The 144179-nt window shown below is 45.1% G+C and overlaps 3 protein-coding genes across 4 annotated transcripts in view; 1 reads left to right on the forward strand and 2 right to left on the reverse strand.

Annotated features, from left to right (window-relative positions):
• Nucleotides 1-9930: 9930 nt before the first annotated feature.
• On the reverse strand, nt 9931-38582 carry FAM83F (family with sequence similarity 83 member F). Its single transcript, XM_039863404.1, has 5 exons — nt 38103-38582; nt 18808-18975; nt 18153-18274; nt 16493-17187; nt 9931-10321 (listed from the first exon to the last, which is right to left on the reverse strand). Exons 1-5 carry the CDS (start codon nt 38580-38582, stop codon nt 10272-10274), a joined length of 1515 nt encoding a protein of 504 aa, XP_039719338.1. The 3' UTR covers nt 9931-10271.
• A 16098-nt stretch (nt 38583-54680) lies between these two features.
• On the reverse strand, nt 54681-113757 carry GRAP2 (GRB2 related adaptor protein 2). Of its 2 annotated transcripts, XM_039863405.1 has the most exons (8): nt 113471-113757; nt 73966-74057; nt 67149-67240; nt 63137-63256; nt 59908-60076; nt 57964-58152; nt 56604-56726; nt 54693-55908 (listed from the first exon to the last, which is right to left on the reverse strand). In XM_039863405.1, the coding sequence occupies exons 2-8, from the start codon at nt 74041-74043 to the stop codon at nt 55729-55731; spliced, it is 951 nt and encodes a 316-aa protein (XP_039719339.1). In that variant the 5' UTR covers nt 74044-74057; nt 113471-113757; the 3' UTR covers nt 54693-55728. The 2 variants fall into 2 exon arrangements, with proteins under 2 accessions (XP_039719340.1, XP_039719339.1); XM_039863406.1 differs by lacking the exons at nt 59908-60076; nt 67149-67240; nt 73966-74057; nt 113471-113757 and having other exon boundaries at nt 54681-55908.
• A 21437-nt stretch (nt 113758-135194) lies between these two features.
• ENTHD1 (ENTH domain containing 1) overlaps nt 135195-144179 on the forward strand; it is a 78749-nt gene continuing 69764 nt past the window's right edge. The window contains exons 1-2 of the mRNA XM_039863407.1: nt 135195-135335; nt 138772-139014. Of these exons, the coding sequence (XP_039719341.1) occupies nt 138816-139014 (199 nt within the window). The 5' untranslated portion in view covers nt 135195-135335; nt 138772-138815. The remainder of the gene's footprint in view (nt 135336-138771; nt 139015-144179) is intronic.

Below are 144179 nucleotides of genomic sequence, written 5' to 3' on the forward strand. Positions count from 1 at the left end.
TGTAGTTCCCTGCCCAGGAGAAAGCAGGAAGCTGGAAACCCTATCGTGTTTGCTCACTTGAGAACAGGAAATTTTCCCAATAAGATTGCTGTTTTTTGTTTGTTTGTTTGTTTGTTTTCCCCTGATCATAAAAGTAACATTGAGTAGGGAGCATTTGAGATCTTGTTTCTCGTTCCCTGGCATATGTCATCGGTTTCTGCTCAAACTCTTAAAAAACTCGGGGGAAAAAAAAAAAGTAACACTGAGTAAAGATGTCCAGACAATACAGAAAGTTTTAAAGCTCCCCACAATCCCACTACTAGAGCCAACTGCGGTTAAGGAGAATATCTTCCCAGACTCTTTATGAATAGACCCACACATGGATTTCTTCCAACAAACAGTGGGGTGTGGTTTAGGGTCTTGTCTGCACTCTGAGAGCTCTCATTGATCAGAACTGCAGCTTTGGGTGGAACCTGTCCTCACTTTCTCAATGAATAAGAGGGTGGTCAGCTGTGCTTTCTCTTCTAGGGCTTACTGGCATGATTTGGTGGCTGTGGAGTCAATGCATGCCCAGAAAAGTCAGTCTGGGTCAGAGACTGACTAGGGTACTCTCCTATATTCCTTTTCTAGTCTCTTCTCTGCATGCTATGTGGGGAAAATATTTTTTGTTTGTTTGTTCCAACCCGCCCAGCTTTGAGAGTAAAAAGACTCATCAAGCCCCACATAACTTTATGCAAACCAAGTGCAATAAGTTCTTGAGCTCTATACTATTCTTAGAGCTCTATATGTGGTATTCTATGAAGCTGGATTTTTGCTGAGGGGAAGGCAGGTTTAATGACTGATAGCTGCCTTGGATGGCTACCAAAAGTACTCTAAGCCATTCCAAGCAACAGGCCTTCCTTTTTTCCCTTGAGAGAGTGTTCTGTGATCCCTGAATACATTGCGTTGGTCTGGATAAAATCCAGTGAAACAGGAATTTCTGTGAACAATTCTGCAATGACCCACAGCTCGAGGTGACATTGCCAGCTGGGGCTGCTCCAGCTCTGATTTCTGTGGCACAGGAGAACTCCCTCCACCCTTTGCACTGACCTCTCATTGCTATGAGACATTCAGAAGTACTCGTAAAGCATTCTTCAATTCTCCAAACTTATAACCATAGGAAGATCCCCGCAAAGGAACTTAATCCAAAAGACAAGGGACAGCTGACAACTGATCCTGCTCACTTGGATAGTGGGTGTGGCCACAGTCAAGGCCAAGAGCAGTGGGGGAGGGGAACTTTCTAGAGGGTGCCGATTACAGAGGACATGATCGTGAGCATTTATTACATGTCTGGTAGTATTTATTGTGCAACAAAGCCCTTGTGACAGATGCCATGCCACTTCTAAATCACCTCTCATTTCTTATGACCGCACTTCCTGAAAAGCTCCTCCTGAAGCAGCAAACGCTGATCCCTCCTGTGTGCTGGCCAATGCTAGAACCACAGGAGTTCATGAGAGAACCAGGAGAGGGGGCTATAAATAATAGCAACCCTTTCGTGAACACTTGCTTTGTGTCAGATGCCGTGCTGAGGGCTTTACGTGGATCCTGGCAGTTAATCTTCAGGATAAATGTGGTTATCCCCATTTTCCAAATAGGGAAACTGCGGCACTGAAGGGCTGACTAATTTGTCCCAGGTCACTGCAGGTAATAACCTTGCAGTTGAACCCAGGCAGCCAGCCTCCAGAGTAAATGCTTCTCCATGCTGCTGTGTTGCCCTCTGAGATGTGTGTCCTAAAGACTCCACAATGCCTCTGGGGAGACAGGCAGCCTCCCCATGAATGTAGCCTCTTTGAGCTCAACCCATGCTGTTTTCCCTACGGACTCCATGACCAGAGTGCACCTCCTCCTGGCTAAATTACTGCCTTTGATGGTCCTTCCTCCACTTCTTAATTGGGATTTAGCTCTCCCACTCCCATCTAAATAAATCCCTTCTTTCTTTCCTTCCCCCTTTCCTTCTATTTCCTTTTTTGTTTTAGCTTTTTAAATAATGACCCATGATGCTCCCTCATTCTCTAAACCTGGCTTCTAGCCCTAACTCTCTACTGAAATTCATTTCTTTGAGTGCGTCTCTGACCCTGTGCTGGCCAAGATCTCAGTCCTGTTTCCATGGCTTCACCTCTACGTTTTACTCTGAGAATCTACTCTTAGCTTCCCAAAATAGCCAGCTTCCCTCTTACCTCTACAACTGTTCATGTACTTTTTAATACCACCTCTTTCTCTAAGCTCCTTCAAGGGAGCATGTTAATTCTTCTCTTCTTATGTTGCCTTCTGGGGTCACGGGGGTGAGGATGGGGAGCTGGGTCATCATCCTGCCATCACCTCTAAATTGCATATTTTCATCTCTCTATCTCCAGCCATCCTTTGCAGTCTGCTTGCTGGATGACCTCATTCAGGTCACGTAAACAGTCTGAGCTTCAGTTTCCTCATTTCTAAAATGAATATATTGAATCAGATTTTTTTATTCTAGACTCTAAGATAATGATAAAACCTAAAGTTTTGAAACACATACTATGCCAAGCAGAACCAGCTACATAATTTGTGTCCACGTGAAAGGAAAGCATGAGGTTCCTTCTTCCAAAATTTTTAAGAATTTCAAGACAGCAACAGCAGAGCATTAAACCGAATGTGGGCCCCTTTGCCTTCTGAGAACAGGGTCCCATGGCACCATGCAGGTTGCATGCCCCTGAAGCTGGCCCTAGTGCCAGGCACAGTTCTAAGAATTGTATATGTATTCACTTATTTAATCGTCATAACCTTATGAGATAGATACAGATGAGGAAACTAAGGGAGAGAGAGGTTAAGTAACTGTCCAAGGTCACGGTTTTCAATCGGTGGAGCTGAGAAAAATACCACCTGTCCGGTGGCGTTGTTGTGAGATCCACACAGTGAAGGACAGTTGCCCTCCCAGGGGACCCTCAGGAGGACTTCCTGGTGGCCCCTCGCCTGGGCCACATCCACTGTTTCCTCAGTGAGTTCACACATGCAGTTTCTGTCACCCAGGATGCCCCTTCTTCCTTCCCTCGTGCCTGTGTCTACACTTTCTTCAAAGCTCAGTTCGAGCCCCTCCTTCTCTAAGGGGCTTCTGGAGCAGAGAAGGCAGGCTGGCATCTCTTGTCCCCGCTAGATCTCTTCAGTACCGTGTAGAGTCAGACACCCCCTCCCATCCCTCCGCAGCCTGGCCATGGGGATGATGTATAGCCTTCAGAACTTACCCTCTTGAGACTCACTGATGACCAATCCTACAGACTAGTGAGAAAACTTTAAATCTCTCTCCACGACCTTGCAACAGCTTGTGATAGCCTGTCTCGCCCAACAGACTGGGTGGGAGGCCTCGTGGGCAGATACTACGTCTGAATCTTCATTATGTCTTTGATGCTTATAATTCTCCCGAAAGAGTTCTTTCAAGATTCTGGACCTTTCCCTGGAAAGCCTTGCCTCATTCTCCCCTCCCCCATTCATTCTTCAGGTGTCAGCTCAGGAAGCCTTCCCTCACCTCTACCTCCTGCTTGAATTTAATGCCTCCTCTGGGTGTCCACACCCTCTCTGCTTCTTCTTCATAGCACTGACTCCCTGGGTCCATCTTCCTGATCAGGTTATGTATGTCTTGAGGGCAGAGACCAGGGCTGTCTTATTACAGAGCCTGGGGCATGGTAAGTGCTCAATGTTTGTTTGAACAAATGAGTAAATATATAAAAGTAAATATTACATATGTGTTGGTTAAAACCCGAGGTTCTTTTGTGGCCCTCAGCACAGGGCTGGACACGTGATGGATACTTATGTAAACTTATGAAATGGGTGAAAACCAAGGCAAACTCCAGAATTTCTGTTAAGAAGAGGGTTTAGTGACAGCCATCTGGTTGCGGGGAGGAGGGCTAAGGGATTCTTCTTGACAGCACAAGGACAAAGCAAGGATCCCAGGTGTGACAGTTGGAGGTTAGTGTTGAGAACCTGGAGGAAAGGTGTCCCGGGCCAAGGTTTGGCAAATGAGCCCTCACAGGCCAAATGCAGCCACTGTCTGTTTTTGTACAGCCCGTGAGCCAACGATAATGTTTACATTTTTAAGTGGTTGAAAAATTAAACTCGTGTTTTGTGACATATGCAAATTGTATTGAAATTCATATTTCAGGGTCCACGGTTTCACTGGAACACGGTCACAACCACTCACATGCCGTAGTGGTTTAGTGCTACAGCAGCAATAGTTGTGACAGACACTTCATGTGTGCAAAGCCTAGAATATTTACTATCGAGCCCTTTACAGAAAAAGTTTGCCAAAACCTGGCTTCTGCCATCTTCTTAACTGCTCTGACCAGGAAGAGAAGGGAAATGTGCCACCATCTGGCCACAAGATGTCAGCATTTCACCATGGTGGCTTCAGCCTCCGGCGCCTCCCTAAGAAAACAGCCGGGATCTCTTCCCAGTCCAGCTGGAACCTGCCTGAAGGGTCAGGGACTGGTTTGGGAAGTCCAGAGGCTTGGCGAAGGTTGGCAGGATTTCTGGATGTACCGTTTTTTTTGTTTTAAGTTTAACCTTTTTTTTTTTTTTTGTATACAAAGGATTCTGCAAACAAGCTAAAATTGTTCATTTTTCCCAAAACTATATGTCAAGAACAGTTGTGGGACTCTTGCACAACCAGATAAAACTGTGGTCCTCTTTCGCTCCCGGAACCAACAAGCCTACGGAGTCGAGGTGGGGATGGGCGTGCAGGAGGACAACGCGGGCTGCATCGTGCCAGGTGGAGCAGCGCACACATGGCACCTCAGCTGGTTTTCTCCACCTTCTTTCAAGACCTGGGCCTTGAAGCTTCCTCTGGGTGGACGGACATTTAGCCCTGTATGCCGACTATGCGACAGGAAAGTGGCAAGTACCCAGAGAGGGAGCAAAGGAGAGAAGCCGGGAGAGAATGCTCCAAGAGCGGACTGGTCAAGCACCCGACGTAACTCACCCCCAGAAGCACTGCGAGCTGCTGAGCCCCCCGATGTGTCAGCCTCTGTGCTACGTGCCTTACTCCCCACAGCCTGCCCGTTCTGAGACTGTCCTCTCACCGCCCCTCGCCTCCGCTGAGATCGTAGCAGGCGGCATGACCCCACACCATCCTAACTCCACCTGCCAAGCCCTCCCTCGCTCACCACGCCTCCCCCGGCCTGGTGCACAGTAAACGTCAAGCGAATGAACAAACGAAGAGCACTGCGATAAAGTGCCTTTCCTTGTCCAATCGCCCCATTTCCAAGACCTTCCAGGAGGAGCCGAGGCAGACAGTCCAAGCTGCAGGCGGGGGATGAGAATCACGAGGCGCAGTGCTTGGCTCTTAGCGCAGGATGGCTTTTCCCCTTGCTCGTGCCCTGAGGACTGTGGCCGCTGCGGGCATTCAGCCTGTTCTTGCCCTTTCCTCTTTTCCTCTTCCAGGCTTCCCACGCACTTGCTGCCTTCCATGGCGCGTCCTAGCTCGTCTCCTACAATGTGGGCATCTGTTCCTGGGGCTGCTTTATAGAGGCTGCAGACAATGCCTAACTTCTAGCCACTTTCCTGATGAAAAGTTGTCTCCGGCTGGCTGTCCCATGACAATGCTCTAGGAGGGTCTGGATAACCAGATTCTATCTAGCCTTTCCCACAACTTGTTGGGTGACTCTGGACAAATTTCCTCACTTCCCCTGCTTTTGTGACAGCCTTTTGAAAGGAAGTGTGCAGACAGGGTCGTCCCTGTGCAGCCAGAGAGGGCTGGAGACCTGAGCCCACCCGGTCTGCAAACGATGGGGAGATGAAGACTGTCCGCTGAGGACATAATGCTGAAAGGAGCTTTCCCAGAGGAAGAGATTCGATCGGGGAGGACTTTGGATAAACTCAGTCTTTAAGAAATGAAATAGCAAAGACCAGAATTCTGTGTGGCTTCTAGGTACATGTCTCAGACGTCAGGAACAAGACTGAAAGTGTCCTTGTCAATTCTGGAGACTCCGACACTGCCCGCATTGATTAGCCTGGCTTATTCTATCAAGTGACTGTCAGGTTTTTAATCATTTAACAGATACGTGTTAACCAGACACAGGTCTTCAGGCTCAGGAACCCCAGGGATAGAATGGGCTACTTATTATGCCAGGCGGCAGCATGTGCTGCCAGAGAGGGCATCCAGAAGCGTGGCTTTCCCCCGTTCCTAGCCGGGAGCGCGGAGGTTTGCCGGGAGGGGCGGGAGGTCCAGGCCTACCTAACTTCTTCGGGCCTTTGGGGCGCCTCAGCGATCACTCAGCCTGAGGCTGCTCTCGCGTCTGCACCTGCTGCCTCGCACACTCTCTCAACCTTGGGCTGGCTCAGCTCGCAGAGCCTGGGGTGCCTGTTCTGCATCGAAGCTCCTGCCACTGAAACAGCAGCACAGCCGATCACGGTGACAGCCGCTGAGTCTTCTAGGCAGGGAGGTTGGCTGTGGTGCACAGCCAGATGATAAACTGTATCTATGGTGCACGGCAGGGCTAATTAGCTGCTGAGGGGGCTTGGTCGATGTTCAGAGTGTGGTTGTGATACTCTGGCTAGCAACTCCCACCTGGCCTGACTCGAGGAGCATGGAAGGCTCTGCTGTCAGCCCTGGCTGCCTTCCGAGGTGGGAACACTGCTGGGCACACACGGGTATGTCCAGTAGTGCTTTCTGTGCAGGACTTAACTGAGACTGAAGGAAGGAGAACAGATTGGGAGGAGGTGTGGCAGGAAGCTGAGTGGAGTAAGGCAGGTGTGTGCACATAAACACACCTGTTCCAGGGAGTATAAAGCCGTGCAGAGCTAACAAGGGAACTAGAATAAAGATGGAAGATGCTATCATGTCAGTCACAGAAAGCACAATCTTTGGCCAGTCCGTCAACCCCTCTGGGACAAGGCGCTGTTTTGCGGGGGTGGGGTATGCACATCAAAGTACCCTTTGCAGTGCCAGGGCTGCAAAAGAGAGAGCTGTCCTCCTCCACTGGGGCGATTTGACCACCCCCCTCCCCCCAGGGACATTTGACACTGTCTGGAGACATTTTTGGTTGTCTCATCCGGAGAGGAGATACTGATATTTGATAGGTAGAGGCCAGAGGTGCTGCTAACATCCTGCAATGTGGATGGCCCCTCCCCTGACAGAGAATTTTGTGGCTCCAAAGTGTCACTAGAAACCCCATAGCGAGACTTGCATCTTATATGATGTGGAATTCTGGCAGAGACCTGTACCTCCTCGTCTGAACGGTGGGGACGATACGACCTGCGCTGTTCTTTATACAACTTTGTGAGGCTTGGTCCCCACATATATGACAACTTTTTGTTAATTTTGGTAAGGGCTCTTTCCTAAGTTTTTCTTAGTTTGAAACCTGCAGGTGACTAAAGCATCTAGAACGGTGACTGGCATATAGTAGGCGCTCAGTAAGTTAAGATAAAAGCAACATAGTAAAAAGAAAAAAAAAGTCTCACTCCCCTCCCTGGCCCATTTCCTCCACAGCTCAAGGCCACCTTTTCCTGTAGACTTTCTATAGGGTTCTATACAGGCAGAGGGCCGTGGTGTTAGCAGAGGCTCTCTAAAAGCACCCTTGAGGGATCAAGGATAGGACTAACCATCCTGAGGACAGAAGGCTGACAAAAGAAAGTGGAGAGTTTTGCCAAATCTCGAGGGAAAGCCTCCCGGCCCCTCGCAGGAGTCCTGTGCTTCCTGCGCCAGCAGCCCTGGGGGTTAAGCCACCAGGTGAGGTCGGCTTCCCCAAGCATCTGTGCCAATTGCTGATGCTCAGCCTGCAGAAGCTGGACTCAGAAAGTGGGCAGCTTGCTGGTGGTGGTGGGGTGGGGGCAGGGCCCTCCCGAGGCTACCAGCTTGTGCAAGCTTCTGCAGAGGAACCAAGGGCATGATCCACCCTTGAACTTGCCGTCCAACTGGGAAGGCCAGATGTACCCTCGAGATTTGATGAGACTGTGTCGTGAAGTGTGTGCAGGTGCTGGAACAGAGGGCAGACGTACTGAAAACTGAGAAGCAAAGAGGCGGGACGGAGAGGGCTGGAGCTCAGGCAGACGAGCAAACATCAGGCCCACATTTTAGGACTTGCAGATCCACAGCAATCTCTGGACTGCCATCTCTTTGCGAGCTTCTCAGGGCTGGTGGCGGGTGGCGGTCGGAGGCCATCTTGTCCCAACCTCTGGAAGGGGAGGAAACAGACTGCAGGGGTAGCAGCCTCGCAGGCCAGCACTTTCCCCATTCCACTGCTTTGCTTCCCCTTCAGCATATGGTCTCCCATCCGCTTTATTTCTATGAAGGAAGTGAGACTAATCCCATCTTGCACATGGAGGAACTGGGGCAGGAAGGAAGGCCTGGTCCAAGGCTGCAGTGACTTGCGACTTCCATCCAGAATCCTCCTACACGCCAGGGCAGGGAGAAAACTGGGCCCGCTTCGGGATGCGAGAGGAGGAGGGGGACCGAGGCCCATTTCTCTCCCAGGGGAGGCACAAAGTGAGAATCCCTCACAGAAATGCTTAGGAGCTGGTCCCTCCCCCACCTCTTCCCTCATCCTCAGAGGTGCCCACTCCCTCCATTGATGGTGACCTTTCCCCCACTGTAATTTACCCACCTTGTGTCCCACACTGTCAAGGTGACCGCTTCCAACTGAGGTGTAACAACCCCATAGCCACTTCCCCTCCCTACCCCTCCGGAACAAGCACATGCCACATTGCCAGGCCTTGGTGCAGAGGAGGCACCTCCCAGGAAATGTTTAATCTGCACAGAAGCTGGGGGCAGAGGGGGCGTGTTAGGGCCCTTGCCATGCCATGCCCCCCCCGACACCTTAGAAGTGAACCTCAAGATGATCAGAGGGGCCCTGGGGACCAGGTTCCCCCTCCCCCACCCTTGAGGTTCTTCTCTAATGACTGCGCTGTGTTGTCCCACTTCCTGCTCCTCAAAGGACACCTGGCTCTCCTCAGCACAGCCAGGCCCCCTGCTGGCCTCTCGCGCCAGCCACCTCACAGACATCTGGGCCCCTTCCCCAGGCGCAGCTGGTGCCGTGGGGTTTTGCAAAAGGAAAAACACAAGGAAGAGAGTTTGGTTCGGCAGTGAGGCTGCCTGAGGGGTCCTGCCCGAGGAGCCTGCGGTCTGGCAGTTTCTGCCATGCGCATTCACTATCTGTCTCCTTAGACACCTCAGTCACACAAGTGGGGTAGGGGCAGTGTGTGATTTTAGGCTGGTCTCTGGGCCCGGCCTCATGGCAATTGGGCTCTTTGGGGCGTGGGGGGAGATGAGGGCCCCAAACACAGCCTGACTTTTGGCAGGGGGCTAAGGCTGGTCCTTGGCTGAAGCATAACTACAGAAGGGGCACAAGTCTTGGCTGGTGACGGGGACTGAGGGTCACCTCAGGGGTGGGAGGAAGGGCAAACACTCCTGTCCACAGGGCCAGCCCCCCACACCACCTGAACTACCTCTTGGCCAAGCTCTCTCACCCTGTCTTGAGGTGCAAATCAAGGCACATTAAGTGGGGGGAGCGGCCCCAGGTAAAGGCACTAGAAGAACCCCCATACTGGCTTGCAGCAGGCAACAGCCAAGGGGGCTGGGACCCGTCAGGGCGAAGACAGCGCAGAGCGAGGGAAAGCAGACCTCAGCACGAGGGCTCTGGAAATGGCAGCATCCAATTCTGCCCCTGGCTCTGGCTCCCAGTGGGACATCTTCCCCTCATTCCAGTCAGTGTCTAGCGCAAGAGCCGGCAGGGAGGGCCAGGAAGGCCACCGTAGCCAGCGTTCCAGCTCTCCTAGCATCTTCCACCTTGAGTTTTGAGGCTAGAGCAAGACTGCATCCTTGGCTCAGAGCCTTGTCCTCTTCCCTTTTATTCCATCAAACCTGTTGGGGGGACCAGAAGCACCAGGAAGCCCGAGGAAGGAGAAGGCGGGGGGGTGGGGCTGCCCTGGAGACCCTATCACATTAAGGTATAAAGATACGGGCTCACCCCCTCAGGGGCCCTGCAGGGCAAGGCTGGCCAGTGGAGGGAGGGAGTCAGGCATGAAGGAGAGCGGACGCTAGTCAAGCTTCCACTTCACGTAAACAAGGAGTGACCCCTGCCCGGCCACCGACGGTCTTGTGGAGGCGTGTGATTGTCTTGAGATGCTGTAGACCCTCACATCCCAGATTCAGGGGCCCTGAGGCCAGGATGGAGGCTGCTGGGCAGGAGGCCAGTAGGGATCCGATGTGCAAACTAGTATAGAGTTTGACCTGTGTTCTCCACAAGACATGACAGTGGGTCATCCACAGGTCCTGCCCACCGCTGGCCCGCAGCTCAGGAAATCACACAATTGCTGTTCTTGGCAGGACTGGGACTTGTTTTACCTGCAGAGACAAAGGACACAGGCAGGGAATGACGTAAGTGAAGTGCTCAGTGGACTTGCCTCCGGCCCCTCATGTGCACTGCCCACGCCTGCTGATCTGGAAACAGGTCAGTAGGCCACCCAGGCAAGCAAAAGGCAAGGTCCTCCTGTCCTGGCAGCCTCAGCAAGACGGGCACTAGTTGGGACATCGAGGGATCTGCCCTCCCCTGACCTCAGCGGGGTGTGGGGAGGGATCTAGACTCTAAAGCAACAACTGCAGTTAACGACTTAAAAGTCTTGCCAAGAGGCAGTTCACCTGTAGCTAACACCATATGCAGCCTCACAGTCTACAAAAGCACAACCACAGTCATCCTCACGGGTGGCCTCACTCTGAGTAGGTATCATCAGCCCTGTGTTACAGCTGAGGACAGCGGGGCCACCAGCTCCTGGAGCCAGTCCGCATCAGAACCTGGTCTTCCAAATCCACTCACGGCTTCCTCTGCCATGCAGGCTGCCTAGGTTGGAAGAGGAGAAACTTGTGCCTCGGTAAGGTCCGTAGGCTGACCGAGAGCCAGGCAGCACGGCAGGGACCACAGGCTTAGAGAGGTGGTGTTACCGTCGAGGACGGAGGGAACACATTTCATTTAGAAGAAAGACGGGGGAGAGAACACTGTGTTCCCTCAGGCCAGAGACGCACAGTTCTCTTCCCGGGCCCTTTCCATCCATTTCCTCTCCCTTTACAATCAATCCCTAGCAGAGGCCGGTGGCTCCTTTGGCTGGATTCCTGCTCTGGGGCTTATCGTGTGAAGGGGCGAGCCGCGAGGCAGACGCTGACACTCCTGGCCTGCCTGCGAGGTGTCAGCCATTGGATCCACAACCTCCTGGCGCCCTGGCTGCCTTTCTCCCAGGTGGAAGCTGCCGAGTTATTTCCTGCCCGTTCTTGATGCTCACACCACCTTCTCATATCACTTCAGCTGTGAATTTAATTAAGGTGGTGGCTGCCTCTTCTCCTGAGCCATTAGCTAGAGACATGAGGACAGGCCCCAGTGGGGCCCCTTCCCCCCTAACTGTCCTGCTCCATTCATTAACCGCGCCTTGGGACTTTCTGGGTCCAGCTGAGCTCCTTGGAGGCTGAGGTTAGAGGTTAGACCATGCATGCCCCTTACAGAGGGCTCCGACAGTCAGGGAGCTCGGTCATCTTCCATGACAGTGCTGTGGCTGCCCCTGGAGCAGTGCTGAAGTGATCACATTGTGCTGTCCCACAGTCCCCTCACTGCTGCAATGGACATGACCATCCCTACTTCCTCCCCTTAGTGACTCGTCTTATTTGCTTGGCCAGCTGAGCAGACACCAAGTTTCTCCCCGGAGGCAACAGCGTTTTGGAGGCAGGAGGCAGGTAAGTGAAAGAAACCCTGGGTGCTGCGGCCGGGTCGCCAGGGGAGCCTGGTCCCCACGCCGCGCACGGCCCCGCTCCTTCCCGGGGAAGGCTGCAATGCCGACTCGCACTACTTGTTTGGTAGGGCTGGATGAAAGCCGAGAAATGGTTTGAAGGAACATTCTTTGTGTTTCCTCGTTCGTTCGGTGCACACGGATGGGGCGCCCACCACGTGCGGATGTTTGGCAAAGCTGAGGCGAGGCAGATCCGCTTGGATTAATAGGGAAGCATCCATGAACAGCCAAAAATTTTTTTTTTATGAAGTATGTGTGGCATGGGTGTCCAGAGGAGGCTTATGAGGGAAAAGCAAACTGCGACGGGGAGACACACGGGAGTGAGACTAAAGTAGGGTGGGAAGCGGGAGGAGACAGCACAGAGTAACGGCCCGAGAAGGGACAAGGCCTGGTGAGGAGAGAGGTAGGTGGGGACACTTACATTCCCGGCCAAAGACCTACAGGGCTTCACATTCCCCTTTCTTGGAAGAATCCTCCCTGGATGTCCACTCTCTCCGGTCATTCGAGGCTCTGCTCAGATGCCCCTGGGTCCAAGAGGCCTCCTGATCACCTTTAGAAAAGGGTCATTGCCCTCGCCACTCTCACTCTGCAGGATGGTATTTACTCCGCAGGGGCAAGGGCTCTGCTTGTTTTGTTCACTGCTGTACCAGGGACTGAGAACAGTGCCTGGCACAGGGCCGACTTTGCAGACACACACACACACACACACACACACGTTTGTTGGATAAAATGAGCCGGCAGGCAGTGGCAAGCTACGCAAGGGTGTGCACCAACCCTAGCAACAATAGCAGCATCGCAGCATCAATAGATGTTGATTGGGTGACATATGTGCCCTCGCTCACCTCACTCACCCAGCTGTAACATAAGCCCCAAGAGAAACCAGGATGGTAGGGGGATGTGACATCTGTCAACAAGAACAAGCACGCCTGCCTCTTCTCTAGAGCCGAGTGGGATCAGTCCCTTGAAGGAGGCTCGCTCGGCTCCCCTCACCTATGCTATGTGACTGGGACCCCAGCTGGAAACGGTGTTCAGGCTTATCACACCAGACCGCAGCCTCCAGACACCAGCTGTGGGGCCTGACCCACACTCCTCAGGAGCGACAATGACTGCCTTGACTAAGACAGATCTTGAGTAGACTTACCCTGCAACTGGGGGCTCACAGGTCCCTTATGGAGCTCTGAACCCCAGGAGCACATCCCCAACTTTCCGTCCTGGATAGGGACCCAGATTTGCAGGAGAGAGAGATCTGGGACCTCCAGCCCCAACGGATGTCACAGGCAAGCCTAAAGTCCAGGAGCACAGCAGCCACATCACTGGAAGCCAGACCACATTAGTGGCCACGGTGTCTTGTCCAAGCACAAATCGGGGGAACCCAGGAGAGTTCTAGAAAGGTGACTGCCACTGGAGTCACCTCAAAGAATCCAGGGAAAAACAGCATGGGCCCAGAGGACCTTGGAAGGCAGTGACCACTCTCCTCACCCTCTCTGCTGGTAGGACACCAAGGGGAGAGTCGGTCCATAAAAATGTAGGGAAACGGGGCCAACCCTGCCTTTCAGGGACAGCCACAGTGCTTTGCGCAAGGCCCCGGGGGCGGGCGGGGGGGCGGCCGGCAGGAGACTGTGCTGCCCTTTTCTCACTGTGTGACCAGGGACACAGGGGCTCACCTCTTGTCTGTGAAATGATGCCATCAGGCAGGGTGGCTGAGAGTTCCGTGTGGAAGCACTTAGCACCGTGCGTACCCAGCACAGGCCAGGGGCTCGAAAGCCTGTGCCTTTCTTCCTTCTCCTCACCGCATTCAGAGTGTTGGCCATTTCTCAGTGATTTCCCTGGGGGAGCTGGGTGGGGCTTCAAGACATTACCTGGACCCTCCTACCAGCCCTGAGGGCAGGGCCTTGTCTGAGTGTCACAGTAATCTGTGGCTTCAGGGACCCCTACATGGAAAACACTGGGGCACTTGTTTAAAATGCACATCCTTGAGCACAGCCCAGTGGCACAGACTCCCCGCTGCATTTTAACAAGACTCTCCAGTGACCTCTGTTCCGGAGGTTGAGATCTCTGCCCCAGACGGCCTGTCTCAAGCTACTGGACGGATGCTCTGCCCAGGTGCTGAGGTCTCAGCCCAGAGAGAAACCAGCAGGAAAAGGCGCTTGGCTTCTGCCAGTAGAGGGGGCCGTGAGCCTTCAAACCGCCAGGCAGCCCAGCAGCTCGCTGGATCCCAGACCTAAAGGAAGGGATTTCTGAAAGCTCTCAGGAAGACCGCGCTCGGGTTTGCAAAAATTTGCATGCTGTTTGACAGCTATATACTTCTTATCAAGCAATTTTACAGGCTGTCAGCGCTTAGCTTTTCTATTTCTCTCTCTTTCGCCCACCCTGTCATCAGCCTAGGCTCTCCCTTGACAAGAAGGCAGCAGAGACAGAAAGGCCAGAGTCAGAATCGGAGCGTGAAGGGACCTCGGAATCTCTCATGGCTCAGCCCTCTTTTTCTCAACCAGGAAACAGCCTGGGGAGGCAGAAGGGTGTGTCCATGTAGTGAGGAGCAAGGTACCGGGAGCTGAGACCCCTGGATGCCTGTTCTGATGATGGTCTGAACCTTCGCTGCGGGATGGGGAGCCTTTCTCTGGATGACGGGGTCCTCAGGCAGCAGCAAAGTCATTTCCTCCCAGGTGACAGCACTAGGGTTAGTAGTGCCAGCCTTGGGGGCCTCTGTGCTGGCAGGAGCCTGACCCTCTGGCACACAGAGTCCTAGTGACCCGGAGGAAGCACTAAGGCCACTCAGCTGGAGGCCACTAGAAAAGGCCCTTGGGGAGAGGAGTTCCTGCTCCTTGCCCTGCCTTTGAGGGAGGAAAACAGCAGGGAGAGAAAGGTCTCCTTGAGGACTTGAATTTCAGGCCCTCGGGTACTGGGTGCCCACTCAGGTGGGCAGAGGCAGTGCTGGACGAGGCCGCTGCTTCTTCTGAAGCTTGGAGAGGAACAGGGTGATCTCATTGGGCACCCCTTGCACCTTCTGACTTTATGTGACTCTCGAGTTCGCTCTCCTCTCTCCCTCTCTCTCGGGGGGCCGGGTGCTTGGGAGAGGGGTTTCCGCAGGGCACAGTCGGGTTTGCTTGGTGGGCTCCTGGGCGCTATGTGCAAACACTCAGTGGCAGCAACTGTCCAAGTGGTCCAAGCAGGGGAACTGGATGCTGAGAGACTCACGGAAGGCAGCAGGAAGGGACAAGACAAAGGGCCTTTTGTTTCTATGGAAACAGCACCTCAGGGTGAGGGGCTGAAGAAAGAGAAAGCTCCCACTCCACCTCCATCAGAACCTGGGAAATGGCACCCTTCGTGGTTGGGCTCACCCCTCCCCCTCCCTCCACTGCCAGGTGTTCTCCATGGCAACCCTCCCTCCAAACGAGAGGTACAGAGCTGCATCTGGTGTTGGGGTGCCAGGGAGCCCAGGGGGAATAAGACAGGGCCAGCCGCTCTTCCCTGACAGGACACAGGTTTGAGTCCTGGCTCCAGTACCACTTACTGTGCCAGGAGACCACTAAATTCACCTTCCTGAGCTTCCACCTGCCACCACAGAGGTCGTTGTGAGGGCCCAGGGGAGAGAAAGCTCTGCGTGAAGGACCTGGCACGTGGAGGTGCTCAGTAAATGCTTCCTGGCCTGACAGAGGCACGGCACTCGGGCTTCTGCTATGCCCAGGTTCACGGGGACTCCGAGGCCCGTCCTCACTTTTAGGAGCACAGACCGAGTGTGTCAGGCTCTGCATTCGGGCTGTAGACTCAGTGGAGGTGAAGACGGTTATGATCCCCTCACTCAAGCCGCTCCCCATCAGGTCAAAGCTGGGGCTGTGGGGGATGTGGGGGTCCTGGAAGTGCTCAGGCTGCCTGGGGGCAGGCCCTCAGGTCCCGCCATCACTAACTGGCCAGGGAGGGAGCCCAGGCTCACTGCTGCCAAGCCCCACAGCCACTGAGGGAAAAATCCCAACATGGACATCCTTTGGACTCAGAAATGCTGACATGAGAAAAGGCACCGGCAGGAGCCCTGGCTGTCACCGCCAGCCTCCAGAAAGGCTGCGCTGGAGGCTGCTCCAGAGAAAGAGATGAAGGCCAGGACCTCTAGGGGATCCCAGAGAGACAGCTAGAAAGATAACACCATCAGGAACAAGCTCTCCCAGAGGTAAGCAGCACAGCAAACACCACTTATCAAATAAACACAGGGAGGAACCAAGGCAAACTGTTCACAACAGACACGAGGAAAGTGGGTCAGGGCGTTGGTGGGGCACAGGTGAGGGTGGGGTGTGTTCGACCACGTTGGATCCCGACAAGGAACAAGCTCTGCGAGAACGGGCCCTATTCTCAGGGGCAGGGGTCGAGCCTGAGCCCCGCCCCTCGGCTGCACCGTGCCTCTGATTCTTCATTTGCGAAGGGGACACTTTCTAAGACTGTAGTAGCAGTAATGTCAGCTCTGGACTGCTCCACACCTAGCTCTGCTCTGAGCAACTTAGCCCCTCAGAACAGCTGGGCGAGGCAGCCATTATTCTCCCCTTTCAGAGAAGAGAGAAGGGAAACTCAGAGCTGTGCTGCCTGGCCGAAGGCCACGAAGCAGACGCGCCAGAGCGGACTGGGAACTGAGAACCGCCTGACCCCAGGGCTCTGCTCTCGCCAGGCCAGCAAGCTGCCTTTCTGCAGATATGAGGCAACGCTTTTCCATCTGGCCCAGCGGCCTGGGGAGCCCTGGGCCCGAGGTGGGAGGACTCACCTGAGACGTTGGCACTGGAGCCGTCGTTGAGCCTCTTCCCCGCCGTAAAGTCCACTTCGGCAGAGGTCTCGGTGGCGAGGGAGCTGGCCACGCCGTTGGACGCTGCAGGCCTCTTGGCCCGTCGGCTGCTGCTGAAGAACCTCCTGCTGAAGCGCTTGCCTTCCTTGGCGGCGGCGGCCTCCCCGTTGGCAGCTTCTCCCTTGCCATTTCGGACAAGTGCCTCTCGGGGCTTCAGGTCCATGTGCAGGTGAGAGACCACCTTGCCACCTTTCCGACTCAGCTCTCCCAGGGGCACGGGCTCCACGGGGGGCAGCACCTGCTCCAGCGTGACCAGGTCATGCAGGAAGCTCTCCAGGCGCCGGGCTGACTCGCCACCTCCGCTACCTTCCTCCGGTCCGCCTGGGCTGCCGCCAGCCTCTCGTTGCTGCCGGGCGGCCCAGCGCATCAGCTCTCCCGGCGGGTGGCGGCTGCCGGACACCAGGGCATATTTGGGGTTGATGAGCTTCCGCGCCACGGTGGAGGAGTAGTTGAGGCCGAGCCTGCCTGCGCCTCCAGCCAGGCCGAGCTGCTGGTACAAGTTCACCTCCTCGGAGATGGCGTACAGCTCCCGGAACTCCACGTCGAAGGGCTCCACGTTCTGCCCTGTCAGGAGGAGCAGAAGGTTCCTGTCTATATAGGAGGAACTCCAGGTGAACCTGGGAACACAGGGACAGAAAAGCAAGACACATGTGCCCAAGCTGGTGGCCTTGTCCTGCCAGCAGCCCTTTGGCAAGCCCATCTCAACACCCCACCACCCCCGCCTCAGCCTGATCCACCACCGAGGCCGGACTCCTTGCTGCCCGGCCTTTGAGCTGGGGTGCTGTCCCTCCACTGAGCCAATCTCCCTTCTTCCCAGGTCTTGACCTTGAATGCAGAAAGCAGGCAGTGGGTGCAAGGCAAGCGTGTGAAAAGTCGGACCTGGATTCAAACCGAGTTTCTGCCCCGTGTGCCGTGTAAAAAGGGGCTCACAGGGCTGTCTTGAGGCTCAAGTGAAATAACGTGTACAAAACATTTAGCTGAGTAGCTGGCACGACACACACATATAATAAATAGTTACTGTAGCTGCTACTATTGTTAATATCAATCCATTCCTTACTGGCTCTTCTCTGAATTTTTAGAGCACTTAGTGTCTACAAAACCCCATACTTTAACCACGTAAGAGTATACCATTTATTGTTTTAGGTGCCCGGGTCTCTTTTCCGCACCTAGGGCAGATGCTGAACAGATACATATCACGTTCCTGGTAATTTACTTCTGAATCGGGATGCGGGAGGCATTCCTTCCAGGCCGCACCCTAGTATTTCTTTCCCAGATCTGATACATTCTGCTTCCTGCCTGTCCCGCCTAACAACTATCCTCAACGTGCAACCATTTGCTGTGGACCACGGAAGGCAGGCTGCGCTTAACGTCCGGTAAGAATTGACCCTGTTTCTGGAAGGATCCAGTAGCTACAAAGTTTGAGGAAAGGGACGGGCCAAGAGGCTCTTCTTTGTTATTGGATCAGACATGGCCTCTTAAACTCACAACCACAGAGGCTCCCGTCTGGCACATTCCTGACCATGAACGCTTGTGATCATGAATAAAGGCCTCCCAGGCCCCACGCAGACCCGGTCCAACTCACCTGTAAGATCCAGTAGCTACTTTTTCACCATCTACCATTAAGAACTTTGATGACAGAGTCCCCTTGATCTTCCCCATGGGCATGTAGAAGCCAACGCCCGTCACAGAGCGGACACGGATGTTCTGTTGAGAAGAGAAAGGCGCTATCACTCAGGTTGGGGCCCACAGGGCTCTGAGCTACGTCTTTGATTGGGCAGAGGAGGAGCCCTCTCGTCCGTGAGACCTAAGGGCCTGCTGGCTCCTGTTGGCACCAGACTCTGCCTCCTGCTGCCTGACAAGTGGAGCTCCATTTAGAGAGCTGGAAGAAGTCAGCAGATATTGCTTTGGGTGTGGATAAGCTCAGAGTGGTTCCTGCCTGCTCCCAAATCTCCCTAGAGGAGAAGCACAGCCCTAGCTCTGACCCTGACAGTGACTGCAGGGTCAGAGCGCACCCCAGGACTGGGCCAGAGCTGACACCTTAGCCTCAGCAGCCTTCGGATAAAATTTAAGCCGGGTGTGTAATTCAGAGTTATCAGGTCAGGAGGCAAGGTTTCAGACAAAAGGCAAGGGGTTGAGATCTTGTTCGCCTGAGCCCCTGAACTGGGGAGGAGGCAGAGAAAAGGGCAGAGGCAGTCCCTGTCTCATCTCCTGCTACCCCCACCGGTGGTATAATTTACCCGAATACGAAAGTCAGTAAGTTCCAGGCCCCAACACATCTCCAGGAAATACTTCACGCCCTCCTCGTCCAAGATGATGTACACGGGGACCCGGCGCTTAGAGGCGGCATCCACAATGTCTTGGAAGATATCTCCATCGGTGAAGAGGTCCATGACCACAGCAATGACCTGGACGGAGAAGGGCACTGGTGAGGCCCATGGTGACTACACACCTATAGAGACATATCTCAGCCCAGAGAGGACTAAGAGTCAAAAACCCCATCTGCACCTCCCCTGGATTCTCCATATCCACACCCGTCCCTGAGCACAGCTGAGCCCAGCAGAGACGGGCTTTCTGCTCTGGGAACCTAGGAGGGTGCAGGCCATCCCTGACAACCCCTCCCCCCGCCCCAGGATCTTGCAGCAGCTTTTCAGAAGCCTATCAGGGCAGATCTAGGAGGCCGAAGACAGCTGGTCCTGGTGCCCTAGGAAGACAAGCAGGCTCAAGAAGATATGATCACTGAGAGGTGAGGAATGGACTCACTTCCGCAAGTCTTAGATCTGTTCAGACACCCCTTTCTCGGCAGGTGCTTTGATCTCCCTGCAGCTTTCCTAAGGGCAAAGCTAAGGGCAAAGCCTTGTGCTTCCAGAAGTGAGGATGTGGACGGAGTGATTATCTGTGCTGGACGGAAGGCTTCTGCAGCCCGACACAGATCTGCCTTTCTGATCTTAGCTTCCTGCATTTTTCCACACAAACCTTCCTCCACTCCAGTGTAAGAGTTTTTTGTTGGCCCCAAGCAACGTGCCGCTGATGCAAAGGAGAAGGCATGCTTTGAGGTGAGAGAGATCTGGTTATAATCGCTTTCCATTTATGTGACCTTAGGCAAGTCACTTAATCTCAATGAGCCTCCAGTGTCCTTATCTGTAAAGTGGAGATAACCTACACTTTTCAGGATTAGAGATAATGCCTGAGAAGCATGAACACAATGTCTGGTATGGAACGAGTCTTCAGTAAATGGTGGCTGCTGTGTGGCTGAGGGCATCTGCTTGTCATCTTAACTGAAAGCCCAAACCCCGAAGTCAAGCAGACCAGGCCTGGGGCACCAAGCCACCGCTGACTCATCAGAGCCCCAGTTTCCTTGGCAGCAAAATAGAGCTAATAGTAGCACCTATCTCAAAGGGCTGCTGTGAGGACTTAGAGAGATAAACTGTGAAAGCACTTAGCACAGTGCCTGGCAAATGGTAAGCTCAGTTAAGTGGTACCCTCCATCATAACCACCATCATCATCGTCATCACCTTCAGGCATGAGCCCTACTACTCATTACTCCTGCCTCTAAAGAACCCTCCCTCCTAACGCCATTTACACAATATTATATAAAGCTCTGCTTAGCTCCTACATTTAATACTCAATCATTCATACAAGTAACATTTACTGAGAACCCAGGCAGAGGGAGAATCTGAAGACAAATAAACTATAATCCTTAACTTCAAGGGATTAATCCAGTTGGACAACACATTTGCACAAAATAACTAAGACACAAGGTAAAATGAGATAAATGCCTTAAGAGATGTACGAATGACATGTGATGTGAGTTCAGGGGTGGTGAGGCGAAGGAAGGAAGGATGGAGGGAGAGAGATTACTTCCAGCCAGGGGAGAATAAGGGAGGCTTCAGCGAGGAAGCCGAAACCTGAAGAATGGGCAGCCTGGGCACCGTGAGAAATGGGCGGAGAAGAAAATCGAGAGCAAGAAAGTGGGCAGAGCTGCTGTGCATGGGTGTGCAGGGTGTGCCCTGCACATGGGCGCTGAGGGGGTGAGTGGGAACTGGGCCGGCCTGAGGAAGGCACGCCTTTTTCTAAACTGCACACAGGCGCTACAGGGGCTAGCAGGGGCCTAGGAGGTGGGCGTTTCAGGCAAAGAGCACGGCATGAACAATGGCACTCAGGACAGGGACTGACATGCGCCACGTTTAATGGGCCTCGCTTTGTTCCGCGTGCTTTAGGTAAATTTTCTAATTTGATCCTTACAATGAAGAGGGTTGTTATTCTCATTTTACAGATGAGGAAGTAAGGGCAAAGGGGCAATGTCATGTGTCCGAGGGTCATGTGTCCGAGGTCACACGGCACGCAAGAGAGCGGGGATTTGAACTCGGGTCCGTCTGACTCCAGAGTTTTCATTTCACTGTATCATGCTGGCTACACACAATCTGACAGAGGCTGGGACAGCTGGTCATGTATTTTGGAAATATCAAATAAAAATCTTACTTTTTAAAAAGACTAGACAAGATAGACAAACTTCTAGCGAGAATGTCAAAAACAGAAGAGGTGGAAATAAAATACTGAGTGAAAGGAGAAATAACTAGGCATCTTTACTTTTAAAGAAATTCTTATGATTTAAGAAATAGTAAAAATGGTAAAAAGAATATTAGGACCATTGATACACTGATGAATTTGAAAATTCATCAGTGGGTAAGTCATTAAAAGTGAATTAAACATAATATAGCACAATCAAGTAAGGCTTATCCTAGAAATGTAAGAGTGATTCAACATCAAAAATGTATCATTTTAATTTATAACATTTATGGTGTCAAGTGGAAATCATATATTATCTTCACAGGTTTTTAAAAGTACTTGATAACACCAGATCCCTATTTGTGATTAAAATTCTCAAAAAACTAGGAATAGAAGGAACCTTCCTTAACTTGATAAAGGCTATTTACTAAAAACCCACTTCAAAAGAGAAACTTTTGAAGTCTCGAGCAAGTCAAAAATACTATCACAACTGCTATTCGACAGTGTTGGAGGTCCTGACTAATGCAATATGACAAGAAAAGAAACAAGACATAGAAAGGTTAGAAGAGACAAAACTATCAGTATTTAGAGATGATATTTTTATAGAAAATCCAATAGAATGCAGGGAAAAACTATTAGAATTAATAGAAGAATTCGACAAGATTGCCAGATACAAGAAAAACTTACAAAAACCAATAGCATTCTTCTATTACAGCTATAATTGGCTAAAAAACAGAAAATAAGATCCATTCAAAATTGCTACTTAAGCATGTAGTATTTAGGAACTGATACATTTATGGAGAAAATTATAAAAGTCTACTAAAAGACCTTTTAAAATAGGTGAATAAATGAAAAATCATGTTCATGGATAATGTGATTTAATATTTAAAAAATCCTATTCTCCCCATATTAATAAGATTCAATACAATTCCAATGAAAGTTCAGTAAATTTTTTGGAGGAACTCAAATACTTCTAAGATGTGAGGAAGAATAAAGATCCACAGAAGCTAAGTCATTTTTGAAAAAGCATAGCTAAAAGGGGACATTTGTCCTACCAGACAGTAGTAAGACACACCACAGAGCAATAGTAATAAGAACTGTGGCACTATGGTACTAAGGGACTGACAAATAGAGAAAACAGAAACGTATGTACCTACACACAATCTGACAGAGGCGGAAACGCAATTCAGTGGAGAAAGGCTGCTGTTTAGTAGATGCTATTGGGACAACTGGCTTAGAGAAAAATAATGTGGATCACTACGTCACACCATATATAAAGGTGAATTTCAGGTAGGCTAAATGCCTACATGTGAAAGATAAAACTAATAAAGGAATGGATGAAATGTAGGAAAATATCTTCATGACCTAAGACAGAATTTCTTAAGAATCCAAAAGCACAAATCATAAGGTAAATAAAAAACTTGTAAAAGATGCTTTTGACAGATTAGGGATTTTTTGTTCAAGGAAAGAAGCCATAGACAAAAGTAACTGATGCGTGATAGGGAGAAGATATCTTCAGTGTCTACAACCGAAAGGAATTAATAATAAACAAGGGATCCCTGCAAATTGGCAAGAAAAAAGACAGAAAGCCAATCAGAAAAATGGGCAAAGGATATGAGCAGGAAATTCTTAGAGGAGATACCTGAACGTCTAATGAGTATATAAAGAGAAGCAGACTTCATTAACAATCAGAAAAATTCAAATTAAAGCAAGGAAATGAAAAGGCTGCTGGTGGCAGGGAACACGTGGGTGGGGGTGGGGAAGCTCTTCCTCAGAGGGAGGGGCACGGCTCAGTGGATTTAAGGGTGTGTATAACCACAGCGGGTGACGCCACTCTTGGCTGTGCACCCAGAGGGAGCCTCTTGGGATGTTTGCACGGGTGTGTAAAGGGGGCAGGAACAAAGGCATTCACTGCAGGTTCTTTTAGCATAGCAAAGAGTTAGACACGACTTAATGTCCACCTCTAGAAAAATGGGCATGGACAATGTGAGGAATGTACACGACAGAGTGGTGGACAGCAGCGACGAACTAGTTCCACATGCGGAGCTTGGATGGTTCCTCTAAAAATGGATAGTTTGATTCAAAATATTAAAGGGTGAGATCTACAACCTAATACCATTATGGAAATAAAAACGAACTACACAGAATAACACTGCATTTTTTTTTTTTTAAGGATACAGACATGTCCAAGGACATATGTCGAATACATTTGGGTGGCTGCTTATAGAAGGAGAAAAGAGAAAGTAAAATAAGAGGGGCCTTCTGCGGATTGATGGTGGCCGTGGACCATGAACCTCAGGTTCATGTTCAGATCTGTACTTGAGGTTCAAAGCAAACAAAGAAACAAACGGTTTTCCTGGAACAGTTGGGGCTAGGTACAAGGAAGGTGTGACTGGGTTGGGGACAGATCTCAGAGGGTTTTAACGTGACACTTCAGGCCTCATCCCCTCAGAACTCGGCTTCCCAGGGTCTCGTGGGGCTCCTGATGCCTTATCTCCCAAGTGCTGTCTGAGGCCAGAGTCTGTGGTTTGCCCATTTCCAAGCTCTCCACAGCCACCAGCTTAGAGTCAACTCTCACTGGATGGACCCCTGAGGATTGACTGCCTGACCAGCTCACAGAGGTGATTCTGGATTCACACCCTTGCTTTTGCTTTGTGATTGAAAGAGCAAGCAGGGAGCCGACCGCCCTGCCCCCACCTGAGAAGGATGTGATCTTAGATCTCAAACTGGAGGGAGCCAGGAGTCCTGAGGGCCCCCAGGGCCAAGGCTCTCAGGAGGCTCGCTCTGTGGCACCCCTGGATGCGAGCCAGCCATCTCTGTCACTACCAATTAAACAATGAAATATCTGTAGTAGGAAAAAAATATCAATTGCTCGCTGACTCCTGCAATCTCGTGGCGGAGGAGAAGTGATAATTACTCTGCGCTCTGGTCTCCGCTCTGGTCTCCGAGGGCCCAGCCTGACAGCCGGCTCCCCACTCGCTCTGCTCGGGTGTTTAATGCGCCCCTGAACCTCCGCGACGAAACCAGCTTCAAGACTCCCGGGGCCAGTGGGTAATCGCTTTTTAAAAGAAGGACGGCACAGGCGTGGAACCCGGGGAGGCGGACTCGGTCAGGAGAGCACAGGCACCCCCTCCTCCCGGCAGGCTCCCCGCGTCCTTTACCCAGTTACCCACTGATACGCGGCACCGCGGAGAGAGGTTAATTCGAGGCGGCAGGAGTTTTCAGAAGCTGTCGCAGGCGCTGGCAAAGAGGCTCTGAAGCTGCAGTAGTCCTCGCGTGTTTGCTTAGCTTCACATCTCCTGCTTTGATATCCTGCCCCAGCGGGGGGCGGGGAGGGTGGGCGAGGGAGACTCCGAACTCCCCTCCCGCCGTCATTCACCTCTAATTAAACTGCCGGCTTTGCGGAGTCTTTCTCCACTCCTTGATCACCATTCGATTTCAGAAATGAGGAAAAGAACGGCTCCTTGCCCGCACACTCCACGGCAGCTCTGCCCAAGACAACCTAGACTGGCACCCCCGGCGTGTGTGGATGACCCCACCTAGCTGGATGCTCAGCCCCCTCCACAGTCAACATCCTCTCAATCCCACCGGCCAGAAGCCCCAGTCCACTGGCCTTCCCCTTCTCCCCACTCGCCAAACCCAGGGGGTCCCGGGACCCAGCAGGTCCCATCCCCTCCATGCACCTTCTCCAGGTCAGCTCCTGTCTGTTCCCCTTGCACCGCTGCCCTGGCTCAGGGCCCCTCATTTCTTCCAGAACTTCTGGAATAGCTTCCTCACTAGTTTCTCCTCCCTCATCTCTGTGCTCCAGTTTGTTCTCTGCAGCAGTGATCCCCCCAAAACAAGAGACCTGTGAACCAGTGGGTCCCATAGCCCTTACGACAGGTCCAGATCCTTACCCTGGTGTTTGAAGGCCCTCCTACCCTGCCTCGTCTTGGGCCACCTCATCTCTGCCCCTTGTTCTCTGCCCTGCAGAATGACCTACAGTTTCGCTTACACAGGGTTCCTCGGCACTGTTGACCTTTTAGGGCTGGCAACTCTTTGTTGCGGCGGAGTGGGAGGCTGCCCTGTGCATTGCAGGATGTTTAGCAGCATGCCGGTAGCATCACCCTGAGTGGTGACGACCAAAAAAATGTCTGTAGACACTGATAAATGTCTTCTGGGGCAAAACTGGATCACCCCCTCCACCCCCCACACACACCTTTTGAGAACCACCACGCATACCAGGCAGCTTTAAGTCCTTTGGTTCCGGCCCTTCCATTCCTCCGTGAAACATCTACGCATCTCTGAGATGGCCAAGAACTTCCTGAACTTCTCCCTACCCAATAATGCCCGCCGCTCCCCCTTTCCTGCCCACATTGCATTTCAGCAAACAACAGAGCTCCATGACACTTCACTGTGACAGCTGCTGTCCCTTCCTGGGCTGTGATAGGTTCCTGAATGGCAGGGATCACTTAATTTCTCTCAGAATCCCTACCCTCAGGGGACATCCCACAAAATCAGTTCTCAGTTTGTTGAATGAATGTCTAAATGGAAGTAGTTTCATGTCTATTGTTTTATTTGTTGGGTATGGAAGTAGCTGTGCAGTTACCTCTTTTATTTCATTAAAGACAAGGCACTGGGGTGGAGATAAAAAAAAAAAAAAAGGCTGAGTAAGATTCCTGGTTGGATCATCTTGCTGGAAGGCAGAGTGAGTTGAAGCTCTCCCTTAGGGGTGCAGGGAAGGGAAAATAAGTTGGCTCCTTTTGGGACTGCTGCCTGAGCCGCCGGACTCTCTGCCTCTGCATCACCCACCTAAGATCTTGAAGGAGCAGACAGCCCATGAGTGAGGGCAGTATTTAGCCAGCGGGTAGAAGTCCACACCAAGGACATTAGGCCAGGAGGCCGGGCTGCCACTCGCACATACAGTAAGTGCCTTCGTGCAAATTCCACAAGTGTGTCATTCTGTCTGTGATGGGACACAAGCCAGTAAGTGAAGCATGGGCTGCATATCAGCCTCCAAAAGCCCCTTGGCCAGGCCTGCCTAAAGGGCACAGGCTGCACCTCTGTACTTGGCTCCTGCACTGAAGGGCATTCCAGATGTGCAGAATCTCAGAGCTCGGAGAAAACCGGACCACTAATGCCCAGTCCGCAGGCTAAGTTACCCAGCTGGGTCTTGGCAGAGGTGGGACGAAAGGCCGGGCTTCTGACTAATCTGCACCTATCGCCCCCAGATGATGTGGTCACAGCGGGCTCTGGGGACAGATCTACTCTGGCTAGGATCCCAAGCTACCTCTGGTGACACAAAACCGGGATGCATCGGTATTGCTGGGGATAATACCACCCTCTTCCTCACTGCTTTCCCAGCTCTGCTGACGTGGAGCTCTAGGGCCTGGAACAGCTGTGGCTGCTGTGCTGGCTAAGATCCACCCCTTTCCCACCCAGCTCCACGGTGGGGAAAAAGCAAGGGGCCACAGCCAAGCCTGTTCATCACAGGGCTGGCTGTCACTTCTTCTTGGGGAGGAAGAGAAGGGAACCCAACGAGGCACAGGGGAGGTCCCAGGCCCTGCCTTCCCACTAATTACCTAGGTGGCCTGGGGCCTGACTTTGACCTCTCATGCCTGCCCTGCCTTCCTCCCACATCTGCGGGAGTGACAGATGAGATCATGCTCCCAAAATCTCAGGAAAAAGCTGTGTAGTTGCCAGGAGCCATTAAATTCACTTGCTACAGGAGGACGGGACTCCCCACGCCAGGGCAGCAGAGGGGCAGACTGGTCAAGCTGAAGCCTCCCAGAATGGCCATCTGTCTGGCAGCTCAGGGGAGTCAGTTTGTCTGGGACCAGAGAGCAGTCTTTTGGGTTCCCATGGAGCGCAGAAGCAGGCCAGTCCCTGGATCCAGTCCTCTCAGACTGGAATGTCCTCTGAACTCCCCAAAGAGGGATCAGGGCTGCAGGGCAGTGGTTCTCAGCTAGCACATATGGGCTCACGGGAGTGGGGTGGGGGGGTGGGTGCCGGCTGGGGGTGCAGGTCCCAGCCCATCCTCAGAGACCCTGGTTTTGCAGGCTCCTGAAAACGCACTTGGGCAGTGCCTTGCCCTCAGGCGCTCTGAATTCAAGTGGCGGATGGATCAGACTGGTGTTTGGGAGAGAATACATTCCTTGGAAGCGGAAAGTCTTCTTGCTGGTGTGGCCTGGAGTAAGTCATTTAATCTAAGCCTGAGTTTCCTTATTTTAAAATGGGGAGGTGACCTCTTCGAGGGGTTGTTCTGTTTTACATGAGATGACGTGGTGGCGCAAGGAGCACAGCGCTCGGCCTGTCAGAGCGGTGGGCAAATGCCGGTGCTTCCTTTACAAAGGGCCCTCGCTTTGGAGGAGGGCGTGTGAGGGGAGGAGACAGCCAGTGTTGGGCGCTGAGCACCCCGGGAGCCCACAGGGAGCCCACAGCCGGAGCGCCCACCCGCTCAGACATGAAGATGTTTTTTCTTCGCTCAACACCATGCCCAGCAAGCCCAGCCCAGGTGCTGATTAAAGCCGAGACAACACTACACTTCCGGAAAGGTCACAACTGAACTAATGGAGGGGAAGCGCAGCCCAGTTAAGAGCCTGTACAATGCGCTGCTTGAGCATCTACCTACACCTGCACCCAGAGGAGCCGGCACGCGCTGCCGGGGAAACCTGCTGCCAGAATAGGAAATGCCCGGATGTGGCCTCCAGGAACCTAGGTGGCAAGGACGGGTGCTGCTGGAGGACGGGAACGATTCCACTCTGGGGCTGGGGGAGGGGCCCTCAGTGCCCTGGGTACACCCCAAAGGCTTGCTTTCATGAATAAGGCTGCAACAGGCCCCAAGAAAAGCATCATCAATCTCTGCACTAGTAGGGGGTGAATCCCCCTACTAGTCCGAGAACCTATTGCAGTGGGGAAAGCTGAGACTTTGAGGTCGGGGGTCCCATGCTGGTGGTGAGACCGTGGGCGTTACTTAACCCCTGTGAAGTTCACGTGAAGAGTGAGGCTGCTTCCTGGTTCTGGTGAGGATGCAAAGGGATGCAGTAACGCCTAGAGGGAACCTGCTCTGGTGCCCGCCCCGTGGCCGAGCTCTGCCCTTCCTCCTTGGCAGTGTCTGGCCTTCAGCGGCAGCTTGATGGAGTTACACAGTCCTGATCATGCTTCCTCTCAGCGGGTGGATCCAATAACAACCCTAAACATGCCGTTCCCCTACTCGAACACTCTGGTCCCCGACTGAGATAGAATCAAGCCCTCTGCCTGGCCGAAGACCCTCCCTGTGTTTCCAACCCAGGCTTTCCCGACAATAAACACTCTTAGATCTCGTTCTCCAATGCACCTGCAGCCTCAGCCCTGGTAACTTAACTCAAGTTGTCAGGGCCCCATCCCTGTGGCCATGGGAATGCCCTTTCCCAGTTGAGGACCCCCTTTCACTCTTCTCTGAGGCTGTCTCAGGACCATTCTCTGTCCCCAGCCCCCAGGGCAGTGTGTGCCCCTCCCAGGATGCAGGTCCGTTTAGGCCTGTGTCTGAGCACTTGATGGAGGGTGTGTGTGTGTAGAGGACAGAGACCTGTCATTCCTGCCTGCACAGAGCCTGACTGGCAGTAACTGCACTAAACAGAATCCCTCTGTGGTGGGGGCTTCCCTCCGGGAGCTGAGGAAGCGGCTTGGACCAGGGCCCTGGCCCATCAACAGGGCAGAATCAAGACCAACGGGGTCCTGTCCTCTGCTTGGAGGCCAGGCTGCCCCCACTCCCTGAGAAGGGCATCTGTGCTTTGTCAGCTGAGGCACCCCAGCTGTCTGTAGCCATGTTAGATTGTTTCAGGCTCACTAATTAGACATCATTAAACACCAGGCTCCCTTGCTGCACTGGCAGCCACTGGAGCCCAATTCCGCCCAGCCAGGCTGCTTCCTCTCTCAGACCCCTGGCCTCTGTGCAGGGCTCTGCTGCCGACCCTGTGGGTCATGTCTCCCTGCTGTGTACCACTGGGGCTCATTCTCTGTTGATCTGACCCCATGAGGTCATCGCTCTTGACACCCATGCCCCAAACTAAGTCGATGAAGGAGGCATACAAAGGAGACCCAGGCTGGCTCTCCAGAGAAAGAGAACAGACGGTACCCACATGAGCAAGGTCAACTAATCCAGCTGTGAAGAACCGTATGTGATCCACCAGGGAGTGAGCCTGGCAATCCTTCTTAAGAACCTCGGCCGGCTTTTCCCTGCCCCACAGCGTGCTTCTGGGACAACTTCCCCTGCACTAAGTTAGTGTTAATTAGTGAAAATTATCTAATGCAAGCTCATTTTAACATTAGCTTAAAGCTAAACATAATTAAGAAGATAAATCAGCTGCTAAAAAAATCCGATGAAGATACATAAATGATTCTTGGGATCAGCTGCTGGCCTGGGGCTCTGAGCACCATATAATACATGGGCAGAGCAAGGAAGGACTCAGAAAGTACCTGTCGGGGTATTTCTTGATTGATCTATCAGGGCAAGACAGCTGCAGTTGGCAGTTTGCCCAGGAGGTTCTGAGGAGCAGCAGGGGCAATTTCGTGGCCACAGCCAGGTGATGCTACCTGTGAAGGCTTCCCAAGAGAGGCAAGTGGAGCCTGCAGGGAGGGGTGCGGTTGGGCAAAGTGGTCAGGAGGGCATTGGGGTGAAGGGAATAGTGTGAATCCATGAGCACCCAGGCCTGCCTTGCACACGCCGGCCCTCTGCCCGCCCTCCTCGTCCAAACTGGCTGCTTCAGCTGTCAATTCCTGGGCGCCTCGGCTCCCCGGGAGCTTGGTGGGAATCAGACTCGGCTCAGCTCCCATCCAGCTCCACTATTTACCAGCCTTCCCAGCCTGTCTGACCCTCAATTTCCTCATCTGTAAAATGGAAAGTTGCTGGAATGTTGTGAAAATTTAATAAAATAATATATTCTTAAGAGGGCTGGCACATGTCTGGCATGTAAGTGCTCAATAAATAACAGCTATCAATGTGCCTCCATTTATTTCCTTTTTACCTCCCTCATTAGATTAAAAGGCAGGGTCTATTTTTTATTCATCTGAATATTTCTGGAACCCAGCACATAGTAGGTCCTCAACAAATCACGTCGAGTGAACTAGCAAATGTGGGGAATCTCCAGGCGATCCAAGAACCCTCTTGGGAGTGGGGGTTAAGGGCACTCACAGTCTGTCCTCAGAGACCAAGACCCACCGAAACATAGAGTCCTGGTCCTCGCCCCAACCCCAACCATCTGCCGACTCCCTGCTAGAACACAGACCAAAAGGGACATTTATGCAGAGCCTCCCGGTGCTCAGCCAGTACTGCCAGGGGCCCAAAGAGTGATGACCACTGGGCACGCTGTACCAGGATGAGCTCACAGGCTACTGGAACCTCGGGCCAGAACCTAATGATTAGAAACATTCTTTTCCAGGGCTACGGTTCTAGGACCATTAGCAAGTTCGCAGACTCTACAGATTTCAGAGGAGAAAGAAAACTAGAGAAGGCAGCTGAGGTTGACTGTGCATGGTGCCTGGGGTGGTGAGGTGTTGAGGGGAAGGAGGAGGAGGGATCCCTGGAGTGACCCAGCCTGGGGGGGAGCAGGAGAGCACCAGGAGCAGAGGCAGGCAGGCAGGCCTCACTTCGGGCTTGTTTGCTTTCCGCCCTCCCCTCACCCCGTTGGATGCTTGCCCCAGAACAGGCTCTGCCTTGTAAACTCTAGGAAAGGCGGATCCACGAAGCAAGTGAGGTGGCATGCTGGGGGTGGCAGCATGGAGGGCTGGGGGCTGGGGTGGCGGCATGGAGGGCTGGGGAGTTGCTGGGGTGGCGGCATGGAGGCTGGGGGGTTGGGGGTGGCAGCATGGAGGGCTGGGGGGTTGCTGGCTGAGAATCTATCAAGGTTTCAGCTTGTCAGTGAAGGGGCTTGACCCATGGGCCAGAAAGTGGCCTTTAAGAGGACAATATAGGTCCCCGAAAGCCGCCTACACTCAGCTTCCCAGTGACACCACCCCCAGTGCCCCCAGGCAGAAAGAATCCTCTCCCCTACTCAGAGTAGCAGTCCTATACTAGTCTCTAGAACTAGTCTGTGAGCTTCTCAGGGCCTGGCTAGCAACAAATATATTTTGTTTCTGGAAGTTTTAGAGGAAAGAGTTGGCCCCAAGGGGAAATCCCCAAAGGTAACCTTCATTTGTAGTAGCAGGAAACAGCCTTGATCTCAGACCTGCATGGAACCTCAGCTGGCCTCTTACGAGTTCTATGACCTTATGCCTACCTCAGCCTCTGGGAAAATACCACTTGCCTTGTAATGTGCTGTGGATTGGATTAATTAAAAGAAATAATGTGTAGCACTTACCTTTCAATAATGTTAGTCCCTCTTAATAGAAATTCCTTTTATCTGCATCTTTTAAAAAAGTGCTATCTCACAGTCTTACACTAGAGTCTCAGAGCAGTCTTGTAAACAAGGCAAGAATAATCCCATGCAGATGCAGAGATGGAGGCCCACCAAAGTCAAATGATTTGCCCAAGTTCACCTAGTAGGCGAGAAAAGCAACAGCCAGAACAAAGACGAGGACACCCAGGCTCTAGTTCCCAGCTGTGTACCCCTCCCCCTGGCGGTCGCCTGTCCTCCTGAGACCGCTGCCCAGCAGACCTGGCTATACTGCTCATGACACCGAGAGAAGGTCATAAAGCAGGCACCAGCTTACTGAGGCCCCATTTTCTACTTTTGAACTTCCTGGGAAAACACCCATCCTCAGAGTTTCAGGGACCCAAAGTGTCAGATTTCAGAGGAACCAAGCCTAGCTTGTCCTCCCCTCCAGACAGAGAAATGGCCTGTCCCTCCGTGCCCCATTACCTTCCCTACCTTGTCACCCTCCCCTGAGAGCTTGAATTATGGGGAGTCTTTCCAGACTGCCCTCGGGCTCTGGACTGGGCCTGTGCTGCCAGTCAGGCCCTTCTGGATGACTGTACAAGCAGAACACCCTTGGGCATGCGCAATTTGGGAGCTGGGGCTCCTCTGTGCCTTCCTGTCTTGTCTCTGCCCATGGCAGATCCCAGAGGAGATCCTTGGTTAAGGAGTCAGATACCAGAGCCCCACAGGCAGCGGAGGCTGCAGACAGACAGCTGCCCTGACAAGCTGCCACTACCAAATCAAGGCCAACAGATAAATGTAGGGAGAGGGGAGAGCGGGGGAGGGCAGTGGGCAGTTGTTCCTCTCACTCAGAGGAAACAGGAAACACACCCGCCCCAACAATCTAATCTCCTGGCCCGGGCAGCCCCACTTTCTGGGAGAAGATTCAGCTGCATTTCCCTCCCCCACTCCCAGAAAAAATGGAGAAGGCGGTAGTTACTTTCCAAGACAACTGACATTTGTACGATACTTTCTCCTTGTTTTTCACACGTGGTTTCTCCTCTGTTTTTCAAAACCATCCAGGAATCTAGGCATCATCCTCCCATTTTGCAAGTCAAGAGCCTCAGAGATTGATGTACCCAAAAGAACACCGCTAGAGTTAAGCGCCTAGATCAGGACAGAAACCAAGACTTTTCAAGTTCAGAGTACATCCTCTGTCCTTGATGTGAAAGCTGGGTCCCTGTTGCTCAGAAATCCTGACTCCTGAAATGTGACTGAGCACAAAGAAGAGAGACTCGGAATCCAATCACCAAAGCACCCGGGCTTGGCAAGGATGCCGGGACAGGCCGGGGCAAGACCCTGCAAGGGCTCCGTGGTGCTCAGTCCCCAGAGCTGCAGCTGCCTCGTTCTCACCAGCCTCCGTGGGACAAACACCTTGCAGCTGCCCAGTGCCTCCGAAACAAAGCCTGGGTGGAATGGTCACTCATAGAGGGAAGAAGGGTCAGGCAGAGGGGACAGGGTGCAGGACCTGCAGGCCATTGGCTGCTCACTTACATCGGGCTTTTGAAAGGCAGCTCTGAAACTCTAGAAAAAGTCAGCTAACCCTGTGAGTTGGAAGAGGAGGGGACGGGAAGGGAGAGAGGGAAGGAAGAGTTAGGAGCAAGTCAAGAATTGGGACCAGCTCACAAACGAGGTAGTGAAGTGGTTAATGAATATATCATCAGACTCAGATTTCACGAAACGGTAACATTTAACAAATTTTATACGTAAACTTTTTGTTTTCTTGGTTCTTTTTGCATCTGATTCAAGTCTATGTCCCATTGCCTAGCATGGTACCTGTACAGAAAAGGCGCTTAGTAGTATCTGCTGAATGTACCTGAATGAAGGACACGCTGACTGAGGCAAATGGGGGAAGACAGTGGGCTCCACTCAGTGACGAAGGCTGCCGCCTGCACAGCTGAGTCTCCTGGTGCAGTGAGCTGGCAACTCCAAAACCTTGCCATACTCCCTGGGCATGTGTACTCAGCTGCTCACCCCTATCAGCTACCTAGACTCTAACCTAGCCAACCATGCTCCTGCCTGGAGCCTTTCCCCAAATCCCTCTGAACCCCCTTGACCCCTACCACCAACCCCCCGATTTAGAGTGTTCTTCTCTTTGCTGCCGGACAGGTAAGGAGTCCCCTGGCGATGTGCAATGCAGTACCACCCGGGACTTCAGACACTTGCTTCTCTAGAGAGACAGTGGCCAATAGGAGACAGTGTCTAATCCTTTAAACAAATCATTGACTGCCTTTGACCCTTGGGGCCCTGCAAAAGAGCCGGGAGAGGAATAAGGTGGAGTCTGCGCTCTCCCAAAGCTCTCAGTCCCGAGGATAAAACGGGCTCTTCTCAAGCAAGCTGCGTGCCAGGCACACAGGTGGCACAGATAAGGAACCATGTCTGAGAATAAAAAATCACTTTGGATTGAAAATTTGCTAAAGTACCAAGGAAGAGGTGGCATCTGAGCTGGTCCCTGAAGAAAGGGGACAAACCCATCAACAGGCAGGGGTGAGGTAGGGCCCAGCCAGGAGACCCGTGCCCCTGTCCTCCATAAACCAGGCCGGCCTGTTCCTCTCACTGCGGTAGCACAAAGCAGAGCGGCTCCTGGTTAACAAAGGCTGCCTCGTCCAGCACCCTCCCTCTCCTGGGCTGTGCTCATGATCTTTGTGGGGTCAGTGGGCATCCTGGCCAGGAACCTGGGGAAGCTGGGTAATCTCTTTGTTGGTAGTCTGAGGATAAGACATTTCACCCTTTTGAACCCTAGAGGCCTCCTCTATGAAATGAAAATGGTACACTGCCTTACATGGTAACTGAGGCTCAAAGGAAATGGGGCCCAGGAATGCAAGGTCAAGATCAACCGGGGGTGGGGGAGGGCAGTAAATTTCCCTCTGTTCCTGAAGCATAGGCAATAAGTATTCTCTAAACCCGCCCAGCAGCCTCACTGATGGATGCCACCAGTCACCAGGGAGTCTGGGCACAAGGATGGGTGGATGGCCTGGTGCCGTCTCAGCCTTCCTGCCACGTTCAGACATGCCTGTAGACGGGTCTCAGCATCAAAGGTCCTGAAACCTGGTTTAGGGGCTGGGTTAGTGGCCCTCCTGCCACACCCTCCAGCCAAGCACTCATTATACAGTATTATAATGATGGTTTAGGAGACTATTAGGCTATTTAAGAGTAGAGGCGTTTTATATGTCTGTTTTCTACTAAAGTGCTTAGTACTTAGTGCAGACCTCGAAATGTTTGTCCAGTGACCAAATAAGTGTACTACCCTTCCAAGCCACTAGCCCGTCCAAGTTACCGTTGTTTGAGCCTCTCGCTCTGCCTTGGTAAATAAGAACCAAGTTTCTCAGTCTGCGTGTGGTCCTGCTGTAAGGCCACCCACTGGCAGTTACAACGACCTTAGCAGCCCAAGCAGCAGCAACCTCCCAGGTCTGGTCTTCGATGTCAGCGTGGGACAGGCCCGGGACTCATTTCTGAGTCCCTGAAGGCACCTTTCCTGCCTGTAGTGTAAGCAAAGTATATCATTCAGTGACACTAAAATAAGCAGATCACACAAGGAGGAAAAAAAAACAGCATAAAAAAACCCCACCCTACAAGTAAACATGGCGGAATGTTTGAACCAGTGTGACCGTGACCGTGACATTAGCAGAGGCCCAGAGAGCAGAAAACTTAAGACTGACTCCTTCAAAGGTCTCCGCCCATTCTACGTGGTCCTACCTCCACACCTGCTGGGCTGTGTCCTCACTGGCCACCACTCTCTGCCCCTTCCCCCCAATCCACAATCATATTTTCAAAGTGTCTCCTAGATAGATGCATTTCTCCACACCCGAGGCCCCACTTCCAAAGCCTCACTGGTCTGTGGCTAGGGGTAAATCATAGCTACACCCCGCCACTCCCAGCAGATATTCCTGTTATCACTCAGGAATAAAATCAACAGCATCTCACAAAGCTAGTCTGAGGACTAAATGAGATAAAATGTGACACTCTGGCACACAGTTGGACATGTATGTGCTTCTGCCTCTCCTCCCCCAATCGCTATGTCTCTGCACGCAAACCACCTCACGGTCTGCCCCACCCGGCCTCACAGCAGCCAGACTCTCACTGGAAACTCCCTCCCTCGTGGTGAACAGGAAGGAGGAAAGACCTAGTAATGGCCATGGAGGGTTGCTTGCCACTTGGACAAGCTGGGGTAGGGCCGGGGGTAGGCAGTCCTCAGAGATGCACCTTCAGGACAGAAGTTAGGGATCTGAGTCTTTCTATAACCAGCCACGTGACCTCTGGACAAGCCCCTTTCCTTCTCTGTGCCTCAGTTTCCTCACTTGTGAAACAGGGTCGACCTCTCTGCCCTACCTGCTTCACAGGGTCTTTGAGAAGAAGGCGCTGTACAGATGTGAGCAGCAGTAATGAAGGGTAGGGGCCTGGAAGGCCTGGGAGTTGAGTGGGCACAGACGGGGTCAGAAGCTGCTTTTTCCAGGGGGGTGGGCATCTGCCTTGGACCCAGTGGTAGAACCCAACACCAGGCCCCACGCAGTTCAAAGCTCCCACCAGTGTAGCTCTTCCCTCTGGCCAATCAAAGCTGTTTGCTGCTTTGAAATGAAAATCCCTCACTCCTACTTTGGAGACTCTTATGGAGAAACTGCCAATTCCAGTTTCCTTCTCTCTCCTCTTTCAACTCTATAATTCACCTCCTTCAGGAAGCCCTCCCAGATTAGGCACATCCTGTCTCAAAAACTCTTTTTTTCACAGCATAACCCCAACATTTTAGTTAACTCTTGGAGGCAACGGCCACAGATTATATCTTCCTATGGCTAGTACTTGGTACACAGTAGGCACTCAGGAAATAACTATTGGTTAAATATGTACATATTAGACTCTGATAATTAGAATATTGGATCAGTTCACAATTGTTAAAATTTCTGTTGTTATATATTTAAAGACTTAAGAACACTTTACTATGCACTAGAGACTCTTGATGTCCCACATGAAACTAGAAGCCCCAGTAGGCAGGGGCCATGTCTCTCTTTTCTTGTAATGGGGTACACAACCCGTACCCCAGGTTGTGACCAGGCTAACTCTATTCAAGCTCCTTGGTTTAATCCTGCTGCACCATCATCAGACAGTGGGGCAGGGAAGCACAGTGGTTAAGAGCAAGGACTGTGGCTTTTGGATCCGGGCTCAGACACTTATCAGCTAAGCGATCTTCAGCAAGTAACTGTTTGAATCCAAAAATCAGAAAAATACTCATCTCACCCAGTTGTTGTGAAAAGCAAAAGAGAAAATGCAAGCAAATCATTAGCACATATTAAGTGCTAATAAATCAGGGTTTGTTAGTATTACAAGCCTTGGCTCCTGATCCCAGCTGCAGCCTGCTACATAATATTATCACCCACATCCTTTCTCCTCAGTTCAAACTTGTATATTGCATTCTGCAAAACAAAAAGGCAAAGAAAACTCAGGCAGACAATGAGGAATTACTCAGAGAAGGGGGGCATCTGTACAGTGCATGTTAACCCTTCTTCGGGTGGCCAACTTGGCCAGCTACCCGCATCACCACTCCTTCCTGTAAGAGGAGCCCCACCCTTGGTCTTTCTGGGTTAATCTTCCCTCTCTAGCCAGTCAGCCTCCAGGGGTAACAGAACTCCAACTACATTCATTGAGTTGAATTAGAACAGTGAACCCAAGCCACTCCTGTTGTGTATTTTGAACTAGATACTAAAGGCTGCTGGTGTTTCTTAACAAATCTCAGTGTAGGGGAGCCAGGTTTAGTAAATAAAAACAGGATGCCCCACAAACTTTGAATTTCAGGTAACCAATGATGAACTTTTTAGTATTGGCATGCCCCATGCAATAGTTGAGGCACGCTAATACTAAAAAAATTATTTGTTATTTATCTGAAATTCAAATTTAATGGAGCATCCTATTATTTTACCTGGAAGCCCTACCCAGGTAACCCTACCCAAGGGCACAGAGTAAAGATTAAAATCTTCCCTCTGCTCTACCCTTATTCGAACCAGCCAACCTAGAAGCATTTCCGCCTTTCAGGCCCCAAGCAGAGCAGATGAGATGAGATAAGTGGGAGCCTTTCCTGAGCTGCCGAGTCCACCCACCTGCCTTGCCCAAGTGCCCAGCACAGAATCAGGCACACAGTAGGTGCTCACAGTACATTCCTCATTTATTTCAGGCTGCTTGAGCTTTAGAGCTGGGCCCAGTAGGGAGTGTGAATGTGAGGGGCCAGGCCAGCCTTCACTGCAGCAGTCTAAGAACAGATGGCGAGGGTGGGGGCGGGGAGGTCGCACCACCCACTTCCTGGGGTTGTTTTGAATCTCAAAGAAGAAAATGGCCAGGGATATGTTTTGTAAATCCCTGGGCAGCACACAGGTTATTATCGTGACCTCTGAGTGGCCCATTTTACTCCACAGGGACCTAGAAGCACATGGCAGAGGAAGCCAGTGCCTCCGGACACTGCAGTAGTAACTGTCCAGCACTTTGTCATTTGCCAAACACGTTCACATCCATCCTCTCTAGAGGCCTCGCCACAGCCCCACGACGTGACGGAGGTTTCCTGGACCATTTTCCAGAGAGTGGTCAGGGCGGTCTTGCCCTGAAGTGGCGCCTGGTCCAACAGGCTGGGCGTGGGGGGTCCCACCCGTGAAGGGGCGGGGGCAGAGCCTACCTTCTGGGCCTGTTGGATCATCTGCCTGACCACTTGCTTGAGGTGGGGCGCCTTCTCCTCCTTGGGGGGGTGGGTGAAGAGGGTGACACGGCTCACGCCGCGGAAAAAGCCCGTGTCGGTCCAGCCCAGGTCCAGCGGGGGCACCTCGGTGTCGGAGCGGTCGGGCCAGTAGGCGAGGGACCCATTGGGCTCAGCCGGGGCCTTCGGCGGGGCCTTGGCCTTGGCCTTGCTCTTGCCCCGGGACGGGGCGGGGTCCTCGTAGGGGCTCCAGGCGGTGCGGAGGGCCTGGCGCTCCTGGCTGGACAGGAAATCCCGCAGCCGCTCCTTCTTGACCCCCTCGCTGTAGGCCTGCTCGCCGCCGCCCAGCAGCGCTTCCAGGGCGATCCGCCGCCGCTCGCAGTAGTAGAAGGCGGCCTGCGCCTCGCTCACCCGCTCGTTCACGTGCGCCTCGTCCAGGCAGCTCAGCTGGGACTCGGCCATGGCGCCCCGGCCGCCCGCCCCGGCCCCAGCCGCAGCCCGGGTTCCACTGCCGCACCTGGAGCCGCCGAGGGGCGGGGCGCCTCACCTGGCCGCGGGGTCGGCCAATCCGCGCGGCCCGAGCGCGGGACCTGCCGTCGGTGGGGAGGGGCGACCGCGCCCTCCGCCTCCGCGGTGGAGAGCGGCGCGGCGGACCTCGGGATTCCGGGGGGACCCGGCGGGGCTTAGGCCTGTGGCGCCCAGCCCGGGTCCGGGGCTCCGGAGCGCGCAGGAACGTGGAGCGCGGCCGTCGTTAGACCCACGTGCGGCCTCGGGCGCGCTTCCTCCTCTAGCCCCGACCCTAAGGTGGCGGGAGCGTGGGGAGCGGCCCCTTCCAGCCTCTGGCGGGGCCACACACGCCGCAGGTTCGCGTTCATTTTCCCCGCAGGTAGGACCCCAGGCACGTGCTCTGGCCAGGGCGTCTCTGGGGGGGCGGGTACGACCTCTTCCTTTTGAGGGGTTGGGGCCTTGCTGCTAGACCGGATCGTGAGGCCTGAGGAGGGCCTGCGGAGAGGCAGTTGGTGTGCAAAAGCGACATGTGAATAAAACCCCCAGGTCCTGCCCTCATGTCCCGATTCTGAGGTCAGAGGCCTCCAGAGGCTGTCAATCCAAACCTGCACCATGATAAAAAAATTTCTTAAAAAAAAAAAGCCATCCAAATACAGCAAAGATATAAGCAGCAGCATGGAGTCCCCCCTGCCACCAATTTTAATTCTAAATGGTGTGTGTGTATGTTTATGTGTGTGTGTGTCTCCACTTGTGTGGCTTTCCTTCCTTGAGCTCAAATATATATTTTGAATCACTAATATAGTAATCAGGCCTCTGGCAGCCTATCTCCTCCCGCCCCCCCACCCCACCCCATCAGCAGCAGCTCTGCTGTTTCCCATTGGATTAAATAGAATCTTCTTAGTCATTAACATATTATTTTGTTCAAGCACTGCTGTACAATTTGATTCTCCACATTCAAAATATTTTCAGATCATAGCAACGGAAGGTTCACATTTCTCTCATTTTACAGCAAAGCATCTTCAAGCTGGAAAGAGCTTTAGAAACTAGTCCAACCCCCTCATTTTACAATGGAGGAAATTGAGGCCTAGAAACATGTGGTTTGCCCAGGTCTCCGTGTAAAAAGACACGGCCCTCGGGGGTTCTCTATGTCTCAGAGATCTTCGCCCTACATCACAGCCACCTTTGCCCTTTCTATTTCTCTTGTGAAATGACAGAAGTGGGGACCTGATTTCAACCCTGGGGAATTTGAAGAGGTGGCCTATTATTTCTGGACCTTCCTTTGATGGTCTGAAAAATGAGGGTTACACTTGCGAATATCTGAAAATTTTGTGACAGTAGTTCTGGCATCCTGTGTCAGCCCAAAGATCAGGGTGAGCAGCAAGGCCCCCATCGTCTCCTCTGTGTCTTATGCTACTCTCAGGCATCAGACTGCCTCCCGGTAATACTCTACTCTTAAATATAGACAGATTTCATCTTTAGAACAGACAATATTTAATATGTTTCTTAGTGACTGGAGGCCCTACTAGAGGCCAGATTCTGTGCCCTGGGGAGCAAGCATTTACTCAAGGCCTACTATGTGCCTGGTACACAGTATGTGCTCGGTACAGATTTCTTTAAAAAAGAATGACATTGGGATATAAAGTACAGCATAGGGCATATAGTCAATAATATTGTAATAACTAGGAGTGGTGTCAGATGCGTACTTCACATATCGGGGTGATCGCTTTGTAAGGTATCTGAATATCTAATCACTATGTCGTACACCTGAAATTAATATAATATTGTATGTCAACTGTAATTTAAAAATAAATTTAAAAAAAGAGAATGACTTAGGGCCAACAGCAGAGAGTTGTGGGGATGTGGAAGATGTAATTAACCTGCCCAATGGGATGTGGGTAAGAAGAGCTTCACCCAGCAGGAAGGGATTTTGAGTAGAGCTTAAAAGGATGAGAAGAATTAGAGGAGAAGAGGGAGCGAAGATATTCCGGGCAAAGGGAGTTAAGATTAAGTATGTCAGAGCTTCATACTGGCATTGGGCACACGCTGGTTCAATTTAAGATACAGTCATATGCCACATAATGATGTTTTGGTCAACGATGGATGCCAGTAGTCCCGTAAGATTATAATGGAGCAGAAAATTCCTATAACCTAGTGTCGCAGCCATTGTCAGTTCGTAGTGCAGTGCCTTACGGTGTAACCAAACCCACTGTGCTGCCAGTTGTGTAAAAGTATAGCACATACAATTATGTAAAGTGCATAATATTGATAATGAAAATAAATGACTATTTACTGGTTTATAATACATATTTACTATACTATAATTTTTATCGTTATTTTAGAGTGTACTCTTTCTATTTATAAAAAAATGTTTGCTGTAAAACAGTACGCTGGATTATACCGACAGCAGCCTCATATATCTTGTGTTTACTGTGTCTCTTGATTGCATCATTTTTCTCTTGTGTTTGATTTAACTTCATGTTCTTTTGTACAGTCACAGGCTGTACAGGCTTGTAGCCTAGGAGTAACAGGCTGTCTCATACAGCCTAGGTGTGTAGTAGGCTGTCCCATCCGGGTGTATGTCAAGTGCACTCAATAATGTCCACGCAACAACGAAATCGCCTAAAGACGCATTTCTCAGAATGTATCCCCATCGTCAAGTGGCACATGACTGTATTTAACCCTCAGACCCTTAGTGTCCACATCTGTAAAAAGGGATAATTCTGACCTTCTGTGACCTCCCAGATTATTGTAGGGATTAAACGAGCTCATGTATTTGCTTTAATTAGCATTTATAGCTGACCGGTAGAAAGTGGTTTACAGCAGTGCTTCGTAATCGCCTGGAGGGAATCTTGTTAAAATGCAGATTCTTGATTCAGTATGTCTGAGGTGAGGCCCAAGATTCTGCATTTCTAGCAAGCTCCCAGGCAGTGCTGCTAGTGCTGGTTTATAGACTGCACTTTGCATAGCAAGGACTTCAGAGGCCAGTAAATAGGAGTGTGAATTGTCATGTCAGAGAGTCCTGGAATGGAGTCCCACTTTCCTGAGATAAGCTGTGTGTCCCTGGGACAGTTACTTCCTCTTTTCTGAAAGTTACTTCTCGTCACCAATGAAATATCAATTAGTCCCTCACATAGGGCTGTGTGAGAAAGGAAACAAGTTAATGGATATACATCACGTAACAGAGTGTCTGGCAGCCAGGAAAGGGAGGGAAGATGAGACTGGAAAGAGAGGGACATTGGGGCCAAATCGTGGGGACCTTGGCTTTAGATTTTATTCTGTAGCTAGAGGGGAGCCACTGAAGGTTATTAAAAGACTGATAAGGTCATAAAAAATAGCAATTACTATGTGTCAGGCACTGTGCTAAATATTTTATGTATCCTTCAAATGAATTCATGTAGTCTTATTAGAAAAATTATTATCTCCATTTTACGGGTGAGAAACCTGGAGCACAGAGAGGTTAAGTATCTCACTGTAGGTCACCCAGCTAGTTAGTAGAAGACCCAGAATTCAAACCCAGACCATCTGATTCCAGAGCCTGCCTACCCGCTCACCTTGCTCCATGGCCTCAGTTGAGAATGCTAGAAAGGGACATTAGTGAGAGACAGTAGTAATTTATTCATTCAACAAACATTTGCTGAATGCTTAGCGTTGTGCTATGGGTTAGAAACCATTCATTTACCGAATCCTTACGGAGCCTTACTAAGCACAAGGGCACGTTCTAGGTGCTGGAGGTTCAGCTCTGATCAAAACCAAGTCCTTGCCCACGTGGAGCTCACATTGACGTGGACCGATTAAGACATGGTTTTTGCCCTCAAGGAGCACAAATGTTATGTAGCACGATTTGGGATTGGACAGAAGGTGAGAATTGGAATAGAATACTTTAGTAACAATTCACATTGGACAAGACCTTTCCTAGATCTAACCAATATGAAACATACTATGGTCTTTTGGTAATATTCCCCTTTACATACCAATGACTTATTTATTCAACCAACATTTTTAGTGGTTAATGTGTACTAGATAACACACTTACAGCTGAGAATAAAAAAGAGGAATCAGACATGATAGCCAGCTGCCTTGGTGGCTCCCTTAGTTTAGCTGGGAATCAGATACCCTGTCTTTACAAGATAGGGTGATAAGTGACACAATGGCCTTCACAGAGAAGTTTGAGGCTATGGAGGTATTTTAATGTACCATTATCTAATTTGACCTGCCCCAATCTTGGTAAAGCAGACTGTGAAAGGGATTACTGTCCGGTGTTACAGATGAATAAACTGAGGCATAGGGAGGTGAGATGGTATGTTCAAGGTTATCAGCTGGCAAGTGGAAATGCTGAGACATGTCCACGCAGCCTGGTTCCCAGGCCTTCCACCCCACCCTGATCCTTAAAAAGCCTTATCAGCCGAGAATCGGATTCCTTTTAGGCATCTGCCCTATTGTGCCTAGGGACACTCCCTGCATTGATGACACCTTAGTAAAAGCCTCTGGCTCTTTATTGGTCTCTACTGTCTTGGGTCTGGAGTTTCCCTGAGCTAGTGGGGCCAGTCATAGTTGCATTTCCAGCTTCAGAGGCCACCTTGCCCATGGTGACTGTGCCTTCCTGAGAAATCGTGCCTCCTCCAGCTCCTTCCTCCGTCCTTGGCAATCACGTCCCCCTTCCGCCTGGGGATCTGGCTCTCATTCACCTTCCTCTGTGCAGTAAAGATGTGACAGCTTGTAGTTAACAGTAACCGTAGCTGCGTTCATCCCTGCGCACGTCTGTTTTCCTAGGCCCTGCCATGTAATCCGAGTCCCAGAATAGTCCGCCTCATGATACGTGCTTAGGTAAGTTTACCTGGGCCGACTTTTTTCCTCTGTAGCAATTTGCGTCATGAGTGCTGTTATAAAACTTTGGGGGCTCTTTCACGCCTCCGTAAAATTCGTGCCTGCTGCCCTCAAATCCTCCCGAACAAGATTTGAGAATGAGAGAGGGCGGTTATGGCGGGCACCGTGGGCAAGGAGGGGTGAAGTCCAAGGACTGGACTAATTGGAACACCTTTCACTTGTGACCTGCTCTTTGGGCCTGGAGGAAGGGAAATACTGAGGCCTCTCCCCAGTAGGGCATGACTCACCTAAGGCTTTCCTCTTGTCATTCATGAGGGATTTACTGAGCACCTATTATGTACTAGGCAAGTTCCCACCCTCCCAGACCTTCCAGACTCGGGAACTTTGTTATATCTGCAACTCTGGAAACATAGAGACTCTTTTCCCCACCCACTTTGTAACCACCCCCGCTGCCCATACACCCTGATTCCCCAGTTTTTCTGCACCCGCCTGTCACTCCTTCTCAGTCTCCTTTGTCTGTCCCTTAAACATCAGTGTTCTGTTCCTTGGGGAAGCAGCACAGAACCTGGGAGTTCCTGGAGCGATGAGCAACCTTCACCCCCGTATGGCAGAGGCTGCTGACGAAGCACCTTCCCCACCCAGTTGCTGGCAGTGCCGGGAAATGGGGTGTGTCTAAAACATTTTTAGACACATTTTAAAACATCTCTGACCCCAACCAAGGGACTTGAGCTGGAATTATTTATTTACTTGGTGCCTGCTCATCCCTGTCTTTGGGGACCAGAACCTAAATGTTACAGGGCACAGGCCATGAGCACACACCCCCCTCTAGGGCAAGGCCAGAAGAGTGCATGTCAGAAGACGGTTTAGCAGAGGAACAGTTCTAGGCTGAGAGTGGAACCAAGGAAGACTTTGTGAAGGAGGTGACATTTTTCCCTTGCCTTGCATACTGGCTAGGATGTGGACAGAGGTCAATAGAAAGGGAGGGGCATTCCAGGTGGAGGGCCCCGCATGAGCATAGTCATCTATGAGGGACAATGCAGGAAAAAGTTCAGAGCAGAGAGTAGCCCAGGGGTCCTGCCTCCACCTCATACCCCACCTGCAGGAGGAGGCTTGAGCTCCCAGCCAAGGATGGCAGGGAAAGGTTTTCTAGTAAAGGAAGTGCCCGTTGGGGTGCTGTGTAAAGTGCATAGAGCCTGGAGGCAGCAGACTGGCCAGAGGAAGGAATGGTGGCTCCAGATGCTGCTGACACCTCTGCCTGGCCTGCCATTTTCCCTTCAAGAACCACTCCTTTGTTCTCTGTATCTATGAGATTGTTTCTGTTTTGTTTGTTCAGTTTATTTTTAGATTCCACGTAGAAATGAAATCATACAGTATTTGTCTTTCTCTGACTTATTGCGCTTAGCATAATATCCTCTAGGTCCACCTATGTTGTTGTAAATGGCAAGGTTTCATTCATTTTCATGGCTGGGTAATATTCCATTGTATATATGTACTACAGCTTCTTTATTCATTCCTCTATCAAAGCACACCTAGGTTGCTTCCATATCTTGGCTACTGTAAATAATGCTGCAACTTACGGTTGCCAGATGGGAGCGGTTGGGGAAATGGGTGAAAAAGGCGAAAGGGATTAAGAAGTACAAATTGCCAGTTATAAAAATCATCACAGATATGTCAAGTACAGCATAGAGAATATAGTCAAAAATATTGCAATAACTATGTATGATGTCAGATGAGTATTAGACTTATCGGGGCGATTACTTCATAAGGTATATAAATGTCTAATCATTATGTTATACACCTGAAACTAATATAATATTATATGTCAATTGTAATTGAAAAATAAATTTTAAAAAGGGAAATCATTCCTTTATTTGGCCATCACCCTTAGCACTGTTCCTTGCTGGCCACCACTACAGGGCAGCCATCACCTGGAAGAGGGTGGCTGAGGCCCAGGGAGAGGACCTCTCCCAAAGTCGATTTACTATATCAGCAAGTTATCACTCTGATAGGTGCAGAGAGACTCACCCTGAGTGGGGCTGAATATAGGACAAGCAAGTTTCAAAGGAGAGGAGACATTTGCCGCAACATGTCCCTGGGGAGGGGTGGGGTCAAGTGAAGAAGGCTGTTTCATCTGGAAGATGTTGTGGGGCTGCCCACCATCTGCTGGGCCCTTTCCAAGCAGTTCCTGTCATTTTGTTTACTTCTCATGACAATTAGTGCCGTTGTCTCTGGTTCTCTAGGGTACTCAGAGAGGACAAGTGTAACGTGTCCAGGATCACAGAGCAGTGGCAGAATCTAGACTGGTCTGTCTGACTCAAAGCTTGTGCCTTCTCCACTGGGATGCACAGCTCAAAGACAGGGCTCCTCTAAGGGCTGGGAGGTTCTTGAGTGTCCCAGATCACAGCTAGCAAATGAGAGGCTGCTCGCCCTGACACCCCAGAGCTTCTCATTTCCTATGTACAAGGCATAAATTCCTCCTTTGGCCCCCCGATCAGGGGGAAACTTGACTGTTGAATTGGGGTGGAGAATGTTTTCTGATGATTCCATCATGAGTCACACTCGGACACAACCCTCTTCGCCATGTGTATATGGCGGTAGGAAGGACCTGGAGTGGCAAAGACTTGGAACTGGACCATGGTGGCAGGGTCCAAAGAGGCGAGGGAAAGACAGACCAGCTACTTGGGGTGGGATGGTATTCAGGCTCTCTTCTGGGGTCACAGGGGCCACGTGTGACACTGGGCAACAGGCAGTAGCGGTGGTGCTGCGTAGCCGGCAGCGTCAGGGGCTCCAGCATGAGGACACTGGAGTGTTGAGGAGTGTAGCACAGGTCGGAGAGGGAGCAGCAGCCTATAGTATTTGGAGATTTCATGGGCAGAGGGGTAGGATGACAGTCCGTGTTAGAAACTTTAGCAGGAGGAACCTGGACTCTGGGAAAGGGGTTGGCACGGACCAGACAGGGGAGGGGAGGAACTGGGTACTGCAGAAGTCCCAGCATCTGGGTTGAGCAGGGCTCAACTTGTCAGAACCAGGAAGAGAGTGGAGGCGGGTCTCAAAACAAAGGCAGGATTAAGTAGCAGACCCCAGAGGCTTGTGCATAGCCACGCACTGTAGGAGTCAGGGTTGGCCCCTGACTCCTAGGAAGGGCTGGGCCTGTGACATGGCTCCAGCAGTGGCAGAAGGACCATTAGAACCCAGGAACCAGCAGACCCTGTCTGACTGGACATCACATTTTAGCAATCTGGGGACCTTAAGGTGACATACCCTTAAGGGGACCTTCTTAGGAAGTCTAGATTCAGAAAGGGACCTAGGGAACCCCAGGGGCTCATGAATATGGATTTCAGAAGCTAAATTTCTGCCCAAAGAAGGGAGACTCTCCATAACTTTTATTTGTCTTAATGGAAACACAGGTTTGCTAGTTTCTCTATTTTATTTTAAAGACAAATAACACCGTCCATTCCTTTTCTGCACCCACCTTGAGTCATTCTTACCTAAGAGGAGTCTGACTATCAGTGTTTACTGAATTTATGCTGGCTGCATACATCAGTGGTTTAGAGCAAAAAGAGACCTATCTTCTCCTTCATTTTACTGATGAGGAAACTGAAGGCCAGGTGGGTAAAGAGGCTTCCTTCCTTAAGGCCCAGTAGCCCAGAGAGAGTGAGGACAGAGTCCAGGCTGCAGAACCCCTGGCCAGAGCTCCCTTTTCCCTGCACCCCCCACCTCATCTGGACTTGCCATGGTAACCAAGCCTCCTTCAGCGTGGGAAGCAGAGGCTGTCTAGCAGTTACCTAGCAACTCCCCATAACCAGGTCAGAGCAGGGAGAGGGAGGCACCACGCGATGCCCACCCTGGGGAATTCGGACCTGTCAAAATGGGATTGTCTACATCAGAATGTGTCCATGGATGACCCTGGGTAGAGCCATACCTAGAAGCACCTGCGTGGGAGAGTCTCACACCAGGATGAGTGAATTGCTGGGACTATGGCACAGATCCAGCTAGCTGGGGCCTCTGTCCCCACAGCAGACACAGGGCCTCATTATGTTTAGTTCTGGTTTCTGTGAATAGCATGAAACCTGCCCCATTGACGAGCTGGTTTAATCTGTATGTAGGAATCCACAGAGGAGCGCTGATGGAAGGGTGTGTGTGTGTGTGTGTGTGTGTGTGTCTATGTATGCATTTCACCTTAGAGGGGGAATGCGACCATCTCACACAATCATCTTGTTTCTTAATTATCTCAAGAAATGTTTATGCAATGATCTGGTCATTAAATTTATAAATCTTCTAATATTGGGTCTTGACAGCCATTGCCCACTGCCACCCTATCCCCACTGCGGCTTTCTTGTGGGCAGAGCTCTGCCTGGGTTCCCAGGTTCTGCCTCCTGTGGGGTCCACCCAATTGGTCTAAGCCAATCAGAGTGGTCTCATTCTCTTGGAAATGGTTGGTTCAGGAATGGCATGCGATCTACTCGTTGCCAATGGGATCGGAAGGAATGGCTGAGGAAGGACTCCTGAGAAAGGTTTTCCTCACTAATTAAAATTGGGAGGGAATGTGTCTCTTCTTCACTGGACATCATCAGTCTGCATGTGATGTCTGGAACTGCAATTAGCCACTGAGACACCACTGACGTTCAGACGGCATTGCTGAGCCATTGAATTCAGCAATGAGTTATTGCCCTCCTTCTGGATGTCTTCTACGGAATAGCATAAACCCTTTGTTGTTTAGGATACTTCCGGTCAGGGTTTCACTTCCCTGTAGGCAAAAGCCTCCTACTGATACTCTTTCCCGCACTCACTGTCTAGGCGTCTAATGAGGGCCCTACTCAGACTAATGCAAAGTGAGTTTGCATTAGTCTGAGTGGGGCCCTCATTAGACGCCTAGACAAGGCTGGGTATTAAAGGCAAAGGAGTGGGATATAAACCTAAAAGCAACGAATGAACAGGACAAACAAGCAGAGACTCACGGACATGGACAATGGACTAGTGGTTACCAGAAGGGAGAGGGGAGAGGGCAGGGGGAAATAAAAAAAAATAAAATGTTAAAAAAATTATGTATATATAGTATGAAAAAAAAATAAAAAAAATAAACTGGCATTTAAAATAACTAACTAACTAACTAACTAACTAACTAACTAACTAAATGACAAAGGCAAAGAACCCAAAGGAAAGAAACGTCCCTCTTCCTGAGTAAGTTCAAGATATGACTCCTTAGTCCTTCATCTCCTGGATTGGAACTGAAATCGGACCTGCAGCTGTATGCCCAGCTTCTTGTAGGTCTGAATAGATTTTTTTTCCAAAGAGCCTGAAAGCTCCTGTCACAGGGTCTAGCATACTTTGTTCAGTGCGGTGCTGGAGCTGGCCCCTACCTGCTCCTGAAAGGCAATTGTGCACATCCCTTCCCCACTCTGAGTTCAGTGATGTCATGTTGATAGCTCGAACCAGCCATGGTGGGAATTATTTTTTAAGGAGACTTAGTTTTTAGAGCAGTTTTAGGTTCACAGCAAAGTTGAGCAGACGACAGCGATTTTCTGTAGACCCTCTGTCAGCTTCCCCTACCAGAGCGGTACGTTTGTTCCAACTGATGAACCTACATTTCATATTCGCCCAAAGTCTGTAGTTTACATCAGGGCTCATTCTTGGTGTTGCACATTCTATGGGTTTGGACAAATGCGTAACAACACGTAGCCACCATTATGTTATCACAGGGAGTCATTTCGCTTTACTAAAAATCCTCTGTATGGGTGCCACCTATTCTTTTCCTCCCCCTCCACCCTTGGCGACCTTTAATTTTTTTTTTACTCTCTCCATAGTTTTGCCTTTTCCAGAATGTCATATAGTTGGAATCACACAATACGTAGCCTTTTCAGACTGGCTTCTTTCACTTAGTAATATCCATTTAAGGTTCCTCCACATCTTTTCCTGGCTTGATAGCTCATTTCTTTTTTTAGAACTGAATAATATTCCATTGTCTGGATGAACCACAGTTTGTTTATCCATTCACCTACTGAAGGACATCTTGGTTACGTCCAAGAGTTGACAATTATGAGTAAAGCTGCTATAAACATTCATGTGCAGGTGTCTGTGTGAACATAAGTTTTCAGCTCCTTTGGGTAAATGCTAAGGAGCATGATTGCTGGATCATATGTTAAGACTATATTTAGTTTTGTAAGAAACTACCAAACTGTCTTTCAAAATGACTGTACCAATTTGCAGTCCCACCAGCAGTGCATGAGAGTTCCTGTTGCTCCACGTCCTTGCCAACATTTGCTGCTGTCAGTTTTGGATCTTGAATTTTCTAAGAGGTGCGTGGTGGTATCTCATTTGCATTTTCTTAATGGCATATGAGTTTGAGCATCTTTTCATATGCTTACTTGCAATCATCTTCTTCATTGAGATGTCCGTTCAGGTCTTTTGCCCATTTTTTAATCGGTTGTTCAATTTCTCATCGTTGAGTTTTAAGAGTTTTTTGTATATTCTGAATAGCAGTCTTTTATCAGATGCGTCTTTCTCAGGTATTTTCTCCCATTCTGTGGCTTATCTTCTCATTCTCTTGACATGTGGGAATATTTACACCACAGAAGTGACGAATGTGACAACAAATCAGGGCTTTCCCTCAGCAAGCCGGTTGTTACACCTTTACTAGCACGCCAGTGCGTTTAGGCACCAACCATTTATTGGGTGAACTGTTTGCCGTTGCCCTCAAAAAAATTCAGCCCAATGGAGGACGCGGGTCAATGAACCTGAGTCTCGGGTTAGAAGCAGAGCAAGGATGCTGCAGGAACACAAAGGAGGGCATCTACATCAGCCATGAAGCTGGGAAGGCTTCCCAGGGAAGAACTTGAGCACTGTAAATATTTCAAAGCGATTAGCAGTGGTCTGGATCCATATGCCCAATAAGGCAGCCACCTGCCACATAAAGCTATTTAACTCGCTCTCAGTAGCCACATTGCATGCACTCAATAGGCACATGTGGCTACAAGCTATCACATGTATCACATCAGACTGAGCAAATATAAAACTTTTCCATCCCCTCAGAGAGTTATATTGGACAGCCCTGGTCTAGACAAAAAAGGTGGGAGAAAGGCATTCCAGGCAGAAAGAACAGAATGGGAAGACTCGGAGGTCTGAGACAACATGAATCATTCTGGGGAGAGATGGATGTTGCAGCTGAACAAACAGGCATCGTCAGATCATGAAATATCTTTAGTTCAAAGCTGAGGAGTTTAAACTCTAGTCTGAAAGCGAGGGGGAACCCCTGGAGGCTTTTGAACAGAAGCCTGATGTCATCAGCTTTGCATGTTAATAAGATCTCTCTGGCAGTTTGCGGATGCCAGCCAGGAGGCAGGGAGACCAGTTCCAAGACTGACCTGAGAGAGAAATGAGAGAAATTTGAAATGAGGCACTGACCGTGGCAAGGATGCAGAGAGAAGGCAGAGTGGAGAGATGGGAAGGACTTGCTGGCTGATTCTGTCTGTCCCCAGGAGGTTCTTTGTAAATATTTGTTGATTTAATGAATTAATTCTAGCTGAGCCCAAATTGTACGACTGAGTACACATCCCCTAGGACCCTAGGTGGTATCTATTGCACAAATGAACAGGTATAGGGACATCTTTTTTTTTTTTTTTTTTAGCAGAAGGGGAAAGGGACAATGGGGAGAGAGACAGTTGAGATGGAAAGGAAGTTGGCATCCTCTGTCTTGTCCGATGGGTCCAGTAAGAAGGGAACCAGCTGTGGTTGTGGAAGATAGGACCCTGGTCCCAAGCAGTGCCTTTCTGGGGCCCAGGGACAAGGGCTACTCAGAATTGGGTGCAGGCCATTCTCTCCCCCACCTCTTCCCCAACCCCGCTTGCCACAGGGACCGCAGGGCAGATTTGGTTTCCTGAAGGGTCTGGCCATTTCACCAGCAGACAGATGCAATGCACAGTGGGTCCACAGCATCAGGAAAGATGCTGTCAGCGGAGGGTGTTGGGGGCAACCAAATACGGTCAGAGTAGGAGACATAAGCAGACCGGTGCTTAAACACATGAGAAATACCAGCCTCCCTCTCTTGGACTCTCAGAGGTAACTGGAGGAGATTTTGAGGGCAGATGGCTCAAAGCTATTATAACGTGAACATTGATGTTAATATCACCTTATTTACACCTATAGGCCAGGGACATTTTGGTTACAGAATGAATGATCAGTGACACAAGGCAGGTTTCACTCGTTCATTCAGTAAACAAATATTTATTGAGCCTGTGTATGCCGTGCACTGTGCTAGATGCTGGGCATACGACAGTTTACAAAACAGAGATGATCCCTGCCCCCAAGGGAGCGTACAGTCTGATAGTCATACAAATCGGTCTAGTGCCACCACCTGTGTATATGCCATTCAGGAAAAACACCACAACCACAGGATGGTCTAATAGGCAGGATTATTTTAGATTAAGGGTCAGGGAAGGGCAATTTGAAAAAGCGACATATAAACTGAGACCTGGAGATGCGCAGGAGTTAGCCAGGTGAACAGCAGGGGGTACGCCTTCCAGGTGGAGGGAACAGCAGGTGCGAAGGATTTGGGGACACATCCTTGGCCATCTAGAGGCTGAGACAAGGCCAGTGGGGCAGGGGCATGAAAGCAAGGAGGGGAGAGGCACAAGAGTAGGCTGGAGAGGGAGGCAGGGGCCAGGCCTCAGATGGCCACATAGGACTTTGAATTTAAATCTAAATGCAACGGGCAGGTGAGTGACGCAATCAGAGTTATGTTTTATGAAGATCGCTCTGGTGTCTGTGTGGAGAATGGAGCGGGCGCAAGAGGGCATGCAGAAAGAAAAGTCTTCTAAGGGAGAGATGCTTCTGGCACGGCATCGGTGATGGAGGGGAGTGGAGGAACCTGAGAAGTATTTAAAAGATATGTCGAGATGATGTTTTTGTCATGCCCTTGCCTTGGTATAGATAGGTTGAAGTGTTGAGTTCAGGCAAGACAAATAGCAAATATTTTGAGCATGGCGATGTGACTCCCAGGTGGCCTGTTTTGGTTTGGGTTAGCTGAGAACTAATAATGTCACATAGGTCATTCCCCTGTCTCCCAGAAGGAACACCCCTGACGGGAATCAATTTTATGTTTAAAGGTTTCCTGAGAAAGCTTTCACAATCTCTTTGGTAACCTGTGCTCATGTTTAAAGTAATTAGTTAGGAAATCTGAACGCCTCTCGCCCTGAAGCTTCTTGATTCTTGACAGAGTTGAAGATGCTAAAATAATAAGTCACTTGGGCCATCAAACATGAATGCTGTCATAATGACAGTTCTGGATTATGTCTGTCTGTCCCACAGCTAAAGTGACTTATTTGTTAGCAACAAAGAAAGATGCCTGAAGAGCCCTAGAAAAGGGATCCAATTAGATTTTTGTAGCTATCTTGCTCACCGCCAATTTCGTTGCTTTTCCTTCTCAGAGTGTGGTCCGGGGACCTGGGAACATACTTCAGAGCTTGGTAGTAACACTGCTGAGGACCTGCATTGAATCAGGACCTGCATTTTAACACACTCTCCAGGCAATTCAGAGGCACATTTATTCTGAGAAGCACCCTAAGGCCATCTAAAAGTAGGTGGACTGTGGCAGGTGCCAGATATTTGAAATGCAGCGAGCCTCAGCAAGTGGTTAGGGAAACCAAACTGGTCCAACAGGAACTGGATTTTCTCTGGAAGTTCCCAGCTCCCAAGTCACACAGGGCATTTCAGCAGAATTCAGACAATATGCTGCTTCCTGGCTGTGTGGCTGGTGAGAGGCGCTGGGTGGATGGGCCCCTGGTGCTGACACGCTGTCAAGTGCAAAGGGCTCCCCAGGGGCTCCCCAGGCAGCACCAGAGGCCAACGCGGTTGGCCTCCCCTCCCCCGCCCTGCGTGACCGGTTTGGTCCTTGTCCTCTCAGTTTTGTCCCCAAGGGCCCCGTTCTCTAGGTGGTTATGGTGACTCTTACTTCCTTCTGAACCGAGCCGCGTGATGAGAAGGCTGTTTTTGCACCTCAACTAAACGTACTCCCACGATGGCCTCTGGTGGAATAAGAGGTTTAGTTCCAGGGGCTTGGAAAGTTCTGTCTCCACCGTGTGTGGTCAGCCTCTGCAGGCCAGTGACCCCTGCCCCCAACTGGTGGGCGTGTGACACAGACACCAGGCACAGCCTGGCGAAACAACGGCCCTTCTTTTATTATGCCTTTCTTGAGAAATGTTTTAAGGCCCGAAATCCAGGCCAGAGCCCAATCATTTCACTCTGTCCTCACTGGGGCCGGTCCTCTCACATAATCAGACAAACGGACGAGGTTCATGGGCTGTTTAAAGCATACGGTTTGTAAATACTGTAAAATCAAACGTTCCTCTGGGCTTTTATTTACCGTAACATGTTCATATTACCTAGCACCGAAATAGCTTATTCAGTCGCCCGTGCCTTTGTTCTCTTGCCTCTGGCCCTCCGGTGACTTTGCCCCCTGCCTTCTGCGGCGTTCATCTCTCGGCTCTAATTCCTCCTCCCCGCCTGCCTTCATCCCTCCTCCTGGCGCCTTGTCTGCCCGCTGACTCCAGCGTCTTCCTCGCTTGTCCCACTTAACCTCTTGCTCCCTCTCCCTCCCTCCGTGCCTCGCACGCTGTTCCTCCGTCTTTTGAAATGTCTCCGCTACCTTTTCCTTCCCGTGCTTTTCATTTTCGGAGGCCGTGAGACGCGTGCCTTGCGCTCTCCTGCCCCTGCTCCTCTCGGGCTATTTTCTCTTCCCTCCCAAGACCCACCACAGAGAATCGTAGAATTCAGAGTCAAAGGGACACAGCCTACGGTGGCTCTGACAGTTACTCCTGAGTCACAAACTCTTTCTTCTCACATTGCCTTCGATAATGGCTGCCCCGGCCCTCCTTAGAGCAGGAAGGGCTGGGGAAGACGGAAGGGACAGGTCCCCACCTAGCCCGCCAGGGCTCCCTCACTAATACTTGCACCTGAACGCTTTATGTCTTAGTGCATGCACGCGTGCACACACTCACACACACACACACACGCGCACACACACACATGCACTCCTTCTAAGCGTCCTCGGTGCACACATGTGTGCTCCCAGTCTCCCCTAAAACACTGATGTCCCTTCTCTCAGCCAGGCCAATCTGTGCTTCACACTCTGGGGTGAGCACTAGGAAACGATTCTATTTTGAGGTGCTGGAGAGAGACAGTGGGGTTCCTCTCCCCAGGGGCAGCTCTCGGTGCGGGGAAGGTGCAGGTGCCAGCAGGCATGCAAAGGGCAGGGGAAAAGGAAGCGCTCATCTGAAAGTCAGCTGCCACCCAGGGTCCTGGTCAATCAACCAACCAACCAACCAACCAATCAGCCAATCGCTAGTCAATGCTCTTGTGGCGGGGGGCTTCTCTCTGTGTCACTGGGAAAGGCATCTTCAAAATGCGGAGAACCAAGAGGGAAAGCAGAGCCCTGGAGAGACCCCTTGTAACACAGAACAATGGCTCTCACACCCACCGTTCCCAGCCAGAATCTGGGATGCTGCTATCTTGGCTACTGGGGACACAGAGGTTACACCCAAGTAAGCCCCTGGGAGATTTGTGAAAAATTCCTCCATTTCCCAGAGCGTGGCTCCTCAGGGCGTCTGTTTCTCCATGTCAGTTACGAGGAAGAGGGTTAGCTGAGGACCTGCATGTGAGGGAGAATAAGGCCTTGGCTGAGCACCAACCAAGAGGCCGGCCCTGCCCAGGCCTCCAGACGCCTGTGCTCCAGTCCTGCCCCTCACACCCTAACCGCTCCAGCTCAGGCTTGTGCGGCCGCACCCCGATTCTCCGTCCGGCAGTCCTCACCCTTGGAGAACAGGAGGGAAGCTGCTCTGCAAACCTCCCAGGTGAGTGGGCTTGCAGGTAAGCAGGACGTGCCCCACCAAGTCCAACCCCACCCTGCTGCTTGTTGGCGTCCGGCAGCCAGGTGTAGATCTCTGCTGAGCTACTCAGTGAAAATTCTCAAGATAAGGAGGAAGCGGTGCCATCGTAAGGACAGGAAGAATTTGAGTTTCACGTCCTTGTCCCTACCACCTGCACACCTGCTGAGGGGAGTAGAAAAACAAGTATGAATATAACCCTCTATCTGAGTTCCTTTCATATCAGCTAATTAACCAACTAAATTGCCAATAAATTACTATTATAAATGTGTGTATACATAGGCATATATATGTGTACATGTGTGTACACACACGTATGTAGATGTAGTTCCAGCTTTTCTTCCTTGCTCCCTCTCTGCAGGCAGCTTCAGACAAAAGCCTCTGACCCCTCCGGAAGGGCTTCATCGGATCATGGGTGCCACATAGTTGGCAGGGAAGAGGCCGAGTTTGTTGTGCAGGCGGCCAGTCCACCAGGACGGGTTGGAGCTGTCCAGGACCTCGAGCACCTCTCCACAGTGGAATCCCAGCTCGTCATCCTCGAGGGCCTCGAAGTCGTACAGCGCCCGGGCCCACCGCACGCGCTGTTGGGGAAAAGCACAGGGGTGTCCTGCTGAGCCGGTGGCCAGCCTCCGGAGCCACCGTCACACAGAAGAGGTTCTGCTGGCTTCGGCATCAAGACAAAGTCCTCCGTCAGCAGCTTGCCCCGAAGGCTGACATATGGCTGTCCAGAGACATTTCAAACCCCATTGTTAACTGAAAGTAGATACCGGAGGCACAGCCCTGAGCGCGAAGGTACCAGAACCCAGCAGCCACTCACGAGACTCGGGACCTTTGGCTGAGAGAGATGTTATTCTCCAAGGCCCCAAGAGAATCCCTGAGAACGAGTCTCCCTACTTTAACAGATAGTCTTTTTATTTTCTTCAGCTGACACACAGAATGGCAGCGTGCCCAAACTAGCAGCCCTTGGTGCAAGTGCAACCAAGTCCAGATGGATCTCGGCGATGAAGGCCATAGATCTCCCTCCGCTAAAAACAGAGCCGAGACGTATGAGAAGGACCGGGCGAGGCCGATGGCCCAACCAAGAACAACAGATCGGATGGTGCCAGGCTGGGGTCAGCTCCACCCCGGAACTCTTCCCGGCCACTGTCATGGGCTGGGTCCCCCCCACCTCTAATTGAGCCCCGTGCAGTTCGACGTCTCTCCCGGAGGACCAACTCTTTCTCTAACTGCCCATCTTGCCCCCTTCACTGAGCCCAGAGAGGGAACATTCACGTACCCCGGCCACCTGGAGTTGCACTGGGTCTGTGTGCCTCCGGTGCATGAGGGCGGCGTTCACTTCACCACCCATGCCCACGCCACAGTGCCCGTCGTTGATGTCCAGGCTGCCTCCACGGCGTTCCTGGAAACAGAGGCAACAGAAGACCCGTCACCGCGCTGCCAGAAGCATCCCTCACAGGCTCCCCTAGTGCCCGGCTCAGATGCCATGGACACAGCCAGCGTTCCGAGAATACTTTCCGTTGATGACAATAAATCCTAGATGAGGGGAGGGATGACAAAGAGACCTTAGATTCCGAAGGCGAAGATAATCGCAGGTTTCATCTATTCAATCGAGAAGTATCTATCAGGCAGCTACCATGTGTCCAGCACTTTGCAAAGCACTGGGGATATGCAGCTGGAAAGAGAAGGCCCCTGTCTTCATGGCGTGTCAGTTGAAAGGGTAAACCATGCACATTTAAGTGATAGGTGAACAAAGAGAAGAGTGTCCAAGTCTGAGTAATCGGGGAAGGCTTCATAGAGGAAGTGATGTTTGAACTTTAGCTTAAAGGGGGCGTAGGATCGGCCAGGAAAGGGCATTTCAGGTGGAGGCGACAGCAGATAAAAAGCCTCAAAGGCATGAAGAGAAAACACAGTGGACCATTCTGGTAACGAACAGCGTGCAGCGTTGCCAGGATGGGTGTTTTGTGCGGGGAGCAGGGGCAGGTAGCAGGAGGCGAGGCTGGGGAAACGGATATCGAGCAGCTCACAAAGGACTCTGTATGCCCCGCTAAGAAATTCAGGAATGATGTTATCGGGCTGTATTGTCCATCTCGGTAAGCCGCCTAAAATCCCATCTGGAACAAGGCAGGGGACAAATAAAAATAAATAAATAAATAAACAAACAAATAAACAGGCAAGGCTCCATTGCAGGTGTTAATCCTTTTTTTTTTTTTTTTTTGTAGATCTGGACAGCCAGGTGGGGTAAGGAGCATGACTAGATTTGAAATTGTGCCGATAGGAAAATGAAGCAATTGTTCACCAAGTCCTCAGGGTAAGAATGTGTGTGTGTGTGCGTGTGTGTGTGTTTTCATTGGTTTTAGGCTTCTTCGCCTAAACAGTTTCCATATCATATTTCCGCCATTTGGGGGCCCCGAACTTAGTGAGACGTGTCGACGCTGGGCTGGGCCTGGGATGTTGCTCTCCCTGCCAGCAGGGCTGCGTTCACAATAGACCCTCAGCGTTTATTTTCTATGGTTGTTTCCAGCCTTGTGGGGAGTTTTCGCACACTAAGTGGCGGTGGACGCAAGTGGCCTGAGCCTCAGGGGAGAGAAGGACCTCCTCCCCACCTCCCTGTGCCCTGCTTCATTCTTTCTAGATACCTGATGAAAATGGTGATGCTGCAGGTACCGCTGCTGGGCTGGCGGTGGGGCTGGGGCATACTGCGATGGAGCGGGCGGTGGGTGATCCGACAGCTTTCGGTTCATGGAAGGCCGGATTTCTTCTCCCACAGTCCCACTGAGGTGTGGGCCTCCGGGGGGCCTCCGGTCCAGGCTGTTGCCCCGGCGACCCTGGAAGAGAACAAAGATGAGGCGGATCCATCCTCCTCCTGCATCTCCTGGCCCTACCTCACCCTTCAGGCAGCTGTTCCCAGACTTTGCTCACGACAGCTCCAAGAGACAGCGGATGGAGAGTGGGGAGCAGCTTAAAGAGAACAAATGGTTCAGACTCTCAACGTTTTCAAAAGCGGCCTCTGCATTCTCAGATTCTTCCGGTTAGGGGATGTCAGGTCTCTGGTTCACAGTCTGACACTTTCCGCGTGGTGCCCACTTAGTCCATCTCTAGTGGGCTGGTTTTCCTCTGTGCAATCAAGCGTCACTATTCTATTCTACTGACACAATGCCATCCCTGCTTATCGCCTGTCGCCACACCGCTAGACATCCTACCTTCCAGATAAGCTCCGCTATTGACTTTGCATGATTTTTAACTGTCGTTTATAGCCTGGTTGATAGAGACCCAAACACAACACTTTGCAGCACCATGGAAACCAGGCCTGCGCTGGGCATGCTGGGAGGAGCAAGGTCTTCTTCTTAATGCTGCGACAACCTCATGGGTCAGGGATATTTCTCGTTACTTCTCTTTAACAATTACAGAGGGCTCTGGCTTAGCGTATGCCAGGCATTCTTCTAAGCACTTCACAGATAGGAACTCGTTTCATCCACTTTAGTGCAGTTTTACGCTGCCTCTCTCATCTCTGCACGCACATCCTAGTAAATTAAAACCTCTGTCCGTTTCCTGCTTAAAATCATTCTCAAGGTCTTGGTTAACCTTTGTTTTTCTTTCTGAACTTTCGTGTGCACTTGACGGGAACCCCCTATTCTCCCCCGATTGTAACTTCTCAGGCTTAAAATCAGGCGATGACTTGAAAGGGATGGTTTTTCTTTATTCCCCCAGAGCACGTGTTGCTTTGAAAGTCTAAATGACTTTTCAAGTCACCTGTCCCTGGGATTTCAACTATTCCAGTCAATGCTTCTTCCTGTAACACCTGTCTCTTATAACCACATTATTTCCTTTGAAAAATATTTTGTAAATTGTGTGTGCATGAATTTACTTACGGGAGCCAAGTTAGTATTTTTTTCGAGCCTCCTACAGGCCAGACCTTGCGGCAAGTCCTATAACTGTATTATCTCATTCGATCTTCATGATAGCCTAGTGAGAGAGGTATTGTATTCTCTCCATTCCACAGAAGCTCAGAAAGATTTCTTAACTTGGCTAGGTAATAAGGATAGTTAACCATGAAGTCAGGACTCAAAGCCAGGTCTGTCGGATGTGTTTTCTATGAAAACAATACTCTATATTCCAAATTATTCCAAGAGCAAGAATTCCAGGGCCAGTTTTCCCCTTCAGTGCCCCCTACCCCGACCTCGAATCCTGTCACAAAGTTCTAGCCAGGACCCCAACTGTGACGTAGTAATGTCTACGAGTAAAACGATGACATCCGCAATAAGAGCTATTGTGCACGGAGTGCCTGCAGTGTGATTAGGGGTGACGTAAGGAAGGGGACACGTTATCTTTCTAACCTTTGCGACCATTCTATGAGGTAGCTATCACTACCATCCCAACTTTATAGATGAAGAAACTAAGAATCAAAGAACTTTCCAAAGTCACCTAGCTAGGAAGTGTTAAGCCAAGATTTAAACTGAGATCCGGCTTCAGAGTTCTTCTGCCTTTTAGAGTTCTCAGAGGACCCGTCCTGGGGTGCACGTGGGACTCCAGCTGCCTCACGTCTCCGGATGGGACGGGGCTGGCTGGGACCTGAAGCGTACCTGATCCTCTTGGGTTCTGTCCCGCAGGAAGATCTGCTTCTGTTTGGAGATGGAAGTCGTCTTGTAGAAGTCCACCAGCTTATTCAGGGATGGAAACTTCTCTGTCCACAGGAAGTAATTACCCTTGTTGTCTCTCATGACCTTGAAGTGCTGAACGTCCTCCTCATGCCTAGAGATCAAGGCAAATCCAAACCATATGTTACATAGTGACAATGTCCCTGCCTCTGGATGCCAGGGTTCCATTAGGGCGGGACATGGAGATATGGGTGGCTCCCGTATCTCTAGGCAGGTAGGGGGCCCAGTCGAGCTCCCGGGGGAGAGTCGAAGAAGGACTGCTCAGGACACGGGCTGCGCTAGAGGGGGTTTTTACATCAGCAGAAGGCAATCTGTCTTCTGACACTGAAGCCAACCTTTTACAAAAAGAAATGTTCCAAGTGCTTTAAAGGCGATGAGGTCAAGGACCTTTTTACAATGTTTATTTGAAACATGGCAACCCCTGAGTCCTGTACTATGCTAAGGACTCTGCCAAGACTCAGAGGGGAGTGTTTTTTTCTTATTGTTCTGTTATCAGAAATGCTTTGAACCAGCTCCTTCAAGCTCATAAACTAGCTCTGGATCATAAGACATGACCTCGAGAGACTTGTCACACTTTGTTCTCTACATAATGAGGATCTCTGGGTCTTGGTTTATGTTTTGCATAAATAATGTTGCAAACATTTCGAGCTTTTGGGGGGAAAAACGTTATAGAGAATTGTAGAGTTTTAATTGGAAAGGACCTCAGAGATTATTTAGTCTTATGTTTTCATGTTACAGCTGAGGATGCCGAGGCTCAGAGAGATGGAGGGGCTCAGTCAAGGTCACCGTCAGTGAATGGCAGAGCTGAGGGAGGAACCCCAGGTCTCTGACTCCAGTCTAGTGAGCTGGGCCTGTCACACCATGTGTACGTTCTAACTTCTTTTAGGTCAGTACGTTTTGACATCAGCTGGAGTGATGGGACACATTTGTATCGGGTTTGGAGAGACTGGGTTTTGTTCATCAAAAAGGAGAACTGGACCTTAACTAGTGGCTCCAGTCCTTCTTCATCGCCAAGCCATTCTCTTTCAGATGTCAAGTTTATTTGTCCAACCGATATATATTTGTACCTAAAAATTGACTGGCGCTAACAGTACCAGTTGCCCGATCCAGCAGAAAAGTCAAGAATTTAAAGTGCTGGAAAGTAAAGATACCGCTGAGCATTAGTGGAGGTTTCTGAGGGGTGGACTTAGTGGGCCACGTTGAGAGGGGATAGGAATTGTGATCTTCAGTCTCATCTGATGTGGCGGGCTCTGCTCACGGCCCGGCGAACCCATGCAGCGACCTCTGCTTGGCTGCTCTGGGGTAGCAACTGACACTTTGCAAGTGCTGCATGGCCTTCCACTTGGTTTAGGCCATGAACAGATGTTTTCTTCACTCTAACACCACATGGCTCAACTCATAGTCATTACCCCTCACATCTGGGTGAGAAGGAGCAAATATTCTTGTAGTCTAATTATTCATCCACCGCCTCTTGATCAAAGAACTCGGAGGAACATTAGCCCTTTCACACTTGCGAGCTGAGAGGACGAATGCCAGGGCTGGCGCTGGTCATCTGGGCCTGTGGAGGGTGTTCTGAGAGGGGCAGAGAAAAAGATGTAGCTCGGGGCTCCAGATGCTGAAGTCTCGTGTTTCAGACCCTTAACAAATGCTAAGTTATAGAACTACAATTAGCTCTTAATTATCTGTGCCCATGACAAAAAGAAGATGTATAAATAAACAAAAATGATTTCGCTCTGGAATACATTATACTACATTTCAGCAGAAAATGTAAAAATGATTATGGTAATAATCACCCTAACAAGCTGCATTGCCTCAACGGCAGGGGAAGACTGGGGCAGAAGTCCAGGCTGACTGTTTTACAGAATTCACTTTCGTTGAGGAAATAGAAACCATAGTTCCAGCCGAAAAAGCCAGAGTCAACTTCATGCAAACCAAAGGCACCAGGAGCTGCCCTCCAACCCAACAATTTACTTGGTCTAGTCTGTAATCAGGACCCTTAAGAAACAGGCTGGACTTGTAAAATCCATTAATGGAGCCTGAGCTGAAATTTACCATCACTCAAGCTATGAAGAAGAAAGTTTTAGTTAAGAAAAATTAAGAGTTTAAACAAGACTGCAAGGGTAATGCTAAGAAGACCAAGTGATCTTTGAGCACGTTAGAGGCACACGTGCGTACAAATGGTCGACCCATTATTTCTAAGTCCCTCCTACCTATTCCTTAAACTATGCACTCCTTCTAAATAGGGAAGTGACCTCAGTTCATTGCCTGAGATTGGATTTATGCACTTAAAGCACCCAAGCTGCATGACTTTTAGAATATATTGAATAATCCGGACCAGCATATCCTGTCAACTAACTCGACAGTAGGATTCACTGAGCAGGTTGCCACCTTCCTCCTATACTGCTCTCAGCATTAATTCATGCACTTTCACGGGTGGTCGCCAAGTCCGACACGTGACTTGCAATCCCCGACGTGCTGACCACACACCGCACGTGTTCAGACATGGGGCTTCGGCGTGTGGCGCCGCGTCATGTTTATGTCTAGACTGAGTCACTTCCTCCTGGGCATTGCCTGTTAGCAAGATTTGGCTGTTGCACTTCCCCGCGCCTCCCCCAGCTCTGTTGCTCTCGGTTTGCTGCATTATATAATGGCGTTGAGGTAACTCTTCTTTTGTGCAGCCACCTCCAACTCACATGTATCTTACAGCAATGACTTGGGGTTTTTAATTCTTCAGACATCCATCAGTAGTAAAAAAAAAAAAAAAAAAGTTAGTTAGTATTTAGACCCCAAGACGGATGTGGACAATTTGGACTTCTCTTTTTTTCCTCCCTTCCCACTTCCTTCCACAAATGCTCCCTGAGCACCTGCTGGGTACAAGGCGCTGTTAAAGGCACGAAGATGAAGTAGATGAAAATCTTGTCCTTCCAGAAGCACTTGGGCTAGAGGGGAGACAGATGAATGTGCACCATAATTTTGGTCAAAACCAATGTGCTAGTTACATACATGTGCTACAGGAGGAAAATGAATGACATCACAGTTGATAAGATGCCTGGGCCCCTGGCCACCATGCTCCTGAGCAGTATAGGTCATGTTCAAGAGGTCACCTCATGGCTTCAGCAGTCTGGGTCCAGGTAGTGTGAGGAATTGCCAGTACCTGACAGAGATGGAGAAGTCTCCTGGGGAGCTCTGGCTGGCCCGGATGATGAAGGAACCAACCTCTTTGCCCATGAGTAAGTTCTCTGCCTGGTGTCGTGAGAGGCCTTCGTGAAACCATCTATTGGGTGAGATAAAACCAGAGGATCTTGGTGAGATGCCAGAGAGGTAGGACGGGGACGTGACCCAAAGGGAGAGGGGCTGGGGACTTTGTTCAGAAGAAAGCAGAAAAAGAAGAGAGAGGGGCCAGGAGCCTTTGAAACCAAACAAACGGTCCAGGCAGTTTTCAGGCACAGCAAGTGAGTGTTCCCTGTGACGCTCCCTCTCTGTTCCTTCCCTCTAGAAGCCTCTCTTCAGCTCAGAAAACCTGAATCACGGAAATGTGCCACTGAACCAAAATGGGACAGTGTGGGAGTGACTCACTGCCGGACGTGGCCTCCTGCTGGCAGCTATGTGAGGGATGTTGCTGGGAAAGAACTGTAGGGACGCCCCGATCGCTAGGAGGACAGGGACTCTTCCGCACTGGGGGCAACTGGGTGGAGCTGGCTCCCAGGAGGAGACCTCAGTGGCCCAGAAGGAGAGTGACGGCCCAGGGGCCGGTGCTTCCTGGGTGGGTGGGTGGGTGGAGTGCCAGGGGCTGTGCTCAGCCTGCTGGACGGAGGCTGCAAGGCACCCAGAGAGCCCTGTACACGCCCCTGGAAATGAGTGGGGCTGGGAGCCGCCAGGGAACCGAGTCTACACAGCCAGCTCCTGGGCTGCCCCCAAAATCCAGGCTGGAAAAACGATTTATCGTGGAAAAGAAGAAAATGAAGAGAAACTGCTTTTCCGGGGGTGGGGGCGGGATGGTGATGGCTGCAGCCTCCAGAAGTGTTGCTGCAGGGGGCGTGGTACATTCCGAACAAGGCCGGGTCCGTTTTTTCACGGTAAGCGTTGTCGCTCTACACATCTTTGCCGCAAACATCTTTGTCGTAAACATTTTTACTGTGTAACTAACCAGCCGAAAGGCAATTTTGCCGTAAAAAAAGATAAAATCACGACAGATAAACGAACATAAAATTTAAAAGAGTTTCTTTGCATATATCGGAACCGTCTGCAGCTGCGTGGCAATACCCCGCGGGGAACTGCGCTTACTTTGTGGATCCTGCCTAAGCACTTGTCTTCGTTCTGTGGGAAATAAGGTTTCAACTCTGGGCCCTCCAAGAGGGCCCTGGCGTCTCTTTCTCCTCCCAGTTCATGTGTTTTGAAATAAGAAACCAATTCTTGGGGCAAATCATCATCATCTAGAAGAAAGGCTAAAAATTTTAAGACCCCCACCACTGTACGCGGGCTAGCTAAGATTTATAGATACTACAAAAATGGGAGTAACTGCAAAAACTTGTCAATGGAGAAATGAGACCAAATCGACAACTAGCTTAAATGCATTAAGTCTGCCGAGGGCGATTGATTGATTCGTCAATGGAGAAACCAAAGCAAACAAACAAAAAAGAGTCAAAAATCGAACTGTCAATTTTAGTTAGCTTATCTTTTTTTTTTAAATAGTATTTGATTGATTTGTCAGTAAAGAAATGAAACCAAACCAGAAAGAAAAAAAAATTGTCAACCAGTTATTTATCTTTTTTTTAATGGCAAAATTGCCTTCAGTCAATTCGTTACGCGGGAAAATGTTTGCAGCAAAAATGCTTGCAGCAAAGGCGTTGCTGAGAAGGTACCTAGACTGAAAAGCACCAAGCACATCCACAGGGACAAGGCAAACAGCGGCCACAGCCTCAGGGCAGGAGGCCAGAAATGTTTCTCAACCGCAGAAGCGAAACAAATGTTTGCAATCACTCAGCAGCCGGAGGTGGGACTGTGTCCCGTTGCTCCAAAGTGGCTGCCCTAATTGCCGTCCCGGGAACGCTAGTGTGTGTGTGTCCCTTTAAGGCGAATGTCCAATGGGCCGCAGCTTGGGATTCCTTTGTGACCAATTCCCTGTGCTTTCTCGAATTTAGGAACCTGAACAGACACGGTGGCGGGAGAGATAGCCTTATTTCAGACCAGGGATTACAGGGGAAGTTTGGTTGGACTCTGAGAGGCTGGAAACAGAGGTTTTCTGGTGGTCACTTGCTTGGAGATCCTGCCGGAGTATGTGCCATGCAACCCTGAGGGGCTAACGAGTGACGGCCACAGCATTGCCTTGTGTGGGAAACGTAATGGGGGTGGCAAAAGGAATGGGACACGCTCCACAGCAGCCACACCTCAAAGGAAATATTTTGGAAGAGGTAGTGAGAAGATTGTTTAGAAAATACACAGCAGTCCTCTAACTCAAATTTGATAAGTGACTTCTTTCAAGACTTTCAAAAATGCGTACATACTACATATTACGCGAGTGGCCGGGATTTCCATGTTATACATCACTTTAAAGCCATTTGTTCATTTAACAGCTTTTATTAAACATCTACTATGTTCTGGGCCCTCTTCTGGGCACTGAGGATATAATGTGGGCAGAACAGACAAGAACTCCCGGCCTCGTGGGGGTGGGAGGGAGAACGGCACATAGTAAACACCAGAATAATGATAATGTATAGTATGTCAGGTGGTGAGAAGGGCCATCGAGACAGGGACAACAAAGAGGAGGGATGCGCAGTAGGGGATGGTACCAGGAAGGAGCTCACTTGGCGGGGAGTGGGGGCGTGGGGGTGTATATTCTAAACCTAAAGGAGATTGGGGAGATGAGGGGAAAGCAGCAAAGGGGGTGGAGGAGGAGCCCACAGGGAAAGATCGAGTCATCCTGAGATGATGGTCAAGCACCCACCACGAGGACCGGTCGTTCACTGTGATCCTGATAAAAAGCGTTCGAAGGAGTCGTGGGGATTCCAGAGAGGACTGGAGGAGAGGACTTCGAGATCATGAATAGAAACGATTCTTTTGAAGAAGTGGAGTGGAAGCTGGAAGGTGATTCAGGTACAAGGGTTTTTTGTTTCGTTTTGTTTTTGGTGTTTGGTAAGACGGGAGAAATGGCAGCGTCTTTGTTTGCTGATGGGAATGATGGAGCAGAGAGGGAAAGAAGGTTGGTGTAGGAGAGAGAAGGGAGAATTTCTGCTAGAAGCACAGACAGTCCTTTCCTAACAGCTGCAGGAAAGTCAGAGTGTCTGAGAGCAGTTGCAGGAGGTGGGTGGCTGCGAGTCAGGTGGGGGCTGGAATCTTTCCGGTGGCTTCCATGGTCCCAGGGAATCTGGAAGCAAGGCCATCGGCTGAGAGTGCAGTGTGGAAGGCGTTGGATGTTTGAGGGGCAGGGGAGATATGACATGATCATCTAGAAGATTACAGGGCAGCATCAAGGGCTCGGTTCAGTTCAGAGGCCGTTCTCTGGCTCAGTGGTCAGTACTGGTTCACAATGAGAGGTACGGCTGCACCTCCCCGGCCTCGTCAAATACCACTCTGGTTTTCTAGCAAACCTTTGCTCTTTGGGCTAGTCCCCGACTCAGGCAAGATTAGATTTCTATCTAACCCTTGTGGTCAATTCTTGAGACGAGACTCAATCTCAGTTTCTCATTTCCTCTTATGTGGGGAGTTTCCCCTTCTCTCCCACGGACTTCTCTGTTTGGGGTGAGCACAGCGTAAGGAAAGTGTGTCCACATGCCTGATTACGGCTCAGAGCTGTTCGGGATCCTGGATTAGGACGGAAGGTAGGCTGAGAGATAATGGAGAAGCACTTTGCAGTAGCAGCTCTTGACGTGGGGTGGCCGACAGAGCCCCCAGTGGAATTCTTGGAAACCCTATGATTATAATTATAGATGATTTTGGTTTACGAACTTAAAATAGACGAGATGTGCACATGGTAAAAAATTCAAAAGAGAATGCATTGAAATGCAAATCTCCTTCTCGCCCCTGGCCTTCAGCGGTATGGTTCCCTCTCCAGGGCAACCCTTTTTTTTGACGGCATCTTCGGTGTGTATGGATAGTTTTAGTGATTATTGAAGAAGTAAGGGGGATGTATGTGGGTAGGTCCATCGCAGCAGGCAGGAAATACTTACTCAGGAAACTGGATGTCTATAAAATTCTTGGGCACGTATCCTTCTTGGCTCCCAAGCTCTGCCTTGAACCACTCCTCTTGGTTACTTAAGATCTACGTGGAAGAGATGGAGGACAAAGACACTGTAAGGACTCTAAGAAGCAAAAGATGGGGCTTCCGGGCGAAGAATGCCCTTTTGGATCCAGAGGAAAACAGCAACCGCACAGCTGCTTTAGCGGGGGAGCTGCAGGGTCATCTTTGGAGTTTAGCTGCTCTTGACCCCACACTATTTCTGCACAAGAATCCCCCACGCATGTGACCCCCACCACGGTGTGGCCTCCCCGACTCGGCACTCAGGCGCTTGCCGGAACCCCTTTCTCTATTTTGGAAATTCGTCAGTCCCAGACCCCAGTACCTTAAGTTCATCATCTGAGCCAGGAAGGCCAGAGTGACTGCTCCATGGTCCAAGTAATCGTGAAACTTTAAAAATTTTAACTTGTTCTAATTTTTTTTTTTTTTTAAAACAAGCAGATTAAAACTTAAATGTCCAAGTGGGGCCAGCTTTGAAAATAGTAACTCTTTAGGTTCACACTCCATATGTTTCACGAACAATTTGGACATAACTCAAGACATCTGGAATGTTTTTTCTAAACTTGCTTTTAGAGCCAAGCCACAGGCACAACCAGAAGTTCTGTCTCATTACTGTTATCCACCTTGACCATGATCTCAAATGTTATCACCTACCCTGATTACTCATGTGACTTACCAGACTTGGCTCTACGTGGCTTCTCGTTATTTCAGAAAACATTTCACCATTAAAAGACAAATATTTGCCCACACCCCGCTCTGAGCATGTTTCTAAAGTAGGTGACATAGACCCAAACAATAATTCAAAATAGAGATGGCAGAGCAGAAAGATGGAAAGAACCTTGATGACGTCACTGAGCCACTGAATGAGACACCCCAGAGCCCACCTACTTTGGGGCTTTGGATGAGAAATAATAAAGTTTTGTTATTGTTTAAACCATTTTTTGTTACCATTTTTTTTTCTGTGTGTGTGTAGCTAAAAATGTCTTAACTGATAGAACTGCTATGATGAAGGGGAAAGCAGAGGATGGGTAGGAAGGACTACCTGGAGGAGAGGCCCTCTGGGTTGCCCAGGCAACGACAGGGGTTACCCAGGAGAAGTCTGATGGTGATGAGAAAGTGCAGTGCATTCTGGGAGCAAAATGCCTCAGTCTCGAGGGAGTTGAGATTGTTGCGTCAGGAGTAGAGAGAGAGGAAACCAGAGGCTCCAAGCTTCGCGGCCCGCGTTGAAAAGTTTGGATTTTCATCTTGAAATTTATGGGGAGCCATTAAAAGGCTACCCATTAAAGCAGGGAAATAACACTGTAAGAATTGGAGTCAGGAAAGAGGGCTGCATCAGAATGTGACGATGGATTAGAGGGGCAGAGTCGGGGGAGAAACGTCAGGAAGATGAGTACAGGCATCCAGGTTAGAGATGAGGGGCTCTGGGTTAAGAAGAGGTCAGGACATACTTTACAGGAATCGGGCAGCAAAATGGGCAGGATTTCACGACGGTGCGTGGAGCTAAGGGAGACGGGTAATTGTGGGATGGCTCCGGGTTTCTGGCTTGGGAGACTGAGTGGGTGGTGATGCCTTTGCTAAAATAGAAAATACAGGAGGAGAAGCGGGTCTGAGGAAAAACTCATGGACCTCAGATTGCGTGCGAGCGAGTCCAAGCAGCCCCTGGGGCCATCTGAGAAGAAAAGCTCCGTTGAGCAGTTGGAGATGTGTGTGTGGACTCAGCAGAGAGGCTGAGATTTCACAGTCGTCTGAAAGTGGATGGAATAAAAGCCATGGGTCTCCTGAGTTTCCCTCTTCCAGAGATGGAGACAGAATGAAACAGAGCTAAGTAATCAAGAAGCATCGATGACCTATTTTTAATATCCCTCCTAAGGTAGAAGGAAGAGGACAGCATGTTGAATTTGGAAGGCGAAGACCCGGTTTCTGGCTTGGCCCTGTCACTAGCTATATGACCTTTGACAAGTCCATGAACCATCTGAAAAATGGGGACCAAAACAATGGGCTAATGCCTCACAGAGCTGATGTGAGGATCAAATGAGTCCCTGGACCTGGAAGTCCTTCAGAAAGTGTCTGCTGTTTTTCAAAAATATAATTCTGTAAAATGTGATATTCTTATGAGGGAGGGCGCCAGCTCTGAAGGACACGGAGGGGTTTTATAAGTTCTTTAAGGTGTTCTATGTGTATGTTTTCAATTTCATCATCTGTTCTGAAGAAATAAAAGTGTGTCCCATATTTGAGCTCTAGGATTGCCGAGAAAAGAAGACTTTATAGTTTCTAACATCAAATGTGACTGTTGGTATCACTAAGGACGTGTGGGTACGTGTATGCTGAGGGGGGTGGAAGGGGAGAGCAGAAAATCTAGGTCAGAAGAACTAGAAACTCGGCACTAGTGCCTGGTAGTCACAGAAAGAACACGGACGTTTCGCTCCGTGCCATCTCCCCCAGATTCATGGCCTCGGAATTCCTTTCTCCGGTACATGGGAATTCGGAGTTTGGCCCGAGTGGCAAATGTCAAAAAGGAGGTGTAAGCAAGGATGGGGTAACAGAGGCCATTTGGAAATTGGCTCCTCGCAGTAAGAACCACACTCTGCCCTTAATTCTCTGACCTGAAACCAGCTGTAATTTTAGTAATCGTGATTCAAACCCATCTACCTCCTCCAGCAACTGAAAGATTATCTCAGAATGCCGGCCATTTCTCCTCACCACCCGGAGCTTGCTCGGTCTGCCTGAGACTGTGTTCCCAGAGAGGTGAATTTACAGGCTATTTTTGGTGGATAGAAGACATGGTTTTAAAAAATCCATTTTTCTGCAAAGGAGAGTATTTGGGGGGAGGAGGCTTCCTCCTGCCGTCGTTGGCGCAGGGCCCCAGACTTCCTGTGCTTTTCATCTCTCCATCTCCTCGGTTCTTCTATCTCTTGTACCCATCACGTTAACCTGAGCAAGGAGTTCAGCCCAAGCACACGAGGTCTGACACTTAACTTTACTGTACCTTAATTCTTATAATGCTGCCTACGAGAATACATTTCTGGGCTGAGACTTAAGTTAGATGTAGGAAGAGGACAAAACCTACAGTTGGAAGAACTTTAAAATTGGATGGAATTCTAGCTCTCAGAGGCACAGCAGAAATCTGAAGCATTGAAGAATGACGTAGGATGAACCCTTAGTGCTTTTAGGTGGTTGTTTTAGTAGAAAGAAATGAGGTCGAGTTAGATGCATTGCAGAGGCAAGTAGAAACTGGACTGGGTCAAGAGACATTTTCAAACGACTGACAGATTCGACTGGTGCTGTGTGCAGCTGCAGGTCCGGAGGTTGGTGACACGACCATGGAACACCTGACTCCTGACTATTCAAACGTTTCTCTCACAGAAGAAGCAATCAAGTCACTTGGCAGGACTTCCCCATCCGCCATCTTGTTCCCCATTCTGTGATTGGCATCTCACGAGCACCTGCTCTTTGTACTTAGGTGCTGGGAAAACAGAGGTGAATAAGCTGGGGTCTTCACGCTGGGGTCTTCACCCCTCACGGTCTGGGGGTGGGGCGGGTTGGTGGTGAGCTGGGCAGACATTTTTTTATACCTTTTAGTGAAGAAGTCTATTTAGTCTTTTAGCACTAAAGGCCAAACACAAAAGAGCATCCCGGTGTGAGTTGCTGGCTCACTCAAGAGCTGGCTTTGAAAACGATTATGAGGCTCCCGGGGTGTGTTACCCAGCTGTGGGCGGGGTGGGGGGGACAGATGTTGCAGTTGTAGTCACACGTAGAGATCCACGGGCAGAGCCACTAAGCACATGACGCAGACATTCTGTGAGGCTTGGCCAGGAAGCCCTTCCGCTTTTCTCTGTCCTGCTACAGCTGCAGCGGGCACAATTTGAAAAAAAGGAGGGGTTCGGCCTGCTGTTGGAATTCTAAGCGAGCATGCAGAAACTCAATTTGACAATTCAAGAAATACATACAGAGCACCTGTTTGGGGCTGTGGCTCGTGTTCGATGCAAAGAAGACTCCAGTGTAGCTCTGCTCTGGGGAGCTCACAGACCAGCGGAGGAATCGAATATGCATTCGCTCACCACATATTAGGGAGTGTCGCCTTTCTGCTGTTCTAGACACAGAGGCAGAGCCGGTCCCCACCCTTACAGAGCTTTGGCGAGTGGCCAACACGAAAATGACAATCAGGATCCCACAGGGCAAGGGCAGCAACGAGGGATATACAGGGCACATGAGAGCACAGAGCCTCGGCCGGCCGGTCAGTAGCTGTCGCATGAGGCGGATTCATAAGCACCTCAAATGAAGGGTGTGTGGAGCGCTGTGGTAGAGCTGAAGAGGGAGTGGTTCCTTCTCCTGAGCAGTACGGAGCGGGAGGATGAGTGAGGATTCCGAGAGAGGTAGTCAGATATGAGTGTGCAGGGAAGGGCATTCGGAATATGGGAGAAAGCCTGAGGGAGGATGGTGTATTGCAGTGTGTGTGACCTGGGGGCATGAGCACATAAAGATGTGTGTGTGTGTGTGTGTGCGCGCGCGCGCGTGTGCGTGTGCGTGTGTGTGTGAGCGCGCGCGCGTGTGTTCAGGCACGTGAGCATGATGAGGCTGGGTACCGGGTTGGAGACAGACGGCTTAGATTTCAATCAATTGGCAATGGGGACCCACTGAATGCTCTCGAGTCAGGAAGTGATATGATCTGATTTGTCTTCTGGAAAGATCCCTCTGGGACTGGTATGTAGAATGATTGAAGGAGGAAGAGACAGGAGGTGATGAGGTCAGTCAAGGGGCTCTGGCAATAGTCTGAACAGTCAGAGGCAGCAGGGATGAGTAATACTGGTAATAGGGTGGCCATTTATTGGGCTTCTGCTTTGGGATGGGGCCATTGCCTCTAATCTGTTCCAGAACCCTGCCTGATAGATATGGCCTCCTCGTACAGATAAAGACACTGAATGTCAGAGGGGGCAAGTGACTGGCCAAGCCCACACAACTGGTAAGCTGGGATTCAAACTCATTTTTATCTGGTTCCAAAATCCATACTCCTTTTTAGTGCGTCGGGCTCCTGTCTAGTGACAGAGGGGATGCTCGAGAGATACCATGAAAGGAAAATGTTCGGAGCAGAGGACGGTGTTCAGGAGTCAGACAGAAGTCCAGTCAGACCCAGGGGAGGGACAGTGTCACAGTTAGCAGCGCTCCCTGAACAGCGTCACATTCTACAGGCATTTTAGCAGGGTCCACAGAGTCCACGTTAAGGGGCTCACTGGTGGACTGTAGAGAAGCGTTGGGGGTAAAAGCTGGATGCCAGAGCGTTCCCGCAGAACACGTGAGAAGCAAGGCAGTGGAGGTGCCCAGCGTAGAGAATCTGTTCCAGTGTTGGCAGCAAAAGGGAGGAAAGAAATTGGGAGCTGGATCGCGAAGCAGAGTTGAGAAAGGGTTTTTTTGTTTTTGTTTCTGTTTTTGTTTTTGCTTTGACTTTTCTGGGGAATAGAGAAAACTTAAGCAAGATACTAGGTTCTGTTTGCAAAGAGAGATGAGGAATGAAAGTTGCCCCGCCCCCCCTGGGCCTCTTTGGTGCAAGGACACTCTAGAGTCACGTGGTCACAATACTCCCTAGAGATGAAAGGGACTGCTGGCTGTGTGGCAGATCCCTCTGTTACCTTGGTAAGATCCCAGAGAAATGAAGGTCACCTTTCCTGGGTCAGCAGCCCAAAAGGACATTTTGACCTTGAGAAACTCCAACATCGAAGACACGCTTTTTGCAATCACACTACTAGATCTTGCAAGGTGAGAGCGGTTAGAAGGATAAACGCTGGGAGCGCTCGAGCTCTAAGCCCAGTCATGCTACCTGCTTTGTGCTCCACGGACACCTTCTGAGTCACGCCCTCACTTCCTGACAGGGTTCTTTCTTAGTAGTGAGACAATGGTGGCCTCATGCTGCTGGGCAGTCTGAGAAGGCCCACGTGGGCTGTGAGGGTCAGGGACCAGGATATCCGAGGGTGCTCTGAGGCCAGGTGGGGGGGACATTAGCATCACAGACTCCCCAGTGGCCTCTGGAAGGGCTTATACTCTTTTGCACAAAATAAGGATTCAGAGGTGGAGTCTGAAAGTGCAGGGCATGAAATTTGGGAGAGGGCCAAGGCTTCTTCAGCTCAGTTAAGTAGCCACTACAACTCAAGTGCAGGTGGAAGACAAGTTTTAAGAAGCCTCCGAGTGGGGGGCGTGCACGGCCTGTTTGAGCCATGTCTCCTTCAGCTGCCTTTCCCAGGCTCTCTCCAACCTCCTGCAGGTTCCGCCAAGCTGGCTCTCACAGTGCTCCCAGAATCCCACACGGGCTTGCTCATTTCTGACCTTTAGCTAAAAGCCCGACTCACCTTCATTGCATCCCTGACAACCGATGCTGCCACGCAGTCCTACAAACCCGTCTTTCAAGGTAGGGAGGCTTGTTCCCTCACCTGTGCTCCCCTGAGCTCTAAGATAAAGAGGTCTGTAACCACCTTTTGGATGGATTTGTTTCCTCCTTCAGAGATGCTGAGCATCTCAGAACAAAGATGGTGGCTTACGCCGGCTGAATTCCCATCACCTGGCCTGGTAGCTGGCATACAGGTGCTCATAAGGAACCCTTTTGACAGAGGTGACCTTCTTTTTCTTATTTTTATTTTTTTTTAAAAAAAGAACTGTATTTAGTTCTTAAGAAACAAAGGCACGGATTGTTAGATTAGCTCAGCGGCCCCATCGGAGTGACCCAAGCTCCCCGTGGCGCTCCTAGGCCCCACGTCACCTACCTTCAGAACGTCTCCAGTGTGAAAACTCAGTTCGTCCTCACCCGAGGCGGTGAAATCAAACTTGGCGATGGCTTCCATGTTGGAGCGCGAAGCTGGAAGAGAAATAACGTGGTCATTGTGTCTTTCTGCCAGAAGAGCCGCAGAGCAGATGGTGCAGAGTAGCAGTCCTAGCGGTTGGTAGGCGAGGGGTCGGATGTCTCCAAGCTGCAGAGGGAGGCGCGCAGGCGCACAGTGAGCGCTTTTGTTTTCGAAAAGAGCTGCTGGAGCCTTTAGGATCCGCTTCCTGGCATCGTTCCTGGATCCCCAGATGCCACGAGTCGGAAATGAAAGCCGGCGATACCTTACTCTCTCCTTTCATCTCCCTTTGCCTGTCCTAGCCTGTCACCATTTCTGGGGCTTCTCCGTTTCAGGTTGGTGAGGATGGAAGACTTGCTATCATCTCTAACTTGAGGCCTGAGGGGCTGGAAAGACTGTTCTGTAAACACCATCCGAGGCTGTCCCTTGGCAGCTATATTTAACCAGGCAGCGTTAATTAGACAGATGCCATTGTGACTTTTACATCTGAATCATTTAAGAGAATTAGACATCGTTGGCCAGTGGGGAACTTCCGTCCTTCTGCATGGTTTGAGAGTAGAAAGCGTCCTGGTTTTTTGAGTCGGGATATTCAATTAGTCGGATTCCTTGTTTTAATATTATAGTGTAAGCCAAGTACATTCTGAAAACTTTTCATTTTAATATGTCTGCATCGAGTTAAAATATCGACCTTTCCTAGTAATAGATCAGACCTGTGTAAAAATGAATGTCAGCCTTCAAATAAAATATAGTTTTGTTTTGTTGTTTAAGGAGACAGTGCAGATGTAATAGAAATAGAGCCCTGGTTTTGTTGGTGAATAGCTGTATGATCTTGTGCAAGTAACTAAAACTCTCAGAGTCTCAGTTTCCTCATCTGTAAAATGGGGGGTCGTAATATTCAACTAATAAGGATGTGGGATTAAATTCAATAATAGATGCTAGATGTTATACCAAATAAAACTAAGTAGTATCACTATCTTAAAATAATTTGGTGAAATGAATTTATCCTCAGCGAAGGTAGCCTGGCCAAAAGCGTCCCGGATTTCTCTTCTGATTTCTCCCATTTGTAAACTTTTCTCATTGAAATTTGATGTTTATTCTTCATGATCCTCAAAACCTTTGATCCTCTGCTAAGACGGCCTACCGTCAGGACATAGTCTTGAAAGCTGTTTTGCATTTACTTTTTGTAAAATTTGCCTAAGTCTGAAACCCCCAAACCTAACCGACTTTAAAGTGGCACTATAACTGTCCTCTCAGTGGGAATTTCTGCCCAGGTGACAAGATTTGGGTAAGGAAGGAAGGTGGCTGCCAGTGGGAGAATGCATCAGGCAGAAATCAGGGGACTAAAGCTGATTGCAACAGTGGTGACAGCAAATGGCTTGTTTCTTTGACTTTCAACATTTGCTTCATCTTCCAAAGGCAATTTGTAGAAATGAATATTACCAACCCCAAGGATAGATATTAAGCAAAAAATATTTCAGGAGCCAAAGTAAAATGTCTTTGCTTACTGTCCGAGCTTTATCGCCAGCTAAAGCTTATTTCCAAACAAAACAAACAAACAAATATATATATATATATATATACTTTTTGTACACTTTTTTCAAGATCTGTCTATCTAAGGCAAATTAAAATTTATGTGACTTAGGATGACCCACTCAACAGGAAGGCGTATTCTGCCCTCCTTAGTGAATGTTAAATGTCTTTGCTGATTTGATTCACTCCATTACTTTAACATGCAAAGCTTTCCCTAATTAAGACCTTGCCTCTAGTTTGCAACACATTAAGATGTGGTTTCTGTGGGTCACCGTCCTGGTATCAAAAGTAGACACTGGTCGCCTCAGGAGATCAAGTGTCAGGTGAACGGTCTTAAAAACCAAGATCCCATTTCTATGCAAATTTACCTTAATAAGCATGATGGAGACAAGGGGAGGCAAATGCTAAACGTATTAGAAAGTCACATAAATTAGAGAAAGGGAAAAAAAAACCAAGGCATACTCTCAATATGACCTTGAGCTTGGGAAGGTCTTTCCTACATTACATGTAACTCAGATCGGGCCTGGGAGCTTGGTCCAGGTAGGCTCTAAGTCACTTCAGTGAGAAGGTCGAGGCAGAAGTAAAATTGTTTCTGAGTAGTGGCACTTTTCTCTGCCTCCCCGCAGGAGGCAGATGGTGCAGCAAAACCAATGACATAGGCACATCGCAGAGCTCCCCAGCTTATAATATTAATCCTGGCTCAAAAAAAAAAAAAATACCAATTAAATAAGCCGACTCCTCATGAAATCACTTTGAAAAAATTAGTTTGCATCCTATTTCCATTTGCGAAATGAAATCTGTTCAGATCTGTTCGGTCGGAGGGAGACATTTAGGGTAGAGTGGGATATGCTCTGGTTTTGTTCAAATCACAGGCTTTGCAAATTCTTCCCTTGAACTGACCATTTTCTGCATCCCTGATAGCAGAGAATGGTAAATGTGCCACTCCAAGGGGTCAGACTTCTGTTTGATCATAGAAATGCCCGGAAATATCCCATTCCTGTATATCCATGAGTTTTCATTTTAAAAAGTTTTGAATTACCACCGGGGAAAAAGAAAACTGAACTAACGTAGTTTATCCATTTGTTTTATAATCTGTACCGACTGCTACTGCATCTGGGAAACAAAAAAGTATATATGATGGAGATAAAACCACAGTAGCAACAATGTCGAGATAGAAGAGAAGGGAGAGAGAGAGAGGGAGAGGGAGAGCGAGCAGCCGCCTCAAGAATTCAAGAATGCAGTGGAGCTTTCTTGATGCTGTTTGCAGTAACAGTGCTTTGACCTCAGGGGAGGGGATGTAGGCAGAGCCGCCTCTTCAGAGAATCTCCCAGACGAATTATATGTGCTTTTCCTGCCAGTAATCAGCTTTAGAAATGGCTGAAATGCTACCTTCGGTAGAGTGTGGGTGAGAAGTGACAGTATCCACCTCCAGCACCTTCCCCGTACCCAATCCAGCCCCGCCAACAATGCCATTTGTCCAGGAATCCCACCTCGGAATGGTGCAGGGCTCCAGCCCCTACTGCCACCTCTGCTTCTCACCAGCTCTCTGCATCCGTCTCACCTCCCCCATTATGAATTGCACATAAGATCCATCAGCAGCCCTGCAACACAGATCTGCTTCTCCACCGGGCAACACCACCCAGGACTTCCCCAGGCACGGTTTTCTCTGCCTTTGCATTTCCATGTAAGCTTCTTTTACCACCGAAAAACCTGAAAAATATTCAGGCTACCTACCAGGAATGCTTATTTACTTCTAAAATATAGTCACCACAGAGGATGAAAACAAAAGGTACGAGACAAGCCTTTAAAACATCCTTTATTTGAAAGCCAGATTAAGTGGATGTGTTCTGAAACACGTAGTCACCATCAAAATGGTACCAGGCAAGAAACGTCTTGAAAGATTTCAGCTCCTCCTAAGTTGGCTATGAATAGCTAAGCTTTCTGTTTTATACATCTCGTAAAAAGAGCAATTGCATAACACCACAAAGCTGTTTGAAGATTCAGGCTCAGGACCCATCGAAAGAGGGAGCTGGGTCCTAAATTGAATCAGTGACACCACTTCCTCTTTTTTCTGGGGAGAGCTCTAGTTTGAAGATTATATGACCTGCCCAAGGTTATGTTGTAATTCAGTTAAGATAATGCCTTAGGGAATGAAAAGAAAGAAAAACACTGTTCTTGATAAGTACGGTTGACTCGAACAACATGGGGGTTTAGGGGTGCCGGTCCCACACACAGTGAAAATCCACGTATAACTTTTGACTCCCCTAAAACTTAACTGTCCCTCAGTATCCATGGGAGATTTGCTCCAGGACCCCTAGCAGACACCAAAATCTGAAGATGCTCAAGTCCTCTATATAAAATGGTGTAGATCAATGCATACAATAAGCCCTCTGCATCTGTGGGTCCCCGACCTCAGATCAAAAACAGTGCAGGTATTTATTGAGAAAAATCTGTGGACCCTCCTGGTTTAAACCCACATAGTTCAAGGGTCAACTGGATTGCTGGAAGTGTATTTATCAGGACATTAGCAACAAGCATAATTTTTATGAATTTATCTTGCATGTGAAATGAAGTGGTAGAATGGTGAGGAGTTTACATTTTAGGATTTTGGCTGCAGCTAGCAAGGAGAGCTTGGCTAAAAATGTAAAGCTATACCAGCCATCAAACTTTCCCTAACGCGGACACTTGGAACCCACTGCCTTTCTATTTGTCGGGCAAAGCCCCTCGTGGAGAGGATGGAGAGGTAGAGGGTTTACTCCTTCTGGAACTGACAGGGTCAGCTCCATCACTTTTCAGAAGTAGGAAGCCTTACACTGCTAGAAGAAAATGATTACAGCTAAGCCTCGCTGTGCACAATAGCCATGTTCTTGAAAAGTTATTATGAATAGAGTATTTGTAAATGGAATCAGATTAGCATGCACATGGAAGCTCCATTCCATAAAGGAGCCTCATGGTGAATCCTTTTACAAAATGAAAAGGAAAATTTGTTATGCAAATCATTATTTTTTAATTTGTCTCTTTTGAAGCCTGGATTTTCCTGCACTGAGTCTTAAAACAGAGCACACCTGTATAACCCCTGTAGCACCTGGGTTAAATAAGTACTACTTTTCCCTCTTCTTAATTCTCAAAACCCTTTTAAAAAACCTTTTCTATTGATATATAACATTCTACCTTGGTGTATAAACTAGGAGTTGTCAAACGTTTTCTGTAAGGGCCTGAAAGTAAATATTTTTGGCTTTGTGGTCATACAGTCTCTATCACTACTACTCACCTGTGCTGGAGAGGAGAAAGGAATGGGCGTAGCTGGGTTCCAATAAAACAGGATTTACGGATGCCGAAATTCGAATTTCATATATTTTTTACATGCCACAAAATATTCTTCTTCTGATTCCCCCCCACCCCCAAACCATTTTAAAATGTACAAACCATCTCAGCTCATGGTCAAGAACATGTGATGGGTCAAATGTGCCCTACTGGCTGTAGTTCACCAATCCCCGGCATAGACATTCATAGCTGTATTCTGTCTCCCCTAACAGTTCGTAAACTTCTTGAGGAGAAGGAGCGAAGGCTTAGGAGTAGATGGCCTTGGATTTAACTCTTAAGATGTGCAGTTTGCTTCCCAAGTGCCCGGTTTCTTCATCTATAGGACATGAGTGACCACACTTACTTCACGGGGCTGCTGTGTGTTAATGTGTGTCAAGATCCTGACACACAGTAGATATTCAATAGATGGTACTCATAGCTCTTGTTATTTATTCTTAGATTCCCTTCAATACCTCGCCAGTGCTTAGCAGGCATTTAGTAATTATTTGCTGAATGGATTAAAACATGATAAATGACCTGCCATCAGAGTTATAACTGTCATTGATTCACTCAGCAAAGGGGCAGCAGATAGAAGGACCCATCTACAAAGATCAATTAATTTCCCACTCACTCAAAGGTGCCCTGACTTCTCAGCAAACTCAGCCAGAGATAATGAAGCACACATTCACGCTAATAGTCTGATTTATTTAGTCCAACAGAGGGCAATGGTGCACCCCGAACAGTCAATTCCATCTTGAAACTTTTCTTTGCATCTTGAGTCCCTACAACCTAGACAGGTTTGGCAACTGCCCTCATTGTCTCTTGTCTGTGTTAAGGCATTTAAACTTTAATATTTGCAATCGTCTAAAACCCATTAGATGCAGAATTGCTTAGATCGAAAAGAATTGAAAGTCATCTGCTCTGACACATTTCCTGATGCTTAACTTCCCTCTGTGTTTTCTGAAAAGATGTTCCTTGTTAATCTCAAAGTGACTAGTCCCCCACTTCCGCTTTTGATTCTAGGTTAATGATTTGTGTTGAGACCCCTACTTTGCGTTTTTCTTTTGTCTGAACCTTATGGCTGTGGCTGGAGCCTTTCTGCCTTAGTTTATCTCAGTGTCCTCTTCCTACGTCCAGCGCCCAGTAACAGGTGATGAACTCAGGCATGACAGCTCTAACCACACCTGTAGGATTCCTGTAAAAGGAAAACATAGAGTAGGAGTTTCAACACAAATCAGTGACCTTGAAAATTTGTAAACGTAGAACAGACAGGCACAGCTGCTGCTTTAATAGTCATCTTCCAGAGACCCAAACCAATCTATTCTGGAAAAGAAAGTGAAAAAGGAGAAAAGAAAAAGGCTGAGCACGGCCAAGAGATCAAGGCTGGCCTTTCCTCATTTGGGGCTCTCAAATGACAACATTTTTGCTCTATTCTAAACCAGCAGAATCCTTGCTTACAGGAGACCTTTCGATCAGCTGGCCGTGTTGGAAATACTAACGTTCTTCCTGAATGTCTAACAAGCCTTATACCTTTCTTTATTGTGCCTGCTCTTGACTTACTTTTACCTCATCCTCTGGAGCCTTTAAAATAGAGACCCTCAAGTCCTATTCCAGTAAGATCTTCCTTCTGGTTTCTCTGGAGACTTGGTACTATGGCCAGGTACAGAAGGTGAAGCAGGAGTCAAATCACAGCAACTACGACCCAGCCTGCAGGTTGCCACGTACTTGGGAATGGCCATCAGGGACCTCTGCTTAGAAGATTTTCAACCAACAGTTCCTACGCATGTCTGGACCTCCCAAGTCAGATGCAGGATCCTTCTGCCCTTTGGCCTCGCCTTGAGATTTCTTCCTATTTTCCAAATGGGAACCATCTCCCCAGCTAGAAGGCACTTGGTTTCTAGGTTTCAAAGCCAAATAAATATATTTTGAAGACTTATAGACAAACTTTACAGAATTGGAGAGTCCCTCTAAATCCTTAATATCCTTATTTAATCAAATCGATGTTCTGCACGGTCCCTGTCTGTCACTGTGGATTAGGGCGATTTCATTGGTCTCAAGGACGCTTTTCTCTTTTTTAATTAGCTCCTCTTTTCTTGCTTAAAGTTTTTTGTTTTTGGGGTGAAAGGAATGGTGAGGGGAAGGAAGTAGAAGAGGAAGGAGACAAATCGGGAGTCTGTCCCTGTGCGTGTCCTCTGCCCTCTTTTGCCTTGTAAATTGCGTGATGCTCAGACAAAAGGTCATTTGCTCTTCCTTTTTTCTGATTTTTTTTAAAAAAATATTTTCTGTTAAAGCATAGTTGACATACAATATTATATTCATTCTTCTGATTAATTACGACCTTACTCTTCTTTAATCAACACCAGTCTGGCTTATAAAACATATCTTTTTTTAGTACATCACATAAAGTCTTATTTGTCCTCAAACTTTTTATTAGAAAAATATCTTTTTCTTTTAGTGTAATGCGTACGTCCTATCAAACTCAAGCAAATTCTATCCTTTTCTCCCTAACTTGTCACTCTATGCAAGGTGAGGTTGCCAGCAACTGTGAGGTTTGTGGGACCTGGGTGCCAGACAGACCTGGTTTCAAATCTCAGGTCTCTTGCTTACGTGGTGCTATCTTTAAACAGGAAGCCCGGGGCAGCCACACTGGGAGAGCATCTGGGCCAAGCCTCACCAAAGTCTAGAAATGCCGGCTAAGACTAAGACCATTTACTGATATGGTCTATCCCGTGCCAAGGGCTTCACAAACGCTCAACCTTCGCAACGTGTATTATCATTATCGTTCTCTCGTCACAGCTGGGAAACTGAGGCCAGAGATGAGTGTCCACGTCTGCTGGCTTCTAAGGCCGTGCTTCCTTAGCACACGTGGCCTCTGCGGGTCCCAGCGAAATAGTGAAAGGTCTGCTCTAGTTCAGGATCATTGCTAACTAGCGTAGGGCCCACTGAATCTTCCTGAGTGGCTGTCCTTCAGCCAAGAAAAATGATGGCAACAATTCTCACGTATTTACAAAATTCAAGCCCGTTACTCCTTGGTCAAAGAGGCAAAGACTACAATAAACCTGGCTGATTTGGGACTAAGCAATCATGTGCTTTAAGGCAATTGCAGAAATGGAAACAATCTCAGCTAATAAATGTACAAGCTACTGTTCTGTTCTCTTCCTTTCTGTTCTCTCTCTTTCTCTCTCTCTCTTCTCTCTCTCTCTCTCTTCCCCCTCCCTCTCCACCTCTCCCTCTCCCTCCTGTCCTCTCTCTCTCTCTTTGTTTCTGATTTTCTAACCTTTCTCACCATCAACCGATCTCACAATAATTTTGCTTTTGTCAAGTTCTTTTCCTTTCTCCTGGAAGCATTACTCCCTTACCATGAATCTAGTTAGAAAAAGTATATCCAAAATACTTTTGTTTTGAAATCTCCTACACTTTTCTTATTTAAATGACACCATAAGAAAACATCAATCCAAAACCACAACAAAAATGAAACAGAAAGGGCCCACCGGCCCCGCCGGAGATGTTTCTTCTCGCTCCGCTCTGCTGCGAGACTGGCAGATCGCTTGCCATTTCCTCGTTTAATCCTTATTGTTTCCTAGAGCAATAACCACTGTCTACAGAGACACCATGAGTCCTGCAGTCAAAACCCCAACATGAACAAAGCATTAAAAATACCCACCCAGAATCAGAAATTATTTAATGGCGGTGGATGTGAGTGGAGGGCAAGAAAGAAACAGACAGACAGACATTTTACGGATCTCTAGGGCTTCTTCTTCTTTCGTTTTTTTTTTTTTCTTTACTTCCTACTTTCTATTCACATCACGATTTCCCCTCAGATGTGTCACCAGGATTTTATGGTGCCTTCATGTCCTCTTTGCCTTCACTTCCCTTCTGTTCACTGCATGTTTGTTTTTATTGATTTGGGCTCAGAGAGTGGAGCTCATTCATCATACATGTGAAAGCCTCCATGGTCTTGCTTTGCTGTCACCGGGGCTGTCTACCACTCACAAACGTCACCGATATGCTCAGCGTCCTCTCTCCGTTCCTTTACCGCCTGTGCTAATTTAATTCTTATTTGGACAAAGCACAAGAAGTCGTGTAGACGACCTCATGAACACGATGACTTTAATGTTGTCACTTTTACTTATATTCCCAAGTCCCCATTTCTTATTGGAACACGGGTCATTATTCAGTGCGTCGGTCACGAAGCTTGCAAGAGTGGACACTAACCTGGCTAACATTGCTTCATTTGATATGTCTATCCTGAAAAGTTGGAGGTGATTACATGTCTATATGTCAAGTCATCTCATTAAGGTCCTAAAACGCGCCAGTAAAAGGAATGATATTGCAAATTACTTCCATCAAATGAATCATTGTAATATTCTTATTTTTGGAAAGTGTAGGTCTTAATCTGAGTTTGCTTAAATGGAGGAACCCCTGCATGTGCCATGTTTAAAGTAGTTCTCTTTATTTTGAATTGCCAGTTTTGATCAAGTGGGGCCCCACATCTTAGATTCTCAGAGTCGGAAGTGACCCCGAAAACTGGTCCAGTCTTTCCCTAATTTATTGAGACGATGGAGAATAGCGCAAGGAGGGCTGGAGTGGAAGGAGTGGACTAATAGCCCAATGAACTGTCATATCGAACCAAAATGTCTCATTATATTTTTCAGTCCGAATTCTGCCCTAAGAAATAAAAACATTGAATATATGAGGACGATGCTCACAAGTCCCACTTTTTTATTTCTAAGCTTAAATATCCCCAGCGTCCTCTACCACCTTCGACGCGACAGGGTTCGGACTCCTCGTTCTCCTGGTCATTTTCCGCAGGTCACGTCGCAATTTTTCAATGTTCTTCTCAAAACGCGTTACCTAGAATTGAACCCAGTATTCAAGATATGGTCTGAGCTGGGCTGAGTAGAATAGGACTATTTAATTACTTTATCTGTACAGGAGATTTTCAATAATGTGTTATACTGTTTGGAGTTCAACAACAACCACAGCAAAACCTCAACTATTTCCCAACAAGTAGAGGGGTCGAGCCGGGCCTCTCTGCTTCTGCGGGGGGTTTTGGAGAACCACAGTGTGAGGCTCGCATTTAATGCTTTTGACTTTTTTCTTGTTTTTGTCTCTCCCGGTTGGCAGTTTCTTCTGTCCGTCACAATTCTTTTGGGCATCGATTTGTATTCCTACTTTCTAGTTATCTCTTCCAACTCTTTTTTTCATAAGCAAACTTAATGCCTTTTTGGTTTTTATTCCTTAATAAATGGAACATGATGCTTTGGAGTCAGACAGAGCTGGATTTGAATCCTGACTCCTTCCTCCACCTGCTGTGTAATCCTGAGCATACTAATTATTTTATTATTATTTTTTTTAATACTGGTTGTTTTGAAACCCAGTCTCGTACCTGAAGACTTCCTCCAGGCTGTCATTAACCTATTATTCAGCGTTCTTTGAGTATCAACTCCAAATCCACCAGATTAAGTAGCTATCATTCAGCCTGTCTTTCTGCATTTTCTTCTCTAGGGCATCATAGAAGCACCGAAGTGAATCCCAGCGTTGTTGGGCCTGTGGCCCTTTCCTTGTCTGTCAGTTTAGTGATCCACTGGGAAGAGAAATAAAGCAGAATAGCATCAACTCTTCTTTCGGGGCCATACTTGGGGAAAAGCAAAGTGGAAAAAATTCATCTTCTCTCTTACTCTTTCTCTTTTGTGTTTTCTGTTCCCTGCTCATTGTCCTCTTTTCCAGGCAGTTGAGTTTCCTTTTGTTAGGTCTTTTAAATAGGCTGCTGCCGCCTTACCTGCCACGCCCCATTCTCCCTCCACCCGCTTGATGGAGGGAGACCCTGGAGTGAAGACCCTTGTGTGCTGAAGCTTCTGACGAATGCTTTCTGAGAGTCGTTTGCCCGTTCAGATCCGCTAGCTCCCAGATCCACTCGAGACTCTCCTGTCGTCATTTCTGACCTTTGGCAATCTCTCCCCAACCTGTCTGCCTAAAGCGACCTCAGAATATCACATACCCCATGCCATGTGCTTTAGTAAATAGCTTCCTGAGCACCCCATCTGCATCTTTGCCTCTGAACTGGTCCTCTTTTCACCATCTAACTCAAACTGTGGTGCACAGTTGTGCAGGTTGTTCACCGCACAAGGGCCCCTGGCCGAGATTGCAGTGGGGGTGAAAGTCCATCTGGTGTTCTTCTCATCAAGCTGTGATCCTATAATGGGGTTGCACTTTCCTAACTTAAACAAAGGCACCTGGTCTGATTTCAACTGCTCCTTCCAGGCCTGTGCTCTTGATCTCTTTTATTCTTCTGGCGGACTCTATGTACCTACCCCTTGCTTGGTGCTGCCGCCATGTCGAGTGAGGTGGGCCAGGACGTGGGCTTTTGGAGTCAGGCTTCCAGAGTTCAAATCCTGATTCTCTCACTAGCTATCTGGGGAACACCAAGCAAGTTATTTAATCCTCTAGGCCTCAAGTTCCCTATCTTTAAAACAGGAGTAATAATAGTGCCTGCTTCATAGTACCGATAGCTAACAACAATTGAGATGCGTCGTGGCTCTCAGGAAGCATGAATGAGAAAGTGTATATATACCTCACTGAGGAGGGTGGCGAGAGAAAACACAGATTGCCCAGTTCAAATGGAATTCAAACAGCAATTCATTTTCTAGTATATTTCAAATGTTTACGTTCTTCATAGAAATTTCAAAATGTTAAGAATAATGGCAAGGAATCATTTAATCTTTTCACCCTCTCGTCTCAGGTCTCCCTGCTGATCCTTCACTTCACAGAATGGCCATCGCACAATATCTCATGCATGGAAACTGGGAAGTGCGTTAACCTGAGGTCTTGGGATGAAGTCTGTACGTGTTCCCCTGAAGGTTGTGGTCTGCACGAGGAACATGTATTTTCTTATCTATATATAATTCTAGCCACAAAATGTCCTACTTCCTACTTTCTCTGTTTTGTGTGTGTGTGCGTGTTATTGGAATAGTTTGTGTTTTGATAAATAGACTTTATATATTGAAATTTCTGTTTTTAAAAATGATTTTTTTTTTTGTAATCCATACTTGTGATAAAGCAGGAATCCTTTAAGCCCTCTTACTTATTCAGATATCCCTCTTGTGATTATTCTGGCATTTCACATCATTATTCTCAATTTCACTACCTGCTTTCTCGTATCTACAATTTGTCAAATTTTTCCATACTTGGCATTTGCACCACAGTAAAAAAAAATTTCTAGGTACCAGCCCCAGTAAACTATTAGTCCCATCAGGTAGTTACCAGATTGACATTTACTTGTATCGCCGTGTATCTAGTCCTAATGACAAATAATCCTCGAATCGGTCGCTGATACCTCATCCTTTCTTTATATGATTTGTGCCTTCCTAGAGCCTCGTCTCTTCCTGGAACCATTGTAGAGGAAGTTACTAAACCACCGACAGTACCAAATGTGGTTCTGTTCTTTTCATGATTTTCTCTTTTTTTATAGTCTTGCAGTGTGAATCCTCCATCACTGACTCCTTGCCCAAATTCTTTTCTCTCTCTCTCTCCTAACTCTGTCTGTATGGCCAAGCGGTGGCGATCTCTCCTTGGGCTACTTACTCTTTGGATTTTCTGCTGCTTGGCCCCCCCGGGCTGTCACGCTCCTTATCTCTCTCAGTATCTCCTATGCTTCATGCGTTTGCTTGACCAACATTTCGTGGGCCCCGCTTTGTGCCGAGCACTGTGTTCAGCAGGGAGATCCCATCCTAGACCTCAACTGGTTCACAGTCTTGTAGGAAAGACAGACAAATCAACTGAACAAGTAAGATCAGTGCGATAATAGAGCCAAACCTCAAGTGGTTGAGAAGCCCAAAGGAGTGGTTCCTAATCCAGCCTGGGATAGGCATAGGTGTAGGAGGAACCAGGGGAAGCTTCTCAAATGAGGTGACAGATAAACGGAGTCTGGTGCACAAGGAGGGGGCATGTACATTACAGACAGAGAGAATGGCACATGCAGATAGGGACTGGGGACCCCAACTGGTTTGTTATGGCTATCGTGGACCGGCAGGAGATGGGGAGTGGTGATTTGGGTTGGGGGCAGGCCATGGAGGGCCTTGCATAACATGCCAAGGACTTTGGACTTTATCCCAAAGATGATGGAGAATCACCAAAAGTTTGATAACATTTGCATTAGAAAATATGGAATCTGCTGGCAGTATGAAAGATTAAAAGGCAGGTGAACTGGAGATGGAAAAGCTATTGTAGTAGTCTTGGCTAGAAATGATGAGGGGCTGCAATATGATGGTGAGAGACTGTGTCCTTTCTTTCGATACTGGACCTTGGCACATGCTTTTATCTCCATAGTAAGTGCTTTCCACATATCATCTCATTTAATGCTTGCAAGAACCTGAAGAGTAAGAACGATTTTTATATTCATCCGACAGATGAGGAAACTGAGGTTCAAAGTGCTGAAATACATGCTCAGTTTCACATACACCAACAAATGGTGGATCTAGGATCCACATTCGGCCTGTGCACCTAACTAATACTGTCCCTGGCCTTGAGAGAATCACTGTGACATTTTGGCCAACTGGGAGTGGCCACAAGTCAGAGAAGTCGAGAGTAGCACTATCCAGTAGAAATATAATGCAAGCCACACACGTAATTTTAAATATTCTAGTAGCACATTAAAAAGCAAAAGGAAATCATTGCTATTATTTTGAATTTTTATTAAGAGTTTACTTGAGCCAAACTGATGATATATGCTGGGGAGCAAGGTCTCAAATGCTCCCAAAAGGAAATTATTTTTAATAATTTGTTTTATTTAGCCCAATGTATCCAAAATATTATAATTTCAACATGAAATCAATGTAAAATCTTATTAAAATATACATTCTTTTTTCTGAACTAAGTCTGATATAAATATATTTTATACTTTTGGCACATGTCAGTTGGGACCAGCTTTATCTAAAGTACTTAATAGCACATGTGGCTAGCTGCTACCATATTGGGCAGCATGGGTCTAGAATGGCTCTTATATTTCTACTGTGGGCAATATGGTAGATGGCAATAACATTTTTGGAGGTAAGGGAATGGAAGAAGAGAAGATAAATTGGAAGGAATTTGAAATGCAAAACATCTAGGTAGAGATTTCCAGTCAGGGGTGGTATGTAGGTGTGGATCTCAGCAAAAAAAATCTGAGTAGGCATATAAATTTGGGAGCTAGTCTCATGCAGATGGTTGTTAAAACACTAAGTAAGAAGGAACCCATGTGGGGGGATTGTGTAGAAGGACTGAGCCTTTGGAAACGGCAGGAAGTGATGGATGCCTTATGAAGGTGAAGGAACTCATTCGTAGCAGGAGGCAAGGCATGAGGCATCTCCCCTTGCATGGGAAAGAAGGAAGACAAGGTGAGTGTCTTCAGAAGGAAAGTTTGTATCAGTAAAGCAGGTAGGGAGATGCAGAGATGGGTCTTCTAATTTGACGTTGGCAGGGATTCTCTTGGCTCATTTTATTACTTTCTTCTCTTCTATAGAAAAATGAGCCATAGCTTTCATATCTGACTGCACACAAAGTCGATACGTGAAAAGGGGATGGAGAGGTAAACAAAATATAAATGTGTCCATCCAGGGACGAAAACCAAGATGAGCACTCATTTGTCCTAATTCCCGCCCCAAATATGTTCTCTCCCCCACCCCCAACTCTCTCTCTCATTACATTTTTTATTTTGAAATAATTATAAACCCACAGGAAATTGCAAAAATAAAAATAGTACAGAGAATTCCCCTATACTCTTTATCCTGCTGCCGCTAATGGTCACATCTTATCACACCATAGTCCAGTATCAAAACCAGGAAACCGACATGGTACAATACTATTAACTGGACTTCTATCTTCTCTTTTACCATTTCTTAGCAAGAAGTACCCTGAGTAAAAAGAATGAAAATCATGTAAGATGTAATGTCGAATCAGGTCAAGAGCTTTGTGTGTGTTCAAGAGGTTTTATCCCCTCAGCTAAATGACATGAATCAAATACAACATTATATGCCATCTAAATGCTCAGGTCCAAAATTCCTTCTTACAGCCATATGTAATTTGTGCCATCATTATGCAGTTAGACCAGGCTCTTTACTGTCTGTTTGGCTTTATCTCATTACGGAGAATAGCAAAGAAGAACAGACAGTTCCTTTGTTCCCATCAGCTTTTATAACAAAGAACGTGTGACTCAGTAGAGAGAAGCCAGGGGCCCAGATTGCAGTGCCGTACAACCCAGGTCTCGCTGACTGCAGAACTTGAGCTGAGTTTATATGACATTGCTCTATCCCTTGGTCGGTGACTATTTCGTGTCCCCATTTCACAGCAGAAAATCGATGGATTAGGAGGGAGTTAACACTCACATTAGTGACTTCTTCCAATTTTCAGGCAGGGAGGATTTCAGAGGGGCCCACGGCACCCAACGCAGAAGGCTACTCAATAAATGGCAGGACTTTACTCCAACCAGCTCACAAGCAAACAGACCCAGAGGAGACAGGTCCCATTTCTCAAACAGTGAAAGAATAGATTTCTCTTTGCTATAAGGATACAAAAACCAGTGAGAGAAAATTAAGCCAGCTTGAAGGGAACAGTGGCCGTCCATCAGCCAAGGTTCTGCCAAGACAAATAACCCATTTATTAACAGAGTGAGAGAGCTCCCCTGTATTTTCACTGTAAGTGGTAATTTGTTAATGGGTAAACATGGAATGACTTCCTTTCTCCCTCAGAGATAAATGAGCTCTAGTTCTCAAAAAACAATATATTGGAAAGAGGTAGAAGACAGAAAAAAAGGTGTTTTGTCCATTACGATCCAAAAAGCAAAGGAAATACATATTTCTGGTAGCTGGGTGAAGAGTTTGGCCTTGACAATATCTATCCGAGCAGCTGAAGAAGAAAACATTTAGCAGGAACAAGCCGAATAAGAACGGTCAGATGTCTCTAGGCTGAGTGACCTCAACCAATAACATTTCTCCCTTATTTATTTTGTGCATCTACACCTTCCCTTACAGCACATTATATCTGTGCTACCAGTAATAAAATAGTTTTTGTCGAAGTCGAGAAGACAGCCTGAGAGCCATTTGCAGTGGTGAAGACAAATTGAAGGGAACGGGCCCCAGGGGAGGTGGTCATAGCGGATGGAAAGCGTCTTCCGCCCTCAAAAGCCAAACAAACAGAGCAGCATGCCCATGAGGAGGGCTGAGGAAAATAGCTCAAGTCAACTCAGCTCTGTAACCGCTGTTATCTAATAGTCAAGGGCAAGAGGGAAAAAGTCACATGTTTGGTAGACTGGCCCTATATTGACCGGAGTTGAAATTCAGCCGTGAGACCAGATTTGCCATTGACCTCTCCCGTAGCTTTGCGATTCGGCCATTTGTTTGAGGATAGAGAGAAGCGGCCTGCACTTTGAAATCTGTGCAGATGCTTTAACAGACCCCACTCTCCAGTCAGACAAGAACGCCACCAGATGGGACTTAGACGCCCTCCTTTTTTTAGCCGTTGAAATGTGAGAAATTCCTCCCATATCTAGTCCACTGAAGGGGACTATTTTTATCAGGGTCTTTCAACCCCAGCTCTGAGATACATCACAGATATTCCCACGAAAGTTCCATAAGTTCATAATGAGATAAACCCCATGCCAGGCACACTTGCACGCCCAGGCAGGCAGAGAGGGTGACAAGTCCGGTCATGGCACTATTCTGTGCGATAACTTTGAACTACAGGTAAAGCTAAGTAGCGGTGGCATGGTCGGCAGGGCAGGATTAAAACGTGATCAACATGGCATCTGGTTTCTCTTCTCTACTGAGCTTTTGCAGAAGCAGAACATGGGGAAAGAAAGGGGGAGGAAGAAGTAGGAGGAAAAATAAGGGGATACGGGGCCCCTTCTTGCAGAAACAATTCTAGTCCCGAATTCTCAGCCGTGCATTCTGCCTCACAAAGCCAGTGACCATTTTGTACTGAGCGCCCGGTGAGGCACACGCCGAGTTTGATCCAGGCTGGAGCTGGGCAAGGGGCGGCAGCTTCTGTCTCAATCTTTCTGCTACCTTCATTCCCCATTTTAATCACCATAAATATATTTATACTCACTTGATATGTCAGCCAGACAATGCTCCCCTAATTGGCAGTGATCAGGGTTCCCGAATTGCTTGGGTGAACCTGCTGTCTCTCTATCAGGCAAAGCAATAAGGGGCCAGTAATGCCGTCCTCGTTAACAATTTCCAGTGGAATAAAAAGCAGTCCCCTGACTCCTGCATGGCAATGAATTTTCCTAACGGCTCCTAAAGCCAACCCTTGAGGAACTCCGACTTTCACGAATTTGCCCAGCATAGAATGCTTTTATACGTCTTCCCCACCCCCGGCTGGAGAGCACAGAAAAAATACCATAGCCACTTCCTTCTGCTGGAGGTTCTTTTGTTCTTTTGCATTTTTTTTTTCTTTTTTCTTTTAGAGGGCTTATGGAGCTAACTGTCATTTTTGGTTCTTGGGTCTTTGTGAATTTCAGGGACATCTGGCGCAGTTTACAGCGTTTGCTAGCTCCGGTATGTGTAGTTATGTACGAAGTCTCCACTGCATGTGCATGTTAACACTCTACGTGCATAATTCATGCATGCATAATTTGGAGCTTGAGTGCATTGGTATATTTTGACATTTAGGTGTGACTACCGTGGTGCTGATTATAAGGAATTGTTCAGTAAATATTTCTGAAATGAATGAATGAATGCACCAAGAAGGCAAGTTCATCAGATATTTAAATGCCTAGTATGTGCCATGCACTGGGCTAGATTCGACGTGCTTAATCATGCACACCCACAGTCCCGCCCTCAGGGAGCTCACAGTGAAGGGCGGGTGGCAGGCCCATCAACAGGACATCATGGAGACGTGGTGTTAGAATTCTGCGCAGGGCAGCATGGGAGCTCCAAGGAGGGGGAGCTCAGTCCATCAAGGGGAAGGGTTGAGGCCAGGGGGCATTTTCTGAAGGTAGTGAGGCCTTAAAGGGTTCCAGCCAAAGAGGGCAGCACGATCAATGGCAGGACATGAGAAACAACAGGGTGTGAGCAGAGAACCAGAAGCCAGAGGGTGTTTTGAGAAAGCATGGAGGCCGCGAGTTGGCAGAAAATGAAGTGGGGGCTCAGGCAGGAACTGGATCTGGGGGCAGGGGCTCTAAGAGGAAGGAGTAAAGGAAAAGAGCTTCAACTCTCTCTGTTAGGGTCAAAAACTCTTCTGGATTCCACCAGAATTTGTACACACACACTTCAAAGCAGAATTTGGAGCAGCTTTGGATGCATTGCTGGGGTGCCTCAAGGAGGGCTGGTGGCGCTCTGGATCTGTCACTCATGAGCTGTGAGAACTGAGCAAGGACCGGCTTCTGCATGGGTGAGCTGTGGAGGTGGACTCCGCGGGCTCTAAGTCTCTTCCCAGCTTTTATACTGTAAGTTGCCTGGATTCTCTGAGGTCTGTGTATGGACCATTCCTGGGCCTGTTCCATGTGCAAACCATGGGGCTCTAAAAAGAATGAGGTGACGTCTAAGCAGCACACACCACAGTATCACTGTCTTACAGTGAGGGGACAGTAGGCACACAGAGCATGGTCTGATAGAAATCTCTCAGAAGTATTCACAGAAATGTACCATATGACAGAGATATCCTACTGTTCTCAGCCTAGGTCAGGGTCTCATCATCCCAATTCTGAAAAACTCTAAATTTATCGCACAGATACCAGATCGATTTAGTTTCTGTAAAGCATTTTTTTACCTCACATCCTTCTCATGAATTCCCGATGATTATACTTGACTTACAGAATCAAGCCCCAAGTCCTTAGGGAAGCACTCTTGGTCATCTCCCGTCTTTCCCCTACCTTACCTGCCACAGCCTCTGCCTCAGCCAGGTGGGGCTCCTCACAATGGTGTCCATGAATATTCCCATTGCTCTACCTGTTTTCACTCCAGACCCCCCAGTAAAGGTCCAACTAAATTTCAAGTCCATTTCCTCCAGGAATGTTGTCTGGTTGCCCCGTCCTCTTCCGAACCCTGTGTGGCACTTACTGTGTGACACGTTCATTGGTGACGATTAAGTTCACTTTGTGGTTTGTGTCTCATCTTCCCAGCTAATCTGTAAGTCCCACAGGATAGGAACCAAGCCTCACCCTCTTGGTAATACAGCACGGTGTTCTGCTCCTGCTAAAGATTCGCCGATGATGCGTTTCCTACATTGTAGCCTCTATGAGACTATTGAGTAAAATTCATGGAAAGTGTGATTATTATCATTGTTATCATAGGGCTGTGGCCTGACATTCTTTTTTCCTCTTCTTGGAGAAAAAGAAACTTTGGAGAAAATGGTTTGGTGCGACCATTTTGGAGTAATGAGATTATGAAACATTTCTCCCACGATTCATAAACAGTATTTTATAAGTGTTATTTTGGAGCTTAAAGTTCATCCAGGAATGAGCTATTTCACAGATCAAAACGGAGCATACGTGCAACCCACCAGGAGGAATAATCACTCTGCTAAGTTTAAATGAGAAAATGAGTGAGCACTCCAGCTTGAAAGTAGAAACGGTTTAATGTCACCTGACTAAAGAGGAACATGAGTGACTGACTTAATTTCTGTCCCCCAATGCTCAGCTTTTATTGTCTATGATCCGTAGAGCAACACATGGGATTTTTCATGAAGGCGGAACTGGCATTAAATCAATAAGGAAAATCACCATTTCTTTACTGATCCAACAGCATTTAAGGAAGCTGAGCTCTGCCAATATGTGCAACTGTGCAGAATTCGTAACTGGGCAGTCGAAACCACCATCGAAACTGGCAGCTGTGATTTTCCCAGAAGTAGAGCTTCAGGAAGAAAAATAGCTTTTCAACTTCAGTTTCATTTTTGCAAATTGGATTTGTTTATAAAAACCTGTTTTCAGTCCAAGTTTTGTTTTTCCCTTTCTTTTCTCATTAGTATAAAAAAAAATTATTAGTATAAAAAAAAAGTATTAGTATAAAAAAAAAAATTTTTTTTTTTAGCCACACGGAAATTCATTCTTTTTCTCAACAAATATTAATTGATCACCTATCATAGTCGAACACCATTTTAGGTGCTAGGGATGGAGATGTGAACAAAAGGGACAAATCCCCTGACCTCATGGAACTTGCCTTCAGGTGGGGGAGGCGACTAATAAAGAAGGGAACAAACAAGTAGGTCTCAGCTATGTCAGGTATAGATAACTGAAATAATGCTCACATCTTATTGTATTTGGAAAATTAATTTCCAGAAAAGTAAAAATTAAGACTTTTACATGAATATTCTCTTAGCTTATATATATTACACATATTAAGCAGTATTTTCAAAAGAATAACTAGTAAGGAATACATACTGCTCTTCTCATGTGACATTGACCTTCCCTACTGACTTTCAATAGGACATATGTTTTTGAGGAGCCTTTGTAGGAGAAGGATTTGTACCAACTTGTGTTCGCTCCATTATGGCACTACAGGGCACCATGGCGCTCACTGTGGCCCATGGAGGAAAGCTGGAATTCCTTCTGGACTTTTCCTGCTCTTTACCTCCTCTTTCCCAAATTTGGCACCTCTCTCTATGGCTCTATAAACCTTATCTTTTAAGTATACTTTAAATTGACTGCCTTCTTTCCATCACCCTCTCCTTGGCATGTAGGTTTTATAATCTCTCTCCATGAGCCCAGCATCCTACGTCTCCTCCCTGGTTCTGGGCTCGAATGCCTCCAGTCTCCCCTGTTCATTGCTCGCAGAGTGATTTGTAAAACACACCCTCCCCTCCCACACCTGCAGGATGGAGCCCAAACCTCTTGGTCTGGTTGCTACAGCTCTGGCCCCAGCTGACCTGGGCAATTTTGCGTATCTCTGCATCCTTCCTAGATCCTGCACCCTGGAAGGTCCCCAGGCCATGCAACATGCAAATTCCTTCTTCTTTCCTGAATACTCTCCTCCTCCTGTCCCCCGAATCCCTGGCATCCTTTCGTATGGTTCAAAAGTCACCTTCTTTGTATAGCCTTCCCGGACCCACCAAGTAGAGCTGAATTCACCCTCCCTTCTCCCCCAGGGTTATCCTGGTACCTTCTCACTTTGAGTACAGGATCTAATGGCTGTCATTTGCAATGATTTGTTTACTTCTGTGTCTTCCAGATGTAAGCTCCTCCAAGTAAGGAGTCTTATTTGTAATCTTAAGCATAGCACATTACTGGCACAGAGTAGGCCCTCAATAAATACTCGATGAACGAACGAATGAATGAATGAATGACCAACCTATGGTCTCTTCTGGTTTGGCTTGTGCTGAACTATGAATGTGAGAATTAAGTGAGTATGGAAATATAACAGAATAAAATCAATCAACCAATATGGCAAATAACTCTGCTCTTATGAACAACGGATTTTAAACATTTGAGCTAATGGACTGCAGATGATAAGGAATTTCAAAATCAAACTTTCCTAGACAATATTTCTGCATGTACTAAATCTGGAGATGGTTGAGAAGTTCAAATAAATGATTAAAGCATGTAAAACAGAATGATTAAGTAATCTGGATCATTTACTACAAAAAAAGAAACTTGAAGAGGCTTCATAATGGTTTTTAATGAAAGATCATTCTCCAAGGATAGCTAAACATCGTCCCTCTGCACGTCCACAGAAGAAGAAATGAGATTGAAGTGCCACAAAGATTAAAGTTAAAAACAAAAAAGAACTTAATGGCTTCCTAACTTAGATATGTGAGCCCACGTCTAGTTACTGTTGGAAATAACATATGTCGAGGGCTTGTTCTAAAGGCTTTCCCATTTAGGTCACTGAATCGTCACAACAGACTCATGTTTTAATTCTATTATTCCCATTTCACAGGGTGATTACGTAACGTACCTGAGTTGCACAGCTGGAAAACGGTAGAGCTAAAATGTCAGCCGGGGCTGTCTGGCTCCCGAGCCTTTGCTGTTTCCTACTCTGCTCACTGCCTTTGAGGCTGACATAGATGCCAGACCTCTGTCTGGAGAAGTGGGGCCTAAAGCCAGACTCGCAACAGCAAAAAGTTCATGTGACTACTTTACAGTTAAACAAGGAAATCCTCGAAAACATTAAATGTCCTACATTGCGAGGATGACTGTTTCATGGGCCACACTACATGTGTGTGCATGGGCGTATGTATGCAAAGGGGCAAAAAGCGGTGCGCAGGCGTGGTGTGTGTGGTGTGTGTGTGTGTGTGCAGGAGACGTTAAAGCCCCATTTTTCTTTATTCTGCTGAGTTGGCCGACCAGCTGTTGTCTTTCTTACCAGACAGTAGTTGGTCTGTTTTGTTTTTGGCAGTCCGTAGACATGGTTTAAGCCTCCACATGTGTGCGTATATTAATAAGACATGACAGAAATCGAGTCAGATTTAGCTATCACGATTTTACCTTCAGATGGAATTTACTCTTGGGGCTGGAAAGCCATCATCTTCTTCCCTGTTATTTTTTCCAAGGCGACCTTGTTTAGCCTGCCTCGGGGACATGAGCGGCGGGGTCACTGTCAGCACAGAACAGGGGCAGGCAGCTTGCTGAGCAACTCGAATGCGTATGCAAAAAGAAGTCAGAGCACATCTGATCCTCAGAATAGAGAATGATCAAGCTCCGAACTGTGCTCGGGTTACAGGAGGCCTGGAGGCTGGTCCGGGAGAACCAGGGTGGCCCAACAGGAGCCCTGTGAAAAGGCTATGAATGAGTCACTAAACTTTTCAGGTTGACTGAGATGACTTCTGTTGATTTTCTTCGAATTTAGATATGTTATCAGTGTTCACACATTGGACATGACAGGAAAAGACGAGCGAACATTTTCTTGATAGCGCCTGGCCTTCGGCTGGGTGGTGATAAGATTTGGGGTAAGAGATGACTCTGTAAGAATGCGGTGGTCAGCATGTGTGGTGTGTGTCCCAACGTGTTAGGGGCCTCACAGGGGCACAACTTAGTGTCCTGCGCTGGGGGCAACTCCGTGTGATAGCAAGAGTGTTTTCTGACATTATACACAAGTTGGCCTGGGTGGATATTTACTATTTTAAGGCGTTCAGAGGCCCTGCTACTTTGTCACACTCTGAGTTCATCGTCTGAGAAAAGCACTTGCTTTCTGACATCGGGTCTCCCACGATAACCAGACAAATGGCTGGTGCCTCGGTTAAGTGTTTGGGTTCTTGCAGCTCACTTAACCTCTCTGGCCTTAGTTTTCTTCATCTTTAAAATGAACATAACAATGGCACCTCACCTTGGGGAGGGGTAAATAGATTAATACACATCAAGTGCTTGGAGCAGTTCCTGGTCTAGAGTTAGCACTAAATTCGTATTTATATTACTGCATACATTTTTGATATACAACTTCACCTCTGGAAGAGGATTGGCTCCAGGATTTGCACAAAATAGGCGCTTGGGAAATATTGGTTAAATGTTGAAGGAACTAGAAGAATGAATTTAGAGGAATATATATATAAAATACATATATATATATATATATACACACACACACACATGTCATATATATGTGTATATATATGTACACACACACACACACACACACACATATATATAGTAACCTGTTCTGATTTCTCAGTAACCTGACTGGCAAAACTGGATGTTAGACCTAATTGAGAAATATTTCCAGATAAGTGGAGTATTCCGCAATCAAACACCTCTGCAGAAAAGAAAGGAACCGAGATGCCAGTTTTGCGTGAAGACCACGAAGGGAATGGCACGAAGAGCTGAGCTGGGGAATGTCATACTTGAGGAACAGTTAGCAGGTCTGTGACTCTAAGTCAAATAAAAAGAAGTATCTAATATAATCAAAAACTTTCAAACAACAAAATATGTTATTTTCGAGTCTACGAAAATAAATATGAAAAACAGGAGTGAAATTTCTAACTTGTATCTACCTTCTATTGATTGTCTAATAATGACAGGTTCGACTTGAAATGAATCATTTAATTTAAAAAATAGAAAACGAGCAATATAATGTTTTAGGAGCTGGTATAGCATGACAAGAGTATCTTAATATTAGGTTTGAATCATATGAAATTGCCACTTCTTTTGGTAAAAAAAATTTTCAGACATTGTCAATTTCGTATGGCTCCAGTTGATATATCTAAGCTAATTGACACTTAATCAAAACACTTACATTACCTTGCCCTTTATTGCCTTTTAACTATGACTATCAAACTAAATTAGCCAATTTTATTTGTCTTAGCCTCTTTTGCCTCTCAGAGTTTGTGCACAGTAGGTGCTAAACAAATGTTTTGTTAATTGAGTAGTGTTTTCTGTTATCTTGTCTAAAAAATTAGGCCTACATTTTGTTACACTATCTAATGCTGAGATTGCCCTTAAAATACAATTAGCAAAGTGTTAGTTTTGTTTCATGTTTCATGATTTAGATAAATCCTTTCTGTTCTTTGTTTGGGCAGCGTTGGGAAGCTAATTAATACATTCTTAACATACTGTAGAGGCAAACAAGACTCTGCTTGCACACACAGCCATGACGAGAATAAATTCAGGTCAGAAATGTTTTTGCAATTAAGGAGAAATGTTATTAAAATAATGAGAAATTATTGTTTATATGACATCTCTGCACGTTAAATCACATTATAGACTTATAAATGAGGTGAATGACAAAATCGGATAAGTCTCCCAAAGGTTCCAATCGTTTAGAGACTGGGGCATCCAGAGTGCTCTGGAATGAACTACAAATGGTAACCTTGGAATCCCAGAAATGAGGAGCTTCATTATTTTTCTTATGAGGTTTCATAACAGTTGGGATTTGTCCCAGACTTAGGTACATACTGAAATAACTGAGCAGGCAGCGTGAAATAGTTTTCAATTCAGATATAAAGAGTTCTTTCTACGGTAGGAGTGATGGAGAACGTTCAAGGAGGAGCGTGAATAACCCGTGAGTTATTGCACCTCCCGGGCCTCAGTTTTCCCATGCTTTTTTAAAACTACCTCCATAGAATATTCATTCTCTATAACATCTGTTGCAAGGATAAATGGGATTATGTCTTAAAGTGCTCTGCATTTCCTGTGGGAAAAAGCTAGAGCTCTAAACTGTATTATTTTGGTTTTGGTTGACCCGGAGCTGTGACAGCAGCCACATCGTATAAGCTGAGTTCTGAGAAAACAGTTGCTTTCATTTTTCAAACAGAAGAACCACAACCCTCTCTGTGTTTGGACCTCATACAAATCAAATGTATGAGCAAGAGAGGGCTCTCAAAATCATTAATTTTAACTTTTCCTACAGATGCCATGGATTTTTCTTAGAGAGTCTTTTTTCTTTTTCAGTGTGGAGCATGCTCAGTTCTGCTCGATTTGTGCTGTCTAATGAGATCCTGGCCCAAGGTGATGTGTGCTCCTACAATAATGTCTTCATGCTAATTACGTTTTAGAATAGTTAGGGCAAGAATAGTTCCAAACATACTTGAGATAATGACTAGTCGTATATCCAGAAGGTCAACAGTTCAATCAAAGAGAGAGAAAAAAAATTAACATATCTTAAGAAAGAGTTCAAGTGGTTTTGTACAAGAGCTCTCATTTAAGTCTACAAGAATACTTAAAATACTGATAGAGCTAGGTAATTCTATATTTCCCTTTTTAACTCACTAAAAGCCTCTGATTTCAGGGTGTAATGTCTGAGAACAAGAAGCATCTGGCAGGTGAAGGGGAGAAAGTGTGTCGTAAGGGAAGTTGGCTGGAGTTTGAGGTTAGGGTCTGTGCCAGGACTGCATGGCACAGAGTTCGAGAGAGGGGAGGCTGGGCCGCTGCTGGAAGAACAGAGGCGATGCTAGAGAGTTTGGCATCGGATGAGGGCTCTGGGCCAATCTTCTATTATAGTAACAACACAGCTTTAATCCATGACAACAATAAAACCCTCGCATAATTCGGTATCAAATTGCTATAAACAAAGTTACGATCTGCTCTCATCAATGCAGTTTCTATAACAGTGTCTGATTTTTCCCCCGGCCCCAACTTCTCATTTTTCTATGATTTCTCACAAGCACAAAAGAGTGGCAATTGGAAACTATACCCATTGCTTTCTGTTTTCAATGACTGAAGTTATCTTTTGTTTAGAAGTGCGTGGTATTTTAAAAATATTTATTGAGTGCTTATTATGTACTTAGCAATAGTCATATGGCTCATCAGTTCAGAGATGGTTCCTAAAAAATAGATAAAGTATTAAAATAATAAATTGGTACAAGGACTTTTTTAAAATGTGCTACAAGGTGGTACTTTTCATCCTCGAAGACACCCACATCATGCATGAGGAGTTCTTTTCAATAAAGGTGCAATGTAACTCGGCATTGTGTGAAACACAGTCTGAGAACTAATAATTTCAAGGTGTACCATATTCAGTAGATAAAATACAACTAAGCTGGGAAGCAGAGAATGACTTTTGTAATTTAAACTACAGAGAAACTTGTAGGCTGAAAATCAAGTTACAGTGGAAGTTAACTCATTAACTCTTAAATAAGATGGGGTCTTTTCATGTTCGTTTTTAAATAGAAAGCATTTAAATGTACTGAAAAGTACAGAGAAAAAGAAATAGAAGCCTCCATGTACCCACCACTCAGAGGGTTTTTATGAGTCTATTTAATAGACCCTGTTCCATTTCAGAGGGATGCAAAAGTTGTTCATGCAAGAACATGTTCATATCTGAGACCAGCCCCTGGGAATAAAACCTTTTGGTCGGGCATTTTTTGGTCCATGGAGTTCTTTTCTCTGTCCTCTGGCCACTCTGCTTTGAGCTGCTGCCCATGGAGGAAGGGGAGGGCCTGGCAGATGCCCTCAGCAGGTCACAGTCGATTCAGGGAGATCAATACCCACATAAATAATTCCACCATAAGGCTGACATGAGTGCTGGGGAGAAAGAGATTAATTCTGCCTGGGTTAAGAGCTGGGGAGAGGGGGTAGGTTTGGGGCTAGCCCTTGAAGGTTGGCTGGGACTTTGGAAGGTGACTATGTGGGAAATGGGGGAGCTCAAGCAAGAGTGAAGGCCTCGTTCCAGACTGGTGAGCAGACACGTCCTTGGACAGAGCGTATGTTCTCAATGAAATGGGCATGCTTTGACTGGAAGAAATGTTGATGACCGCTAGCTTATCGATGGAGGGGTCAGTGCCTCAAATTCTCTAACTTTCTTTTCGACTGTGCTACAGAATCTTACTGAATTTTTATATATCACCCGGCTGATTTTTAAACCCTAAAATCATATAATACAGTAATAACTGCCTTTTGGAGAGCATGTTATAGTTTACAAATGGCTTTTTTATGCACATTATTACAGTCGATCCATATAATAGCTCTGTGACACCACAGACTCATTTCCACAAGCTATTTCCTTTGAAAGTAACTACTAGTTATGGAAACTACTAGCTATAGAAATCAGAACAATTTCCACTAGCAGCCTCATTGTGTTTTAAGTGCTAGCCAGGATAAAGTTAGCAATTCAGGAGAAGGGAAAGGAGAGGTCCCGAGATAGACAGACACTGAGAGTCCTGGGAAGATGAGTTGTATCTTTGGAGATGGAGAGTGATGCCGAAGAGACAGTGTATATAGCAGGAAGCAGAGGATGGAAAGAGTGGAGGGTGGTGGTCCACGACTGGGCGGGCGGTGGTACTTAGCACAGCGCTGAGCACACAGCAAGCCCACAGCCAACACCTGTGTAACCACAAGTGGGGTTGGGTGTATCTCTTGAGCAGTGGCATGTGAAATACAATTCGAAAATCTAAAATGGTGGCTTTTCGAACAGAGTATGGAGTTAAAAAAAATTTTTTTTTATAACACTGAGAAGCGGAGGAGTGGTTCTAGCTCAAGGAAGGGGAGGAATGCTCATCTCGTTTTGCACATCTGCACTCTCTCTCGTTCTGAAACATCCCCATCTATTGTAACTTTGATAAGCTATTTTCAAAGCACATACTGAAGTGGGGCACTTTTGCAAGTACTTTATAGAAGCAAAAACAACTGGCACACCATGATGGTTGTAATCTAGACAGAATAAATCTTACTGACGTTGGATGCATCAACATGTCCATTTAGGCTGCTGCAAATCAGTCTACTTTTCTACTTAGAGACATGACGTGAAACGGAATTAATCCAGTTGCAGCAAAGTAAGTGAATTCTGTTGAATAAATCCCTTTCCACGAAAAAGAACTTGGTTTTGCAGTTCATTTGAAACAAAACCCACATGGCAGAATAATGCTTCCTCTGGAACTGAGCAAATGCATTTATCCCAGTTTTATTTATAGCCAAATTCGCATCAGAGCTATTCTATATGATAGTGTACTCCATTTTCCTTATATGAGGACCGTGGTGAAAATAATTGCAGGACAACCAAAATGTTACAATGGAACTTAGCCTAAGGACTCTTGCTCCGACTGGGCTATGAACTCGGCAAAGAATGACAAGTTCTTGGAGAGAGAAGAGAGAGATTAATAAAAATCACCCAAACCATACATACCATTGTATAGTTTCCCTTCTTTGCTTTCCAGTACGTATTTAATAAATATATTTGGGTGGTTATTATCATAAGACAAGACTTGGAGGGGGCACAGAGAATAACAAAGGGATTAAGAGGTTGGGCAGAGACTCAAGGTGACATATGTTAATGGAATTGAGATTCTTCAGCCTAGAGGAGAGAAGCCTGGGTCTGGCAGCTGTGGAGGTAGTTTGTGCTATTTCCCGTTACTGAATGTCAGAAAGCACACTGCGTGTGGGGTCGGTGAGAGAAGGGCTGCTCACATGCAGTGAGGGGGTTTAGGGTTAGGAATGTGGCAGAAATTTTGGCTTAGAGGGATTATAAGGCATCAACACAGGTCCTTAAGAAATCTTTCTCTGGAAATTTTAGATTTGAAGAGCAGATAATCTTTCCGAAATGATTTAGGTGACTTGCAGTAGAGAAATAACCTGGAGGGCCTCTCAAGTTCTATTCCAGTTCTTATCCTGTGATTTTTTGGTGGCCAGTGTCAGGACCCAGACTGCTTCTTGCCCTCCTGTCTCCGTAACGGGAAGCACTTGACCCCTTCCTGCAAATGAACCGTACTGCGGGCTCAACACCAAGACTTTTCTCGGTTGGGAGGGTTTTAAAGAGCTCACTCTAGCTGAGAACTCAGCTAGCTCTGTGCCAGGTCACCGCCTGCTGCTGGCCTGGCTCTGAGGTGTCCCAATTCTAGCAAGCGGGACTCTGCCTCGCTTCTAAATCCACGTCTAACTGGATTTACTGAAATCCACCGTGTACTCCTAGGCTAACACCTGAAATCCTTTCTCGTTTTCCAGGTCTAACATGATTTTTAGATCATACCTAGCATCCACTCTAGGACTGAAACTTTTCATTTCTCCAGCCCACACCTCCCCCTAGCTCATGTCCAGTCTCTGAACCGTGTTACCTAAAGCTGACTGTCTTCGTGCACAAAGCACCGGTTACTATCTGTCCTAGATGTCTCCTGTCACCTGTGGCTGGATTCTCCACTGCCTTCCCCCCAAACCCCTACCATCATCACTCAGGCCACTGCCTGTCTATTTGTTCTCTGTCTGCCCATATCATGATATGCCACGTGGCTTAATTTTCTTATGGCTTTTTGTAACGCATGTTTGCACACCTGAATCTTTCTCTACAAACCACGTACCTCTATAACAGGGCCTCTCAGCCTCAAAAAGGCATAAATGCATCTACTATTGACATTTTGGGCTGGTCGTTTTTGTCGTGGGGACCGACCTGTGCATTGTTGCGTCCTTAGCAGCTTCACTGGCCTCCGCCCACCAGATGACAGTAACACCCCCTCGCCTCAAATTGTGACAACCAAAAATGTCTTCAGGCACTGAAAAATATCCCTGGCAGGGGGAGGGTGTCAAAATCCTCTCCTGTCGAGAAGCCCTGCTCCACAAGAACCCAGAACGGGAAGAGTATTTTAAAGCCAGTTATATATACTTTGAGAAATAGCTGGATGTATATAGAATATTTAAATCTGGTAAAATTTTAACTAGCAACTCTAAATTCTTAATAAGCACCAAATGGAATTATGTAAGTTTTATATTATGACACGAGGTAGTTGGGTAAAGTGGGGTGAAATCCCTTCACCCAAGGTCAGCTCTCCGATTTTATTGTGCATAAGAATTACCAGGGGAATCTTTTTAAAGTTCAGATTCTGATTTAGTAGGTTTGAGGCAGAGTTTGAGGTTCTCATTGCTAACAGGCTCCCAGGTGCTGTCAACACTACTGGTCCTCGGGTCCCACGTGGAGTAGCAAGTCCCTAGTTCAAAATCACTGAGGATGGGTGGGGGTGGGGGTTGAATCTTAATGATTACAAGGTCATGGAAGCAATATTAAAATTTACATTAGAATGGCGGATTAGAAGAACGTGGATGTTCCCTGCACCTTTCTATAACGAAGGCAACTGCTCACAGGGATATGCTTTGCAATGTGTCATTTCTATTAGCTTGAGATTTTAAATTATATGAATTACCCATGAGTTCTCTGCTTTCACCAGGAATGAAAACCTATGAACTGCTAAGCTAGTCTGGCAAGACTTGTGAAGGTTTCTAAAAGTCTGATGGAAACCTAAAATTCAAAGTCCTCGTAGTCCTCGTTTTACTCATGGAAGAGGCTTGGGTGTGAGGGTGGGATTGGGGAAGGGAAATGGAGAATCTCTTTAAAAGGGGCCTTTCAGTGAAACAGATACACCTTTACAGTGTTTACTCAAATTAGAAATAATCGTGTGCCAGAATTATACTGACATCACATGACGTTTCTACAACCCCAAATCAGATAACTCAGTTATAACTTTAAAACAGGTGCAAAAAAATGAATATTATTTACCGTAACATATCGTGATAAGGATAATCAAATCTTCCAAAAGCCTCTGAGAGCTTAGAATAAAATGTTTTTCCTCTCATATATACCACCTCTGAGTAGCTTCTACTTAGAGTTTTACAGATATCTGACTCACTGTTGCATATCCTTGGGAAGAAAGTGGCCACATATATTTGCTCCTATTTTATTGCTAGGAAGAGTGAGGCTCACTAGTTTGTCTAAAGATGCAGATTTGTGCAGGGTTGCAAACAATTTATTGATAGAAAGGAGATAATCAAGTCCTGAGCCTTTGGAGGCCTCTTCCAGGGACCCAGCAGGAGACTAGCTCTGCTCTCTCATCAGCAAATACATACACATTTGCTCTACACACTCACTCGCTGGGAGGGAGAAACTAATAAGCTAGATCTGAAATATTTTGATAGGTCGTTACCAACAAGGTTAAATAGAAAAGGGATACATTTCTCTACATTGAAACCTCTGTGCCTCAGGACAGAATAAGGAAGATCTGGCTTAATAGTAGCGCATGAGAACTCAGGGATTTTAGTTGACCACAATTTCAGGATGTGTCGGCAGTGTGATGTGAATGCCAAAAAGGCTTATGCACTCCTGGGCCATCTTAATAGAAGTATAAGGTATACATCAAGGGAGGCAACTACTCCACGGTGTTCTGCCTTTGTCAGATGACTCCTGGAGAGCTCTGTCCCATTCAAGGCAGCATCATTTAGGAGGGGCCTTAAACCGAAGTCTGTCAGAGGTGAACACTTAAAATTAAGAAAGCATGTAAAACCACGCCAGTAGAGCAGTTAAAAGAACCGAGGATATTTACGCTCGGAAGAGAAGACTTAGGGGCGCAGCTGGAAGCCAGAGAACAGCTGATCTGGGGAAAGAGCTTGAGGTACATTCTCCAGCGGCACAAGTTTAATTTCTGGATCCCCAAGGAAAAAGAATTCACGAGGGCCTTCTTGACACCGTCGATTGCAAAATCAACAGATCTTCAGTGATAAAGACCCCGTCCGCCCTATGATTTTCTCGAAATGTGCCATTCGTGGATGCGTTTATGCCTTTTTGACTCGCCTTCTCCCTCTGCCTGCAAGTGCCCCTCGCTTCGAAGTCCCGCCTGGAGCCGCTGCCTCTTATCTCTTCATCACGAGTTTTGCACTGCAGTGGCATTTGCTTTTGTTTGTCCCAGTTTCCCTAATAGCTTTTTAGTTCCTTAGGGAAAAGGACCCTATTTTGTTTTTGTTTTTATTACCCTAAATGTTCTCAGTACATCTGGGTACAGTGAATTGGGGACTGAGGGGATGTGTGCTTGATGGGAGCGAAAGCTGAAGTAAAGTCAGTGACAGGTAATTTTTTTACAGCATCTACATGACGAAGCATCACAGCTTGCTCGCTTGATGATAATCACACCTAATTGACCCTTCGCTTTATAAAATAATATGAGCTGACAACATTGGCTGTGTAATAAATCTTACTCTTCCCTACAGTTTGTATTTTAAAAGTTGTGTATCCATGCTGGAGAAAAACCCAAGTTTACTATCTTAGAGCTCCATCTTCCTTAATCCAGGGTTTAGGAATTTCTCTCCAGCTAGGGGATCCTTTGACTTCACACTTTCTCCTTTTGTTTATCTGGATATTTACAGGGTACCAAGTGTCAAGTTGCAATATCACATAGTATCGGTTTGTAAAATGACTTAATAGTCTAACAATATTGGTCTAGGAGACAGAAATTCCATAAAACGGGTTTGTTTAAATAAGAAAGCACCATATTATGCATTCTGTAAATGAGGTATTGAGTATTCATATTACATCAAAGATATAAAAATGCTTTCGGGGTAACAACGTACGTCGCTTCCTAAGTCTCCTGCGTTTCAGATTAAAGAATGGTCTTTTGTCACTCAAGGACAGAGGAGTGGTTGGCGCACAATGTGTCATCCAGGCTGAGAGTAGAACACAGAACACAGGAGCTAAGTTCATGCTCCGCCACTGTCATTCCCACAGTCTAACGACCTAATGGAACAAGGTCATGACTTCTCTGTCAGAAATTGGGTCCATCAGCCAGCCTGGAGTTCTTTTAGAAAATTCAAAGAGCAAAATGACTGAGAAATAGGGCCCCCAATTTCCTATCATCTGCTGATAATCACAAATAGAGGTTGCCACCTTCCTGGTTTGGGGGTAGCCAGCTTGTCCACGCTAACGGTATTTGGCTTGGATTCGTCCAAAAGCCAAGAGTGAGGGTGGGGGATTTCTGCAATGTGTAGCAGACCCTTGGTTCTGTGGCTCCATTGTTTTGACAATTGATGTTATAAAACCCTGGTTTACTGACATATGGAACATGAGAATCTTCTGCTTGTTTTAGCTTCCCAGAGAGACTCAGAATTAAATTGGGGCTATATTATGGCTTTTGTGTACTTGGCAGCATATGCTATGGACACTTTTTATAAATCTGAAACAAATGTTAATATACAAATTTGTCCTAATTATACTGACCGAAAGATTTTCCAAATACCTCCCAAAGTCAAAAGCTCAGCTATGTCTTTCTTGTCTCATGGCTTTTGCATTGAGGGCTGAAGTCTCTCTTATGAGTCTCCAACTTCCATGCACATTTCCGGGACGTTAAATAACTCTTAATAATGAAAAATCAGGTAGAAGGTTTGGGTCCTTCAAGAGGAATGACCTTTTTAGAAAAATAAGGTCTATCGGCCCAAAATAAGTCCATCAGCATTATTTATTTCCATACTGTACTCTGAAGTACCCAAAGAGGGATAGTAAAATATCGCGGTATGTCTGTCTGATGCAGAGTACAGAGCTAGAGCACAATTGCTGCGAGACAGTCAGCCCTGCAGGAAAATGAAGCTACCAGCAGAATGACACACGAGCAGCCCGCTGAAGCATTATTGATGCTTATAGTTTCTAACAAAATTTGGATATTAACAAAGGAACTCATCGTGCATTGGATGCCAGCTCTCATGACCCACAGGGAAGGGTTGAAAGGTCTTGCTATCTGTCATAGAAAAGGTCATTTCTGTTCTCAGATCCGATGGGATTAGGTAGTTTGCAACAGAACCAAAAGGGCTTCAGAAAACATGTGAGCTAACCTTTCACTTGACCAAGAAGGAAACCGAGGCCCAGAGAGGTTACGATGTCTCATTCAAAGTCATGCAGGTGGTTTCCAGCAGAGCCAGAATTCAGATTTCCAGAAGCCCCATTAAAAGTCCCTTTCATCTCCAGAATGCTGTGCCCAGACTAGTGCAGTAGAAGGAGCCCTGGGCTATAACTTACTAGCCTTGGTACTAAGTCTTGGCAGACCTTAGCAAAATCCCCTTCAGCAAGTCGCTTAAACTCTCCCGTTTTGCTTTTCTCACTCTGCAACAGGAGAGGTAAAATATGTGGTCTACCTCAGAGATCACAACCAGATCCAATGAGATAATGTGGGAAAGCTCTTTTTTAAAACTTTACAAGGCTCAGGGTTAAAACAAAACAAAACAAAAACTTCAAATGAGGGAAAAATTTCCTGTCTAGGATATATGGATGGACTCTAGAGACTGAATCATTGGAAATTCTGCGTAAAGGAGTGTGTGGATGAGCGTTAGTCACATTTTCCTCCCCTGGAGAGAGTTGCTATAGCTTTCTGCAGCGTTGTAAATGTGCCTCTGACATTCCTCCCCATTCCCCGGCCTCACCATCACCGATAAGAACCTATGTGCTGTGCATATCAACGTATTTATGATCAACTTAAAGGGTTGATATAATGTATTAAAATGTGACAATTTCCTTCGATTTACTATATCATCGATATCTTCCTGCTAGCCTTACTGATTCAATAATCCATATTTTTAGAATTTAAATCTATTTGGGGAAAGGGGAGAGAATCTAACCTCACATTTTCCTTCACACGTGATAAAAATCTGTGGCCTATAAAATGATCCATGCAAATTTCAAATTGCAAACCAACCCGATTTTTTCCCTACTTCTGTACTTCGCTAGTACTATTTCTTAGTTATTAAAACACCACTTCTCTTTCAAATCATATTGAATAAGAGAACTATCTACTTGTTATTTACCGAGCTCCTTCTGAGTTCTCAGCAGTTTGTTTCTAGTATTTTCCCATAAAGCATGAGACAAAAGGCACAAACCGTGAACCATTTGTAGGCTGCCACGTGAAACCTGTGGTTCTGGAAGGCTGAGAGGTGCGGAGAAAAACAAATGAAAAGTATTCCTCATGACCAATTGATCAATTAGTCTGCTTTTCATCCAAAAAAAAAAAAAAAAAAAAAACCAGAAAAAGCAGAACCAATTTAGCAGTGACTGTGTTAGCAGTGCATAAAAACATTATTAATGTTGGATTTTTTTTTCTCATTTATTTTTTACTTCTCTTTAGAAAAATTACACTTGAGAGCTTTCTGTCATGGCAATTGAAGGAGCAAGCAAGACAGCACTGGAGCCCTCTTGCAATGCTAATGAAGGGGTTGGGACTAATACCCAGCTTGGAAGGCCTTTTCTGTATAGTTATGCTTCAAAAGCTATAGACCGACTTACAGAGGGTCTTGAGTGTATGAGATGACCAACCAGAAAAGTTACCTTCTAACAAGACTCATCCATCGTCCCGTGAAGAAATCCAGAGTGGTCTTCTTAAAGCTGACAATGGCCTTACCCTCGTGTTTCAGTAGTAAAATCTTATATAGCACGGGAATGTGAAAAATCAAAGGATTTTCCCCCCTTGACTATATCAAAATATCATCTGTTCTCCAAGGCTCCGAGGTCTCCTAATTCCCCTCTTGTATTATTCCTTTAAGTTTTTTCCTTCCTATTTCTTCATCGTTCTACATTTTTCAGTTCCTAGTATTATCTTGTATGTTTCAAGTTTCTTATCCAGAGCCTTGAGCTATGTAAATGCAAAAAGTATATGCTTACACAGTACTATTATTCAGATGAACAAAACCACAAATATATTTTGGTAGCGACAGTCTCAGATTTTCGATAACTTAAAACCTGGGTGGCGGTGGTGGGAGGGGTGGGGGAGGGTCCTGTCACTGATTTCCATTGAATTTCATTTGCGTCACTTCTCATTACATGTGTCAACCTTCAGAGAGAATGTTCTGGAATCAGACTGCTTTGGATCAGATCCCGGCTCTCCCATATACTAGTGAAGCGAACTTGAGCAAGTTCCTCCACTTCTCTGAACCTCAGTTTCCTCGCTCGAGAAAGGATAATATTAGCGCTTACTTTATTGTGCCGTTAGGAGAAGCAAGTGAGTTAATGCCTGCAAAGTGTCGAACAGTGCTTGACAAATGACAGACACTGTTTTAGGAGCTTTATATATATAAATTATTTAATCTTCAAAACAATACGATAAGATAGGTGCCATTATTATTCTCATTTTATACCTTAAGAAACTAAGGCACAGAAAGACTAAGTAACTTGTCCCAGGTGGTCCAGTTTGTAACTGGAGGATTGGCCTCAAATCTAGACTATCTATCTAGTTCCGTAGCAACCACTCAGTAAATGTTATTTGTTATTGCTGCTGTTGTTGTTATTATTACTTGGACTTATACACCCAATAAATATCTGCTGTTGCTTCTGATAATGATGAATTTGTATGTTTAACCCTTCTTTAAAGTGTGCTAAAATGTATATGACCTCCAATGGAATAGTCGGTTTAGGCAAAGATTATCACCTAACGCCTCTGGTGAAGTTTGCTGGGAAATAGACTGTTACCACAGTGCCAAAGTGTCATCTACTCAGATTACTTGTTAATTGCAAAGGAGAAAAAAGTTCCTTTGTAACAGAGAGATCCTTGGAGTGAGATCTCTACCTTGAGCCACCATTAAACTGAACACCACAAAGAGAGGGACAATCTGGCATTACGTGCCTCCCGATGAGCTGCAAGATGGAGCACCTTGTCAAAAAATGCTCGATCTAAAGCTAATCAGTGCTTTAGTTCTGACTTGGAGTTTACAGGAAATACAGGAGGTAAAAGAACAAATTAAATGATACCATAAAGCAACAACAAATCCAGGACAAGAAACATTCTATAAAATAACTGGCCTAACCCTTAAAAAAATTTGATGTAGAATAAAAAGACGTAAAACCCACATGTGAAATTGTGCTTTTCTTTTTAAAAATTAGATCCAGTTTCTTGCTTTCTTTTTTTTTTTTTAAAGTATGGAAGATGTTTGGGGGACAAATGGCAAAAGTTAGATATGGCCTAGATATTAGATGATATTTTAAAAAATCACTCTTTATCTTCTTAGGTATAATGATGGTATGGTGGTTTATATAGGAGAATATCCTTATCCTTAGATATGTACTGAATTATTTAAGGGTGAAGTGCCATTTTATCTATAACTTACCGGTAGTTCAGAAATAAACACATACAAATGGAATGAATATAGCAAAAAAGTTCGCAACCGTTGAATATAGGAGGTGAGTATAAAGATATTCATTGAACTAACATTTCAACTCTATTTTGAACATTTTCTTCACTTTCTTCATAAGGTACATGCTTACATCTTCTTTGGAGAATAGGTAAGACCTTTATTTCATGTACTTAGTTCCTTTTAATTCTTAAATATGTTGCCTATGAAAGCGTATTTAAAAAGAAAACTGAATTCGCCTTGGCTTTAACTTATTGAAAGCTAGTATTAACGTTGTCGAAGAGAACTCAGTGACTAGCACAGGGCCCAACACATAGTAAATGTTTGATAAATGTTAGTAAATGTTTATTTATATACTATACTTTCCTGAGAATTGTAAAGTGGCCAAAAGAAAGGAAGAAAGGAAGGAAAGAAGGAAGGAAGGAAGAAAGGAAAGAAGGAAGGAAGAAACATGAAGCTATGTTTTTTGTTTGTTTGTTTGTTTTATGGATCAATATGCTGGCCAAATACTTGAGGTGGACAAAATGGGGGCCAATGGACCCTATTCTTTGATTTAAATAATTTAGGTCACAAAGATTCTTGACCAAGTTCTGAGTTTGTTTTATGAGGGCACAGAGAATTTGTCCCTAGGATTAATTCAGCAGCAACCGTTACTTGTTTAAGAAATCCTGATGGAATCACACTTAATGACACAGTTTTGAATAACTGCAGACTTTTCTTGATCCAGGAAAAGAGCCAAGTTCTGCTCAAGTTTAGGAACGAACCCTCCAAATCACCAAATATGTGGAAAGTAGGGTCATTTTCAGCTTTTCCAGAAGGCCATGGTTCTAAAAAAGATTACTCCAGGCAGTGAGATATACTTTGAATAAGAGGTAGGGATAAAATGATCAAAATTCAAAGAAATAATTACTAATGATATCATTTTGCATTTTTATAGTGCCTTTTTCCTAAGGCATTTCATATTTATGTTAATTCATTTATTCTTAAATATACCTAAAAGGGATATTTTTAAAAAGAGGGGATTTTCATCAGGGCCTAAGATGTAGAAGATATTCAAAAGGATATTATATTAACAATAGAGATATTTCTTTGTATTGAACAAATTGATCACCTCTTTTTCCTCTGCTTCAGTAAAGTCATTTGAAAAAATAAAATCTATTACAATTTAAGAAGAATAAGATTCCAGTTTACTACATGGGAGACACGCCTAGTTCCATCTCAAAAGGTAATTTTATTAAACGATATAGAGCTGTCTCTCTACAAAACCAAAAAAGTTCTCAAAAAGAGTACAGATCAGAATTTTAAAACTTGGAATTTAGATGCACTTAGATGTTTCTCTATTTACATAGTGTTCTTTATTCAGTAACGGATCCTTTTGTAAAGAGAATCACTTTAAAATTATTTTGTAAGTGTGAAGTTTTATAAACAATGCTGGTTGCTAAAGCAGAATATACGTATTCTATATGTTCTTTCTGAAACCAAAATTAGGGGAAAAAAATAAAAAGGGACCCACCAGAGAACTAAGCAGTCTACGATAAACAGAGTTGTATGGAACGACAGCCTGAGGTCTCCCATTCTCAGATGGCATAACTCAAGCACATGTGATCTTTTCCACTCGAGTTTTAGATCGTAAACATTTTCCTTCCTCTTAATTTATCTGGGGATGTATATTTTCAGTACTGTGCAAATCAAGTTGCATATACATTATTAACAAGGCCTAATTCCAGGTATGTGAATACAGTCTTTTAAAGTCAAAATCCTTGGTGGGTGTATTTAGCCCTCGCGTTCAGGAACCAGTGGGGCACAGAGCATGAGGGAGTTGTCTTAAGACTCGATGGCTGAACTGAAGACAGTCTTAGGGCTATGGCATTAACTTGAATAGAGAGACAAAGAGAGACAATACCCTCTCACAATCCATTTCAACGTAAAGTTTTCCTTTTTGGTGAAGGAATCCAACTGGTGTTCTTTGTAAAGGTAACATAAATACCAACAGAAGCAGAAATGAGCATCAGGAGAAACTCTGACCTCAGAGCACGAGTATTCATTCATTGCTGCTCAGCCCTTCATCCCCGCTCCTAGCATGAATTAAACGCTGACTGTGATGAAGTGGAATTGCACTTCTATAATCCCAGGGGCTGAAGTTTCTCCTTGAGAGAGATCAGAAGCCAGTGAATGGAGTTTTTTGTGTAATGGACTGGATTCATTTGCTAGAAGTCAAATCCTATCACCACAAACATTGCTACAGCAGAAGATTTAGAGACTTTAGTTGATGGACCAAAATATTAAAAGCAATATTTGGAGAGCCCATGGGATTAATTTTAATTATATTTGACTCATAGAGAGCATTCTGCACTTTATAAGACTCAAAGATCTCTAGAGTATATAGACCGATGTTGCATGATGACATACCTTTTAGAAGAGAAGAGGCTGACTCTACGTCTTGGCTTTGACACTGAGTTGGTAGAATCCTCTCTTGCAAGAAGGAAATTGAATTCACATCCAAATTACTGCATTTCAGAGTACAGATCCACCCTGTACTGTCTTCCAAGAGGGTACACGCTCACAGATCCACTAAGAGTGCCTCCTCCTCCCTACTTCTTACTCCCTCCTCCAAACTACCCCCTAGTCAGCCCTGCAGTCTAGGCAAACCACACAGGAACTAGCAGATATGGGGCTTTAGAGAGTTGGGCGTGAGCCTTAGATTATGTGGTTTTGTTTTCTTGCTACCAGAGTTGAACTAAGATGCAGGAGGTTCACTGAAACACTTTTGCTTCTTTATGCTTGGTTTCAGTTTTAACAATCCCCCCCCCGAACGATTATGTTCTCATAAGAAAATTTCTAATCCTAGAGATGATCCATTGGCATGCTGCTGCTGGTCTTAAGGAAAACTCTCATTTACTCTTTTTATATCCATGCAACCAGAGAAATATTAGGAATTCTTAGGAGCACTTACTTAATACCATCCTGGATCACTGGCAATATTAAAATCCAAGAGAAAATGCTTTCTGAGTGCACTCAGCCTATAATATTACTCTTAGCTCATACATTACCCTTAATAAAAAGAAGGAGGAAGAGGAGGAGGAAGAGAAGGAAGACTGAGCCAGTTTCCTTTGATTTCTGGGATTCACTTTCTCTTGAGTTGGTTAGACTAAAGTATTTCTGGGATTTTAAGATTTTCAACTGGCCTAAAGTTTCTGTCACCTTCACCTTTCTTAGTTCTGACCTTCAAATTTATAACTCACCCTCCCCTTTAAGTTCCTATACCAAGTGCAACTTGTGAAGGCCTCTTCCTCTCTCTTTGCTCTTGTTAGAAAAAGGATTGCAACGTTGCATCTTTTGCACAAAATTAGACACGTTGCTACCTGCTAAGTGGCCCCATTCAGAGTTTGGGGACCAGACTGAAGATAAAGAGGGAAATGTTGGTTCACAGGATGTTCCTAGCATTAATCTCTTGAAATCTGAGATGAAAGGTATCTTATAAGGTTCAATTTGGGTTTCTAAAATTTAAACTTATTCTATATTGCTAAAAGGTATCTTTTTCTATCTCTTTTCCCCTATATACTTAAATCTTTTTTTAAATTTTTCCTTGTTTACAGTTACTCAATATTTTTATTGAAATAGAAAGAAAAATTTGATGTAGAATCAACAGAGCGCCTTGGTCATAGTAGGTGCTCAGAAAATATCTGTCGACTGAGTTGAAGGAAGTAATTTGCTACTCCTAACTCTTAACGAAGGACTGCCTTGTTACTAATGCTAGTTTGTTGAATTTTCTTAAATTCAAGTTGCGTCTGAACAGGATCCCCATTATTTCCACATATTATAAAGATAGGATTTTCAAGATAACAAAATGTTACCGATTTCAAAATAATGACAAGACAAGGTTGGTCTCAGTGTTCTTTAGTCTTCATGGTTTAAGGACCTGGATCATCATTACACACAACAGCTTCATTGCCAGTTTTCAAACACACAGTCCTTATCCTAAGTCAGTGGTTTTGAACTGACTAAACACTGAGTCCCTAAACTTCACAGCTGGGGCGTGGGAAGAAAGAGGAAAAAAGTTGAATAGTGCTCTAGAGGAAGTATTATGGTGTTTTCAGCTCATACCCTAATAAGGAAGCTACTTTTCCATAGGGTACTGCCTGCCCCCCAGGGAGTAGAATCTAACTCCTCCCTTTTCAAGTGGCGGGCAGAGTGCAGAACAGGAAAATCTCAAAGAGAAGTTATTTCAGTAGTTAAGTAATCATCGGCAGATGTGTTACAGAGCCTATTGGGAGGGAAGCAAGGCCATTTCAGTGGTTTATTTCATGCCAAGTCTCTAAGTGAACAAGTGCAAAAGCAGAACTCAAGAATAAGGACCATAATGTGAGAATGCCAACATTTCAGCCCTCACCTTCATGAATGCTCAGAAAAATATCTGCAAAATTGGGAGGATTCAGGAATATGTGAAATCTGAACTTATCCACAATGGGGAAATTTTCTTTTAAGACCATACTTGTTTAAAAATTTTCGGCAATTCCTTTTGAGGGGATCGTTGTTAATATTAGAACTTCTTGTGCATAATTATGTTTAATCGAATTTTATGATAAAAAGTGTCCTTCACATTCAATAGTATAGATCCAGACATTCTCTTTTCATTCATTCAGTAAATAACATTTGAACACTTACACTGTGTGAAGCCTTTCCTAAGTGCTGGGACTGTATATCAGTGAACAAAACATAGTCCCTGCCCTCCCGAGTCATACCTTCTGGCGTAGGGAGAAATAACACATACGTCATATGGTTCTACTACCACAGAGAAACATAAAATGGGGCCAGAGACATAGGGAGTGTGGCTGAGGTGGAAGGGGAGGGGTTGCAATTTTACTGGAAGATCAAAGGACGTTTGAGCAAAGTTCAAAACCAAGCGAGGAAGCCAGCTTGATAACTTTTTGGGGTAACAACTTTTGCAGGTATAGGGACCAGCAGGTGCAAAATGTTAAGGTGGGAGCAAGCCTGACACAGTCAGTGAGGTGGAGAAGAGTCGGGATGGAGGTTGGAGAGGGAGCAGGGGCCAGGACACGTAGGACCTTGCTGGCCATGGCAAGACCTCTGAATTTTACTCTGAGTGAGATGAGAGCCAATGGAAGATTTCGAACTCGGGAGTTATATGATCTGACTTGGGTTTTAAGTTTTAAAAGGTTGCTCTGGTGGTTGTGTTGAGATCAGATTGTAAGAAAGCAAGAGCAGAAGCAGGGAGACTACTACAACAGCCTAGGCAAGAGAGGATGGTGACTTAGGACAGGTGGTTGGAAGCGAAGATGGTGGGAAGTGATTGAATTCTGAACATACAGAGTGACTATAAAGTCTGGAAACATAGATATTATTATTTTATTTTGTATTAGAACATGGCACTGATAAACTGTTTACTACCTACATATTACCCAGGCTTGGTAGCCACCTGTATTAAAGGTGAGCTGATGGATATGATGTGCAATGTGAGAGACAAAGAGAGGAATCAATGATGACTCAAACGTCATGGCCTGAGAAACTAGAAGCAAGAAGGTGTCATTTACTGAGACAGGGGAGCAGGTTTGGAAGATCTGGAGTTTGGTTTTGGACATATTACATTTGAGATGTCTATGAGAAATATCGGTGGGGAGGTTAGGAGAGGTTAGGGCTGATGATAACACCTTGAGAGCTGTTGAGAGAGAAGGATGTTTTAAAGCTATGAGACTGGATAAAACCACCTAAAGAATGAATACAGAGAGAACAGACCCCTCCAAAGCTGGAGGTCAGAGAAATGAGAAGAAACCAGACAAGATGAGAGGGAGCATTGATGCCCTAGAAACCAAGAGAAGAAAACTTTGTTCACTTTTGTAAAACTCTGAGTTCAGGGCGGGGGGGAAACACACAGTTATTACTGTAAAGCAATGTCTGCATACTACAGTATTGCAACTAAATTATGGTGCCCCCAAATGGAGGAATGCAGATAAGAAGGTCCTTTGACACAATGTTATTTTAACAGAGTTAATTCCACTAGGTAGGTAACACTTTATACTTTTAAAAAAATTAAATTTATTGGAGTGACATTGGTTAATAAAATTATATAAGTTTCAAGTGTACGATTCAATAATACATCATCTGGATATTGCCTTGTGTGTTCACCATCCAAAGTCAAATCTCCTTCCGTCACCATATATTTGACTGCCTTTACCCTTATCTCCCTCACCTTTCTCCCCTTTCCACTTTAGAGAAACCTAATCAACTCCCATTTGAACTCACCCAGAGATTTATTCTAAAAGGAGAAAATTAATGGGTTTAAAAAGAAAAAACTGGGATCTCTGACCTTCTCAAAATACAACAGATAGACTTGTGACTGAGAATGCCGATGGAGCTCAACATCAAAGACCATAGGCTATTAGTCTTTGGGGTAGGAGAAAGGGTATAGAATTGTATGCAGCAGATTGGGTTCAAGTTCTAGCTAAATCACTTGCAAGTTAAATGTTTCCGGGCAATTCATGTAACCTGTTTGTTCATGCCAACTCAGCTCAAGTTCACCTCCTTCAGGAAGCCTTCCCCAACTCTGTAGATTTAGACAAATCTCCATTTTACTCCCGTGTCATTCTATACTTGCCTTTATCATGGCATCTTATTGTAACTGTTGATTTATTCCTCTCTCCTCTATTAGACTATTAGACTGTAATTTCCTTGTATTCCCATGGCTCAGCATAGTGCCTGGCACATAGCAGGTGCTCAATAATGTAGAATGAATGGATGTTCCCCAAACTCACTGCCTCATATGTACAATGGGATAATTAATGCCTATTTTTCAGAGTTCCTTTGAAATTTATATATGCTATGTATAGAAAATAATCTTCATAAACTATAACTCTACATATAAAATACTTGTTTGTCCCCCACTACTTTATAGAATAACAGCTTAGCATGGTATTCAAGGGCCTGAGCAATCTGTTTCCAGGCTGTCTTTTCAATTTCGTTCTGGCTACTACTCCCACTATTTTATATTATTGCCAGCTACACAATATTTCAAACACACCAACTTCTTTCACATCTTCTAGCATCTTATTTTATACTTATCTATCTACATGTCAGTATCAGTAATGTGGGCTGTTGTAAAAATAATTATAATTGAAGTAGTAGGAACTAAAAACAAATGTTACTTTCATCTACTAAGCATTTATCTATTCTCTAAGTCTTTTCCCTTCACTCTAGTGGAATGTTGACATAGTCCACTCAAGCACCAACATGCTTTAAAACAAGATTTTCATTATAGTTTCAATGCCTACTGGATAAAATCACCTAGTAGTATGGACAAGGTCCTTCATAATCCGACTTTCCTCTGCCACTTCATCTCCTTCTGCTGCTCTACTAATAGCCTTTGCAACAGCCATAGAAACTACAGTACTGGCAGTTTTACCAAGATAATAGGCTCTCTCTGCTTTCAAGCCTTTACACCTGATGTGTCCTTCGCCTCTAATGGCCTCCTTTACATTGTCTATTCAATGAACTCCCTGTCACTCTTTTAAGATTCAATTCAGATGTAAACTCTTCTGTGAAACCCTTGGCAGAATTAGGTGCTGACTCCTCCCTTATTATGCGATACATATCTTGTCACAATCGTCTGTGGTGGTACCTGTCACCTCCACTAGCCTGTAAACTCATCCAGCATTGCATTCATTTTATGTCTGGGTCCTTCCTGCATGGTGGGGTGCCTGGTGCATAGTGGGTGTTCACTGAAGATCTGTTGAATGTTTCAGTGACTACTTACCAGTGGTACCCAAGGCTGTCAGTGGAGGCACTCCATCACTGTCCATCAAACACACTGCTCTTTTCATCCTAGAGACTATTATTATATATTTTTGTTGTTGTCCTTTGAGGTGGAAATCAGCAGCGGATGGCATTTCTCATCAGTTAAAACTATACTAACACAAATTGTAAAATTTATTCTTCGAAAGGTGAATTAGGGCAGCACCACAGAGGAATAGACTTTAAATGAAGACATCTACTTTCAAGCTGAGCTATTTTAACCCCACTACCACTCTTGCTCGAGGCCCTGGGAGCAGGAGACACTAGACTGAGGAGAGGCCGGAAGTGAGGGGCCGGAAGTGAGGAAGCGGAAGTGGGGAAGGGAGCGGGCACTTGGATCTGGTTGGAGGAGGATCGGCCTGGGGACCAGGGGCCTTGAATTTGAATGCGAGAAGGCCTAGACGCGGTAGCCGGACCTTCCCTCAGGTAGTAGACTCTCTTTCAGGTGATAGGGTGGCATAGAGGGGGACCTGGAGGGAGGCTGTTCCCCTTCCCAGTCCCATGTCGTTGCCGTCGGCTATTCAAGTGCCCGAGGCGAGAGGTGGAGCAGGCCCGCAAACAGCCTGCGTGAAGGAAGATCCCAGCTGTGTGACGCCATCACGTCACTCCCACTTTGTAGAAGCTTTTCTGGCCTAGCCACCCCCTCCAAGTAAATCACGTGCTCTCAGAGGGCCCTCGCAGAAACTGATTCTCTCTCAGGCTCGACTCTTCATGTTCAAAATTCTTTCCCACGCATCTCATTTCTCCCTTTCAACAAGCCTCCCTATCTGGTGATTAGTCCTTATGCTGCAGATCGGGAACCGAGGCCCAGAGAAGTTGTAAGCCTTAATTAGGAAATGACAGAGCAGGACCTCAAATGCATGCTTTTGGAATCCTAATTAAAGTAATGAGGTGAGATATGAGAATGTCTAGATGCCGGCACATTGTGAGCATTCAGCTAAGAGTAGCCATTTACTCCAGAGGGTGGGGACTGTGTCTTGTGCACCTTTTTCTCCATTTCGTAGAATGAAGCCTGTCATGATAAACTCTGGAAAACTAATAGCTGAATGAATTAATGAACACACAGGAGGGGCTCAAAAATGTTGGTTTCTCTGCCTCTTGCAGTGTTCTTTCCATCAAAACAGTTACACCTCCTAATCCCATGGCATTCTCTAATTATTCTCCCCCAAACAATCTTGGTCAGATCTTTTTCCTCCTGAGTTGAACTGATGCCTGTAGGCAGAACCTGTAGAAACACAAGAGCTGTTTTCTCCTCATTATAGCGTTACCCTAAATTCATCTTCCCTGAGATACCTCTTGGCACTCAGCCTCTTAGATGTTACTTTTATTGTCTTATGTCTTTGGATAAAGTCAGTTCAGCTCCTCAAACTCTATTCTCGGTTCTGACACCCAGAAAGTTTTGAAAATTAATCCCCCCCGCCTCCACCCCGCCAATTTATTTGGCGGCAAGACCTGAACTGAAACCAGCCTTTTGTCTTAATTTATTCCAAATACTTACAGGTTTTTCTTACAGTCGCGTTAATTTGTTTGATTATTCAAGTGGCCCACACCGTACTGTGGGTATCATGTAGTGTGTGGTATAGGCATGGCATTACCTTTCAATAGTAAAAGATAAAATAAAAATTTTTTAAGAATTAAGGTTGAATTCCACAACTCATTTGGCCTCAAGAATTTGGGTAAGAGATTATGGACCAGTAGTCTTGATAGCTTAAGTGATTTCCTGTTATGATTCAGGTAAAGTTGGGGAAGGAAGCAGCCTTTGGCAAAGCATTGTGAAAGTGGATAAACCTAAAAAGAAAATGGATCTTTTTTACATCATTTGTTAATTGTGGAATTATTGAAGGGAGAAAGCTCCTTAACGATGCATTTTATATGTACGGATCATGTTTTATATTTCTTATATCTTCCCCAAAGCTGTGTAATGGTAGATATTCAAGAAATAGTGATTGACCGATTTGAAAATATTTGCTCAATACTCTAGAATTTTACTTGACAATTACAAGAGCTGGATTATATTTTTAAAATGTCATGTTTATAATCCAAAGCTGTAGAATAAATGCAGATTTATCTCAAAGCAAAATCATTCAACCATTTGGCCATTCACCCGACATTTGTTTCTTGAGTACCTACTGTGTGCTAGGCACATGTTAGTCAATAGGATTACAGTGGTAAATAAGATAGTCATGGTCCCTCCTCTCAAGGTGGTAGAGAAAGTGAAAGAGCAAAGATAATTACATAGTACAGATCACGATAAGTGCCGTGAAGGAAATAAACCAGGTCCTGAAAAGAGTATGATGGGAAGACCTAAGTAGTTAGCAAGGGTAACCAAGGCCTCTCAGAGGAGGCAACGTAGATTTGTGACATAGAATATCTTACTTCTCTCCATTTCTAAATATTATAGGGATTTCGGTAGCCAGACAAAATTCAGGTGAGAAAATTTACCCTTTTGGGCACTAATTCTGTCTTCTATGTCACATCACCATAATAACAATTTCAAGTTTTTAATGGTATGAATAAGCTGAGCATTTGCATGTAGTTAGGTGTCTAAAACACATAATAAGCCAACATATAACTTAAAACTACAATTATTTGAACTCTTAATGTGAAAAGATATCAATAGTAGAATGGTGTCTTACATAGTCTATATTCATATCACAGAGTACCATATATTAGTAAATAATACTAATTCACTTATCTAGATTTTTTTTTCTTTTTAGTTTTTGTAATGTTTGGAAATATATTTAATTTTAGCATGATGTCAGGCACATCCATTTTAAACTACTTCATTGGATTGAAGACATTATTTTCTGGGGCAGAAAATTCATTTAAGAAAACTTTTTTTTTTTTTAATTTAAAAATGCAGGTTAGAGAAAATAGGAAAACTTAAAATTAGGATTTGGTCCCTCCAAAATATAGAGAGGTAGCTATCCAAAAAAGAAAAAAAATGGATTTTAACAACTGTTCAATTACAGCAGGTTATAATTCTAACAGGGTGTTTTTTTAATAGACTTGTGAGGAAACAAATCAATATTTGTTGCTCTAAGCCAGTGTCACAGTGCATCTCTGCATTGAGTGAGCTTGGTAGAGGGGAAAAAAGGACAACAGAAAAAGAAAACCCTCATAATTGAAAATTTTAATAGCTTATTGGAACACACTATAAGTCAAGTTTTTGCTGCAGTAGTGAGTCAGATAAAAAATGCCTATATTTGAAGTGCAAACAAGAGAAAATCAGAGATTTAAAAACGCACGTATTTTTCTTCCTAGGGTTGATGATAGTCCCTTTCTGAAAAATGTTAATTGAACAGATATATTTTCTATCTTGCTTATTTGAGTATGTGTTATACTTTTACCAAAAAAAAATATATATATATCCTTTTCTTGTATTTTTTTAAAAAAGAAGTGATAGTTCATTTAGGATGCTTCTGAAAATTTGTCTTCCTTGAATACACACACAGGAATTAATCAAGCCTGAGCTGGGAGCTGTGAAGGTCAAGGAAGAAAAACAAAACTAAAACTAAAAATAATAAATACATTTGTTAAGGATTTTAACCATTTTCTGTTATACGTATACAGTTTTTCTAGTAAAATCTGATTATAGATTGTTTAGGCTTCATTGGGTCTGCCTGCTGCTCATCAGGGCTTGAAATCAACATGGTACACTGTCTTGTTGGGCATCAGTGATGAATCACTAGGGAAACTGCAAGCTAACTGACTAGCCTTAATGCAAAATAATGAAAATGAAAAAAGGGAACAGTTTCATATAAACTTGTGACTTGATTAGTCACAAGCATCATTTAAAGTTTTTGGGCTGTACACCCCTTTTAAGTTGGAATATATTTTTGTATCAACCTAAATGAGCCTTTCTTCATGTCTACATGTTTTGAGATCTGAGAAATACATGCTTATTACTTCAGGTTTTAGGAAAATCCTTACTATTTGAATCATACTATTGACATTGTGTGGTTCTAAACTCATACTCCTTTTTCTAAAGCCGAGTAAAGAAAGTAATTTAACCTTTTCCTTGAACTTACTAGCCTTACCAGGACTAAAATATTGCTTTAGGGTACTGTGAGGCAGGTGTGGAGTCCACTGAGGTGGAACTACTTGCCTTAATAGTTGGTGGCCCTTCCCCCTGCGGATTAACAAGAAAGCAAATGTTTAGATCTCATTCTAATGACTTGTAGTTCTAAAATGAATTTGACCATAGGGTCACTTGGTGACTCTAAGACTCAATTTTCACAACTTCATTACTGTCAGGACTTAATATTGTAATACATGACAACAAGTCTTACGCATGAGATGTCAGAGCCCAAGTACCATTTTCTTAAACTAAGTTGTCCACTGTCCATATAATGTTATATAATAATTTTATAAATTATTCAGGAGGTTGAATGATATTTTCTGCAGAAACCTTTAGGACTAGAAAACCACTCTCTGTCTTGAAATAAAGTCGACCAATCCCTTATGAGAGATTTCCCCATGCTGATCCTAGGAGCATTTATATGGTACCCTCAGTTCTGGCTGATGTGAGCGGCTGATTTAGAAATCTAAAGCTAGATTTTTCAGACTGACTTGGTCTCCTATAGACATTAAAAAATAATTAACATTTTTTTGTATGTGCTTTCCTTTGCAGGAAATTGATATCTTGTCAAGATGGAGATTGATCATTTGTATTTGGGAGCCGCAGAAACCTCAAGGGTTTTATAAACTAATCACATAAACTCCTATTTCATTGCTCTCATCTCCCATCTCACCTTCAAACTTGCCTTACCTATGGCATTCAGGAGGCAAGTGAAAAACTTTGTAAAAAATTACTCAGATGCTGAAATAAAAGTCAGGGAAGCAACTTCTAATGACCCTTGGGGTCCCTCTAGCTCTCTGATGTTAGATATCAGTGACCTGACTTTCAACACGATTTCTCTCTCAGAGATTATGAATATGTTATGGCAGAGACTACACGACCATGGGAAGAACTGGCGCCATGTGTATAAATCCCTTACACTAATGGATTATCTCATCAAGAATGGATCAAAGAAAGTTATTCAGCATTGTAGAGAGGGGTTCTGTAACCTTCAAACACTAAAAGATTTTCAACACGTAGATGAAGCTGGAAAAGACCAAGGTAACGGTTAAATAAGTTTATACGGTGTGCCAATAAAGATTAGGAGTTTGGGAGGGGATCATTTTAAATCTGAGAAAAAGTTGTCTCAAACCTATTAGTACCTTTCCTCTGGGACAGTTATGGTTTCTCGTTTAATCCTTTGTGTTGATTCTTGAGTGCCTTAGAGAACAAAAATTTTTTTTTCAAAAGAATGAGTAAAACTAACACACTTAGGTTCATGATAAAATAATACCTCACAGAAAATGAGCAAAGTGAATAAAACGAGTCATGGTAAATTTGGTGTAATGTCACTGTAATTCATAATTATAATTAGACTGGAATTTATCATAAATGTAAGGAAGTGTTTCCAAAGACTGTGGAATCTTTAAAGACTAGCTAGATGGAAGTAGTTTTATGAATATAAAAATTTAGGTCATAAAATAATTTCGTTGGGGTTGGAGGAGAAGGTGAAATAGGGAAGGGGTTAACAGAATACTAAACTGAGATGATTCATTCGTGCCTGATATTCTATACAGTGGCGGAAGACTCAGCACTTCCTCCCCACCTAATATAAAATCATTTGTATTAAAACTGAATAGTCTTATGAATCATGAGAAGAGGATAAAATTCAGTGCAATTTCTGTGTTAAGTATACTTTTTTAAAAATAGACTTTTTTAGAGCAGCTTTAAATTTACAGAAAGATTATGCATGACGTAGAGTTCTCACATACCCTTTCCCACCCACGCATGGTTTCTCCTATTAACATCTTACATTAATGTGGTATATTTGTTACAATTGACAAACCAACATTTATATGTTATTAATAAAGTTCTTAGTTTACATTAAGGTTCACTCTGTTCTAGTTCTGCGGGTTTCAAAAAAATGCATGTCCTGTATCTACCATTTCAGTATCGTACAGAATAGTTTCAGTGCCTTGAAAATGGTCCATGCTCCACATATCCATCCTCCCCGCTCCCCATCCCCCCACCAACCCCTGGCAACCACTGATCCTTTTACTTCTCCATAGTTTTGCCTTTTCTAGAATGTCATATAGTTGGAATCATACAGTATGTAGCTTCTTCAGACTGGTTTCTTTCACTTAGCAATATGCAATTAAGATTCTTCCATGTCTTTTTATAGCTTGAGGCCTCATTTCTTTGTTTTTCCTTCACTTTAAAAAAACACAGCTTTTTTGAGATAAAATTCATATACAGTACCATATAATTCACCCATTTAAAGTGTACAAGTCTGTGGTTTTGATATTAATTTTTAAAGTTTGCAATAAAATACATAACATAAAATTTCTCATTTTAAGTTGTACAGTTCAGTGACATTAATTACATTCACAATGTTATACAATCATCATCACTGTCTATTTCCAAAAATTTTCATCACCCCAAAAAGAAACAGTAAACATTAAGCATAATTCCTCTGCTAACCTCTAATCTACTTTCTGTCTTTATAAATAATTTGCCTATTCTGGGTACACTCATATGTGTGTACTCATACAATATTTGTCCTTCTGTGTCTGGCTTATTTCACTTATAATTCTCAAGTTTCATCTATGTTGTAGGATGCAGCAGAATTTCATTCCTTTTGTAACAATAATATTCCATTGTATGTACATACCACATTTTGCTTATTCATTTGTTGATGGATTCTTAGGTTGTTTCCACCTTTTGGCTATTGTGAATACTGCAATTATCAGTTTGAGTCCCTGCTTTCAATTCTTTTGGGTATACTTAAGAGTGGAATTGTTGGATCACATGGTAATTCAATGGTTAGCTTTTTGAGGAACCCCGAAACTGTTTATCAGCTGCACCATTTTACATTCCCACCAGCAATGTAAGACAGTTGCTATTTCTCCATATCCTTGTCAACATTTGTTATTGTCCATCTTTTTGATATAGCCATCCTACTTACTAGATGTAAAGCAGTATCTCATTGTGGTTTTGGTTTACATTTTCCTAAATACTAATGTTGAGCATCTTTTCCTGTCCTTATTGACCATTTACATATCTTCGGAGAAATGTCCGTTCAAATCTTTTGTCCAGTTTTAACTGTTTTTCTTTTTTTATCGTTGACTTTTAAGAGTTCTTTATATATTCTGGATACAAGACCCCTATTAGGTGATTTGCAAATATCTTCTCCCATTTTTTAGGTTGTCTTTTTATTTTCCTGATTAAATTTTGATGAAATCTAATTTATCTATATTTCCTTTGTTGCTTCTGCTTTAAGGGTCATATGTAAGAAATCATTGCCTAATCTAAGGTTACGAAGATTTATACCTATGTTTTATAGTTTTATCTCCTCCATTTAGATCTTGGATCCATTTTGAGTTAATTTTTGTATCTGGTCTGAGTTGGAGGTCCAACCTCATTCTTTTGTATGTGGATATCCAGTTGTCTCACCACTATTTGTTGAAAAGATTATTCTTTCCCTATTGAATTATATTGGCAACTTATAAAATAAAAATCAATCAACCATAAATGTATGGGTTTATTTCTGTATTCTCAATCTGTTCTATTCATCTATATGTTTATCCTTATGCTAGTGCCATACTATTTTAATTACTGTAGCTTTGCAGTAAGTTTTGAAACAAAGGAGTGTGAGTCTTCTAACCTTTGTGGTTTTTCAATATTGTCTTGGCTATTCTGGGTCCCTTGCATTTCCATATCAAGTTTAGCATCAGCTTGTCAGGACCTATAAATAAGGCAGCTAGAATTTTGATTGAAATTGCATTGATCTGTAGGTCAGTTTTGGGAATATTGCTATTTTAACAATATCAATTCTCCCAATCCATGAACACAAGATGGCTTTAAAAAAATATTCGAGTCTTTCATTTCTTTCATAAATGTTTTATAGTTTTAAGTGTACAAGTCTTACATTTTTGTTAAATTAATTTCTAAGTATTTTATTCTCTTTGATGGAATTATTTTCTTACCTTCATTTTCAGATTATTTCTTGCTAATGTATTGAAATACAACTAATAACTGATTTTTGTATATTCATCCTGTATCTTACTACTTTTATGAACTCTTTTATTAGCTATAATTGTTTGATTTTGGTAGATTCCTTAGGATTTCTACATATAAGATGATAGCATCTACAAATAGTTTTATTTCTTCCTTTCCAATCTTTCTTTCTCTTGCTTAATTGCCCTGGCTAAAACCTCCTGTGCAGCGTTGAGTAGAAGCGGTGAGAGCAGACATCTTGTCTTGTTCCTGATCTTGAGAAGAAAGCTTTCAGTCTTTCACCATTAAGTGTGATACTGGGTGTGGGTTTTTCATAGATGCTCTTTTCAAGTTGAAAAGTTCTCTTCTGTTCCTAGTTTGTTGAGTGTTTTTACCAGGAAAGCGCGTTGACTTTTGTCAGATGCTTTTTCTGTACCTGTTGAAATGAGTATGTTTTTCCCCCCTTAATTAAATTATTATGGTATATTACATTTATTGCTTTTCATGTGTGAAAAGTGCATTCTTAGCATAAATCCCACTTGGTTATGGTGTGTAGCCTCTCTATTTTTTAAGTATTTATTTTAGGTCAGGTTTGAGGCTTAATGATGAAATTTGAGAAATTCTTCTTGGGTTTTGATCATACTGTGCTTTTTAATCCAGAAATTGTAAAGGCATCACCTTCCATGAAAATGAAATTTATTATTAAAAATTAAACTACTAATTTAAATTTTGCATAACCACGAGTTAGGTTTAAAAACGGTATAAATTTTAGATAATAGTGAATGGAATATAATCATCTTTGTACTTTATAGAGCATCTATTTTACCACCATACTAAACACTATAATGGTTTACTTTTTATTTTTTAAATAATTTTTTAATTTTTAATTAGAGTTGACATATATATAAACATATTATATTAGTTTCAGATGTACAACATAGTGATTAGGCATTTATATAACTTACAAAGTGATCACCCTGATAAATATAGTACACATCTGACACCACACATAGTTATTACAATGTTATTGACCATATTCTCTATGCTGTACTTTACATACTCATGATTATTTTGTAACCACCAGTCTGTACCTTCCTCTTTTGCACCCATACCTCCAACCCTCCTCTCACCTGGCAACCATCACAATATTCTCTATATCTATGAGTTTGTTTCTGTTTTGTTTGTTCATTTATTTTGTTGTGTAGATTTCACATAGAGGCGAAATAATATGGCATTTGTCTTTAACTTATTTCATTTAGCATAATACCGCCTGAGTCCATGCACGTTGTTGCAGATAGTAAGATTTCAGTCTTTTTCACAGCTGAGTAATATTCCATTGTATATATGTACCACTTCTTTTTTATTAATTCGTCTACTGATAAGACATCCAGGTTGCCTCCGTATCTTGGCTATTGTAAATAATGCTGCAATGAACTCTCTGTCTTTCCAAATTAGTGTTTTGGATTTCTTCGGATAAATGCTCAGAAGTGGAGTTATAGGTCCTTCTTTGTCTCTTGTTATAGTCTTTGTTGTAAAGTCTATTTCGTCTGGTGTAAGTATTGCTATCCCAGCATTTTTTCATTTCCATTTTTATGCTATCTTTTTTCATTCCTTTAATTTCAGTCTGTGTGTGTCTTTCAATCTGATGTGAGTCTCTTGTAGGCAGTATAGGGAAGAGTCTTGTTTTCTTTATCCATGTAGCCACTTTATGTCTTTTAATTAAAGCATTTAATCCATTTACTTTTAAAGTAATTGTTGATAAATAGGTAGTTATTATCTATAAACATGCAGTTGTAAATGTACAGACAAACCTGTCTATGCATTTATACCTGTTATATGTACACAATATGGTATAGCATATGCATATATTTAAATCCACTATCATAAAGGTCTTTGCTATTTCCTAACGGTTGAGCTTAGGATCAAAGAAGTAAGCATGATTATATTATGTTGGACTTCATAAACACTCTTGATGATTTGTTAGCACCAAGAGAGCAAGAAAAATATAAGTTAGAACTGAATTGTCAACAGAAACCCAGTAGGTTCATTTGTTGATTGTCGAAGATGTATTAGTCGATAACATTGGCACACATTATTCAATAATTTAATAAATATTAATGAAAAATGATTCCATTGGGTAAATATTACATATTCTTTATTTTTTACACATTTCCCTTTTTATGTTTGATCCTTAAGAAATGTAACATTATAATAGTAGCTCTTGGCATAATTTAATTTATACATTAATGTATATATTGGGGGTAGACGCATGCACAAACATTTGTTGCTGGGGGGTACAGTCAAAATAGTTCTGAAACCACTGGCTCCCAGGATACAGTCAGGGCCCTTAGCATGTTTCCAGTGTACCTTTTTACTCTTATTTCCTTAGTCTTTAATCTAGCACATTGCATTACTAAGTATTCCTAATATATTGTTTGCTTACATATTTCTGTAATTAAGATGTTTCTTCTTTCCTGTAATATTCTTTTCTTGCTCTCTCCTTATTGAATATCTACTTAGTCTTGAAATACTAGCTCAGAGGCCTTTTCCTCTGTACCCCCAACTCTCTCATCTTTTCCTCACTAGGCAGAATTAATTGATATAATGCTTTATTCATAATATCAGTGTGGTATGTTTTACAGTATATTTTACCTATTTTATGTGTATCCTTATCTAGATTCTGAGGGTATATTCCATGTTAATCATCTTTTACCATCAGGTCTTGGCACATAGTAGACAATCAGTAAATTTTTATGGAGTGGAAGTTATAAAAAAGAGACTTGAAAGAAACGTGATCATTGAAAAATTATTTGATAAGAACGATTTTGTTGGATTAGTGAAAAAAAAAAGCAGAGTGAGTTTTTACTGAGAAATTAATGAAAGAGAAGTTATAGTGATCCAAGTCATCTATAACTGGGTCTTTCTTTCGGTACAGGTTATTAAGAAAAGATAAAGAACAAAGATGGAAGTAGAAGATATCATAGAAAAAGACTTTTTTTTCACTTTCTAGATTGGTCTTTATTCTTGCTGTTTCCTTTGCCTGGAGTGTGCTTCTCCAGACGCCTGCATTACTTTCTCACATCCTTCGGATCTCTGCTGAGAAAGTCGTCTTATTAACAAGTGAGGCCTTCTAAATCTGCTCTACTTATAAAAAAGCAGCCCCGCCCACTCTTTGCACTGATGCCCTAGCCGCCTTCTCTCTTTTCTTTTTCTTTATAGAATTTATCTGAAAATGCGTATTTTATTTTATGATTTGTTTATTGTCTATCTCTTCCTACTAGCACATAAATTTCACGAGGGCAGAGACGTTTTGTCTGCTTTGTCTATGCTCTGGCCGCAATATTGCAATAGCGTCTATCACATAGTACGGCTCAACAATTAATAATAGTAATACTACAAGGGAACAAGTTGGGGAAACAAGACAGAAAAGGTGGGAAGCATAGGAAAACTTTTTTTCAAATAGTATGTTAACATTTTCAAGTGATAGTTTCAATATGTTTTTTCAACCTCCAGAAGTATTTCTAAATGTAAAGCATTGAGTCTAATTGCTAATCTGAAAAAGTTATAATACATGATTTCCCTTGCATTTCCAGACTTTTGGGACACTTCATATTTTATTTATTGTAGATTTTTAGAAAGACTAACAGTTGGACATATTGCTTTAAGTTTAGAGGTATTTTACCTGAAAGTGCCTAAAATCTATAGAAAAACATATGGAACATATTATTTTTAAATGTTAGTAACATTCTGTTTAAAAATAAGTTTATTCTATGTTTTCCAACTTTTTAGACCCCCTATGTTAGTAAATGAGTTATAGCATTTAATTATGTGACATGTACTATTCTAAACACTTTACATTTATTAACTTGTTTAATCTTCACAATAACCCTTTGAGATAGCTCGTGGCATTGACTCCATTTTACTCATGAGGAAACCAAGGTACAAAGAGATTGAATAACTAGTTTACACAGCTAATTAGCGGCAGAGCCAAGATTACAATCTAGCCATTTTGGCTCCAGAATCCATGTTCTTCACTGCTACAATATGTTGTTGAATGATTGAATGAATGAATGAATGAATGGTGTTATTCCCATCCTGATCATGCTGTTCACTCTTCTTCTCCATCCTGTCAACGTGTGTCATGTCTTTAAACTTGACCAACCATTTAACTAGTTATATCTAGCAGTATGGCATAGATAGAAAGGGTTTGAGAACTGAACTAGCTCGGTTCCCTAATCTGGGACAGGAACTGAGAAGTTTATCCTTTTTTGACATCTGTTTCAGAGTAATTTAGGTCAAGGATGGTACAAGAAATGTATACTTTATATTCTTAATTTGTGGCTTCCATGTCTTAACATATCCTTCACTCAAGTCTAACTAATTTCATGGTCATGGAGTAGATAGACATAGTTGCCATGGCTGGACTAGTTTCCTTTATCTTAGGTTTAGGCCCATGACAGGTTAGGCTCAGCCTCATCAGAAAGGCTGCATGTTCCTGCAGATGATGCAGTGTCTCCAACTTCTAGTCTTGTATCTCCTTGACGTTCTCAGGAAGAGTGTAATATTCTTTTTGTCCACAATGTCTGTATACCTCTGTCTTATGTACATATCTGTATCCCTTGCAAAACTGTGGATTTCTTTGGGCAAGAACAGTGCCCCTAGTCCTTAGTACATTGCCTGGGAGTAGGATCACTCAATAGATAGTTGATGAACGGATCATTAATACCCTAATATTTTTATACTTTAGCAAATTTATATTAATTGATTTAGGGCTGTAAAAGATATAAATGTCAGAGTTGACTCAACAAAAATGTCCATCTTTTACTATAAATTAGTTTTAAAATAGATTTTAAATGCTAACACTGCTGTTTTGAGATATAATTTACATACTTTAAAATGCGTAGATATTCAGTATGCAGTTTGATGAATCTTGGTAAGTGTAACCATCACCTCTATCAAGATAAAGAACATTTCCATTATGCCAGAAAGTTCCTTCACTTCCCTTTCCAGTCAATCCTCCTTCCTTCCGAGAGGCAACTGTTATTCGGAATTCTTTCACCATATAAATTAGTTGTATTTGTTCTTGAAATTCATATAAATGGAAAAATTACGTATTCTTTTGTTTCTGGCTCCTTTCTCTCAACATAATGTTTTCGAGATTCATCCATGTCGTTGCACACATCAGTAGTATCATTCCTGTTTATTGCCGAATCATATTCCATTATAAGAATATATCACAGTTTGTTTACCCATCTTCTCTTGACAGATATTGGGGTTGTGTATAGTTTTAAGCTATTATGAATAAAACTGTTATGAATATTCTTGTGCAAATCTTTTTGTGCCCATAGACATTCAGTTCTCTTGGATATATACTTTGTAGTAGAATTTCTGGGTCACAGGGCAGTTGTATATTTAACTAAAGTTTTCCGAAGTGGTTTTTACCATTTTATACTCCCGCCATCTGTGTTTGAGAGTTGGTTGTTCCACATCCTTGTCAATATTTAAGGATTTTTATTCTTTTAAATTTGGCCATTCTGATGGGTGCATGATTCTGTTTCAGTTTGCATTTCCATGAAAAGTTGATGAGCAAATTTTCATGTGATTTTTGGCCATGCGGACATCTTTTGCTTATTCAAGTGTTTTGCCTATTAAAAAATTTGGGGAGAGGGGCTTTTTATCATTGATTTGTGGGAATTCTCTATACACTGTGGATATGAGGCCTTTGTCAGATAGATATATGTATTACAAATATTTTCTCCAAGTTTGTGGTTTGTTGTTTCACTTTCTTCATGTTGTCTTTTGATGACGTCTCGTTTGTTTTTTTCTTTTATGGTTAATTCCTTTTGTGCCTTGTCTAAGAAACTTGCCTACCCCAAGGCTATGGGGGTATTCTCCTATATTTTCTTCTGGACATTTTATAGTTTTAGCTAGGCCTGTGATTGATCTGGAATTAACTTTCGTGTATATTTTGAGGTAGAGGTAAATTTCATTCTTTTCTATATAGTACTAGCAATTTGAACATTATTAGATTTTAATAATAGAGCCTTTCCATGTATATATGGTATCTCATTTGATCTTTACAACATCTTATGAGGAACAAAGGATATGTATTGTCTCTATTACAGAGATGAGGAACGGACGCTCACACAGGTTAAATTATTTCAGTAAGGTTGCACAGCTAATTAATGGCTGAACATGATTAAAACTCATATATCCTAACACTTTTAGTCCTATTCTATAATTATGCTACACAGCCTCTCCTAATAGAGTTTTTTAAAATGTCCCAACGAAGTTGCACTGAACTGCTAGAATGAACTTGATTAAAATTGTTTGAAAAATACCCAATTGAATGGTTCATACCATTGAATTATTTATTTACACAAATTGTGGTACTCTTTTTATAAAATCAATTCAAGGCCCAGAAATGTGTGCTTTATAGGTTTATGTGCTGTTTTATTCTCAATTAGGTAGGTCTCGAAACTGCAGTTAATTTTGTTTAAATGGGCCAATTCATGTATACATACACACATATAGTTAAATTAACAGTAGTTTTTTTTAAAGGTACATTTTAAAAAGACACATTTTCAGTGTCGCTAAAAAGTTTTGTTAAGCTATTTTACTCGAAGTAGCATGCATTGGTGACATTACTGCCATTTTAGCTTTCCACTATCATTATCAGTCATCTAATTTAGGAAATTAGATACTTCACGTTTATATCCACGGCTGATTTATGACTGGGCTGCCTCTCTGCGTGTCCTCCAAAACTCCCGGAAGGGCCTTGCCAGTCATGTCCCCACCACAGTCTGAATGTCTCGGAGTAAGGACTAAGCCTTTTAGTCATGGTTAAGAAGCCCCAGTGGCCTAGTGGATAAGGCATTGGCCTCCTAAGTCATGGTTAAGAGATACAAATTAAAATGTAAAATACTCTGGAAGACATAATACATTTATTTATATTTATACTAGTTTATAAATTATTAAAATCTATTTTTTCAAGGGAGAGGTTGTTTATTGAATTCAGGTTCTCATAGGAGAGAAAACACCAGGTATTTGGGGCCTGAAAGAGTTTAGAAAAAGAGAGAGCCTAGGCAGGTAGGAGGAAAAAGGGGTGAGTGGGATTTTTCTTTTCAAGGTGACTAATGAATAGAGCCAAGATACCTGGAAAGAGTAAATTCAAACAAATACATTAAAAATGTAAAAAATTACTTTAGATGTTGGTTAGCCATATTGTATCTAAAAGCCAAATAACTAAAATTTGGGGATATGACTTCTTTTACAGAAGGAACCAGATTTGGGGCGGTATCAGGCAGACAGTTCCGAGGCAGTATGACGCAGTGGCTGAGCACTGTGGGAAAAAAAATCTAGCTTCAAAGCAATCAGACAATTTTTTTCTACAGCTGTCAGACAGCAATGATCAAAATTCTCTAACCATCTAACACACCTGATAGATGGCAGTGGATTAATTAATGCAATATAGGCGTGCTCACTTACAGTGAGGTGAGTTCATTAACAGCGCAAGGCTGCTGAATCCATATATAGCTTACGTGAACAAAATGGCTAGTGGGCTGTTTTAGGCCCAATGAACGGACTGGGAGCTTTAAGAGTTTCTCTCTGTCCTAAATATTCTTCTGTTTCTCCAAAGTGTTTCTAGGCATAGATTTATTTATTCTGTTTGGTCTTTGAAGGTCGTTTGGTGATGTGAGAATTCACATCTTTTCTGTAAAATCCCCAGCTCTTGTCTTTCTGAATATTGCTTTTTTGCAATTACCTTAATTTTCTTCTTTTGAAACTCCTTCTAAGTGAATATTGGGACCTTGCAATCTGCCCTTTATGACTTTAATTAATCTTGTTGACCTGTGCTCTATTTCGAAAGAATTTATTTTTTTCAATTTTTATTAATCTTCTTCTCTTCAAATACACCAGGTAAAGTCTGGTGTGTGTCGTGCCAGCTCAGTACCCACGATCTTTGAATTTACCATATTTCCAAATCTCTTTACATAATGTGAACTTATATAGACTCTTCCCCGTATTTGGAAAGTTTTTCCTCAGCATATTCATTTGTTAATTTAACAGACATTTCTTAAGTATCTCCTAAGCAAAAAGTATAGTTCTGGCTTTTGTGGATGTTATACTCTAATGGAGGAAAAAACCATTTTTCGAATAAATAGGTAGTTACAACTGCGGAGGGACCATTTAAGTGTAGGTACTGTGAGAGCGTGTGAAGGTGGGGCCTGACCAAGTCTGAGGCCCTGATGTATGGGGAGGGTGGGAGGAGGCTTGTCATCACTCAGGAGAAGGATTTCCTGAAGAAATGAAACCCGAGCTGTTCCCTCTGCCAGGGGCTGTCCCCTGGTACATCTGCATAGCTGGCTTTTTCCTGTTCTTCAAGACTCAGCTGACGCGTGAACTTCCATGGTAAGACGTTTCTGGACCGCATCACAGATTAATGTTTAACACATCACTCCTCTTTATTTTCTTTAGAGCATTTATTTTTACCTGGAATTATCTTGTTTAGAAACATTTCTCTTTTTTTTTCCTCACTTGTGCCCATATTGCTTAGAACATTTCCTGAAACTTACGTGTTGGAGAAATGATGAAATGTGAATAACCTTGGGTGTGGGTTGTTGCACAGTTCTGTGATTGGTGTGTCCTTGTCCTTTGCCTTGAGTTTGGGAGGACTCCTCAGGTTGGCTTTCTACTTGTTCATTTTTCTATCCTGTTAATCCTCCCCTCACTCTACTGTCTTTCTAATGAGAGTTGCCAGTGGTAGTACCCCACTCTGACCATAGTGGTAGGCATGTGATTTTCAAACTGGGCCAATCAGAGTTATTCTCCTGGGTTTTTCAAATTTGAATAAAGGAAGAGGGAGACTTCTCAGGCGGTGGAGCATGAGGTGTGAACTTGGAGCTGCTGTGGCTATATCCACATCCAGATTGAAGAAGCCAACCTGCAACAGGAGAAAATGAAGGCCTTTCATTACACAGAGAGAAACAAGAGATGAGAGAGGAGAAAAGAGTCCTTCTTGAACTTTCCTATCTCTGCATCTGAGGCCAAATGCAACCCCTGGTTTTCCCATGGCCTTACAACCAAAAGATTTCTAATTAAAACAGTATATAGTTTTATTTTTATTTTAACCTTCGCCTCAATTAACAAGCTTTTTATCTTGATGTGTTTTATATAATGTCTTGATCTTGGCTGTTGATCTATTGTATAGTTTTAATTTCTTGTTTCAGAGAATCCTCCCTCTCTCTGTCTCTCTCTCCCTTTTCCTCTTCCCTTCTCCTCCTCTCCCCCTCTCCCCGCTCTTTTCTCTCTTTCAGACACAAAGCAGTTGCTGCCTATGTTTATTCCATTTCTAGTACTATTCTGTTTTAGTACTATGTCCACCTTCCTTTCTTTAGAAATATATTGGTTAAAAGTGAAATATATACCATCTTATTATTACGATTGTTATTATTTAACTCATCCTTGAAGCAGGTTTATTGGGTTCTTAGATTTTTTCACTTTCAACTTTGATGCTTTAGAACAGCCAGATTTCTATTCTCCATCATCTCGAGGGTGATGGGAGGTAGGCAGGGCAGTGGGCAGCCTTGAGTGGGAAATTCACTTCTGTATGATTTCTCCCCTGTTTTCTACAATTCCTGTGGCCTGACCTTCCTAATGCTGCAAACTGTTAGCTCAAGGAGGAGCCCTGATGCTTCAGGGAGTTTGCTGTCATGCAGCTGGCTTTCTGCTGTAGGTACTTGCTTGTCCTTTTGAACTAGTGCAGCTGTCCTCAAACCCCATTGATCTATGCAGACTCCAAGTAGACTCTTCCACATCGGTCCCGTCACTTCAGTTTCTAACCTTTTCTAATTAGCAGTGTTGCAAGAAGTTGTTTCAGATCAAGCAGCTTCCTCAGGCAGTTAAATTGTAAATTGGTGCTCATTATATTTCATCCATCTAGTTCAGTTTGCACAATGTCAAGGAGAAAATGGAGACTTTTGGTAATTTGTTCCTTTATCGATTCAGTCACTCAGTAAATATTTATTGAGCATCTACTATACGCCAATTACTCTTCTGGACACTGAAGATACTGGGTGAATGAGATTATTTGCCCTCATGGAGCTCATATTCTAGGTGAGGAAACAAACAAAAAACAAGGAAATAAATATATAATATAATATTAGATAGTGATAAATGCCAAGGTAAAAAATAAAGTAGGATAAGGGAGTAGAGAGATGGGCATGAGGCTATTTTAGAGATGGTGGGCAGAGGGAAGGCTTCTCTGAGGAGGTGATATTTGAGTAGTGACCTGAATGAATCAGGGATCTAGCCACGCAAAGAGTTCCCGGCAGAAGGAACAGGCAGCACACAGCTCTAAGGACATAAAGCACATGGCGGGACTGCAGAACAAGGCGGCCAGGGTGGCGAGAGTAGGCACAGTGAGGCGAGAAGTGGAAGGAGATGAGCTCCTGAAGTTAAGAAAGGGGAAATGAGTTTCTCACTCCTCTCTCCTCCTCCAAACGAAGCTATGTCGATTATCGAGGAAAGATAGTGTCCAGTGTATTGTCTAGTCCCTAAAGGCTGACAGTCACAGCATGAGACAGTCTGTCATGCCACAAGAAGTGGTAACCCAAAATGCTGAGATTGTTTTGGGATACGGACTGGAAGCAAATCATAGGAAATTAAGGATGTTTAGAATGATAAGATCGAAGCAGTTATTAAAAAGTTAGGAAGACATGACTAAGAAGTGAAATTAGGTGAAATAATCTTGGAAAAGATGGCGACTTGAGCAAAGGTTTCTGACACTATCAGTCCTTAATGAAATATACCCTGAATTTGACCATTTCTCATTGCTCCACTACTAGTAAATTGTAATTGGAAACATAACATTAACACTAATTCATCATACTTGAAGGCCAAAATTAACGTAATAGTGGATATTTAGGCACTTTCCAGTTCACTTCAGTTTACTTTTACAAGGCTTGCAAAGACATGAGATGTTAGCATAAGTTGGTCCCAAGATATGGAGGAGTAAAGGAATTCCTTTGTTATTTCTCATGGGAGAGTGCTGAGGAAAATAGTAATAATATTACCATGTATTTGAATGAGTGTACTTTTATATATCTGTGAATTAGACTGGACGGATATGCTTATGCTGCTTTTCAGACAGGAGACTCTGGCCCAGACAGACCACCTGGCTCAGAGTCACACAGATGGTTAAGGGCGGCACTTTGGTTAGAATTCTTGTCTTAGACTGTGCTCTGGCATTCCGTTAGTGGCATCAAATCGATAGGATGTCATGTCATGGAAAAGCCAGTTGCCCTCCCTTCTCGTGTCGCCCAGTCTTCCGCCTCTAAGGTAACATACATTAACAATGTCGTAGGTGCCTGGTTGGTTGTCTGCTTGCCCATCCATCATCCATCCATCTATCCACTTCTCTCTTCTTTATACATATACTGGTGTATTTTCCCCTGTGCTTTACAGATTTGATTCATACTATGCATATTTAAATCTTCAGCCGCATGTCATGGTCATACATCTAGATCTAATTCATTCCTCTTTGTATGCCTTTTTCATTTGATTTCTTGCAGAGTATGTATTGCTTTTAAAAGGAAAATCCAAAGCATATTTAAAGTGAAAAATATCATGCCAGTACATGATATAATTTCATCATATAGTTATTTACTTCTTGAAGTAGAAGAAAAGGAATACGTTTATTGACAATTCTAACGAAACAGGTTTCCCTCTATGCTTGCCACAGGTTTCTTCACTTTGCTAACATATTCATTTTTCCTAAGTTTCTTTTGAATAAAAATTCATCGTAGCCTTAACTTTTTTTTCTAAGCGAATTCAATGTATTTTTCAGGTTATCATATCCGGGAAAAGTCTAAGCAAGTCATCACATTGCTGATGGATGAACAATTGCTGCATAAAGAGAGGGAAGTAGCATGTCGGACTAGACGGCGCACCTCTCACTCTATGACGTTTCCTAAAAGATTACCTGGTACAGGTAACTCACCAACAGCCTGCGCTTCTGCCCCCACACCAGAAATTCCTGCTTCAGAGAAGAGGCAAAAGCTGCTTAAGGTTGCAAGGCTACATAAAAAAAGTATGTATGATGATCATTGGCCTACAACGCATTAGGTTTTTAAGAACAACTAAAAAAATATAAAACATAGCTTTTAGTACTAACGTGTTAATATTATATTCTATTAGTATATTAGGCACCATTACTATAGAGAACAAAGATGAAGAATAATATTCAGTAGAAAATTTTATGACTGTTTCCTGAATGCAATTGTCTGGAATCCAAATAAATAATTTTGAGCTTAAAAGGTATTAAACAGATAACTATCCTATTTTGCATCATTATTAATTTGTAATATTTTAATCATAACTGGAATGAGAGGAGAACTTTTCTGAGACTAGGGTCTGGATATGTGTGCATTTGTGCCATTTGATCCCACACCAGGAAACTGACATTTTCTTAAATGTGCCTCGGAATTCTAAAATTGCTCTAAAACTCTTCTAGGATAATACCTTGTGTTACATAACTCTTTCCTTTGCCTAAAACTTTAAATTCGAGCTACTAAACTTAAAAAAAAAAAAAAAGGATATAGTTATAATGTTAGAAATCAGCAGGAAACTGAAATTATTTTTTCTGCCAAAGTTGCTAAAACTTAAAAGACTGTCATTTTGCCCTAACTTCTCTAGTACAAATCTTTTTTTCGATAAGTCGTGTATAGGAATGGACAGTCTGAGGAAGCAGGAACATTAACGAGTTGTGACTTAGACAACCGTCTCTTGAAAGGAACTAAACTTTGTGCTGTGAGGGGCATAGTAGAGAGACATAGAGTTACAGGTCCTTTCAGAGCCTTGCCTCCTGGCTTTATCATGTGAATCTAGTCATCATGATGCTGAAAGAGATGCAGGTATTCAGTATGAATAAATATTCCAAATGTCAGTTTAAAGTGTGAAAATTTAAAAACATTAATAGTAATACCAACACAAACTAATCCTACTAAAAATCCTTAAAGTACTCGTCTGATGCAGTCAAGAGTTCTCAAACGGTCACTCGATTTGTACCTATTCTGAAATTTTCTCACGGAAGCCTTAAATTGAAACTGAAACTAAAAAGGAGTTAGCAGAGTAAAGTAACCAATTATGACTCATCCAGAGTTTCTTCCCCGCTTTTGCTGCTTCTGTTAACTTTCTTGCTCTTCTTTCCTCCATTTCTTCTCTTCTTTGATCTTTTTTTTTAAAACATGTATTTAGTGAATTTATTATTTGAAGTTTGGATGTCTAGCAGAAATTTGGAGCTATGGGATTAAATGAAGTCCACTTCATCATGGAGCAAATATTCTAATGACCAAGAAAGATATTAAACACACGTAAATGAAATAGGTATAAAACTATTATGTCAGGTAGAGACAAGTGCTATTTAAAAAAAAAATAAAGCAAAGCAGTGTCAGAGGACAGAGAATGACTGGGACGGCTTTATTTTAGGTCAGGTAATGAGAGAAGGCCTTTTGGAGGAGGTGACTATTTGAACAGAGAACTGAATGAAGTGAGGAAGCCCTTGATATGGGTGATGTGTGCCAGGCAGAGGAAGAGCAGGTGCAGATGCTCTGGAGCTGGAGCGAGCTTGGCATCCTTAACTGTGAGCTTGGGAAACAAGGCCCAGAATTGCTACAGAAGTAGCAAGTGCTACATCAACTCTTAGCCATTTTTATGATTCATACAAAGAAATCTATCTGGTTTACTGCTTTATAATCACTGCTTTTTTTAACCTAAAATAATACTCCCCAGCTTTATGACATATCTTCTTCAGTAGACTGAGCTCTGAATGACTTTTGACTTTTAAAAAAAATCAATCTATTTTCCAATGAAGAGGTTTTGCTACAGTACTTTTTTTTCATACCACGAACATGTATTGAGTACCTACTTACTGTATGCCAGATACATTCTAGGCCTGGTAAGCAAATTTGGCATATTTCTGCTCTCATGGAGATTTTATCTAGCAATGGGCTTTCAGTCTGTTTAAAAATATATAAGGGTGCAAAAAGGGTTTTGGTGAATGATAGCATCATTGAAATGAATTTGTAGCAAGAGTACAATTTAAAGTAAATAGTGAATGTTTGGGTGTAAAAACTGTAGTAAATCTGTTAAAAATCTGTTACATTATTTTAAAATTTTATTCGTCCATCACTATATGTACACAGACATGCTAGATGTATAGATGTGTGGGGGTTTTTTCAAAAAAGAGTGATTGAATTAAGTAAGTTCAGCAATACTAATCATTTCCATGTAGGCACTTGAATCTGAAGCTGTATTTTAAAGAAAGAATGAAAGCTGATAATTTGGTTGGAGTGGGGGGAGAATAAGAAAATAAATAGTGGGAGGGTGTTCTTAGTGGAACAGGAGAAGTCGCAAATGAAAACTTGGAGATGGGTGGATCAGTTAGAATGAGGTACACCCACAAGTAATGGTGGTAGAGCCCACAAAGTGATAGCAGCTTAAACATAATATAATTTTTTTTTCTCACCTCTAAAAATAATCCAGAAATAGGTGTTCTAGAACTGATGTGGCTCTCCATGATGTCAGAGACCCAGGGCTTTTTCTGTCTTTTTGTCCCACCTAACTGAGCATGTAGCTTCCACTTCATTATCCAGTATAGCTGCTTGAGCTCCAGCCATCACATCTGCATTCTAGCCAGTAGACAGGAGAAGAGGTTGAAAATATCAACGCCCCTTCTTTTTAAGGACACTCATTAAAGTTGCGCATGACATTTGGGATTACATATTATTGTTTAGCACTTAGTCACATGGACACTCCTAGCTGCAAGAGAGACTGAGAAATGTAGTCTTTATACTGGACGGCCATATGCCCAGATGAAAGAGAATCTATCCTTGAGGAAGAAGTAGAGAATAAATAAATATGGGAGAGCAAATAGCCCCTACCATAGTGAGAAAGAATACAAACAAGAAATAAATTAATCATGATAATACATGGTTGTCAGATTACATAGAATAGAGAATATGAATTTGGATATGATATGTAACAGAATGTGGGCAGATAGTTGAGAGTACTCAGCAGAGTTCATAAAGGACATAATGACAGTCTTTGGAAATTTCAATTTGATAACGACTAGCAACTAGGAATCATTGTAGGCCTTTGAGAACAGAAGGATGTCTAGCTTAGTCACAGAACTTAGCTTTTGTTACTGAAAACAGCTGCTAGTGGAAGATAATTCTTATTGCTTCATGTATAAATGAAGGAGATATGAATTGGAGGGAAGCTTGTAACAGACAGTTGTTTCAATCCAAGCATCCAAAACTTGCTCTAAGGTTATTGAAATGTGGGAAAGTTAATGCTTAAAGATAGAATATAGAGAGGAAATAGGGTAAGTAGGCAATATATTGGAGAAGAAAGAAGTTGAAAATGACTCTAACATTTGAATTAGAGAAAACAGAGGAAGCGATGGTATCATATAGGTAAATTTCCATGAGAAGGAATTTAAAGGTGTCTCTATATTATTTAGTTATAATGAAATGTAATATTGAACGCATTTCTAGAAATATGATTTTCAGACTTTAGGATCTAGAACTGAAACAGCTGTGCCTAGGTTCTTTGTTGAATATTAGCAAGGGAAAAGAGGTACTTTAGAGAAGGTGTTATATACACATCACTACTTCTATTCATTTTTTCTATTCCTGGACGTTTTTCTAAGTTGTAATTCTGGTAGATAGTTTGGGTGGTTTTTATTTAGATGATTATGATTGAAGAAAGATATGAGCTGAAGGATAATTGCTGCTTGATGGCAAGACAAAACTATATAAAGCCTAGTTATAACTCAGCTTCTCTGAGCTATGAGCATCAGAGTTAGGTCCTTTCGTTGGAGGTAATAGTTATAAAAACTATTACTACAGATATTGTGTACAACCAGATTAGCAAAGCTTTACCTCTGTTGGTCATCCAATCTTCTGTAAACAGCTCTTTAGTAGCAGTAGTCTTTGCAATGAAACTTTACCTGTATTAGAGAATTACTCTGGTCTCTATCATGGGATTATCTCCCTTAAAATGGTATGGCCCGCTGGACCAAAAGTTGAACTTCAAAGTAGTTGTCATGCTTTTATAAGCAAAAACTCCAGTGTTGATGTTTCTTTCTACAGTGAACTTTGTACTAACAGAGTTGATGTGGAGTCATACTTGGTTGCCTTATGACATAGAGTCTAGATGGCAGAGCTTATGGTACAAGTGGTGGCGGCTACTCAAATATTTGCATTGATGAATGTCAAGTGGTGATTTTTTAAAATTTGAAAATAAACAGATGTAAAAAAAGAAAATAACAATAACTGATACCCCTACCACCCTAAACCAACCACTATTAACATTTTAGAATATTTACTTCCAGACTGCTTATTTTTTCTTTTATTTTTGTTTCAGAAAAATTACCCTACCGATTATAAAAACAATACTGGCTCATTATAGAGAATCATTCACTTCTAATCCCATCACTCAGAGTAGCCATAATTAATATCAGATAAACATAATCCCAGGCATCTTTTATCCATACATACATGTAGAAAGATGGATAACTAGAGAAATCATTTTTATAAAAATAGAATTACACTAGAGACTGTTTTTTACTAAAAAAATATTTCAAGCTACTTCTGGCAAAAAGACTTACTAGGAGCTCCAGGAAGCCTATTTATTGCACAAATAACCAAAGACTGGAAATGATGCACTGTTTGCAAGATTTCCGGCCTTACCAGAAGTATGAGAAGTCTCCAAGCGTCTCTTCTTCCACAAATTTAATTCGTTAACTTAATTAAATAGGTAAAATAAGAACAGTACATGTGAGCTTGGGTCAGAGTGATTTCCAGCTGGTGCCTGTGGGACACTGCAGATGACTGTAGGGGTTGAGTTGCTTCAGGGCAGTTGTCACTAGTTAAGAAAATGAATTCTGGGTCTGTCTTGAGCATTGGGAAGGAAAGCCTAGGATTACTGTGTTGAACCCAGGAACTCAAGGGGGACCAAAGTGATTCCAGGTAGTTCTCTCAGCAAGAAGAAAGCCTGCTCAATTTACAAGTTAGGTTCACAGGCTTCCCATCAATTAAAATCAGGCAACGAACTCACAATCCATATCACCAAACACGGGAGAAAGTAATTAGCAAAGAACATATTTAGATATTAGAAAGGTCAGATACAGGATATAGAATAGCTATGTATTTGAATATCTAATAAACAAAAGCTATAACCACAGTATTAATA

This window comes from Pteropus medius, unplaced genomic scaffold (genome assembly GCF_902729225.1).
Source record: "Pteropus medius unplaced genomic scaffold, Ma_sr-lr_union100, whole genome shotgun sequence".
NCBI classification, from domain to species: domain Eukaryota; kingdom Metazoa; phylum Chordata; class Mammalia; order Chiroptera; family Pteropodidae; genus Pteropus; species Pteropus medius.

Bases quoted from the DNA above. Each gene is read 5' to 3' on its own strand.
- FAM83F (XM_039863404.1), bottom strand. From the start codon at position 38,582: ATGGCCGAGTCCCAGCTGAGCTGCCTGGACGAGGCGCACGTGAACGAG. The intron at 18,976-38,102 runs GTAGGCTCTGCC...TTCTCCGTCCAG, and splicing joins TGATCCAACAGGCCCAGAAG to GTCATTGCTGTGGTCATGGA. The intron at 17,188-18,152 runs GTGAGTTGGACC...CTGTGTTCCCAG, and splicing joins GTAGCTACTGGATCTTACAG to GTTCACCTGGAGTTCCTCCT.
- GRAP2 (XM_039863405.1), bottom strand. From the start codon at position 74,043: ATGGAAGCCATCGCCAAGTTTGATTTCACCGCCTCGGGTGAGGACGAA. The intron at 67,241-73,965 runs GTAGGTGACGTG...TCTTCCACGTAG, and splicing joins ACACTGGAGACGTTCTGAAG to ATCTTAAGTAACCAAGAGGA. The intron at 55,909-56,603 runs GTACGTGAATGT...TTTCCCCAACAG, and splicing joins TGCAACTCCAGGTGGCCGGG to CGCGTGCGGTGGGCCCGGGC.